This window comes from Sminthopsis crassicaudata, chromosome 2 (assembly GCF_048593235.1).
Source record: "Sminthopsis crassicaudata isolate SCR6 chromosome 2, ASM4859323v1, whole genome shotgun sequence".
Lineage (NCBI taxonomy): Eukaryota > Metazoa > Chordata > Mammalia > Dasyuromorphia > Dasyuridae > Sminthopsis > Sminthopsis crassicaudata.
Window position 1 is genome coordinate 438,748,035 of NC_133618.1, and position 144,179 is coordinate 438,892,213.

The following is a 144,179-nucleotide window of genomic DNA, read 5'->3' on the forward strand; positions in this document are numbered from 1 at the left end:
AGGTAACCAGAACTTCATAGACCATCTATTCCAACCCCTCATTTTACAGATAAAGAAACCAAGAGAGGTAAATGACTTGCCCAAAAATAATATGCATCAGGAGAGAGTTTAAAACTCATGGTCTCTAGAACCATCTAACTCTTTCCTTTGTACAGCCTCTCTAAAATCATCATTAGTCCAACTTTTCAAAAAACAAAACAAAACAAAACAAAAAAACAGATAACTGGAGTCTAGAAAGCAGAAGTGATTTGGGATCATAGGATTATTGACTTAGAGCTACATGATTCTTAGAAGCCATTAAGTTCCCCCCCCCCCATTAGACAGTTGAGGAAACTAAAACACAGGGAGCATAAGGGACTTTTCCAGGATCAAACAGCTAAAAAGTAAATGAGATGGGATCTGAAACTAGGTTTTTCTGACTCTAAGTTCAGTGACTTCACAAAAAAGTCACTGGATAAGATGGTGCCTCTTATCCAGGTATAAGTAGCAGAAGTGAAATACAAGATCAAGTTTTCTGGCTTGAAGAGGCAGCAGGTACCAAAAGTACCCAAAAATTCAATGTTCTCTAAGCCAGCTATGAAGCCAGCTATCTGGTTCCTGAATTTAAAAAAGGAGTCAGTAACAAATAAGGACGTCTAAAATTCTAGTATTTATAGCTATTTTACAAAGATATTTATTATAAAGAAGGACTTAATTGAAATTTAAGATGGATTAAAGGATAATTCAAAGAATGGGAAATTTTGTTCATCTTGAAAGAATGAATTCTCTTGAGGAAACAGCTAAATGTTAACTCAACTAAGACAATCATGGAGGGATAGCATAAGGAACCTTTAACCAATATTTCGGATTTATAAGTCGCCAAAAAACCAGAAACATCTCACATTCACACTTTATTCTATATTCCTCATTGCCCTGTGAGAAAGCCAGAAATTCCAAAGGGCAAGTCATTAAAGGATAGCAAACAATTGAGAGGTTGTAAACTGAAGAATAGGTCTAGATTGGTGAAAAGAATTGCCTAATTCAGGACAGAGCCAGGTTTTTTCCCCAAGAACAACAACAGCAACAAATTATGAAATAATGTACTGTAACAAAAGAAGTCCTTAACTAGAGATCTCTACTTTGAGTTCTAGTTTTGGTTCAAACTAGATCTTTCTTCTACCAATTCCAAAATAGAATTGGCCACCATGTTTTGCAGGCTTGAAATCTCCCTCAAAAACAAGATTTGGCTCTAGTTTGGTTTGAAATCACACATATTCTCAGGTAGAGATTGGGTTGTGCTTATTTTTGTAATATTTGACAATTCTTCCAAGTCAGAATACACCAGTCTGGGTTGTTTAACACACTTTTGTCAATTTTTGCCTGTTTCTTGTGATATTGGCAAAGCTCTTAAAGCTCAGAATAATAAATATAGGATCAACACTAAGTAAAAGGATAAGGGCAGTGTTTCTTTATGCTCCTGAAGAAATCCAGAGCACACTGATTGACAAATCTCCCTTTGTTTAAATATCACCTTGGATCCTTCTCTTCCTGGTGGCAAAGCATAAATTTTTTTGACTTCATCACACTGTGTACCTTTTTTAAATTTTTTTTTATTATAATTTTTTGATAGTACATATGCGTGGGTAATTTTTTACAACATTATCCCTTGCACTCACTTCTGTTCCAAATGTTCCCCTCCTTCCCTCCACTCCCTCCCCTAGATGGCAGGTAGTCCCATATATGTTAAATGTGTTATAGTATATCCTAGATACAATATATGTGTGCAGAGCCGACACTAGCTATGTCACTTAACACCAATTGCCTCACAAAAACAAAAACATCTAATTTCTATAAACTGAATAAATAATATGTCATGTATGTATAACACTATCTTACTAATGTGTGTATATAGATACTATTGTGGTGAATAAAATAAAGATTATTTGAAAATGTTACTAAATTGTTATCATTATATATTTTCTGATTTAAATGATTTTGGCAATATCCCAAGATCAATGACTATTGATATTGCAACAACTATCATGGGTGAGAGAGGGAAGCAGAAATGTTGTGACATTTAATAGAAGTTCTCAAACTTTAAAAAAAAAAAAAAAAAGTTGAGAACTATTGGATAAATGACTGGCAAAATCATGTCATTTGTGAAAATAGCTTGAGTACATATGTCACAGAGTTTTTATGAGGCTCAAATGAGATAACTTTGGAAACCTGAAATCTCTCTATAAATATGTTAGATTAGTTGTGGCTATTGTTGGGGCTATAACTAAAGAGAGGTGAATTGTACTTCATTCTGGGGTGACCAAATTTAGACTACACTGACACTCTTCTCATTAGCTGTTAAAAAATAAATAAGCTTAGTATCCAGGTGGCAAGAATAATTAATTATAATAGAAAGCTGAAAAAACTGGAAACAAAATAGGTTCCCATCGATTGGTTAAACAAATTATGATACTTGAATATAGTGAATTTATGATACTGTAATAAATTAAAAATATGAATGGGAAGACTTATATGAACCGATACAAAATGAAGTAAGCAGAAACAGAAAAACAATGTAAATGACTACAATTATGAAAACAAAAAGAATAACCAAAAAAAGAGACTTCATACTGAGTAATTATGATAAACTTTGCCCATGGAAAAGAGTTGAGAAAATGCATTTCCCTCCCTTCTTGTAAAAGTGGAAGACAATGGGTATGAAATAAGCACATATACTATCAGATCTATTAGTTGTTTTGTTGGTTAGTTTTGCCTAATTTTTTCTCTTTTATTTTATTTTTTTTTTGTTCTTTGTTATAAGAGATGGCTTGATGGGTAGGAGAAGGGGGAGAGAAAGGAGAGGGATGGTTTGATGAATAAGAAAGAGGGGATTCAAAAATGAGGGGAATGAATGACTAATGTGGAAATATGTTTTGCATGACTTCATATATATAATGATTATCCTATTTCTTGCTTTCTCAGTGGGTGGCAGAAGGGTTAGAGGAAGGGAAAGAATTTGGAACTGGAAATTTTAAAAAATTTTAAATAATGAGGATGGAACAATGAAAGATGTTTAAAAAAATTAGGATATGTAAATAAATAAAAATAAAATGGAAAGCTGTTTGATCTTGTTCTTCTTCAAGAAACCATATGCCAAGTGAATGTTTTTCTACCCTAGCCTTATATTCCCTCTTTCAACATTTCCCCACTCCAACATTCTGCAATAGCTTCATGGTTTTCTGGGCTTTTTCCCTGAAATGGAGCCTACTGAGCAGAAGTCTGAAATTTTCTCCAAAGTTCCAGTCCTTCTTCCCTACTCCTACTTTCCTCAATTGAATTTGTCTTAAACAGTTAATTTAGCAGAAAATTTATGTTGCTCTTCTTAGGCAAGTTAGTGGTACATTCCCCTCAAGGAAAGAATCTCTAGTTATACTTCTGATAATGATGATTTTAGCAGGGGTGACCCCTTGGAGTTGGATTCAATTTCCAGCTTTATGAATTTGGATATGCTCATTGATCTCTTGCTGAGGGATGTCCTGTGTATTTTACTAAGATGAAGGAGCAATCCTCTACCTCAATAATTGGGATGTGTCAAATAGGACTGGCTACTCAGTGTCAATGGAGATGAACTTAAAATAGTTTTTTTTAATTTAATTTTATTTTCTATTCTGAATTTTCTACCTCCTACCTTTCTCTTCTCCCACCCATTGAGAAAGCAAGAAAAATAAAATCTATTAAAATGCATATGAAGAAACAAAACAAATTCCTGCATCAATCTTGTCCAAAAAAAAAAAAAAAAGTTACGCTTCATATTGTACTGAACTCATCCCCTCTCTGTCTATAGGAATAAAGCATGTTTCACCTTAGTGTTCTGGAACCATTGTTAGTTCCATTGTATTGACCAGCATTCCTATATCTTTCAAAGTTGTTTGTCTTAACAATATTATTGTCATTATATAAATTGTTTGCCTTGTCCTGAAACCTTCATTTTCCATACATACAAGTTCATACAAGTCTTCCCAGGATCTTTCTTCTTTGTTTGTTTTTATTCTCATATTAGTAGGTGTATAATAATACTTAATTTAGATGTGAATTGGATAGAATTGAACTGACTCAGGAGGTGATAGAGCTGATGATGGAGATGCTCTAGTTATCTAGTACTGTTTATTTGTTTTTCTTTTGAAAATTTTATTTAGTATTTTATTTTCCCCCAGTACATGTAAAAACAATTTTTAACATTTGTTTTTAAAACTTGAGTTCCAGACAGTTCTCAGATGATGAAATTGAAACTATTTCCACTCATATGAAAGAGTGTTCCAAATCACTACTGATCAGAGAAATGCAAATTAAGACAACTCTGAGATACCACTACACACCTGTCAGATTGGCTAAGATGACAGGAACAAATAATGATGAATCTTGGAGGGGATGTGGGAAAACTGGGACACTGATACATTGTTGGTGGAGTTGTGAAAGAATCCAGCCATTCTGGAGAGCAATTTGGAACTATGCCCAAAAAGTTGTCAAACTGTGCATACCCTTTGACCCAGCATTGCTGTTATTGGGCTTATATCCCAAAGAAATACTAAAGAGCGGAAAGGGACCTGTATGTGCCAAAATGTTTGTGGCAGCTCTTTTTGTTGTAGCTAGAAACTGGAAGTTGAATGGATGTCCATCAATTGGAGAATGGTTGGGTAAACTGTGGTATATGAAGGTTATGGAATATTATTGCTCTGTAGGAAATGACCAGCAGGAGGAATACAGAGAGGCTTGGAGAGACTTACATGAACTGATGCTGAGTGAAATGAGCAGAACCAGAAGATCACTATACACTTCAACAACAATACTGTATGAGGATGTATTCTGATGAAAGTGGAAATCTTCAACATAAAGAAGATCCAACTCACTTCCAGTTGATCAATGATGGACAGAAATAACTATACCCAGAGAAGGAACACTGGGAAGCGAATGTAAATTGTTAGCACTACTGTCTATCTACCCAGGTTACTTATACCTTCAGAAGCTAATAATTAATGTGCAACAAGAAAATGGTATTTATACACATATATTGTATCTAGGTTATATTGTAACACATGTAAAATGTATGGGATTACCTGCCATCGGGGGGAGGGAGTGGAGGGAGGGAGGGGATAATTTGGAAAATGAATAAAATAAATAAATTAATTAATTAATTAAAAAAAAACTAATGTTAAACATTGTTTCACATGTAATTGTGGGAAAATAAAATAATAAATAATTAAAAAAAAACTTGAGTTCCAAATTATCTCCCTTCCTTCCTCTTTACCCCTACACTCATTGAGAAGGCAACCAATTCAATATGGGTTATACATGTGTAGTCATATAAAACATTTCCATAATACTCATATTGAAAAAGAAAATACAGATCAAAAAGAAAAAAAAAAACTTCAAGAAAAATAAAGTTTAAAAAGTATGCTTCTATCTGTATTCAGAAACCATTAGTTCTTTCTGTGGGGATAGATATTATTTTTTCCTGTTAAGTCCTTCAAAGTTTTCTTTGTATTACTGAGAACAGATAAGTTATCACAACTGATTGTCTTAAAATATGCTGATACTTTGCATGTAGTACATTTCCTTTTGGATCAGCTCATGGAACTCTTTCCAGGTTTTTCTGAGAGTATCTGCTTATCATTTCTTTTTTTCTTCTTTTTTGTTATTATAGTATTTTTTTCCTAAATTCATGCAAAGATAGTTTGCAAAACCATATGTTTCAATTTTTTCTTCCTTTCTCCCCTATACCTGCTTCCCAAGACAGCAATCTGATATAGGTTAAACATCTGTTATGCTTCTGAATATATTTCCATATTTTTCATGCTGTGCAAGAAAAATCAACTCAAAAGTGAAAAAAAAACCACAAGAAAGAAAGAAAAAACACAAACAAACAAATGGCAAAAAAGTGAAAGTACTATGCTATGATCCACAATCTCCAGGACAGCATTTTCTATCCCAAATCTATTGGAATTGACTTCAGTCACCTCATTGTTAAAAAGATCCAAGTCCAGAACAGTTGATTATCACATAATCTTGTTACTGTGTACAATGTTTTCTTCATTCTGCTCACTTCACCTTAGTATCAGTTCATTTAACTCTTTCCAAGCTTTTCTGAAATCTGCCTGTTCATCGTTTCTTATATCACAATAGTAATCCATCAAAATCACATACACCATTTGTTCATCCATTCCCTAATTGATGGGATCCTCTCAATTTCAAATTCTTTGCCCTCAGAAAAGAGATATTATCAATATTTTTAAACACATATTTTCTTTGTTTTTGTTTTTTGTCTCTTGGGATACAGAACTAGTAGTGATATTGCTAAGTCAAAAGGTATGCATGGTTTTATAGCCCTTTAGGCAGAGTTCCAATTCAACAGAATGATTGATTCAATTAACAACTCCAACAAGAGTGCATTAATGTCTCATTTTTTCAGCACCATCTTCAACATTTATAGTTTTTCTGTTCTGTTGTATTTACCAATCTAATAGATATGAAGTAGTAGCTCAGAATTGTTTTAATACACATTCCTCCAGTCAATAGTGAGTTCAAGCATTTTTTCATATGGCTATAGATAGCTATGATTACTTCATCTGAAACTTTTTTTTTAAATCACTTATCAACCAGGGAATGGTTCTTATTTTTATGAACTGGATTCAGTTCTCTCTATGTTTGAGAAATAAGGCTTTTATCAGGGAAACTTGTTTCAAAATTTTTTTCATAATTACTTTTGCTAACTTTATTTCCCTCCATCCTATTTTCTTTGTTTTGCTTATTCTATTTATTCTATGCTTTCACTCCATCCCTCCTCAAAAGTGTTTTGCTTCAGACTACTGCTTCCCCTAATCTGCCCTTCCTTCTATCACATCCTTCATCCCAGTTCCTTCCCCTCCTACTTTCCTATAGGGTAAAATAGATTTCTATATTCAATTCAGTGTATATATTATTCCATATTTGTACCATTTATGATGAGAGTAAAGTTTATTGATTCTTCCTTACCTCTTACCTCTTCCCCTCTGCTGTAAAATTTTTCCCCTGCCTCTTTTATATGAAATAATTTAGTTCATTCTACCTCTCTCTCTCCCTTTCTCCCAGTACATTACTGTCACCCCTCAATTTTATTTTTTAAAGATATTATACCTTGGGGGCAGCTAGGTGGCACAGTGGATAGAGCACCAGCCTTGAATTCAGGAGGACCCGAGTTCAAATCTGATCTCAGACACTTAACATTTCCTAGCGATGTGACCCTGGGCAAGTCACTTAACCCCAGCCTCAGAAAAAAGAAGGGAAAAAAAAAAAAGATATTATACCTTTATATTCAAAGTCACACCAGTGCTCTTTGTCTGTATTTATTCCTTCTAACTGTCCTAATAATGAGAAAGTTCTTATGAGTTACAAGTATTATCTTCCCATGTAGGAATGTAAAAGTTTAACCTTATTAAGTCTCTTATGATTTTCCTTTGCTGTATACTTTTTTATGTTTCTCTTGAGTCTTATATTTGAAAGTCAAATTTTCTTTTTTTATTAATTTTATAATTATAACATTTTTTGACAGTACATATGCATAGGTAATTTTTTCCAACATTATCTCTTGTACTCCCTTCTGTTCCGAATTTTTCCCCTCCTTCCCTCCACCCCCTCTCCTTAATGGCAGCATTCCCATATATATTAAATATGTTATAGTATATCCTAGGTACAATATATATGTGAGAACCAAATTTTGTTGTTGTTGTTGTTGTTGTTGTTGTTGTTGTTGTTGCTGCAAAGGAAGAATTGGATTTGGAAGGTAAAAATAACCTGGAAGAAAAACAAAATATGCTAACAGTTTACACTCATTTCCCAGTGTTCCTTTTCTGGGTGTAGCTGTTTCTGTCCATCATTGATCAATTGGAATTGGATTAGCTCTTCTCTATGTTGAAGATATCCACTTCCATCAGAATACATCCTCATACAGTATCATTGTTGAAGTGTATAATGATACCCTAGTTCTGCTCGTTTCACTCAGCATCAGTTGATGTCTCTCCAAGCCCCTGTTCATCCTGTCGGTCATTTCTTACAGAACAATAATATTCCATAACATTCATATATCATAATTTATCCAACCATTCTCCAATTGATGGGCATTCATTCATTTTCAAGTTTCTAGCCACTATGAAAAGGGCTGCCACAAACATTTTGGCACATACAGGTCCCTTTCCCTTCTTTAGTATTTCCTTGGGATATAAGTAGCACTGCTGGATATGCACAGTTTGATAACTTTTTGGGTATAATTCCAGATTGCTCTCCAGAATGGTTGGATTCTTTCACAACTCCACCAACAATGCATCAGTGTCCCAGTTTTCCCACATCCCCTCCAACATTCATCATTATTTGTTCCTGTCATCTTAGCCAATCTGACAGCTGGGTAATGATATCTCAGAGTTGTCTTAATTTGAATTTCTCTGATCAATAGTGATTTGGAACACTCTTTCATATGAGTGGAAATAGTTTCAATTTCATCATCTGAAAATTATCTGTTCATATCCTTTGACCATTTATCAATTGGAGAATGGCTTGATTTCTTATAAATTAGAGTCAATTCTCTGTATATTTTAGAGATGAGGCCTTTATCAGAACCTGAAAGTCTAATTTTCTCTTCAGCTCTAGTCTTTTTATCAAGAATTTTAGCTTGAAGTCCCCTATTTCATTAAATATCCATTTCCCCTCCTGAATCAATATACTCAGTTTTTCTGGGAAGGTCATTCTTGGTTGTAGTCCAAGCTCTTTTGCCTTACATAATATCATATCCCAAGCCCTCTCATCCTTTAATGTAAAAGCTGATAAATCTTGTGTTATCCTGACTGTGGCTCCAAGATATTTGATTTGCTTCTTTCTGGATACTTCCAATATTTTCTCCTTGACTTGGGCGTTCTAGAATTTGGCTATAAAGTTCCTGAGAATTTTTGTTAAGGAATTTCTTTTAAGAAGGGATTGGGGATTTTTTCCATTTCTATTTTATCCTCTGGTTATAGAACATCAGGGTAGTTTTCCTTGACAATTTCTTGAAAGGTGATTTCTAGGCTCTTTTGTTGATCATGGCTTTCAGATAAGCTAATAATTTTTAAATGATCTCTCCTGAGTCTGCTTTCCAGTAGTGCTAGTTATCTTTCCAATGAAATATTTCACATTGACTTCTGTTTTTTTCATTCTTTTGATTTCATTTGATTGTTTCATGATTTCTCATAAAGTCATTAGCTCCAATATGCCACTTCTAATTTTTAAGGAATAACTTTCTTCAGTGAGCTCTTGTACCTCTTCTTCTATTTGGCCAATTCTACTTTTTTCACCCTAAGGCAATTGAGGTTAAGTGACTTGCCCAGGGTCACACAGCTAGGAAATGTTAAATGTCTGAGTCCAGATTTAAACTCAGGTCCTCTTGACTTCAGGGTTATTTGCTCTATCCACTACACCAACTACCTGCCCCAATTCTACTTTTTAAGGAGGTTTTTTTTTTTCAGTGAATTTTGTGTCTCTCTTTCCATTGGCCAATTTTTTTCTTTTTAAGGCATTCTTCTACATGTTGGCTATTTGTATCTCTTTTTTGAAGGTGTTACTAAGCTGTTGACTCATTTTTCATGATTTTCTTACATTACTCTAATTTCTCTTCCAAATTTTTCCTCTACCTCTATTGCTTGATTTTCAAAATTCTTTTTTGAGCTCTTCTATGGCCTGAGAATAATTCATATTTTTCTTTAAGGCTTTGGATGTTGGAGCTTTGGCTTTGTTTTCTTCTGGGTATGTTTTGATCTTCCTTGTCACCACAGTAACTTTCTATGGTTGGAGCTTTTTTCTGTTTGTTTATTTTCCCAGCTTATTACTTGACTTTTAACTTTTTGTTAAGCAGAACTCTGTTTCTTTTTTTATTATTATTAATTTTATAATTATATTTTTTCATAGTATATATGCATGAGTAATTTTTTTATAACATTATCCCTTGTATTCATTTTTCCAAATTTTCCCCTCCCTCCTTCTACTACCTCCCCTAGATGACAGGCAATCCTATACATATTAAATGTGTTACAGTATAACCTAGATATAATAGATGTGTGTAAATCCAATTTTCTTGTTGCACGGTAAGAATTGGATTCCGAAGGTATAAGTAACCTGGGTAGAAAGACAGTAGTACAAACAGCTTACATTCAATTCCCACTGTTCCTTCTTTGGGTGTAGCTATTTCTGTCCATCGTTGATCAACTGGAAGTGAGTTGGATCTTCTTTATGTTGAAGTTATCCACTTCCATCAGAATACATCCTCATACAGTATTATTTTTGCAGTGTACAGTGATCTCCTGGTTCTTCTCATTTCACTCAGCATCAGTTGATGTAAGTCTCTCCAAACCAAATTCATCCTGCTGGTCATTTCTTACAGAGCAATAATATTCCATAACATTCATATACCATAATTTACCCAACCATTCTCCAATTGATGGACATCCATTCATTTTCCAGTTTCTAGCCACTACAAAAAGAGCTGCCACAAGCATTTTGGCACATATAGGTCCCTTTCCCTTCTTTAGTATTTCTTTGGGATGTAAGCCCAGTAGTAGCACTGCTGGATCAAAGAGTATGCAAAGTTTGATAACTTTTTGGACATAGTAGAACTCTGTTTCTAACATGGAAGCTGCACTGTCCCAAGTTTCAGGGATTTTGTACAGTTGTTTTCATAAATTCTTATAGAGATCTGTAAATGTTCTGTTCTTATACAGTGATACGATCTAAGCAGAGTTGTGTTTATTTCTTTCCTGGACAGGACTCTGATCTATAAGTGACAACAAGCACTCTTTTTTGCTCTGGAATTGTGAGGAGAGTTCCCTCTCCATTGTGAGCACAAACTCTGGTGTACCAGTGCTTCTCCTTGCCCTGGGACTGACACTCAAGACTGTGACACAGATTCAAGAATAGGCAAAGGAACAGAGTCCTGCCTCAGTGTTAGCAAACAGGCCATTGTTATCTCCTTCTGACCAGTTGTTTGATTCCCTTATCACTTTTGGACTGGAAGCACTTTCTCCCTCTGGTGATTCAGTGGCTCCCAAGGCCTGCTCCTAGTTTGCTGGAGTTGTGCTGGACTGTGCTTCACTCTCACCCTGAGGTGACAGATCTTTCTTGCCAACCTTCTAAATTATCTTGGGCATTTTGTCCATCTCTTTTTTCTGGGTTTTACTGTGCTAGAATTTGTTTAGAGTCATTTGGTATTTGGAGGGGTTTGGGGGAGAGCTCAGATGAGTCCCTCTCTTTGCTCCACTTTGTTGGCTCTGTCTCCTTATCATCTCATGGGTCAAAATCTGCTTTCCCAGGGTTTTCTAAAAGCTTTTGGGAGAGTAGAATGTTGGTGATAGATTATTTAGTTTTCTGTTCTATTTATGTGTTAATGTGCATGAGTCTTTTGTGTTTAAAAATTTTCTTTTCTGATAGAGGCCATAAACAATTTGTCCTACATTGGATACAATTGGAAGGAAGGAAATATTTATCAGGTACCTGCCATGTGTCAGGCCCTGGGCTAATTAGGTTAACTCATTTGATCCTCACAACAACCATAACAACAACGCTATTATCATCATCCCATTTTACAATCAAGAAAATTGACTCAAATAGAGTTCAAGTAAGTTTCTGAAGTTAGATTTGAATTCAGGACATTGGTATCTCATACATGGGGCATATTTTCCAGAAGGAAGCCTGTTAAAACTAAACATGAGACATAACTAAGTTTTCTTTACCTCGTTTTACCTAATTCAGTGACTCTTTTGCTTATGACATCTGGTGATAGGAACTTTATGCTTGGGTCATGAAGTCTGAGAAATGGACCTTGGACCTTAACCTCTGCTTTTGTTTTGTTTGTTGAAATGATTGACTGGATGTTGTTTTGGATTGGGTCTGAAACCTCTATAACCTTGTGAGTTTGAAAGGTCTAGAAGATGTATTGATATCCTAGTATTCTGAGGTACAGAGGGCACTTCAGTGACCTGCAATTCTAAATAAGATTTTGTAACTAGTCCAGCAGTAAATAGCAGCAGCAGATAATCTGAAGATCACGGAGCAACCTTCTGGACTCAGGAAGCAGTTCTCATTCTAGAGATGAACTCATGATATAAAATGCTATCTACTTCCAGATTAAGAACTCATGAACTCAGAGGTCATTTTTTCCTTTTGTTATTTTTTTTTCTGTTTTGAAAATGGTTAATGTGGAAATATGTTTTACATGATGTATATGTATAATGGATATTATATTTCTTGCTATCTCAGTGGGTAGAGGAAGAGAGAAAGGGAGGGAAAGAATGTGGAACCAAAAATAAAAATTAAATTAAATTTAAATTTAAAAAAAATCTGTGGCTTAATCCCTCCCTACTAAACAGCTTAAACTAAGTGGGTTGTTTTTGTTTTGTTTTTGTTTTTTGTTTGTTTTTTAAGAATTATTAAGACATTCCTCTATACTTGGCTGACTCATGAGACTAAGGGCTAATTGACTTCCTTTCCTCATCATCTAAGTACAAAGCAATCATAGAAGGATGGAATGAGGCTGGCTTTCAGATGTTTGTTTGAGATGGGAACCTCCCTTAGCTAAAATAAACTGAGGGTGTCCTCAAGTCCTATTCTTGTTGAATATCCTTCTCCTTCTATGGCTAAATATAATATCTTTCTTAAACTGTTGAGCAACTTACAAGTGCCTCATTCTGTTCCATTATGAAACCAAGGAAATCAGACAATCAATCATTCCATAAGAATTTACTAAATACATACTTTGTGCTAGATTTAGCCTTGATGCTGTTGAGAGGAAAACAAAATTAAAGCTATTCCTGCCCTTAGGGAACTCATCTTCTATTGGTGGAGACAGTTTGTACTCATATTAAGTAGATACAAGATAAAATATAGGTAATTTTCAAGGGGAAGCAATAATATCTGAGATGATTAGGAAAACTTTCATGTTGAAGTTGAGGTTGGAAGGAAAGGAAGGATTCTAAAAAGAAGATATAAAAAGGTAACATATCCCAAGGGCCAAGAACAATAGCCTGTGCAAAAAGCCAGATGTGAGAGATGAAATGTCATGTGGGAGGAAAATGCAGGCCAGTTCAGCTACATCACTGGGTCACAAAGAACACATATATAATAAGGCTGGAAAATTAAGTTACAGTCAGTTTGTGATGAATATTAAATGCTAAACAAAAACTTTTTTATTTGATTCCAGAGGTAAGAGGGAATCTCTGCAATCTATCGATCAGAGAAACAGAGAAACCTATGCTCTAGGAATATCCCTTTGGGGATATGAACAGACAATTCTCAGATAATGAAATTGAAACCATATCCACTCATATAGTGTTCCAAATCACTACTGATCAGAGAAATGTAAATTAAGACAACTCTGAGATACCACTACACACCTGTCAGATTGGCTAAGATGACAGGAACAAATAATGATGAATGTTGGAGGGACTGTGGGAAAACTGGGACACTGATGCATTGTTGGTGGAGTTGTGAAAGAATCCGGCCATTTTGGAAAGCAATCTGGAACTATGCCCAAAAAGTTATCAAACTGGGCATGCCCTTTGATCCAGCAGTGCTACTACTGGGCTTATATCCCAAGGAAATACTAAAGAGGGGAAAGGGACCTGTATGTGCCAAAATGTTTGTGGCAGCCCTTTTTGTAGTGGCAAGAAACTGGAAAATGAATGGATGCCCATCAATTGGAGAATTGTTGAGTAAATTATGGTATATGAAGGTTATGGAATATTATTACTCTGTAAGAAATGACCAGCAGGAGGAATACAGAGAGGCTTGGAGAGACTTACAACAACTGATGCTAAGTGAAACGAGCAGAACCAAGAGATCATTATACACTTCAACAACAATACTGTATGAGGATGTATTCTGATGGAAGTGGAAATCTTCAACATAGAGAAGATGCAACTCACTTCCAGCTGATCAATGATGGACAGAAACAACTACACCCAGAGAAGGAACACTGGGAAGTGAATGTAAATTATTAGCACTACTGTCTATCTACCCAGGTGACTTATACCTTCAGAATCCAATACTTAACGTGCAACAAGAAAATGGGATTTACACACATATATTGTAGCTAGGTTATACTGTAACATATGTAAAATGTATGAGATTGCCTGTCATCTAGGGGAGGGAGGGGAAAATCTGGAAAAATGAATACGAGGGATAATGTTATAAAAAAAATTACTCATGCATATATACTGTCAAAAAATGTATAATTATAAAATTAATTAAAAAAAAAAAAGGAATATCCCTTTGGCAGTTGTGCGGAGGATGGATTGGAAGGGTGACAGGAAGACCAGTTAAGAGGCCATTGCAAGAGTCTAAACCAAAGGTCATGAGGACTTTTAAGGCAGTGGCTAGGCAAGTAGAGAAAGGAATGGAATAGACTTAGAAATCAGGAGCCAGAATTGACAAGCCTTGGCAGCTGATTATCCTTGATCCTGAGGTGCTTGGAAAGATGGTGGTGTCCCCCAAAACCCCACAACTGTAGAGTGGAAGAAAGGGGGAGGGCTTGGAAGAAAAGGCAAATTCTATTTTGGACTTGTTTATTTGGAGAAGATTTTGGCACATACTACTACTACTACTACTACTATTTGCTATTTGCTAAATAATAATTATTATCTCAACTAAGGCCCATTCCAGCTATAACACGCCATGTTAAAAGCTGAAGATCAAAAAAAAAAAAAACAAAAAAAATTAAAAAAAAAAAAAAAAGCTGAAGATCAGCAAAAATTCATATCTTCTGGACATTTGCCTCAAATATCTCTCAGGACTTATCTGGTATGCTGAGAAAGATTAACACAAAGCTCCATCTACTATGTAGCAGGAAGTAAGCTTCCCAAAGCTGGACTATTCCCGTTTCCTTGTAGTAAAGGAGGTTAGGGGCCAACACTAAATGGAAACTGAGCTCAAGGAGGTCAGCTGGATCCTGGCCACATCAGAACCAGACTACAGCAGAGCAATGTTTTGAATTATCAAGCAACTCCAAAGACACAGAAAGCAGGAGACCTCCACATGGCAAGCTCCAGGGAGACTCCAACTGTGGCTGAAATTTATTTGCAGGGAATTCCTTTACCCTTGACATTCAACTTGGCCTGGTTTTTTAGCACCTTAACCTCAGGCTTCTGGCCTAATGGAAATCAGATGGCTCAGCTGCCTCTGGTTCAGGTCTAGGGAGCCCCTTGCAGAGCTTGCTGAGTGAGACCCAGGGGACAAGGAGTCAGGCAAAGGGGCCAGTGAGCAGGGGAAGATAATTCCTCACCCCTCTCAACAGCTGGGTGGCCTCACATCTTGAGGTCATCAAAAAACCAGCGGCTGCATAAAAGACAGCCGGAAACCAGATGTGGCCTAATCAAGCTGTGGAGTCCTTGGGCTAAGGGTTGTACTCTGTGCGGTTCCCCGTTCCACTCCTCCCCTCGGTAAGTCCAAAGGGAACTTGGCTTTGGGGCTGGCTGAATGATATTAGCTACCTGGATGATTAGCACAGGTCCTAAGAGAGCAGCACTAAGTGTCAGAGCAATAGTTACTTGTAAGCCATCCTCGGGAATAGTCCATAAGAAGGATCCCAAAGAACAGATGGCCACAAACCATCATAAACTTTGGAATCCTTCTCTTCCCCATTCCAATTGCCATCACTGCCACCCAGCCCAGCAGACTTGCCTTTATGAATATTCTCCCTAAACTGAAGTTCAGGATAATTGATTATGACTGATTAATGGCTAGAAGGGCAGGCAGCCAACCAAAGATTGAAACAACTCTGTGTTCCCCAAATTGGAGAGGCTACCAGAGAGGGTAAGAGTGATGAGCAGGGAATTGTGCACTGACTCTTCATCAGAATTTCATATTAATGATGTTCTCAGCATCCTGCACATCTTCCCGGCAGGTCAGTCTATATCCTTTCACATCTTGTCCACCTGTGAGGGCCAGGACAAAGCCCCATCGGCTCTCATGTTTTGTGGAAATTCTACTAAGCGTGGCTAATATTTCCTAGTGACCCCTGATATTCTTTTCCAAGAGAGAAAGTCAATTCTTTAAAACTGAACACCATCAAATTATCTGGGCTCTGACGACTTCCTCCAAAAAATGAAGATTTCTCTTCTTGGCAATGACTTTTCCTCTCTGATGTCACATAACAGTTTGCCTGATAGCTCCAGTACACTTATCATGCACAACTACTATTGCTGACAATAATTGATCTAAAGGTAATCCAATCAGAAATCCAAGTTATTGTCAAGACCCTAGGCTGAATTTTCCCTATAAAACAACTTGTGGCTGATGGCTTTGCTCTATCTCTTTTTGGGTCAGCCCGCCATGGCACTCTGCCTCCTGGTGACTTTTCCCTTCCCTTTTCCCCCTGCCTTTTATGAGTTAAGTCTCTTTCAGGATTTAGCCTGCTAGCTAAGGATATGCCCCAATCTCATGGGATGTTTCCTTTCTCCTGGGTAATTGTGAGTTCCACTGAGGAACTTGTCTTTCGAGTGCTCTCCCACGCTATTTCATATCTACCATTCCTGGTGTCTATTGTTTCCCTTCATTTTGTCTGTAACCCGTTCTAAATAAAAATACTTTTGTCAAAGAGAATGGCCATTGTGAATTCTTCACATGACTGAACCCCATCATTTGGTGACAAACCCCACACTATAGATCACATCATTTGGTGCTCAAAACCCTTGGCCTTCTTTTTGACAAAAGGTAAGCAATGTGCTTCCCAATATTTTCCTGATCCTCAGCTGAGGCAGGGAGTTACCAGAAGCCCAGCAAATACCTGGTGTTTCCAAATTCACTGGCCTTGTCCTTTGCCTAAATGTAAGGGGTCCCCCTTCACTTTATATCCCATTTCTCCACACAGCAGAGACCCAGTTTGTTTTTCTCTTCCAAGGCTCATTGATCACTTAGTAAAAAACTAAGGGCTAGTGGTCAAACTTATTCAGGGGATGCCGTGAATCAAGTTGTCTTATTTCTGATAAGGACCCCACTTTTCTGGGACCCTAGCTCTGTGGGCATCAACTACAAGGGTGGGATAGGAGTAGGAGAGGACATTAGAGTATAGGATTGTGTTTTGGGGTTATTAAGATTATTTGAAAAGGGAACTAGTGTAATATCTGTCCATTTAAGATTTAAAAGCATACTTCTTTCTGTATTGTGCTTGTCTCAGTGCTTCCATTTCTGCCTATCTGTGTCAGTTTGCCTTATCTTTGCAATTCAAACTAACTAGAATTTTTCCTAAGTTAAACTTCTCTCCTTGGAGGAGGGATTTGAGATCCAAAACTGTCTTGATTGAATCATCACCTTGATTAAAGATCTCTGCTTCTTGTGGTTATGTATACCTAGTGTCTCCAATGTACAATAGGCTCCCCTCAGTTTCTCTCTAGAGGGGACCTCCTGTGTCCCTAACTTCTTGAGTTCTAAAATCCTCCTCTCAGGACTCCAAGTGGATAAAAAGGTATGGCTTATCAGCTCAGCCATCCTCTTTTCCTTCAATCCTAATTGCAGAAGGATTGAATTGGATAGACAGACTTGAAAGGGCAGTTTTCTGCTGCTTTAAATTTTGGAACTGTGTATGTATAAATTAGAATTCTGATACTGAAATTGTATGAAATAATTATTATTAACTGGTACATGCTAAATTGTGAACTTGTTTATTCTGGGTATAAGATCTTAGAAATTTGTTCAAATATTGCAGTGTTGCTATGGAAATTTAAATCTAAATTTGATTTAATTTTAAGCTAAAAACCTGGATACTCCAGAGGTGAAGTAATGATACAAAGTTTTCTCTCTGGCAACTTACTCAAAGAGGTTATATATTTGTATCTTCTAATCAGATGAAATTTTTTTAAGATGTTATATTGCTTTCTAAATTGTATATTGTACAATTTGTAAAAATGTTATGAGCTATATTTTTAAATTCCATGAGCCCTGCTGGACACGTGCCTACTTTGTATTATGAAGTTTTTACTCACAATTATTTAGTTATTACTTATGTTCTGAATTTTAGAATTGTCTTGTTTCTTTAACAACAACAACAAAAAAAAAAACTATTAGCCTTATCTTATCAGTAGATGTTATATGTGTTCATGGGTTCTTTCTAAGGTTGTGGTACTGGGATAAATTATTCTAGAATTATTTGAAATTGATTTTAAAACCTAAAATTGGTTCCTATTGTGTCTAGGATGGAAGGATAACAGTGAAGACTTTATCTATATGGGCTATTCTTTCTTATAGCTAACAAGTCATAAGCCTTGGGAGATGAACTTGGTATGGAATGTAAAATTCCCATATAAGAAAAAAAGTAGGTGTAATCTGAAATTTAGGATTGAAAACTGTATCAATTGGTATAATTATATATGAAGGTGTAGTCCACCCTTCTCTCACTGGATATGGCTGCTTCTACCCTGCCTTGAGCCCTTTCCCCACTTCACTGATTACAGGGGATATGGAGAGAATCCCACTGTGGCCAGCCCCTTTTTTGGGCTCTGCCTACTGGTTAAACATTTTCCCAATGGGACAGCAGCTCATTCCTCAGTCCTAACTTATATGGAAGTTAGTACTAGCCTTCTATAAAGCTATCCCTCTGGGGAAAAGGGTGCTTGGCACACTTTTAAAATCCCTCTTCAGCCTACTTTTACAAGGTTTTAATGCCTGAATATTTTTATTTTTTCAAGTTTGTAGCGGCTGTTTTAAGAGCAAAATCATTTCTGAATGCTAAAGATCACTTAGATAAGATGCTATATCTTGATTAGTAGGGAAAGGAACTTCTAAGAGAAGTTTGTTAGATTTCTGGTTGACTGCAAATTCTCTGAAAATGGTTATTTTCACTGAAACAGATTCAGCAAATTAACATTTATTTAGTGTATCATGGTCTTGTTTAACCAATGTGATTTATAGCTTTCTTAAAATACCTGAAGCAGAATTTTCTTTTGTCTGGGCCCTCTGCACAGTGCTGGGGAAATGAAATCCCTGGTTTTCAAGTTCATCTGTATGTGAAAAGAAAGCATGCCATGAGAATGTCTATTTGAGGCCTTTTTTTAGACCTTTTAGAGGATTTGGCTATTTGAGAGAGAATTTTTTTGGGGGGAGAGAAGGACTACAACTAATATTATCAAGTTTGAATCCAGATATGGATGAGGATCCATATATCAGAAAACCCGTCATTCCAGAGAAATGTCACAAAACTTCAGAAGGTGAAGATTTTTTTATCTGGTAAAAGGAGTTGAAGGATGGCTTTGTGAGATCTGCTTGAGATCAGACCCTTCTAACTTGATCCTCAAAATCCTATTCCTTTCTATAGGAAAGATTCCCACCTATTTCTGAGTCTGGCAAGGAGCTGGAATTCAACTCGGGTCTTCATACCTGAAGTCAAACAGCTAAGGATGTTTTGTCTTATCGTTGCTTTTTTTTTTTTCCCTTATAACACATTTCTATATTCATAACAAGTGCATTTCAAGCTTTAAGCTGACCATGACTGTAATGTCCGGACTAGCTCTCTGGAGGATCTCTGGATGAGCCTTGTTCTTAGGTGGGGAGTGATGAAGGCAGGAGAGCTACCATGAGGATCTCTGTTTCTGTCTCTGTCTTCTGTGTCTCCTGTGTGTCTGAGTCTGAGTCTGAGTCTCCTCTGTGTCCATGTCTGAGTCTGAGTCTAAGCTCCAGCTTGAGCTCTCATCTCCAGTCCTCTCAGCCCTTAAATACCTCAGTCTGATTACATCAGTACATCACACTAAATATATGCCAAATAGAGTAATTACATCATTATATCATACTAGAGTGATTACATCATGCTATCTTCCTAAGTATATGTGAACTAGAGAACCATTATCTCATCAATCACACCGAGTAAACACCCAAATGTTAAGTGTCCTTGCTTCAAGTAAATCTTTCCCAGAGTTCCCCCACTATCTGCAGTCCTCTACAATGACCATTAAAGGCTATGAGCAAGATGCAAGTATAAAATCTACCTGTTTTCTATCTGAAAATGTATAGTCATTAAATGAATATTTGGCAGTCTGTTACTAGAAACATATCTTATTAACATTTAGCTTCTGATGCAACCCTTTGTGAGACTCAGTTGCTATTCTCATGCAGGGTGACTCAGAGTAGAGAATTTTAGTGCAGTTTTTAAAAAATGTAACTTTAGGTTTTGTTACATCCATGTAAAAAGCTAATTCTATTTAAGTTAATGGGGAATAGCATCTGTTTGTCCTGTGTGTCTGTGACACAAGCATGGTTTTTTATAAATTGTTTGATATGCACAGACCAAGTCATAGGAAATAGTTGATACAGCCACAGAAAAGGCTATGATTTTTCCAGTTCTCCAAGCAATGGACTTTTGATTAAAGTCCCATTCCAAGTGGGGAGACCTGGAAATCCCACCTTTCCTGAACCCAAACAGAAAGCCAGGTTATCATGTCAAACCCCCAAGTTATATTTCTTGGCTGATGTTATATCTCCGCACTTAAGCCTGCTTCTCCTGATGCAGAGAAAATTCCTCAGGAGGAACAGCTAGGCCAGCACAAGAATAGCAAAATCTCTACTAAAAAAGATCTCACTTTGTTTTGGTCTGTCCAGCTCTTTACAGAGTGACTAGCCTTCAGATTACCCAAACTAAGCTGAAGGCACTTAAAATTGATTATCTCTACTCTGTCTGGCAGACGCTATCCTTAGAAAAGGTGAAGATTCTATTCCCTTTAAACACACCTTCGAGGAATGAGAGCTCTGCTCTGAGTGCTCTCAGGCTCTTTTAGTTATCCTTCTTATCCATTTCCAAAGTTCTTTTGAGCACATGTGTCCTTGGCCACTCAAGTGACCCCTTTGCTGTTTGCAGTGCTATTAACCTCTGGTTCTTAGGTTCGTTTTAGGTTTTGGTCACCTTCAAATGACCAGCACTTGACAGCTATATTGACCAACTTTAGAGATCTGATTCAGAATTCACTGGTTAACTCATTTCAATCACTTCCTGGCCCACTCCTCCAAATCAGCTCTGACCATTCCCAGCAAGAAGTAGTTTCAGAAGATGAGATCATTATCCAATATCTCAAAGGGCTTGGGCCCCTTTTGTTCGGAGAGAAACTGACTGTTAGGGTGAACAGACCCTTGCAAAATACCACCCAGTGAACCGTCAGTGAGATGCTAATTGACTTTGCATTGATCTGTTATTGTGCCTTAGTAACTAACTTTTTACCTCTGTGATATCACTAACTTTGGCTTGAGTTTATTTCTGTAACACTTCAACCCCATAGACCACTGTATTTCACCATAAGTTTCTGAACACTAGTTAACAAATGTCCCAGGATCAGACCCCCTTCTATTTCAAAAGACTTCTTTAATAAGTTAAGAGTGGGGAAATGATGAGGTCTCCAGTGTTAGGTGTGGTTAGCAAAGGAATTGATAAAAATTAATTCCTTAGACTAGCAGGAAGAAGGCTCTGATAATGGAGATCAGGTTGATTCATTAATTCTACCCTCTAAAAGTAATCCAGTCAAAAACCTACATGATGTCAAGATCATGAGGCTGAATTTTTCCTATAAAACAATTTATGGCTCATGGCTTTGCTGCTGCCTTCCTTTGGAAAAATTCACCACAACACTCTGCCTGGTGTCTTTTCCCTTTTCCTTTCCCCCCTGCCACATAGTATCTCCTACAACTGCACTATGCTTCCCAACCCCACTTCTCCTCACAGCTAACTCTTTTAGGTGCTAAGTCCCTTTCAGGATTTAGCCTGCCAGCTAAGGACATGCCCCAACCTCATGGGATGTTTCCTTTCTCCTGGGTAATTGTGAGTTCCACTAAGGAACTTGTCTTTCAAATGCTCTCCCACTCTATTTCATATCTATCATTCCTGTTGCCTATTGTATCCCTTCATTTTGTCTGTAACCTGCTCTCCTAAATAAATGTATCTTTTGCCAAAGACAATGGCCATTGAGAATTTTTCACATGACTGAACCCCAACTTTTGGTACCTGCCATCATTTGGTGACAAACCCCACACTGTAAATCACATCATAATCATGACAGTAAATGACATTTCTATATTGCCTTAAGATTCTCAAAGTGCTTTTATATGTTATATTGCTGTAAGTCACTTCACCTGTTTGCCTCAGTTTCCTCATCTGTAAAAGAAGCTTCATTATCTCTGCCAAGAAATCCTCTATGGGGTCATGAAAAGTCAGACATGACTGAAAATCGATTGAACAACAATCGTTAATGAACAAAGTTAATTACATAATCTAGCTGGAAGTGTTTTATATGTGTTATCTCCTTGGATAGTCACAACTGCTCTGTGAAGCTTCCCATTTTCTGAATGAGAAACAGATGCAAAGAGGTTAAAAAAAATTCATCCATGATCACACAACTGGTAAGTATTGGAGGCAGAATTTGTACCCCCTTTCCAACTCCCAAGTCTAGCATTCTCTATCCCTCTAAGTGCCTTTCTATATTATTGGATTTTGCAGTTATCTACCTAGTCAACAAATCAACCATTTATTAAGTACTTACTATATGCCAAGCATTGTGCTAAGCACTGGAAATGCAAATACAAGCACAAAGAAAGACATTCTCTTGCTCTTATATTCTAATGGGATAAAATAATATATTGAAAAAGCAGAAAGAGGAAGCAAGTTTCTAGGGTAGAAAAGTTTCTGAAGTATTGTAGAAAAAGTCATGGAAAGTCAGGCTAGCAGCCCAGAGACAAATGAAAATGTGACTGGTCTGAGTTTTGTCTTAAATGGAGGTTCTGAGAGAAACCAGTCAATGAGAGAGGTCACAGGGAGCAGAGGGTATTTAACATCCAAGAAGTCGAGTGGAGTGAACTTCTAGATGAGATGTCTCCTCCTTCAGCTACATTATCTAGTAAACCTTGTTCATCAACGACTGTTCAATCGTTTTTTAGTCGTGTCTGACTTCTGTTCTCTGAACCACTTGATTCTTCGTGGATTTCATAGGCTCACAGATTTAAAGCTAAAATAGTTTATGGAGGCCACTTAGATAGACCTCCTCATTTTAAATTGAGAACAATGGCACCTATTGAAATGAAATGATCCATTTGAGGTCACATGGGAAGTAAATATTATAGATTTAAACTTTGGTCTTCTAATTCCAAATTTAGTATTATTTCCCCTTCTAATTCCAAATTTAGTATTATATATCTATATATGTATGCATGCAAACACATATATATGTATGTATACATACGTGTGTGTGTATGTGTATAGACACCATAGTCTCATGAATCAGTCTCATGAATTACTGAGAGTTATTGTCCTAGTCTCACTCCTTTGCTATACAACTCTTTGGGTTACCAGACTTGTCAGATCTATGTGGGCAGTTTTCTCCCAGCTCCTCTCTCTGCAGTTTAAAATCCTTTGATTAGAGTCACAATTTGTCATTATATAAGTTTGTTTAGTCTTTGTTAGGTACATGCTAAGTGGACTAAGTCTATCATTCCCATATTTTAAACCTTGGTACAGAACTCTATATCAGATTCAGATTTTTTTTTTAGCTGTTCCCTTTCCAAATCAGCCTTTAAATCCTGAATCTTCCACCTTCAATTGATTTGACTCCCTAAGATTTTTGAAGGGTTTTTGGTTTTGTTTTGATTTTTTTTTTTTTTTTTTTTTTTTGCTTAGAACTTCTCAATTCTTAGCAATGCTACATGTATTCCTTCTGGTGGTGTCATTTGTCCTCATATGAATCATCAGAAGGCGGTGATGATTATCATTAATGCAAGTTCTCAGAAGACTTTACTTTATATTTTAGATATATATAGCCTAAGAAGGCTTCTGATGTCTCCATTGTTTATATGTCAGGTTGTCCAATAGCTACCTTGCCAACAGATTCACCAATTGCTAATGTTCCTCTCTTTTTCCTCTACCTATCACCAGACAGCTTCTTACCTGATGAGAATCCACATTACATATGCTGGAGTACAAAAATCAGCTTCTTCCAGAAATAGTCTGGCTCTTGGGCCTACAGAAATTGATTCATATCCTATTTTATAGCTTCAAATGCACAGAGGTCCTTCTCTACTTCCAGCATTTTGTCAGACTTTTTCATCCTTCATCTTTTTAACACAGACAATAATTGCCCTCTATGTCTTTAAACTTTAGGCCTGGACTTCTATCCTTTGTAACATAATGGATAGAATGCCAGGTGTAAAATCAGGAAGATTTTCTGAATTCAGAAAGTGTCCTCAAATCTGTCCTCAAATACTTAGTAGGTATGTGATCCATAGCAAGTTATTTAACCCTATCAGTCTCAGTTTCCTCATCTGTAAAATAAGCTGGAGAAAGAAATGATAAGGCGCTCAAGTATCTTTGCCAAGAAAACTCCAAATGGGATCATGGAGAAGCAGACACAACTAAAAACCAGCTACAATCTGTTTATAAATTTTCTTTTTTATTTTGTCCTTGAGGGATTCCCTTCATTATTTAAAAGAACACTTAATTGAATGAATAAAAAAGACTTCATTAAGTATTTGCTATATGCCAGTAAATGTTCTAAGCTCTGGGAATACAAATACAAATACAAAAGCAAGGCAGTTCCTGCTCTCAGGGAATTCATATTCTTTTAAATTTTTAAATTAATTTTATTAGTATCATTTAGTTTTTCATTATCTGCATTCCTCTGTCTGTCCCCACTTCCCAGAGAACCATCCTTTAAAACAAATATTTTTTTTGTTTCTTTAAATTTTTTTTAAAAAATAATAGCTTTTTATTTTTAAAATATATACAGAGATAGTTTTCAACATTCTCTCCCCCAAAAACCTTGTGTTCCAAATTTCTTCTCCCTCCGTTCCACCCCTACCCCCTTCCCTAGATGGCAAGTAATCCAATATATGTTAATTCTTCTATACATATCTCCATATTTATCATGTTGCACAAGAAAAATCAGATAAAAAAAAGGAAAATAATGAGAAAGAAAATAAAAAGCAAGCAAACTACAACAAAAAAGGTGAAAATACTATGTTGCGATCTATCCTTGGTTCTCAAAGCCTTATCTCTGGGTACAGATGTCTTTCTCCATCACAAGTCTATTGGAACTAACCTAAATCACCTCATTGTTGAAAAGAGCCAAGTCCATCTGAATTGATCATCACATAATTTTGTTGAGTAACAAATAATTTTAAAGAGAATTAAAGAAAAATAATCAACAAAACCAATTAATACTTTTTAAAATCTGATATTATATGTTGTAATGTTCTGGTTAGCTTTCTGGAAGTCTCTGGACCAGCCTTGGTTTCAGCAGAATAATAACCATGAGAATAGTCAGGAGTAAAGTCCAAATTCTTTATTATTTCCTTCACAATCTGTCTCCTTCACCTGGGGCCAGGCTAGCTTTCTGGAGGCCCTCTGAAAGGGGTTTTGGTTTCAGTGGAGGAAATGCAAGAGAGCTACTACAAGGGTAGCTTGAAGTCTGTCTCTGGCTGAGTTTATATAATCTATTACAATTATATCATTATAGCATAATGAATATAAACCAATCATTATATCACTGGGATATCATACTGAACTAGAGAACTCACATGCTAAACTAGATAACCATTGTCTTATCAATTCCCTTGAGTTAACACCTTGTTGTAAGAATCCTTGTTTCAAATACATTTCTCCAGAATTCTGGTCCATTACAATACATATTACTTCATTCTTATGCATCCCCATCTCTAATAAAAGGAGGAATCTCTTTATTAGAACTAAACTTGTTTTTTATTATTTCAATTATTTTGTGATATTCTTTCCATTTATGTTGTAGTCGTTATGTATACTATTTTCCTGTTTCTATTTCATTTTGCATTAATTAATATATCTTTCTATGCTTCTTATAATATGATCCTCATTTTTTATACCATAGTAATTTTTCCATTATATCTATAAATCACTTTTTTTTAAGCCATTGCCCAGTTGGTTGATATTTATTTTGTTTCTAATTTTTGCTACAATAATAAGTGTTTTGGGAGAATGTGGGAGGTTTTTTTCTTTTTCTTTCTTTCTTTTTTTTTTTTTTTGCCAATGACTTTCTTGGTATATGTACCCAATAGTGGAATCTCTGGGTCAAAGGATAACATTAATTTATTGATTTTATTTGCAATTGCTTTCTAGAATAGTTATATCAATTCACATCTCCTGAAATAATGCAATAGTGCGCCTGTTTATCTATAACCTTTCTAAAATAGATTATTCCTATCTTTTGTCATATCTTTGTCAATTTGTTGGATATGGATAAAACTCAGGGTTTTTTAAATATATATTTTATTTGTTTTATTAAATTTTTCACAATTACATGCAAAACAAATTCTCACATTTATTTTTTAAATTTTTGAGTTTCAAGTTCTATCCTTCACTCCTGCCCCTCTGTTATTCCCAGAGAATTTGATACCAACTCTGCATAACATGTGAAGTGATACAAAACACATTTCCATATTAGCAATATTGCAAAAGAAAAAACATTCACAAAAACAAGAAAAATAAAGTGGGAGGAAAAAGTATGTTCCATCTGCATTCAAAGTTCATCAGTTCTCTCTCTGGAAGTGAATAAGATTTTTAACTCTGATCCTTTGAAATTATCTTTGCTCATTGTATTGCTGAGAGTAGCAAAGTCACAATCAATCATCCTTACAATATTGCTGTTACTGTGGACTATGTTCTCTTGGTTCTGCTCACTTCACTTTGCATTAGTTCTCATGGTGGTTGTTTTTTTCATTTCTCTTATTATTAGTGATTTGGAATGCTCTTTAATATGGCTATTAATACTTTGCAATTCTTCTTTTGAAAACTATTTGTTACTATTTTTTTTTGCCACTTCTTATTTGGAAATGGCTTTTGGTCTTATATATTTCAATGTTATCTGCATTTTTTAGCTGTCTTACCCTTTTTTCAAGATATTTGATGCAAAGATTTTTCTCTCTCAATTGCTTCCCTTCTTATCCTAGACTTGTTAATTTTGTTAGTGCAAAAAATGCTTCAATCTCATGTAATCAGAATTACCAACTTTATCTCTGAAAAATGTATTTCTTTTCTATTTTTTAATTAGAGAATCCTTAAAATTCAGGTCAGATATACATTTTGATTTTATTGCAGATTTTGTTAATAAAAACCTAATTAATGCCAGACTGCTTTCTAGCAGTCAAATGGGGAATTATTTTGCAGATGAAGTAAGTACTCTCTAGGTTCATTATTTCAGAGTAAGGTCAGTTTCTTCTTTTCTCAGGATTCCAAGGTTACTTGAGGTATTGAGATGTCTTTCTCTAATGCTATCAGCTAGAACCCTCATTCTAGATATGCTCCCTCATACTGTTAGCTAGTGATTAGTATCCCTGTCCCAATTAACTTCAATTAACTGTTACAAAAGGATGTTTAATTCAAAGATAAAACAAGAACAAAAATACAAATATTTCCACTCAACATTTGGGGAGCTCGCTGTCTTCTACCCCACTTTGGTCTCTGAGGAGAGTGGGTTCAGAGGGAGACCAAAGCTATATGGTAACTGCAATTACTAGTATTAATAGCCTTGATCTCATCATTGAAATGTAGCATCCTTGCATTAGGAATCCTTGTCTCAGATACCTCTGCCCTTTCTCATTCTTGAGAAAGATGCAGGGCCAGCTGCAAAACTTGGCAGGGACTCAACCCCTAGACTCCCAGATTCCAAGTTTCCTATACTGTACAAGGCTCATTTTCTTGATCTTTCAAAACTCATCAGCTCACAGCCAACCACTCCTTTTACCTAAAATGAAAGAACAAACATCAAGGCAAGAAGGCTCTACTCAGGGACCATATGTTGCTTTCAGATGGGGAGAGGGCCCAAAGCCACAGCTTTGTCTTTCCCCAAATCCTGTCTGACAGAAAGAAGTCAGCTGAAGAGAAGCAAGAGAAGGAGGGCTTGCTTGGCTAGACCTTTAGAGTGAACCTCCAATCAATTAGCAAAGTTCCTCTTTACATTGTAAGCAAACTGAAGCATTTTCATTACATCATCAAAACTCTCCCTGAGCTTCTTCCACATGGGAAATTACATCATAATCACTCTGTGCATGCTCCTAGGAACTGGACTCATTGGTTAGTGCTCCATTAAGTAGGTGATTTATCAGATTTTGGATGAAGAAAGGTTTTTAGAAGGGGAGAGAATACAGGTAGAAGAATGGGTGGGATCAAAAAAGGTTGTTTTGTTCTAGAATGTCACAAAAATTATAGGTAAAAAGTAGAACAATTTGATTGCCAAGCCCTTTCTAGAAGCAATGGTAATAGTGATCACAGTATAGTTCTTATGGTGAAGGATGAAAGGGGAAAGTGGTGCAGGTATGAGGTGGCAGGACAGAAAATGGCCAGGGTAAAGATGTATGGTCAGATCTGGATCTGACTAGATATAGGTGCTTTCACTTGAGAGTAGAAACAGTTTCCTCTAGTCTTTTTCACATTCCTTTTTAAGTTAAAAACCAAAATTAATTTTGCATATATGCAAAGGGCATTTGCAAATCACAAACAAAACATCCTATACAAATTACATTCAAAAAAATTTTGTTTGCTCTCCATATATGATTAAGGCAAGTTCCAAAGTCTTTTCTTCTTTTTAGGAGTTCTCTTGTGAATGGTGCTGTGTGAATGGAGAAAGGTGTCCTTGGATAACTCAGCAAATACAACTCAACCACAACTCTATTTCAGGTTCTCATTGGCTCTCGTACAAAGTCCCATTCCAAGAATTGAAGTATTAGATACAAGCAAAAATATGAGGGTTGAGAAAGGTAGATTGTTCAACTATAATGAAGAAATAGTATAGGTTGAAAGAATCTCAAGCTTGGAAGAAAATAACGTGAGTAGAACTCAGAAAAAAAAAAAAAAAAGAATAGAATGGTCACAAAAACTCTAAGCCTGGATGGAAGAAATGAAAGAACAGATGAAATGAGATTTGAAAAATAAAATTTAAAGTGCCTGGAAAGAGAAGTAGCTTAGAGCAAAAAATAGTCAATCTTACTCTATTAGTTTACATTTTTAAAAGTGGTATAGAAGGAGCAAACAGAAAATGAAGAAATAAGCACTATTTGAACAAAATCAAAAGATTGAAAAAAAACATTGAATAAGTGAAATATCTACTATCAAAACCAACTGATCTGGGAAACAGGAAATTTAAGAATTACTGTATGTTCTGAAAACTATTACCAAACCCCAACTCCCCAAAACCTCTATACATACCATATTTTAAGATATGAAAAAAAGAAAATTGTCTAGAACCACTAAAGTCAGAGGGAAAAATAAAAATAGAAAAATCCTAAAGTTTGGCTTCTAAAAGAAACCCTAAATTTAATATGCTCAGGAATATTATAGCCAAAATTCAGAATTTTCATGTAAAAGAAAAAAAAATTCTTCAAATAGCTAGGAAGAAAGAGATTAAATACAAAGAAACCACCATCAGGATCATAGAAGACCTAATAGACACTACTATAAAGGAAAATAAATCCTGTAATATATAATAAAAAAAGAAAGAAAGAAAAAGAAAAGAACAAATTTATAGGCAAAAATAACTTATACTGGAAAACTGATTATACAATTCTATGAAAGAAAAAATGGAATTGTACTAAAATATATGATTTTCAAGCATTCCTGCTGACAAAAGCAGACTTGGGCAAAAATCTTTAAGAAACAAATGTAGGAGACAGAAGAAATCTAGAAAGATAACTTATATTTGAACAATTGGAACAAAATACTGATCAAATCTTTATATCATAATAGGAGGGAGGAACATTGTCCCTTAAAAATCCATTGTCTTCAAGAACTAAAGATAGAACAAAGAAAGGCAAAATCGGGGAATTGTGATATTTTGTTTGATTTAAGAAAAAAAAAAAAAAAAAGGAAGAAAAGGAATGTACTATGAAAGAAATGGAGAAAGAGGAAAACTTATTATTTCTCATAATGGGCACATGCCAGAATAAGTGAGTGAATAAAAGAATAAAATGACAAAGCAAATAGTAAGCATTTACTATATATCAGGCACCAGGCTAATTTCTGGGGATACAAAAATAAGCAAGCAAAACAGTCCCTGCCCTCAAGGAAATTATGTTTTAATTAAGGAATAAAATATAAATAAGGAGCAGTTTCAATGAGAGGAAGTCAATAAAAAGTCCACAATGAAATTGATATAAAACAGAAGGAAAATTGTTAATGATTTCACTAATGAATACTGATGCCAAAAATGGCAAAGAAACCGTAGTAACATACTTTAAAAAAAAAATTACTCTTTATAATCAGCTCAGATTTGTAGCAGAAATGCAGGATTGGCTCAATAATAGTTACACTATAAACATAATATACCATATAAGTAACAAAAACAACAAAAATCATACTGTCATGTCAATAGCTACATAAAAAGCTTTTTACAAAAAAAATTCAGTTATGTTATTGTTGGATTGTTGTTGGGGTTTTTTTTTTAACACATTACAATGCACAAGATTAAATGTATCTGTCCTTAAAATGGTAAACAATATATATTATAAAAATGAACAAACTAACAAACTGGCTTTATTTGTAATAGAGAAATAAAAGAGGCTTTTTCAATGAGATCAGGGATAAGGAAGGATATCCATTGATACCATTACTTTATGTGTTTCTGGAAATTCTAAGAGGAAGGAAGGAAGGAAGGAAGGAAGGAAGGAAGGAAGGAAGGAAGGAAGGAAGGAAGGAAGGAAGGAAGGAAGGAAGGAAGGAAGGAAGGAAGGAAGGAAGGAAGGAAGGAAGGAAGGAAGGAAGGAAGGAACAAGAAGGAATCAAGGGAGAGAGAAAGAAAGAAAAAAAGAAACCTAATAAATAAGTGAGAAAACTAAGTTTTTACTACTTGCAATGGTTTACTTAGAAAATCCTAGAGATTCAACTAAAAATTAATTTAAATACATACATGCACATATATATATATATAATTATATAAAAGATAGATTCAAAATAAATGTGTTAGTGTAGGGAAGGCCCTAAGACCTGAGGACATCAGGGGAGCACTTCTGCAGAAATTGACATTTGAACTAAGTCTTGAAGGAAATGCAGGGTTGTAAGACATAAAGGTGAGGATGGAATGAATATCAACAATCTATGCAGAGACAGGAACATGTGTGAGAAGCAACAAAAAGGCCAGTTTGGCTGAACCATATGGTTTGTGGAGCTTTCGTTGTTTTTTTTTTTTTTTTTAAGGGGGAAAGGAGGAGTTTATATTTGATCCTAGATTTTTCCTGGGGTTTATTGAGCAAGAAATTCTATAATCAGAGCTTTGCTTATAGAGAATCACTTTGGTAGCTAAGTATAGGATGAATTGGAATGAGGAGACGCTTGAAGGAAAACTAGTGAGGAGACTTTTATAATAATCTGGTAGGCAAATAATTATATGACCCTGAATTAGGTAGTAGCTAGATGAGTATAGAAAAGCACATGCAAGGGATCTTATAGAGACAAAATTTTGGTAATTGATATGGAGGGTGAAAGCGAGGAGCTGAGGATGACTCAAGTTAGCCCACTGGGATGACTGGCAGAATGTTGGTGCCCACTATGGAAATATGGAAAGAAGTGTTGAGAGAAATATGAGTTCTACTTTAAACATGATGAATCCTAGTTGTAGAGCTATAGCACAAATGAAAGAGTTTTGATTAAACCCTAACTAAAATCCAAAAAAGTTGCCTTCTGCTTTGCTGATCCAGAACCAGGGGAGAAACTGGGCTAGCTCATCATTCCTCCCCACCCCCAACAGGAAATCTTCCATTTGTTATTTTTTATCTTGATCACAATGTGAGAGAAAATAAGGTAACAGTATTGTGAAGATAAACAACCTTAATAGATTTTAGAATTGATAAATGCAATAATTGCAGAGGACTAATAATGAAGCACCTTGGTTGGTTAGTGTTATTCTTTTGTTCCTGAAAAGAACTAAAATGACATCACTCTATTGGGATCAAGGTTCAGTGTGTCAACTGTGGCTGATCAAACAATATGAACTCTTAAAGCTCTACCACAGGTTGGGTACAAAGAGTTGATATGAACATTTTGAGTGGAGATGTCTCTAAATTTTACTGTCTCACATTTATTTTGGGTGACTGAAATTCTGCTTTGCTCATAGAGCAATGCCTTCCTTAATGTAGACACGCCATAAATGGTCCTGCGCCAATGTCAGCAGGTAGGCAGAATGGACCCAAGATTCAGAGTGAGATGTAATTTTTTTTGGACATGGCCAATATTGGAATTTGCTGTATTCGACTGCCTACATCAGACATTTAGTAACTATATGACCATGGACAAGTTACTTTACTCTATTTGCTTCAATTTCCTCATTTGTAAAATGAGCTAGAAAAGGAAATGGCAAACTACTCCAATATCTTTGCTAAGAAAACTCCAAACAGAGTCAGGAAGGATTAGAAATGACTGAAAATGGCTGAACAACAAAAATTGTTATAAAGGAGTTTCAATTTTTTTTTCTTTTTCTTTTCAGAGAGAAGGGAGACAGAGCAAATAATACTTTGTTAAAAAAAATTTTTTAAATCTCATTGAATTTGCTGAGAAACTGTTGAATTCTTGAATCGAAGAATGTAGCCACTAAGAAAGACCTTTGAGATTGAATTCAGATGAAGAAACAGAAGCCCAGAGACTTCCAAAATATATTGAGGATCAGATGATAAGTTGATAGTATAGCGAGGATGGAATCAAGATCTCCCAGTTCTTACCTCAGTTCTCTTTTCTTTCTGCTATGTTGGTAATTTGTCCTTGACCCTCAAATGGAACCTATTTAAATACTTCCTTTCCTTTTTTATCCCTCATATCTAATCATTATCAATTCTACCTCCTCAGTATCAATCATATTCCTCCCATTCTCTTACATGGCAACCTCAATAGGTTGGGTTCACTGTAAGTTGGACTAGGGAAGATTATCCTCTCCTGTAAACCTTTGTAAAAGCCTCCTGATTGATTCCTGCCTTAAAAATCTTCCTTCTCCAATTCTTCCCACATAACTCCCAAAATAATTTTCCTAAGATATGAACCCTACCAAGTCATTCAGTCACTTCAGTGATGTCCAACGATTCTATTTGGAGTTTTCTCAGTAAAGATACTAGTAGGGTGGTTGACCATTTCCTTCTCCAACTCATTTTACAGATGAGGAAACTGAGGCAAACAGGGTTAAATTGACTTGTTCAGTGTACACAACTAGTGTCTGAGACTGGATTTGAACTCTGGAAGATGTCGACACTCTGCACTGTGGTGCCACCTAATGGTCCCATCTTTCTTATACATTGTTCTTATTCACATTCTCTGGTACAGCCAAATAATCCTTGATATTTCTGATCTGCAGAATTCCATTTCCCATCCCTGTTTCTTTTTCACAGGCTATCTTCTATGTTTTGAGCCACACTACATCTTCGCTGCCAGGAGCAACCGTAAACATAGAATGTCAGAGGTGGGAAAGCTCTTGGAGTTCAAAACTATTTTTCCCTAGGAAAGAATATTTAAATTTAAATATTTAAAGAAGGTTACACCCACAGTATTCTAAGAATCATATAACCAAAGAACAATTTGAAGCTGGGAAAATGAATATCAAAAGCATAAAGGTTGGAAAGAGTCTCCAGACTTGAATTCATAAGACCTGAATTTAAATCCAGCCTTAGACACTTACTAGTTCGATTTCTTCAACTATTAAATGGGAATAAAAATATCACCTACTTCCCTGGGCTATTGTAAGGATCAAATGAGGAACAATAGTATTAGCTAAAGAAAACTGAGATCAAATAACCTTTCTCCTATGAATGTCAGAAATAAGCTTGTTATATTTAATACTTCTGCTTCCATGTAATGAATCAAAGAAAAAATTGTTTATATTTAAAGTTATAAGCTATTTTATGCTAAATTTCAGTCCTTTTAAATATTTTAATACAAGATCTTATATACCCTGGCTTACTTTCCCAGAGTCAGGGATGTCACATTTCCCAACCTCTATTGATAGAAGGGTAGAGACATCTCTTCCATCATCATCTGGAATCCTCACCAGCTGAGCTCTCCCTTTCCTTAGAAACTTATGAATAGGCTCTTTCTCCCTCCAAATTCCACTTAACCACTTCAGTTAGACTTTACAAAGGGATATTTACTTCAAAGAGAGAGCAAGAACAAAGTACATTTTCCCCGGTATCTCCCCTACTCCATCTCAGTCTCTGGGGGAGAATAGGCTCAATATGGTTCAACTCTAACATAGCATTGGTCCCATAAAGTGTCTTCCCAGAAGTGGACTTTAATAGGAAGGTGACTTTAATAGGAAATTTATTTTCTGCCCAGGGTCTAGAAGATCACTCTTTACTCCTCAAGATATCAATGCTTTTCTTGTTGTCAATAACATTCTTGAGTTAATAAACTCAGTAGTAGGACTGATAGATATGAATATGTAATAGATAGAAGAATATGTGAGACTTGGTGACATTTCTTGAATAATTCCAAATATTTCCACAACATATCTTAACTTTACACAGACAGAAATGACAATTAATAGAGGACGATATAAATAAAAGCCAGAATTCAAACTCAGGTTTTCTGGTTCTTAAGACAAGTATTCAATGCTGTTTTTCCCAAAAGCCTCCTTTACTCACCCACATCCCAACAAAAGCCCGACTTTTTCAGGTGACATTCTATCTCACCTGTCCTGTAGCACTACTTAGGAAGCCTTCTCACCCTAGCTCTTGGAGAATGGGCTTTCTCTTGGAAGCATCATTTCAAAAAGACTCTGGGGATTTCCTGGTATCTCTTGGGGAGACTGAGAGTGAGAATCAGAATCATACAGATAGTTTATTTTGCAGTGAATTCCAGGACAGAAAAGAACACTAGTCCTAGATAAGCTTCAGAAGGAATTACAGATCGGATAAAATTTGACTTCTGAGGACCCTTTCAGTTATGGAATTCTGAAATCTTGGGTTCTCATTTTCCTTTGGATTATTTGATACTTCAAGGAACGAAGTCACAGAATTTTTTCAGCTTAAGTTACCTTTATCAGTCTAGAAGCTTTATTTAATCCCATACCAAGGACAGAGCATGCAGAGTGGGATCTGGGCACAAGGGGGCAATGTAAAACTGCTGAGGAGCTACTTCAATTTTCGGCTCATAGAATCTCAGCCTTACAAGGGAGCTCAGAAGTCATCTAATTCAGTGGTATAGGATTCAAATTATAATCGGGCCATTAAATCATCCATATGGATCCCTGTGGGCCAGATATTGACCTAGAAAGCCACATATATATGTGTATATGACTATATACGGTAAAACTCTATATATGATTCTATATAAAATTCACATGCATATATACACACAAATGTATATGCATATGTGTATAATATACACATATATGTTGATATATATCAACATATTAAAAACCAATAGGAACTACATTTTAATCTGTAGTATGAATTGGATCTAATTTAACCCTTTTAATAATGTACTCAATAATCCAGCCTTTAAAGAGATAAAATAAATAAAATAAAAAACATCCCCAAATCTCAAAGAACTTAAAATGTAATAGGATATTATGTGCCCCCAAATAACTGATATAAATCAGAATGTGATAGGTGTAAAAGAGAGGACCAGACAAAACACTCAGAAACATGAAGAACAAATCATTCAACCTCTCTGAGGTTGTTCTCCCTCCTCTATAAAAAAAGGAAAATAAAATCCATGGCCCCTATGCCACAGACCTCTTGTGAAAATCCAATCTGATAATGGATTCAAAATGCTCTATAAATCTTAAAGTGCTAGTACAATACAAATGTGAATAAGCATCCCAAAGCTATCTAGTCTCAGAGTTAGCCTCCAGAATCCTGAGATTTAATGTTTCTTCTAAATGGTACTTTTAGCCTGAGCAGATTTTTATCAGCTTTTTGAACCACTTCTAAATATAGGATCTAAGAAACTGAACTTCTTTCAGGTTCTAGTCACTTCTCATCTTGATTATTGTAAGAACCTCCTAATTAGGAGCTTCTATTACTTCTAATATCAAGTACAAATTCCTTTCTTTGGAATTTAAAGCCCTTTAAACCTAGATTTAATCTACCTTTTCAGCATTATTATGTAGGCATAATTCTTCTTCATACCCATATGATTCAGACAATCCATACTTACTCGTCTGACCCAGAACTCTTAATCTTCTGCCTCCCTGCTTAATCTTTGGTTCCTCAATATGTCCAGAATTTCTTCATCTCTGTCTTGCAGAACCCCTAATTTTGGTCAAGGCTCAACTCAAGTTCTGCTTTCTGTGTGAAGTCTTTCCCCATAATTGCTAAGGTTTTTTTCTCTTCCCCAAAACTATATTATTGCAAATATTTTATTTGTGACATATTGTCTAACCCCATCGAAATGTAATCCCAAGGCAGAGACTTTCACTTTTGTCTTTGTATCCCCAGACTAATCTCCTTCATCATTCTTTTTTCTACTTTATGATTCATCCCTTTCCAACTCATTGCATATACATACACATGTGCATAGATATACACATACATGGATGTTGCCATTTGGAAACAGTTGATGAAATCCAAGATCCTTCCCTGGAAAAACCTCTGCCACAAGACCAGCCAGAGATATCATGGAAGCAATTCAGAATATAACATTGTTGTGAAATCTCCAAAAACTGTACTCAGTAAACCTCCTTCCTCACTATGGAAATCCACTCTTCCTTCAGTGCCTCCCCTTCCCTTCTGGGCACTAATGTTCCTCAAATGCTTTCTTTCCCAAAAGCCTACTTGAATCACCCACATCCCAACAAAAACATGCCTTTTTCAGGTGATTCTCTATTTCTGGGCCTTTGTTTCTCCGCATATCAATTCTCACCTGTCCTGGTACCACTTCTCAGTGAGCTTTCTCAACTGGTGGATCCTAGCTCTTCCAAGCCTTGGAGAATGGGTCTCCTCTTGGAATTATCATTTCAAAAAGGCTCTATGGATTTCTTAGTATCTCTTGGGGAGACTGTTAGTGGGAAGCAGAACCATAAAGATGATTTATTTTGCAGTGAACTACAGGCCAGAAAAGAACACCAGTCCAAGGTAAGCTCATCATCCCCTTTCCATGCCCATCCTCAGATCCAGAATGACATCAGGCAACTGACCTTAAGGAAATATAGGACCAGAAAAGCCTTGAGAACAAAGAAGGTGAATGGCTTTTTTGTTCCCTTTCACCTTTCTGACTCTGTGAAACAGGAGAGAAAATCAGGAAAGAGAAAAATTCCTCTTGGTATTCTCTAAGATTGATGCTATTTTATAACATTAAGTCCCCAGAAGGAAATTTTGACCAACTACACTGATCTAGGAATTGAGAGACTTGGATTTAGGGATGTGCAAGAGTTGGTTAAATTTTTAATGTGAATATAGTGTGAAATCTGCAAACCAAATAAATCAGGACTTGACTAAATTTAATAAGGCAGATTAAACTTTATGTGCCTTGCATTTCTGGGGAATCAGCTACTAAATATTTGCACACCTGCCTGGGTTCTATTTCTTGGCTATAAATTTATTAGTTGAGTGGTTGTATCTAGGAAAGGGAACCAAGAGATCATTGTAATAGCAACAACAAGATTATGTGACGGTCAATTGTAATATACTTGGCTCTTTTCAATAATGAGGCGATTAAGGTCAGTTCCAAGAGACTTGTGATTAGAGGGAGCCATCTGCATCCAGAGAGAGAATTAATGGGGGACTGAGTGTGGATCATAATTTGATATTTTCATCTTTATTGTTGTTTGCTTGCTTTTTTTCTTTCTCATTTTTTTTCCTTTTTGATCTGATTTTTCTTGTGCAGCATGATAAATGGAGAAATATGTTTAGAAGAATTGCATTTATTTAACTTATATTGGATTACTTGCTGTCTAGGGGTGAGGAGGAAGAGAGAAAAACATGGAACACAAGGTTTTGCAAGGGTGAATACTGAAAACTATCTTTGCTTGTATTTTGAAAAAAAAATAAAAAACTATCATCAAAAAACTATTATCAAAAAAAACTATTATCACTCCTAGAATTAGAGCTACTCGGTCTCTAGAAAGATTTGGTACTTGTTAGCTACCCATTCTGGACTCCCTGCATCAGATGTCCAGAGCTCTCATGTCAGGATCTGGGCAGGACAAAAGCTCTCTTCAGGAGAGCACTGATTAAGAGACTTAATTCGTCAGATTCCCTTTTTCCTTCTTGATCTTGAGATAAAAAGGAAAAACTCTCCCCTTGTGGTTCCTTTGCCAGAAAGCATATGAATATGAGATCATGATTCCTTCCCTTTCCAACCTCCTACAGTAAAAGAACTAGGAAATAGGTCTGGTGAATATAATAAAGATGACAATACTACCTAAACTAATTTATTTAATGTTTCATACTTAAAGAAGTATGTGCAGCCCTTTTTGTAGTATCTAGAAACTGGAAATTGAATGGATGCCCATCAATTGGAGAATGGCTGAATAAGTTATGGTATATGAATATTATGAAATATTATTGTTCTATAAAAAAATGATCAGCAGGATGAATACAGAGAGGCTTGGAGAGACCTACATGAACTGATGTTAAGTGAAATGAGTAGAACCAGGAAATCACTAGACACTTCAACAACAATACTATATGAGGATCAGTTCTGATGAACATGGTTCTCTTCAACAGTGAGATGAACCAAATCAGTTCCAATTGATCTGTAATGAACAGAACCATTGGGAAATGAGTACGGATTACAACATAACATTTCCACTTTTTCTGTTATTGTTTGCCTGCATTTTTGTTTTTTCTTCTCAGGTTATTTTTACCTTTTTTCTAAATCCGATCTTTTGCAACAAGAGAACTGTATAAATAAGTATACATATATTGTATTTAACATATACTTCAACAAATTTAACATGTAAGGGACTACCTGCCATCTTGGGGAGGGGGTGGAGGGAGGAGGGGAAAAGTTGAAACAGAAGTTTTTGCAAGGGTCAGTGTTGAAAAATTACCCATGCATATGTTTTGTATTGACAAAAAAAAAAAAAAAAAAAAAGCTATTAAAAAAAAAAAAAAAAAAAAAAAAAAAACCTAGGAGAGAAATGTTGAAAGCGCCAGGAAATAGAAGGAGGAATCTTCCTGTCAGAGTGTTTCCTAGAGAAAGTTGATGGTTTTAGGGGAAGCCAAAATGTCTAGAAGAGGGTCTTTTAGGCATAAATGAAGAATGTCACACCTTAGGGGATTCAGAGACTTTGATTAACTTATCCAATATGAAAAGAATAAGAAAGAATGAATTTAATCCACTACATTAAACTACTTCATTACCTTAATCCTCAGTCATTCATTTTGCATAAGACCCAATCTCTATATGGGAAGTCACCATAAAGTAGCATAGGATCTCTTAACCAGAAAACTCATTTCTGAACCAGGAATAATTATTTAACAAAAGATCCTATGCTTCTGCTTTTCTCCTGGGAAATATGTATGCATGTTGAGAAGAAGGCTCATGGAATCATCAACATAGAATTGAGGTAATTTGTCCAATTTTTTCATTTTACAGGTGAAAAAATATAGAAGACTGGAAAGTAGGAAGAAAGGGATAGTGGATGGGAAAGAAAATGAGGATTTCTGTGGACTAGGAGACTATTCACTCTTGTTTGCAGGGCTATTTCTTCCTTTCTTCCTAGAAGGCACTAATTTGATTGTCCTAAATAGTATGGAAGCTGGGCTAGTATCTGGATATTGAGGCAAGTGGGTGGCATTGTGGACAGAGATTTGGAGACCTGAGTTCAAATCTAATATCTATGTGATCCTGTGCACATCACTTTAATCTCTGTTTGCCTCAGTTTCCTAAACTGTAAATTAAGGCAGGTGACACAGTGGTATGGGGCCTGGAATTAGGCTAAATTAAAATGCAGCCTCAGACACTTACTTGCTGTATGATTCTGGGTAAGTCAAATAGCACTGTTTGTTTCAGTTCATCATTTGTAAAATGCAGGAGCGGGATTGTGGGTATGTATGTACCTATAAGTATCATGCCTCATATCTAAAATCCCTTTTAGCTCTAACTTTTATCATCCTCTGATCCTCTGAAGAAATGAAGATAGGAAAGAGGAAAACAACTTTTCCAAAATCACAAGTGGTTTGGTGTTTTCCCCACATTCCATGGAAGAACCAGTGTACTGAAAAACTGTTGAACTTGGTTTTGGGAGAACAAAGTCTGACTCTTGGATTTGACATTGTGATCCTGCTTGAGCCTGTCTAACCAACTAATCCTTCCTTTTCCTCACATAGAAAACTGAGAAAATAATACTAATTATCTCAAAGCTTTATGGTAAAGAAAGTACTTTGTGATCCTTAAAATACCTTAAAAATGGGGATCAGAGTTATTATTTCTAGGTTTTCCATGGGATGGCACTAAGGTAGCTTGGAGATAAGGGAATAATCTCTGGTCAGGACATAACAGGCTGCCTTGCCCAGGGATGAGCAGAATCTCATTGTAAATATGAGGCTTTGTCTTTTCTTCCAGGAGTGACTTTCCTGGTTTGGATGAGACAGTTTTGATCTCCCTGGTTTAGTGGAAAGAGCACAGGATGGCAAACAAAGTATCTGAGTCTGAATCTCAGCTCTTCCATATACAATCTGTATGAGTTTAGGTAAATTGATTAATCTCCTTCAGCCTCTATTTCCTCATCTGTAAAATTAAGCTGAAGGACTAGATGACTTCTGATGGCCCTTCCTGATCTGATGGCCTTTGAGATCTGTGGGCTCACAATCCATTCTCTGAATCCAAAGGGAGGCTTCTCCTTGCAGCCTAGAGCTATTTGCTGATCTGCCAGACTAAAGTAGCTATCTTGAGAGTGCAATGGGTAGTACTACCAAGTCTTCAAGGCCTTGGAGAAACCCTCAGAGACAGACAGCCTCTGCCATCGAAAGATGGTATAATTATCAAGGTTCATTCCTATCTAATCAAGAGCCTGCACTGTTCACATCTCAAGGATGTCTCAAAGGATCTGCAAGAACCAGATCTATAGAACACTTTCCAATCACAAGTCCTTTAAGCATATGACCTAATTTAAGCATGTGTGCGCACATTTTCAGAAGTGTGTGTGTGTGTGTGTGTGTGTGTGTGTGTGTGTGTGTAAAAATGTGCGCCCGCCCCTCCAGAGGTCCAGCCAGAGCTCCCGCCAACCCCATATAAGCCAGCTCACCGAGCCTGGCAGCAAAGTATCATTCCTTGGCCAGCTGGAGACACTGAGCCTCTGCAGACCAGGAAGGGAGGCTCATTAGAAACGAAGTTCAGGAACCAGGGACTCCCTGAAAGGTATGTAGCAAATGCCATCCAGATGTTGGGTTTTCTTCCTAAACTATGCATCCTCCCCTCCTTCACTCTTGCCCTTCGTCCTAATCAAAGAGAAAACTGATTTTTACCTTATTCAGCAAGATGGGGAGACCACCTTCCTCTACTTAGGGTGTAGATCTACATGGCACAGGGTCAAATGTTGGAGGCCAATGCATGCTTCCTTTAGGTAGCATCTGCCTTGTAAGGATCATGAGGCACATACATTTATCATCTAGCCCCTAGGACAGCTACGGAATCCAGCTAGATTAAGTGAAAGTGCACATGGTTTAGGGAAATCTGCTTAGAGGCCAACAGGCATATTAAAATCGGTACAACTTCTAAGTCATTTTCTGGCTATATAGACAACCTAGCTCTTTGTGAATCTGCCCAGGAAGCTGTGGAGACCTAGTGTTGGCTCCCAAACCACAACTGAACTCCTAGAAATGAAAGAGGATCACCTCCCCACTCCCTTCACCTTGTGAGAAACTCAGCAGTTAGCAATTTATTTAGGCTGAGTGGCTAACAAGGGGTTGAGTCTACTCACAAAGCTATTCCCCGGGCTCAGGCTTTGCTAGAGTTAATTCTGTATACGATGATGGAAAACAGATCTCCCTGAATCCTATCTGCACCCTGACCTCCAGTCTGTCCCTTCTTGCCCGCACCTGAATACTAGCTTCTCTAGAAGAAAACTTAAGAATGTCCACAGTCACTTGAGCAAACTCCTGGGGCAGCAGAAGCCTTAGGGACGGGCGCTAAGGTTAGTTGGAGAGGATTTGCCAGTCGGAAACAATCAGCTACCAGCCAGAAGCCAGGAGGCTAATAGTAGCTGGGAGTACAGAGTCCAGGAAGAAACCAATTCTACTTTTCTATCCACTTGAATGCTCCATCTAAAAACTTTATTATATTCAGCTGTTCATTTGGACCATGATTCATAGAAAGTTAGTTCAAGAACCAGTTGGGCAAGGGAGAGAATAGAGAGCTGCTTCACTCATTGCTACCACGCATTTCTTCAAGAAAATACAGATATCTTGTGGGGCTTTTGCGCGGATCTTTTGCACGGATCTTTTGCGAGGACCAATGGATCCTTTTAAAAACACATTTTGTTGGGTTTTAATCTTTATGCAAATCGTCATGGGGAGAAAAACAACCCATATTTTTAGCAGCCCTAAACACAAGCTAATGTAATTTTGCATATCTAACCATGGACCACCAGAAAAACTTTTACAGATTTGCTTTGAGAACCACTGATCTGGAGAAGACGTTTTGTTCTAAAGAACCTTCATTTACCCAAGAGGACATCCACTCACTGTTTGGAAAACAGGGCCTATTTGGCAAAAGGAGAGGTGAGCCTTAAGTGGGAAATCATCAGGGTGCATAACATTATAGAGTCCACTTTAGTTGTTGCTGCTTTGTGACTCCTATCTGATGATAAATTTTTTTCCTAGCCTTGATTTCTTTCTTCCCAAATGAAAAGTTTTAGGGGTTTTCCTTGAAAATGATTACTGAATTTGGACCTAGAGGACCTGAGTTAAAGTCTCAGCTTTACAACTTTGTTAAAAAAAAAAAAAAAAAAAAAATCAGTTAGTTTCTCTCGATCTCTGTTTCCATAGCAATATTAAAGGAAGGGCTTGGACTAGACGGGGGCTTCTTAAACTTTTTCCATTCGAGACCGCTTTTCACCTGAGAAACTTTTACATGACTCCATATGTAAAGGTATATAAAATAGGTATACAAACCAAACATTTATTGATAACAAATCAAATGTTGCAACTCCCACATTCAATTATGAAACCCCATATGGGGCTGTGATTCATAGTTGAAGAAGTTTTGGACTAGATAATTATTTCAGCTCTGTACATTCCTCCTGTACATTTCTTGGGTTAGTATCTTAATCCCTAGAGAATTAACTTATTGATATTCAATAAAAGGCTAATACTATAGACTTCCAGAATCAGGAAGAATTTTTAAAAATATATAACTTCTCAGGTTGTGGTAAGAGAATCCAGCTGTGGCTCACATGTGATAGATAAGATAAGGAACACTGCAATAGCTTTGTTTAATGCTGTTTTTCATGGATCTTTGTGCATAACTTTGTCACAGGACTGATTCTTTCTAAGAAAAGAGAGCAATCCCTAGATGCACTGAGCTAGTAGTGCCATTGATGGTACGTTATGAGTTAGGTTTCCAAGAAAGGAAAAATGGAAATAGACTCCCTTGGAATCCCATAAAATTCTGCCTCCTCTAGAGTGGGGACTTGCCTTTGAAAGTCTTCTGGGATAATAATAGAAGAGAATCAGACTCTTACCATAGGTAGCACATTTCTGGGTCAGCTCTTTCCGAAGTCTCAGGATCTGGAAGAAAGAAGTCGGTTTGATAGCTGGAATCCTTAATGAAATTTTGTATGTCTTCTCTTTATAAGGGGAAAACCCTATACAAAGGTAATTAATGGAACTTTGGGGCCAGCCCCTTCTTCTCCTGGTCACTCAAAATTCTTCAGAGGCAAATTCAAGACAGAGACCCCGCTGAAACAGCCAAACCTGAGCTTTGTAGGCTGTCGGCAAAGGCTTCAGTGATTTCAGCTTCCAAGATGGGAAGTAGGGTGGAGAGAGGGAGGGACCTTAAAAGTCTTGGAGCTTCATCTTTATTGTATATCACCGAGAGATGCAAAAACCAAACCACCAGGATTTCTCCCCTTGTGGAACTTTCCAATTCTGGGAAAATAAAGAAGTGACCCAAATTGTGAGTATGACTGGACTAGCTATTTTGCTGTGGAAGGATGTGGTCCCATTACATGAGAAAATGTAATAAACTGTCTATTTAAACAAAATGCAAGAAAAGCATTTCCTAAATGGTAATGAACCACCTCCAGAACACTGATAATAATCATAGTTACTATGATATGGGTTAACATCATTTTTTTCCTAAAGGGAAATTGATATAATTCTTGGATTTATGGAATAATGAGAATCCCATAAAATAGAGGCAATACCTTTCTCACTTCTTTCTGAACCTGTCTTGGAGAAGGTACGGATTTAACTCAGTGAAGAAGCCAGGTATCCAAAACTGGATTAAATGGCAAAGCAATGAGATCAATTCAGAAGGGACACAAGTTTTTAGAGAAGTTAGAAGACTTGGTTAGGAAGTCAATAGACAGAGAGAGATGATACCAATTTGCCAGGAATATATATAACTCACAATTCCATATTGTCACATGACCCTATAAGAGAGACAGGTCAAAAAAAATTATCCCCATTTTATGATGAGGAAAGAGTCTTAAAGTCATGGAGAAAATGGCTTAGACCTAGTAAAAGCCAGTACTAGAATTCGGTTTTTCTTATTCCTAATTCAAAGGTTTTCTTACCACTTATCACTGTCTCATGGAGGAAAATAGATTGCTACAAGTTCAGAGAAATAAATTCACCCTGGATTTAAAATCTTATTGGGGCATTGAGAAGATTCTAGATTATAGAAGGAAATTAGTAACATTGTCTTCAAAACTCTGTTCAGTGTTGAGAGACAATATAGTGTGTTGGAAGTACTGTAGGGTTCTTGAATCAAAGGACCTGAGTTCAAATCTTCTCCCTGCCCCAACCCCTTGAAACTTAATATCCACATTTTCTTGAATAACTTACTCAATTTCTCTGCCTATCAGTTTCCTGATATATGGAATGAGGCAGATGAACCAGATAGCCTGTGAGGTCCTCTTCAATTCTAAATCTAGGATGCTATTATTCTCATCCTTATGCATGACTTGGATAGAAATCTCTCAGTTTTTAAGGTTGTCTCAAGATTATTCTTGGGAAACGTTGCTTTTTAGACAATTCATAAGTGAAAGAAATTCATTGTGATCACAGGACAAGCAGCTTCAAGAATTCTAGCATGGGGACATGGTAGGGAGGCAGGTAGACACTAGCCCCAAGTTTGCACTACCCATCATTCCAAGATTCCTGTAACTCCATCAATTTCCCTTAAGGAGTGGTCAATTCACCCCTGTCAACCCAAGTTATAATCATTATGACCACTTGTTGGCTCCTTAGCAGTTAGACTGGAGCTGTGGCCCATCTAAACCCATAATCATAGTTTTGTCTTTTTATAATTATGCTTTTAAAGAAGGATCAACTAGGAGCAAACAAACAAGATATTCCCTAAAATGGGTAACTGCACAGCATGTTCTAATCCCCACTGCTTGGAAGCATGAAAAGTAGAAAATTTGTTTCACTTGTTTAAAACAACAACAACAACAATAAAAACCCGTGGGATGAAGAAGGAACATCAATCTGGTCTGTTCTCAAGTATTGGTTCAATACACAATAATTAGTTCCTTTGTTCAGAGCAAAACTTGACTATTTTGAAGTGATTGTGCTCCAAGATCCTGCCATTTGACACTTGTTCCAGTATTCCAGAATGATGAGTGGTTAGATATCAACTTAAAACCAATTCATTAAGGAAACAAACATTTAGGCCAATGGTTATTAATATAGGGTCCATGAACTTTAAAAAAAATTTTTTGAGAACTGTATTTTAGTAGAATTGGTTTATATTGTAATCCTATGTGTTTTAATTTATACATTTAAAAACATTCTAAAAAGAAATGAATAGGCTTAACTGAACTTCCACAAAAGTCCAGGATATAAAAAAGATTAAGAATGCTTCATTTAAAAGTTTCTGGCTCTTTTAATGGTGCCATTAATGAATAAGGAGAAGAAGAAAGGGAAGAGAAAGGAATAAGCATTTATATGGTGTTTACTCTGTGCCAGGCATTGCACTAAGCATTTTTTACAAATATTATTTCATTTAATCCTCACAACTATCCCAGGAGGAAAGTGGTATTATTACCCCTATTTTACAATTGAGGAAATTGAAGCTAATAGAGTTAAGTGATTTGGCCAAAGTTATACAGCCAGTAAGTGTCTGAACCTGAATTTGAACTCAAACCTTTCTGACGCTAGGCTCAGTTCCCTATCCAGTACCACCAGATGCTATGTTAACTCCAGGTTAACACAAGTGGCCTTCAATCGCATATAGATCCCACGAAAGTGGGTCTGGTAAATCACAGCTCTAAAATTGATCCAATATGTGCTCTTGGGTAAGTCAATCAATTACTCTCTCAGATGTTAAATGGGAGATAGAGCACAAGCCCTACCTACCATGTAGGATCATTATAGAGGCAAAAGGGGTAGATTCCTGGAAACGTTGGCTTTGTGGAAGTAAAAACAGCTCAACTAGAGTTGAATTATGCCTTTAATACTGCCAGTATAACCTTAAGTAAATCACTTAAAATGAAGAAAATGACTACTGGAGCATGGTGAGAAACAATGCTTTGTATACCATAGAGTAATCTAGCAATATAATTATTCTAAAAAGTTTTATGTCACATTTTCAGTTTTTTCCCCTAAGTTCAAATGAAGTAATTAAATTAAAATTAATTTTGTTTTGGAAAATATTTTGAGTATTTGCTGACAACCCTGGAGATAAATGGAGAAATCCTTGGGAGAGATGGGAATTGCTGACATAGAAATTTGGTTTATGCATCATTAGAATAGGAAAATACAGTAACCATTCATATTCCCAAAAGGGAAGAAGGCAACCCACAAGTAGGATATACAGTTTAAAGCTTATAAACTTTCCATTGGAGAAAAGCATGAAAAAGCCACACAAAATACATTATTTTTTTCTACCTAGTTAGACAAGATGACGCCCTTTCCTCATTTCTCATTACACCCCAGGAAGGGAATCTAGAGTTTTTCCTGCCACATATGGATTACATAGGCCAGTAACACCTGGAACTTCTCTTCATTATTCTGATTTCCTTCTCTTTTTTAGTTCTTAGATGTCAGATACTCTGGCCCCAGGCACAGTTCCTTTTGTGATCATCCTAATAGAAGAAATGGGGGAGGAGGATTCAACCCATTAGTGACTTTTAAGCTAATTTTAAGCTAAAATTTCCGAAAGTTTTTCAAGCCAGATGTGTGTGACCAAAAGCTCTTAGGACTGGCAGACATATGTGCTTATAGATGAACATTCAGAACTTCCTGGGAAAGAGCAGCCAAGCTAAACCAATACTAGGAAAAATCCCTTTCTTCGTTGTCTCTGGATTTAAGGGATAAAGTACTAGCTATACCTTCAGTCCTTATGGAAAAATAAGGAAAGGGGCAGGGAAAGAAGAGGAGTATGGGGAAAAAAGAAAAGAAAGAGGAACACAAGAGGGTTACAGGGGCTGCAAATTCCTGATGAATCCATGGTATGACATGGCAACCAAAAGGCCCCAGTGTCTTCCAGTTGCATTGCTGAAGGAGTGGTGGCCCTCCATTATTATCTCCAATACAGGAGACCTCTTTTAAGAGTGTTGTGCTCAGTTTTGATGGCAATATTTTTAAATGGATGCTCCAGAGGAGGAAAATCAGTAGGTTGAATGCACTAGAAATTGGACCATATGAGAAATAAATAGTTGAAATTTACTTTAGTACTTGTAACATAGTAATTACCAAAGCATCAATAATTTCTTGTTGATTTAAGAAACCAAAAAAAAAGATGTTTAGGCTTGAGAAAAGAACATTTGAGGAGGCATGACAACTCTCTTTAAGGATTTTGAAGGTTGCAACTTAGAAAAAAGATGGGATTTGTCTTACTTGACCCCAGAGGACAGAATTCAGTCCAGTTAGGGTAGGGGTAACTGTAAAAAGGTAGATCTTGATTCAATTCAATGAAATATTTGCTAACAATAGCAAGTGAAAAGGTCATGGGCATTATGGATAAGGGTCTGGAATAACTGGTTTCAAGTCCTAACTTGCAGATGGAGACTGCTTTTTGTCACTTTCCTTTCCAAATCTATCTCCCCTCCCAACAGTTGTTCAGTCTTTCCACACTGTCTGACTCTTTACAATCCTGTGGATAATACTGTCATTATCTTTTCAAAGATATTGGAGTGATTTGTCATTTCCCTGTCTAGTGAACTAAGGTAAATAGATTAAATGACTTGCTCAGGTCACACAACTAGTGATAGTTAAGAACTGAATTTGAACTCAGGCCTTCTTGACTACAGTTCCAGCATTATTCACTAGGCCAATACAATCACCCCTAAAAAAAAAAGTTTCATCCACTCTAGGAGTGTCTTTTAATGATTGTCATTGTGTTTCTGTCATATAACTCTTCACGAATCTATGGACAGAGGTCCATTTTTTTGGTAAAAATACTGGAATGATTTGCCATTTCCTCCTTTAAATACTTTTATAGATGAGGAACTGAGGCAAATGATGGGAAATGACTTCACACAACCAGTAAATATCTGATGAATCTTCCTGATTCTAAGCCCAATGCTCTAGCTACTGTACCACCTAACTGCCCCTATATTACAAAGAATGTGAGAAAGTGCATTTTCTGCAACTCTTCCTCAGGGATGAGCATTATTTTAATTAAGCAGTGTTGTTTTATTTTTATCTCTCTCTTTTTACAGTTACATTGTTAATCATTGCTTATATTTTTCCCGCCCCCATTTTGTTTTTCACATTGTATACAAATCTCCCCATGTTTCTCTGCATTGTTCATATTCATTGTTTCTTATATTATAGTAATATTCCATTATAATTGTTTATATAGTCCTTAGTTGCTGAGCATCTATTTTGTTTCCAGTGGTTTGCTACTACAAACATCTTGTATTTAATTCTTACTGTTATGTCATCTTGAATATGTCAGTTATAAATTTCCTCATCTGTAAAACAGAAAATTTTAAATTAGATAGCCTCTGAGTTCTCTTCTAGGTCTAAACCTACAAGCCAATGATTCTAGGATAAAGTGCTACTATAAATATTTTGGTTTATATGATACCTTTCTTTTTATTTTTTAACCTTCTTGGAGTAGCCACCCAGCAGTTGTATTTCTGGATCAAATGGAGTTTTACATTCTACTTGAGAAAAAGGGATACAACAGTACAGGAATAAGCATAACGTGAAGAAAATTGGGGAACATGAAAGCATTAACAAGCATCTATTAGAGTATATGTGGGGAAATTGGAGGGGTGAGCTGAATGAGAAAGAAAAGACTCACATTGATAGAATCATGAATCCTTTGCATATTGAAGTAATTAAATATCTAATTACAGGTAAAGAGAATCTTCTGAGTTAGAAGAAAGGTCTGGAGTTAGAGGGATAAAACTAGGGAGGGGGAGGACTGGAAGGGAAATGAGAGACATCTGTCAATGGTTTACAGGAGGGTAGGGATGAATGTCTAAGGTTGAGAAGTCTCAGTCCCATAAGCCCCAGCCTGCCTGCTTTCTGAGCCTGGCTCACAGATGGGCCCCAGAGACTCCCTGGAGAACAAGTCCATAATCCAGCCAGAACACTGGCAAACAACTTCTTGGAGGAGAATCTGTGCCTCTCTCAATCCCATGTCCCTCTGGTGCCTTTATTAGAGACAGAATCCTGAGTTGGCTGGATGTTTATTCTGTGAGCCTGATTCAGGAGGTCTAGCTACTCAACTTGTGGGAAGCCAACCTAGCCTACAGCTCTGTCCCACTTGCAATTCCACAAGAAGTTTCCCAGTGTGGGGAGGATCATTCCACTTTAATAGCTGTGGAAGAGAGGTTTTTGTCCTGATTAATGATTCAGATGAAGTTCATTAACAGATTCTGAAGGCTTAAACATTAAAAGAATTCTTTTAAGAATGATCATTGAGGCATGGGAATGGAGTAAAGAAGGATGCTGGGGAATAGAGAAGCAAAGGACAGTGGGGACCCAGCCCCTAAGTCTAGCAAAGTGGGCATGTTCCAAAAAATTAGTGGAGACAGTCAAGCAGCTATGCAAGCCCCAGAGACTACCCTCTCTCCAGTTTCTGAGAAGTCTCTAATGAAAGGCTTCCAAGAGCTGTGTGAGCCTCTATTAGTTTAGTCTGTATGCTAGATTATTTCCCAATGATATTTCCCAACAGGGATCCAGTTTTTGGATCATGGAGAAGAGCTCAGAATCTAGAGGTAAGAAAAAGGGCAGAGCTACCAAGAAAATTTCCAAGCAATTTCTTCCCAGAGAAACCAGGAGTACTGGGCTTTACTTGACATTTCCAACAGTGTAAATCCCAGGGTTGTTCTGTATGCTTCTGTTAAGCCCTTAGGAATTGGACTTAGTCAACCTGGGCTTAAATACTAGCTCTGACAAGTTGGACAATTCATTTGATTTCTCTGGGCCTCAGTGTCTCTCTTCTATAAAGTAAGTGAGATTATTTCTAAAGTCCCTAGCAAGTCATTTAATCTCTGATTAACTGAGTGATTCTGGACAAGTCATTTCATTTCTTTAAGTCTTAGTTCTCAAATTTGTAAAGAAGAAATAATATTTATACCGCCTATTTCATAGGAGTGGTTCTACTGGTATTGGGGTCACTGCCAGTTATGATTATGACTCCACTGGGTATGAGGTTGTAGAACTTCTCAGCATCTGATTTTAGCTAAAATCTTTTGCCCTTCATAAGATTAGGCTCTTTCGAGAAGCAAGATACAATGGAAAAAAGATTTGACCATGGGTTCAGAAGGCCCATTCAGATCCCACCCCTGAAGCTTATTACATAGGAAATTCACTTCTACTTTTAATCACTTAAGCCTCAGTTTCTTCATATATAAATTGAGGACTTTGTTTTGACAACCTAATTCCTTATAGATTTATCTATCACCTTTTCATTTAAAACAGAAAGATCTTTTGCTACAGGTATTTTAAAAATCAAATGTCTGGCATTTGATAATTGTGTATGTATGGGGGGATAGAGGTGGAAATAAAGAAAACTTAACAATTTTTTTTTCCATAAGAGGATCTGTCTGTTTCTAAGTCTTTGTTGTAATGGATACTTCCTCTTCAGAGGGAGACTTTCACCCAAGAAACAAGCACTTGAGACACAGATCTACCCTTAGCTAACTAGGGCTTTTAGACTTACCTATATTCTCTTTAATCACAACTTCTTGGTCACCAAGGACAAAATCTGTTGAGACCTCACTCTGACATGGAGTTCCTTTTGGCACTCAGATTAATTTCCAAATATTAACCTATATTTACTACTTTATTCAGTAGAAGGCAAGAATAGAAATAATTATAATACTCAGAAGGAAAATCAAAAATAATCAAAATATAACAGTCCTCCCAAAAATCTAGGTCACATTCTCCCAACAATGCACAATTCCTATGGCGGATAATGGGTATATACTAACAGAAACCAAATATGAAGAGCAACTCCTGTTCTTTGAGCAGTTCACAATATTAGACGGTTCTTGGTTTCTTGAGAGAATAGTCTGCACCAGCAAGATAACTGTATAAATATGTATGCATATATTGGATTTAACATATATTTTAACATATTTAACATGTATTGGACTACCTGCCATCTGAAGGAGGGGAAAATTTGGAACACAAGGTTTTGCAAGAATCAATGTTGAAAAATTACCCATGCATATGTTTTGTAAATAAAAAGCTATAATAAAAAGAAAAGAGAAGAAAAAAATTTAAAAAATAAAAGAGAATAGTCTGAACTTGTATTACCTACTAAGCAAGACTACTTTTCTGTTATCTGTTCTCCTTCTGTTCCTCATAGAGAAAAAGCAACTTCTTTAATACTCTTGGGCCACTGAAGCAGTGAGGAAATCTTAAACACCTTTGCCAGTAAACTGAATAAGTGTTATGGTCTTTCAATGAAAAGCAATTGCCTTAAATCAGAGAACTGCCAAATTCCTTGGATCTGTTCTGGGGCTCTAAGAAATTTCTCCCTCTTAACCTGTAGATAGCAACAGAATCAGGAAATCTTCCAAAGACAATTCTTCCAAGAGTAAAAAGGATTCTGATTATTCTAATCAGCTCCTGTCAAGTCCAAGACTTTAATCATTGTAAAGCAGATGTAAAGCTAGCCTTTCCACCTCTGTTTCTTCCTCTAAAGAGGAATAAACTCAGTTCTCCACAGAGTGGCAGAGCTTTGGGAGTCAGGGAAGAGGGAGGGTGAAGTGGGGGGGAAAGGGCAAAAGGGAAGGAAAGGGGAGAGGGGAGAGGAGAAGTGAGAGTGGAGAAAGGAAAGGGGAGAGTGGAGAAAGGAAAAGGGAGAGGGGAGAAAGGAGAGGGGAGAGGGGAGAAAGGAGAGGGGAGAGGGGAGAAAGGAGAGGGGAGAAGAGAGAAAGGAAAGGGGAGGGAGAGAAAGGAGAAGGGAGAGGGAAGAAGAGAGAAGGGAGAGGAAAGTGGGAAGAGAGGAGAGGGGAGAGGAGAGAATGAGAGAGGGAAAGGAAGAGGAAGAGGGAGAGGGAGAGGGAGAGGGAGGGAGGCCTGCTGAATGAAAACTGAACCAAACAAAATGACTTCCTCATTTTCCAAAATTCTCTTACTCTTTCATGTCTGAGTCTTATTTTCCCAGCAAGTTTAAAGCACAAATATTCTGTCAGGCCATCCTCATCTGAAAATTTTGAGCACTTAGGCATTCAGAAAATACTTCCTAATGGTCTCTTCACTCAAATTTCTCTCTCCAAAGTTACCAGTGATCTCTTTGTTGACTTATTAAATCCTTTTTCTCAATCCTAGGATCTTTCTTGATCTAAGGATCCTTCTTGATCTTTTGTAACATTTGACCCTGCTAACTACTTTCTTTTCTTGCTTCTCTCTTCTCTGTTTCCATGATATTACTCTCTCATGATGTTTCATGTCTGACACTTCTTTTTGTTGTTCTTTGCTGAATCTTCATCCATGTAACTCCTACTAACCTTTTTTTTTTTAATTCAATGCTGTTTTATTCATCAATCTCATTGACTTCTGGGAGTTCTATGCATCTCTATGCAGATGATTTTCAGGTCTATTTATGCAGCCCCAGTCTTCCTTAAATTCCTGTCCAGCATCCAGGGCCATCTCCAGTCATCCTAATCTATCTCTTGCCACTGGACACAAATGCCTCTGAAAGAAGAAATGAGGCTGGTGATTTTGCACAACCTCCCCCCTCTCATTTATCCAACTCACTTGCATGTCATAACATTACTTCCCTGAAATCATACTCCTCTACATACTCCTCTGTAGGTCCTCTACAAGGACAAGCACCAACTTCTGTTCAGCATCACCAAATATCCTTTGGACCTCTCTAACTATACATCCTATAGACATCTGACACTTAACATGTCCAAAATAAAATCTTTCCCCCAAACCTTCCCATATTCCAAACTTTTATCTCTGTTGAGGTTAACAATATTCTTCCAATGACTAAGATTCAGAGTTTTGCTACCTGTCACAACTCTTCACACTAAATCACCCTCTCCCCCATTTAATTTTTTGTTAAATCTCATCCTTTTCTCCTTTATTTCAAGATCTCTTGGACACATCACCTTCTTCCCACTTTTCCAGCTACCACCTGGTGCAGGTGATGGCAACAGTGTTCTAGCTAGTCTACCTACTTGAAGTCAGTCTTCCCTCTAGTCCATCTCTCATTCAGCTGCCAAAGTGATTTTTCTAAGACATAGTTCTGATTATGTGACACACTTCTCCCTATTGTTCTAGGATCAAATATAAAATGTTATACTTGTATTTAAAGTTCTTCATAACTTGATTTCTTCTTACCTTTTTCAATCCTTCCACAAGTCCTGTAGAAGTAGAAAATTATGCTCTTATTTCAGATCCTAGGCAAGACTACTGAGTTCTAATACCTTGCCTAGAAGCTAGATTCTTGGGTTCACAAGTTCAAAACATTCAGTAAACACAGTACCAATAATGCTTCCCATTATTCATTAGGCAGTACTGAATCTTTCAACAACTTAGGAGCTGGTTAGTTCCGTGAAAATGAGGAAATGACTGTGGCAGAGCTGCCTGTCAAATGGTCTTCATGGCAGATCTATGGCCCCTCAGTACAGGCCACCCCACATACCCCGAAGGACTTCCCTAATGGAAAATGGAATTCTCACTCCCGTTCTTTAGGAACCCACAGAAACCCTGAGTCTCAGAGGAAACCAAGACTTGTCAACCCCTATAGTTTCTTCCTGTGAAGACAGACATCCTGCGGTACCTCTAGAGTAAATACAAAAATTGTAGCCATTGAGGTAGGGAGAGAGGAAGCCAATAAAGAGTTCAAGATGGAGATGGAGAAAGAAATGCATGAAAAGGATTCCAAGAAGAACCAGCAGAAAGAATGAGAATTTCAAGGATCTCAGAAGAAGTGAGAGAGAGAGTAAGACTGGGCTAGATACTAACAGACCAGCATTTTAGTCCTACCATTGAAATAGATTTATGACCTCCTACATATTATGCTAATTCTCGGTTTTTATTTCTTCAGGGGAAAATATCCTCTTCTCTCAACCCAGGATCTTGTGATAGGAGTTTTTTGAGGTCAGAGACCATGTCTTGTCCTTTTCTTCTTTTCCTCATAGCTAAGGTTTAGACAGCTAAATGAGGAAATGGAAAGAGTGCAGGGCCTGGATTCAGAAAGATTCCTTTTCCTGAGTTCAAATCCTGACGCTAATGTACTGTCCAGATTTCACCGACATACAATAATGAGGTCAGCACAATGATTTCCATAGATCTTCAGTTTGGTAAGAATTCTATACTTCTTTCCTCCCACATTTTCCTTCCAAGCCTACCAAACACTAAGCTAGCTCTGGAAATGCATGCGTCAACTTCCTTATTAATGTGTTCTTCCCTGGAAAGTATACTGCAGAGGTAAGCAAACTTATCCACAGCATTCAAACTTCTCTACTTATTGTACCAATGGTTTCACATATGGATGATGGGATGTTGGCTGATGGAGTACCTATGCTTTTTTGGTGTTGGTTGTTAGGCCAAAATTAGCACAAGCAGCAGAGAACTGATCCATATTTTTTTGGCATCTCAGCTTCAGAAGCTACATTGAGTGCACGATCATTTGTAAACAAAAAATCATGTACCAGCACTCCCTCCACTTTAGTCTTGGCTTGTAATCTTTTAAAGTTGAACATTTTGCCATAAGTATGGTAGCTAACCTTGAGGTATGTTTCTCCTCATTGAAGGCATTTGACTGAAAACATTATACTTTTGTACACAACCTTGTTTCACTCCATTGGTGCCTGGAAAAAGTGTGAGATTATCCTTCCAGAACCCACACAAGCATGCCATCATGAAAGACTGATGAATTTTTCTGGGCAAACAAATATTGACATAATTTTCCATAATCCCCCATGACTGACAGTATCAAAGACCTTGATCAGATCTACAAACATTGTGCACATAACTCTATTCCACTCCTGGCATTTCTCCTGAAGTTGTCAGGAAGCAAACACTATATTAACTATTCCTTGGCCCCTTCTGAAGCCACACTGAGCCTCAGGTAGAGATGACTGTCTTCCAGATGGAGAATCAACATTTTAAGGCTCAATCCAAAGCTTGTCTTTGGTAGATTCATCCAGGACCTACAAATGATCTTCATGAGGAACTTCATCAAACCCATCACTTAGCCGTTTAAGCCCAGGATGATTAATTCTTCAGTAAGCTCTGACTTTTCACTGGGTTGTCCTTTAGGTTACTCTGATATGTTGATAAGTTTGCTAGCTTCTTGACCATATCCTAGAATTCTGCCATAACTTCTGAATCTTGGTGTTTGCAAGCACCATGAAGTTCATTGAGCCTTGGCATTCCTTCAAATCTTGTCATCTGAAGCATGGGTCCTCCTATACCAGGCAGGTCTCTAGGAAAATCTGGGAAAAAAACAAATAAATTTCCCAAATTTCACCACACTCTTTCCTATTTGAGTTTTTTTATGTCCCTCCCCAAGCCTTCTTTCTTTTTATATTTTTTGTCTCTCATTACTCATATTTTACTTTATTTTCAACTACAAATTATCTCCCTCCTTCTCTCCCTACCATATCCTTTGAAAAGAAAAGAAAAAGAAAACTCATTACAAGTGTGTATAGAGATGCAAAACAAAATTCTGATTTAGTTATATTACAAGGAGACGGAAAGTAAGAAAAAGAAAAAAGTAAAAGAATTATGTTTCAATCTGACCTCTAGATCCCTCAGCTCTCTTTTTTGGAGGTGAATGTCATGTTTTATAATGAGTCCTTTGGGATTGTAGTTAGTAGTACAGTAAATCAGTTACTAAGTCTTTCACAGATTATTATTTTTACAATATTGCTATTACTGCATAAAATTGTTCTTCTAGTTTTGCTTACTTTACTTTGCATCAATTCATATAAGTTTTCCCAAATTTTTTGAAATCATCCCCTTCATAATTTCTTATAGTACAATGGTATTCCATCACATTCATATACCATAATTTGTTTAACCATTTTTTCAGTTGATGGGCATTCCCTCTATTTATGACTCCCTATTACTATTAAAAAAAAAAAAGAGCTACTATAAATATTTTTGTCCACATGGATCCTTTTTCTTTTTTTTTTTTTTTTTTTTTTTTTTTTTTTTTTTTTTTTTGGTTTGATACCTTTGGTGTGTAGGTCTAGTAGCAGTGTCATGGAAGAAAAGGGTATGGACCCTTTAGTAGTATTTTGAGCATAGTTCCAAATTGCTTTCTAGAATGGTTGGAATAGTTTACAATTCTACCAACTGTACATTGGTGTACCTATTTTCCCATATCCCCTCCAAAATTTGTCAATTTCCTAATTTTTTTATCTTGCCATTCTGAGGGGCATGAGGCAGTATCTCAGAGTTATTTCAATTTGCATTTCTCCAAATATTAGTGATTTATAGATTTTTTTCAAATGGCTATTGGAATTCTTCCTTCAAGAACTGCTTGTTCTTCAATCCATTGACCATTTATCAATTGGGGAAGGGCTTTTATGGTACTAAAGTTGACTCAGTTCCTTATGTAGTCTATAAATGAGACCTTCATCAGAGAACCTTGTTGCAAATATTCTCACCACCACTGCATTTTCTTGCTTTTATTTTAATCTGGGAATTCTAGATTATGGCTACAATATTCCTGGGAGTTTTCGTCTTGGAATTTTTTTCAGGAAGTGATTAGTTAATTCTTTCAAAATTCTTTGACCTTTGGTTTGAAGATATTTAGGTAGTTTTCCTTTATAATTTCTTGAACTATGTCAAGGTTCTTTTCTTGCTCCTGACTCTCAGGTATACAAATTATTCTTTAAAAAAGAGAGAGAAAGAAAGACTATTTCCCCCTTGTTACATGTAAAGATGATATTTAAGTCAATTTTTTTTTAATTTTGAGCTGCAAATTTTCTCTCTCCTCTCTCAACTCTCCCTACCTGAGCTTGTAAGCAATTTAATATAGGTTATACATGTTCAATCATGTAAAACATATTACCCTATTAGTAATTTTGTGAAAGAAGATACAGACCAAAAGGGAAAAATACACACACAAAAATACAGGAAGTGTAAAATAGTATGCTTTCATTTGTATTCAGACTTTGTCAATTCTTTCTCAGGAATGGGATGGCATTTTTCATCATGAATCCCTTGGAATTGTTTTGGATCATCATATGAATATTCTTAAATTATCTTTCCTTGATCTATTTTCTAGGTCAGTTGTTTTTCCAATCAGATGTTTCATTTTGTTTTATTTTTTTTTTTTGCTGAGGCAATTGGGATTAAGTGACTTGCTCAGGGTCACACAGCTAGGAAGAGGTCAGCTTTGAACTCAGGTTCTCCTGACTTCAGGGATGATGCTCTCTATCCACTGCTCCACCTAGCCGCCCCTGTTTTATTTCTTGATATCTCATTGGATCATTAGTATCCCTTTGACCAACTCTAATTTTTAAGGAGTTACTTTCTTCAGTAAGGTTTTGACCCTCTTTTATGAAGCTATTAATTCTCTTTCCTTAATTTTCTTGTATAATTCATTTCTTCTCCCATTTTTCTTTCTACCACTTACACTATTTTTAAAACCAGTTTTTGCTCTTTTAAAAAAAGTTCTTTAGTTCTTCCTTTAACTATTATAGTAATTATTGTTGAGCCTGTTTTGGGGCATTGACTTTCTGTCTTTTCTATTATCATAGTTTTTTATGGTTGAATTCCTTTCATGTTTGTTTTGTTTATTCTTTCCACATACTTCTTAACTTTAGATCTTAAATCAGTATTGGGCTGTGCTCATTTCCAGTGACAGGAGGGATATATGGGTTGGATTTCTATTGCTTTCAAAGCTCAGTCTAGAGGCCTGCAAGGTTTTGGTACTTTTGAAGTAGTATGATTTGGGGAGAAGTCTGTTCATAGTCCTTCTGATTTGAACTCTGCAAGTTCCTGACCTGAATTTAGATCTGTTAGTTTGTGTGCAATTAAATTTCAGTTGATTATTACTGGGCTAAGTCACTATTAGCCTGCTGTGAGGTTTTAAAGGTTCAGAGAGACTGACCTATTGGCTCCCCTTTGTTCTTACTCTCTTGCCCTGATTTTCCACTGTGGGCTTATGGGCTATGCTAAAGGTTGAAACTGAGTCACCACTCTTCTCCTGTACTCAGAGCCACATGGTTCAGTTTTTGGAACTGTTTTTGGGCTTAATACTTAATAGGGGTCCCATGCTTAGTCACAGTTACTCCTTTCTATACTGGATCTATGACCTAGAACTAGGTGGGAGCTACCAGAGAGTACCTCTTCTTCCTGCTAGCTCTGATCTTCTGCCTCAGTTTTTCCTATCATGATTCTCTATTTCATTTTCCTTTCCATTCCTGGCCACTGGAACAATCTTATCCCCACAGCTATTGCCACTACCACCATGATGTACTCTTGACCAGCTCCTAATTCAGTGTCTATTTATACATTTTTTTTATATATATATATATATATATATATATATATATATATTTTCTTAAGATTCTCTGCACTAGAAAAATGGCTTCCTGTGATTTTTTTTCTTGGCTTTTCTGATCAAAATTTGGTCTGGACATTTTCTAGATTACTGTGAGGAGATATGTTAAAAGAATGAAGCAAAAATGCTGACTCTTACTCTGTCAAATTGTTATTAAGGTTCTCAAGGGACATTAGTTTCTTCTCCCTAGCCTATTAGAATATTAGCATTACATCATTATATAGCTCCTTCCACTTAAATAAATTAACTTTTCTAAGTTTATCTAGATTATTTTGGATCTATTTCAAATTTCCTATTTACCTCTAGCTTTTTCATCAGAAATTTTTGAGAATTCTCTATTTCATTAAGGTCCACTTATACCTCCCCCATAATATTCTAAGGTAAGTTATTCCTTGTTATAACCATTTATTTTTTGCCTTTTGGAATACTGTATTCCAAGATATCTTCTCATTTTTAGGAGAAACTGTCAGATCTTTTGTGTTCTGACTGTGGTTCCTTGGTACCTGAATTGTTTCTTCCTGGACAATTGTGGAATTTTTTCTTTGACACGAGAGTTCTAAATTTTGGTTATGACATTCCTGGGACTTTGCCTTTTGATGTATCAGTCGATTCTACTTTTCCTTCTGATAGAAGGAGTTTCTATTTATGATTTCTTAAAATATAGTGTTCAGCCTTTTTTTTAATTGTGGTTTTGAAGTAGCCCAGGGATTCTTAAAAATGATTTCTCCATGACTTATTTTCTAGGTCAATTGTTTTTAATATCAAAATTTTATATTTTCTTCTTTTTTTAATCTTTTGAATTTGTTCTAATATTTCTTGCTGTCTATCTAGCATATTCAGTTCCATTTGGTCTATTTTAGTTTTCAGGAATTTATTTTTTGAGCAAGATTTATCACTTACCTCTTCTAAGCTAATTCTTCTTCCAATTTTGACTTTCAAAGTCTATTTCATTTTTTAATTTCTTGCTTCATTCCTTCTAAGTATCCCTCTAGCTCTTATGGAAAATCCAATTTTTTTTCTTTGAGTTTCTGTTAAATTGTGGAGTTAAATTGCAATAATTTCTTATGCTAGTTGGTGTTTTCATTGATTTTTTTTTCTTGCTTTAGAATCTGAATTGGGACTTATAGTTTTTGGATAGGGAAATTGAAACTTCTTGTTCTCATCCTGAGTCCTCGTAGTTCTTAAACTGTATCTTTGAGGTTTTAATCTCTGGATCTTTCTGATGTTTCTTGACAAAGTGCCTGAGTATTATAGTACTCAAAGCTGCTAAATCTGGACTGTCCTTGTCTGATGACACTGTGGTATTGTACTAGCCATTGTCTGATGCTGCTTTTAAAGAAGGTCCGAACTCTGGAGTTTTCTGACTATTCTGGAGATCTTCCCAGTGAAGCCCTCTGTTCTTGATGCCTCCAGATCCAAGAATTTTGCTTCTGCTTCAAGATTTTGCTGGAGTAGACATGTAGCAGTTAAGTGATCTATTTCTCCTTAAGCAGCCAGCTTAGCAGAAGTATTTTTTAAAAGGAAGTCTTAATTCTCATTAATAATCTTGAGAGTTGATATTCATAGGGAAGTTGTGCCCCAGGAAGCCTGTCACGCTGCCTTAAATGCTCCCTCAAGCATGGAAACTGGCAGACTCTGCCAGTTCCAGACTTCCTTATCACTCTTTGATTTTTTCTTCTTATTTAGCTTTATATGGAGTACATACAATTTTATCATCTGTGCTCTCTTCCTCAAGAAGCATAGTTCAAGAAGGCCTGCCAGGGCACTGTTGGTAGAAATTGATCAAGGTCTGGGTTTGACAATATATGTGTCTGACAGAGAGATTGAGACAAGAGAGATTTTAGGCAGTAGAACAGGTTTTCAAGGAAAAAATAACCAATAATCAACTGATCAATAAGTATATATATATATATATATATATATATATTATATATATATATTATATATATATATATACACACACACACAAATATATATAATATATAGTTACAAGATTTTACAAGGCTGAATGTTGAAAACTATATATATAAAAAAGTGTATATATATATATATATATATGTATATATATATACAAAATATATATATGTATATATATTTGTTGTTGTTGTTGTTGAGGCAATTGGGATTAAGTGTTAAGTGTCTGAAGTTAGATTTGAACTCAGGTCCTCTAACTTCAGGGCTGGTGCTTTCTCCACTGCGCCATCTAGCTACCTCTCAATAAACATTTCTTAAGCACCTACTATGTACCAGATACTGTGTCATAATGTATGGTGGCTACCACATGGTAAAGTGATTATCTTGTGAGGAAAATGAAAGTGTTGGATATTGTAAAGATAGAAATACGATTTGGCAACTGAATGTATCTATAAAGAAAGGGAAACTGAATAGCCTGCGATAACACAAGTTTCCTTTTTTTTTTATTTCATTTAAAACTTTTGAATTCCAGATTCTCTCTCTTATCCCCACCTCCAGCCCCCATTAAAAAATCAATGTAATATATGTTGAAGAATTGCACATGTTTAACATATATGGGATTATTTGTTGTCTAGGGGATGTAGAAGGGAAAGAGAAAAATTTGGAATACAAGGTTTTACAAGGCTGAATGTTGAAAACTATCATTGCATGTGTTTTGAAAATAAAAAATTAGGGGGCAGCTAGGTGGCGCGGTGGATAGAGCACCAACCTTGAATTCAGGAGGACCCGAGTTCAAATGTGGTCTCACACGCTAAACACTTCCTAGCTGTGCGATCCTGGGCAAGTCACTTAACCCCAGCCTAAAAAAAAAAAAGGGAAAAGAAAAGAAAAAAATTATTATTTAGAAAAAAAGAAATTCCATAAAAGCCATGGATAACACAAGTTCCTAAGAAATAACATAGAAGCCATTGCTGAGGATTATGACGTACCCAAATATGCAAAGTATGTGTGCCAAGCATAGGAAGCTGGGGAGGATGATTTATTTGAAAAAAGGGTTTCACAAACAAGTTGAACTAGATATACACATACATATGTGAAATATTACACATGATGCCAAGGGACCCATGTATGGGCTATGGTTTCTCAAAAAAATATATCTTATGGGGGCAGCTAGATGGTGTAGTGGAGAGAGCATCAGCCCTGAAGTCAGGACCAGAGTTCAAATCTGGCCTTAGACACTTAACACTTCCTAGCTGTGTGATTCTGGATAAGTCACTTAACCCCAAATGCCTTAGCAAAAAAAAAAAAAAAAAAAAAAAAAAGTATACCTTATGGGCATGTAGGTGGTGCAGTGGATAGAGCTCTGGGCTTGGAGTCAGGAAGACCTAAGTTCAAATATACCCTCAGATACTTACTATGTAACTCGAAGCAAATCACTGATTACCTCTTAAAAAAAAAAAAAAAAAAAAAAAAAAAAAAGCATACCTTATTCAGAAATGCCCTTCTTCCTGTTTGCTGGTTTGCCCACTAGCAAAGTTTGCAGTTGAAATATATACATTATGAGCCTCTACTGAAAGTCCCCAAAGAAATTTTACAAATCAGCCAGACCAATTTCAGCAAATTTACTGCCTGATGCCTAGACTGTATTCCCCAGCCAGGCTGGGCTCTACAGCCTTGGTTTTTCTAGGCTAATTTGTCAGGAGAATGAAGGTTACATCCATTCTGTGTCAGACTTGATTCCCAAAAACCCACAATAACGACATTGGGGTAGGGGAGGACCCATTGTAAGCACTTCCCTCAAAACCCACCAGTGTCCCCAGTTGGTCAACACCAATTCAGTTCCAAAGCCTGGCTAAACCACAAGACTTGTGGCCATCAGGCTAACTATGGGAAGACCAGAGTTTTGCTGGGGAGGGAGGGGAGGAGGGAGAGAAACAGAGTAAAAAGAGGGAGGGGAAGATAGCTTGCAACGAGCTGGGGGGTCTCTGAGAAAATTCCCAGCTCTAGCCCCAAACTGTAGCTTGGATCATAGCCACAGAGACAGGGGAAGAAGAAGAAGCAAAGTTCCTGCTGGCTGGAGGTCTAGAGAGTGATATAATCCTTGGTACTGTAAGTAGGAGGGAAACTATTCCCTTATTTTGTTTTCTCTGCTTTCAGGGAAGACCCTATCTCTTCTTCCCTGTTCTCTGTCTCCTGTCCTCTGCTCTTCTGAGGTTCCCATCTAGTTTTGGCTTGTGATGAGAAAGAGACAGAAACAGAGAGAAAAAGACAGACAAGAAGGAAGGAAGGAAGGAAAGAAGAAGGAAGGAAGGAAAGAAGAAGGAAGGAAGGGAAGGAGGGAGGGAGGGAGGGAAGGAAGGAAGGAAGGAAGGAAGGAAGGAAGGAAGGAAGGAAGGAAGGAAGGAAGGAAGGAAGGAAGGAAGGAAGGAAGGAAGGAAGGAAGGAAGGAAGGAAGGAAGGAAGGAAGGAAGGAAAGGAAGGAGGGAGGGAGGGAAGGAAGGAAGGAAGAAGGAAGGGAAGGAAGGAAGAAGGAAGGGAAGAGGGAAGGAAGGAAGGAAGGAAGGAAGGAAGGAAGGAAGGAAGGAAGGAAGGAAGGAAGGAAGGAAGGAAGGAAGGAAGGAAGGAAGGAAGGAAGGAACGGAGGAAGGAAGGAAGGGAGGGAGGAAGGGAGGGAGGAAGGAGGGAAGGAAGGAGGAAGGGGGAAGGGAGGAAAGGCAAGGGAAGGGAAGGAGGGAAGGAAGGAGGAAGGGGGAAGGGAGGAAAGGCAAGGGAAGGGAAGGAGGGAGGGAAGGAGGAAGAGAGGAAGGGAGGAAGGAAGGAAGGGAGGAAGGGAGGAAGGAAGGAAGGGAGGAAGGGAGGAAGGGAGGGAGGAAGGGAGGAAGGGGAAAGGAGGAAAGGCAAAGGAAGGGAAGGAGGGAGGGAAGGAGGAAGAGAGGAAGGGAGGAAAAGAGGAAGGAAGGGAGGAAGGGAGAGAAGAAGGAAAGGAGGAAGGGAGGGAGAGAGAGAAGAAGGAAGGGAAGGGAAAGGGGGGAAAGAGGGAGAAGGAGGAAGGGAGGGGGAGGGGGACAGAGAGAGGGAGGAGAAAAGGAGGAAGGGAAGAATGGAAAGAGGGAGAAGAAAAGGAGGAAGGAAATGAAGAAGGGAAAAGAAAGGGAGGGAGGAAGGAAGAAAGGAGGCAGGAAGGGAGTGAAGAAAGGAAGGAGGGGAGGAAGGGAGAGGAAAAAAGGAAGAGGAAAGTAAGAAAGAAAGGAGGGACAAAAGGAAGAAGGAAGGAAGGAGGGACAAAAGGAAGAAGGAAGGAAGGAAGGAAGGAAAAGAGGAAGAAAAGAAGGAAAAGAGAGAGGGAAGGAAGGATGAATGGAAGAAAGAGAAGAAGGAAGAGGGAGGAAGGGAAGAAGGAAGGAAGGAAATGAAGGGAAAGGAAGAAGGGAGGGAGGGAAGGAAAGAGGGAGAGAAAGAAGGAAGGAAAGGGAGGGAGGGAGAGAGGAAAAATAGGAGAGAGAAAAAAGAAAGAAGGAAATGAAGGAAGAAAGAGAAGGAAACAGTGACAGAAACAGAGAAACTCACACGGAGAAAAAGATAGAAATAGACAAAGACATAAACATAGAGAAACATAGAAAAAGGCAAAGGCAATGTTAGAGACAGTCACAGAAACAGATGGAAGAAATAAACATAAACAGAGAGGGAGGGAGGGAAAGAAGGGAGAAAGGAAGACAGAGATAGAGACAGAGACAGAGAGAGAGAGAGAGAGAGAGAGAGAGAGAGAGAGAGAGAGAGAGAGAGAGAAAGAGACAGAGACAGAAAAAGAGAGATACAGAAAGAGAGAGACAGAAAGAGAAAGAGACAGAGACAGACAGAGGGGGGGGGGGGGGGTTTTCCAGTAGTAAAACTAGATTCTGCTTCCTTGAGCAGCTCTCTAGGAAGGCTGGGATATAGGGAACAGAGCACTTACTTAGCCCATTGTCCTGCTGATATACTGCTAGAATGGGGTTCCGTTCCCTAGCACAGACCCCCAGGGATTTCTCCAGTCCTACAGACCAAAAGATGTTTGACAAAACTTTCTCCTGTTCTTCTTGTTCTTTCTCTTCTAACTTACTGCTGAGCCTCTCTCTAGCCTTCCTCCAACCAATAGAGGGACTGAGGTCCCCAGAGCTGCTAGTGAAGCTGGTTGCTTCGGCAGCAGGGACTCGACTTTGCTTCAAGAATGAATGAAGTGGCTTCTTTCTTTCCCCACTTTCAAGAGTCCTCTTCTTCCATCACTCCTGTCCCAGGCTCAGGGTAGTGCCATGCTGCCTTTAGTTTCATTCAAGTTAAAGCATATGATGGAAGGCACTTTTCTACTATCTTCCATCTAAATGTATCAGCCTATCCCCAAAGCATTACAGACACTTCTAATTCTTCAAGAGGTACCTTCACCAACGAAGGCTGCTTCCCAAGTAGCAATTGCTCTCTGATTAGTCAGTCCTATTTTTTTCTTTTTAAGAGGTCTGGGGAATGTCACTTTTGGTTTCCAATTTCGGGGGATTCCTGTGAAATGAAGTTTCGAGCTTTGGCTCTAGCAAAAGGAGGGTTCCTGGCACAATGTCTGTGGAAGAACAACGGTCATTACAAATTCAATTTCCTTTGTATTTGTTGAGGTTGTTTTTATTTTCCCCAGGGCGAATCATGGGATTATAGATTTAAAACTGGAAGGAATCTCAGAATCTATGAATTCCAACCTCTGCATTTTAAAGAAACTGAGGGCAGCTAGATGGCATAGTGGAGTCTGGGGTCAGGAGGACCTGAGTTCAAATCCAGACTCAGACACAACAAACACTTCCCAGCTGTGTGACCCCAAGACCCTTCCCTGGGATCACTCAAGTGGTGGTAGGAATAGGGAATTGAACCTAGATCTCCCTTTCTCCAAGATCTGTGCTGTATATACTAGATCAGGCTTCTTTCCAGCTGATAAGAGAATTTGGGTTCAAATCCCAAGAATTGTCAGGTACTATCTATGTGACCATGGGCAAGTCACTTTACCTTGTCTGGTCCTTCAAGTTTCAAAAGGAAGAAATTATCATTAGATGTCTTCAGAAGTTCCTACCAACTGTAGTTATATTGATGATGATGATGATGACGACGACGACAATAATAGTAACACCTTTCTATAACAACTTAATGTTTATCAAATCCTCCCCTGACAACAATCCTGGATGCTTAGGTGATATAGTGTGCCAGGACTGGAGTCAGGAAAACTTATCATGAGTTCAAATCTGGCCTCGGATCATCAACATTATCATCAAGTATAAAAGAGGAGTTTTAATCCCCATCCCAATTACTGTAAATACTTCATAATCAAAGAAGACCAATGATATCATGGTGTTGGGGTCCAGTTGGGGTCGAATGTGGCTGTTCAGTCCAATATGAGCTCAAAAGGCTTTACCATGGGTCAGGCACAAATGGTCCATTTGAACATTTAGAATGGAGGTATTTCTAGATTTGCACACATCATGTTTCCTTTGTGCTACTATGATTCTGCTTTGCTTATAGAGCCCAGAAATCAATCAAATTATAAACTAGGATCAAATAAGTTCTTAATTAGTTTGAGAGTGAAGTGTTTTAATCATTAATGAAAGACAGATAGTGATTGGCTAAAAAAAGATTAGAAAAGCCTCTTAACCTTTCTATAACATAGCAAGTCAGTTTGAAATCACATACTTCAACAGCAGACCAGTCTAGTAATGGAGTAACTTCAACCAAGCACCAAAAAGAGAGTCATTTGGGGTGCGAGTGATGAGTTTGTCTTTCATCTCCTCACTCCAGTCCCAATCCCTGCTCCTGTTGGCATTTGTGTCAATCTGGGAGAGTCATCAAAGGTCCTACTAGCATTTGAGATCAGAAGCAGTAGCCCCCAAAGCAGCAGTGACTAGTGGTAGCATCCATTGTTTTTTTTAATTTTGTTCCCATTCTCTCCGCAGATTCTGTATAGATTAATGGGAAAGTGTGCCCCAGGTGTCTATGGGGCTTGTCCTTTATATCAGTGTTCTTCCTATGCCATCTTAGAAAAGACCTTTTCCTTACAGTCTACAGGATGATAATCAATGGGAAAGCATACCAGGAGCAGCAGTACTAGACATTTTGAGGGCACCTCTAACACCTGAAGAGAGCAATAGTCATTACCCTCTGGAGATACAAATTGGTAGTTCTTGTGAGAGATACTAGATTGAAAATAGGGAGAAAGAGAAGGTTACACAGATGAGGCAGTATAGTGAAAAGAGCCCTGACTTGGGAATCAGAAGACCAAGAATCAAGGACTGACTTTCTCACCAGTATTTTGCCTTTCTCTTGGCCTCATTTTCTCCTCTTGTAAAATAAGGATGAGAAGAGGGTCAGGATAGAGTATCTTTAGGACTCATTCCAGTTCTGACATTTTGTGATTATCTATTCATGGGGCTCACCAGTTATTAATATTCTTCCTAAAATGTGCTGTTCAGAGCACAGTATCATATCTGCTTATGTACTGAACAAGGCAGAAGACACATTGTCACTATCCTCTCTCTCTGAGGATAATCTATATCTAGCTTTGGTCATTCCTTTTTTCACTATGCATTACATTTACAACCATTATCTCATTTGATCTTTAAAAAAAACACCTAGAAAGTAGGTGCTATTATTATCTCCATTTTACATTTGAGGAAAATAAAGTAGATGGAGGTTAAATTACTTGCCCAGGGTCACACAACCAGTAAGTATCTGAGGTGGCATTTGAACTTGGATTTTCCTAATTCCATGATTCAATCCATTACATCACCTGCCAAAAGGAGATAAATATGCAAGTGACTATGTTTCTAGGTGGTAAATAATGCAAACTGAAGATAAATCTCTTTTTTTATTATTAATTTTATAATTATAATTTTTGACAGTACATATGCATGAATATTTTTTTACAACATTATCCCTTGAATTCATTTTTCCAAATTTTCCCCTCCCTCCCTCTACTCCCTCCCCTAGATGACAGGCAATCCCATACATATTAAATGTGTTACAGTATAACCTAGATACAATATATGTGTGTAAATCCAATTTTCTTGTTGCACATTAAGTATTAGATTCCGAATGTATAAGTAACCTGGATAGATAGACAGTAGTACTAACAATTTACATTCACTTCCCAGTGTTCCTTCTCTGGGTGTAGTTATTTCTGTCCATCATTGATCAACTGGAAGTGAGTTGGATCTTCTTTATGTTGAAGGTATCCACTTCAATCAGAATACATCCTCATACAGTATTGTTGTTGAAGTGTATAGTGATCTCCTGGTTCTGCTCATTTCACTCAGCAACAGTTGATTTAAGTCTCTCCAGGCCTCTCTGTATTCCTCCTGCTGGTCATTTCTTACAGAGCAATAATATTCCATAATCTTCATATGCCATAATTTACCCAACCATTCTCCAACTGATGGACATCCATTCATCTTCCAGTTTCTAGCCACTACAAAAAGAGCTGCCACAAACATTTTGGCACATACAGGTCCCTTTCCTGAAGGTAAATCTCAAAGGAGAAGGTACTTTATAGCTCATGAGACCAGGGATGGCCTCCTCTGGAAGATAGGATTTGAGCTGCCTTGAAAGAAACCAGTAAATGGAAGGAGGGCATTCTAGGTATGGGAAACAGCAAGGGAAAAAGCTATTATGAAAGAAGAACAGAAATAGAGTATTATTTATCTGAAGAGAGATTTGAACCCAGATCCACTGACTGGAGCTAATGAGGGAATTAGATGACTAAGGTCTCTACCTTCTAGTTCACCATTTATGATAGCATGAACCTTGTGAGTTAAGCACAAATTATTTCCATTTTACAAATGGAGAAACTGAGACTTAGAGAGGCAAAGGATCTTATACAAGATCACACAAAGAATAAGAGAGTCAGGCCTTCAATCCAAGTACTCTCTTACCACTACAGCAATCCCTTGGGATTGCATGATGGAAGTTCTCTCTGACTTTTGAGCAGCAGATATCCTTAGGATTCTCCTTACCCCTTTATTCTATTCAGGGATTTTCAGCTCAGCAGCCAATTAAAAGTATCTTCTTTGCAGAAAGGAAGCAGTCAGAAGATAACTGCCTGTTCTGAAGTTGGAGGAAATGCCCCTCTATCATGCAATCCCAAGGTCATACCACTTCATTACACTACATTAAAGAAGCAAGCTTGTCAAACTGTACTCTTCGTTGGAACTTGGGAAATCTCCCAGGAGAGGGAGAATCCTCCCCCAAGTTGGAACCTTTCATCCATGGCCAAGTTCCCAAAGCCTGGCTGTTTTTTTCTTCTTTCACCTAAGAGATGCCTGCTTCCTAAGAACACCAGCTTAGTTTTTCTACTCATCACACTCAAGAAGCATTAAAAGTAGCCTCTTAATTCTGCCCAGAAAGGAGACCAGGAAGAGAATCCTCTCTCCACTTTTGTGAAAGGGAGCAATGATATTCTCAATAAAATAAAAAAAAAAAAAAAAAAAAGAGATGGGTTCTAAATGCCTACTGGATAGCCTTGGGCAAGTAAGTCACTTTCCCATTCTCAATTTCCTCTGCTATAAATGGGATTATAATACTTATACTTCTTACCTCTGGTAAGGAAGTTTTTGTAAGCCCTGAAGAACTATAAAAATGTAGACCTATTTGGCTCTAAGATCAGCTCCATAAGCCTCCTTTTCCTTGCCACAATGACGTACCACCTCTCCCCCCATCCTGAGGCCTACAATGCCTTGCTTGACTCAAGCTCATAGGAAGAAAGAAAAAAAGGGTTTTTTGTTTATTTGTTTGTTTTTTTAAAGGAAGGAAACATTTATAAACCACCTACTACATGCCATACACTGTGTTAAACACTTTACAAATATCACCTCATTTGATCCTCATAATCCCCATTTTACATTTGAAAAATCTGGGAAAAATAGAGGATAAATGATTTGCCTAAGATCAGACAGCCAATAAGAGTCTGAAGCCAAATTTGAATTCAGGCCTTCCTGATTCATCCATTGCCCCACTTTCTATGGGCCTCATGGATTCAAAATCCAGAACTGGAAGGAAGTTGAAGCTCATAGAATCTAGCCCTATCAAATGTTGCCCATAGAACAAACCTGACTTCTCAAAGAAAAAAATATGCTCCTTAAAATGAGCTAAGTGGAGTTGATTGAAGTAATGAAAATTACATAGAGACTCTGGTAATTCGTTCCAACTGTTTACATCTTGCCACAACTGCCCAGATGTAAAAGTAATTAGTTTTGTCAGTATGTTAGGGAGCAAGAAGCATCCTTCAAAGTACATACAAACAATCCAAGGACCCTGAGGAGAGAATAGCCTGGAACATTAAAGGCATAAGAAGAAATGAGAAAAGACACATAAAAGAAAAAATCCTGGAGGAAACACAATTTGGGGAACAGAGCAAAAGAACTGGAATGGAATGGCAGGGCTAATGGTATAAACATGACATTAAAACTGACATGGGTGAGACTATTAGCCCATCCAACCTCAAGCTCAGTCTAGGTCATTGAAGACTCTGGAAGGACAAAGTGCCCATAGTAGGTACTTAATGAATGAATTTTTAGGAGGGCATGGTGTCAACCTCAAAAGGTTAGGGATGAAACCAAAATATAATATAATAGAACACAGATAATGTTAATTTGCCGTTTTCTTAGTCAATAAGCTACACACAGAAATCCTTATGTATAGTTTAGTGGTATCACTTTTTGGAATTTTCTATTTGAATTAGACAAAGCTGACTTAAATAACCTTCTGAAATGTCCTTCCCCCAGCTCTTTCTTATTGAAACTTTCTCCATCCTTCAGGATCCAGGCTGCAAAAGTTCTACTGCCTCCCTGATGTCTTCCCTGAATATTACAATTCTCTTTGATCTCCCCCTCCTTTGAATTCCTGCAGTGCTCTACAGCAGTATCTAATCTAATACACCCTATTCCAACAAGCCATTATTAAACACCTACCATTGACAAGGCACTTTGCTAGGCACCTTAGATACAAAAAACAAAATTAAAAACTAGTTTCTGTAGCTCTGTGACCCTGGGCAAGTCACTTAACCCCAATTGCCTCAGGGGAAAAAAAAACCAACTAGTTTGGGACTTCCAGGAGTTTACATTCTTTTCTCCTGAAGATTTTTTGTTTCTGTTTTTTTTTTAATTGATATTATGAGATCATAGTTTTTATAGCACTATTTATTTATATTACTGCTCTACCAAGAGATACATTCTCTCAACAAAGAATAGGAAAAAAGGAGAAAAAAAAGTGGTTTAGCAAAACTATCAATTTTATACACTATTTGACAATATATGGTGTTCTCAACCCTTGAATGAATGAATGAAAAAAGCATTTAGTAAATTCCCCACTTCTACAAAGGGGAAAGGGTGATACATTTTTTTCATCTTTTTATTAGGGACAAACTTAGTAAAATTATATAGTGTTCAATTCTGTCTTTTTTGCTCTTTCCATTTACCATAGAAACTTTTTTGTGGTGTATATTTTTCCTAGTCTTGCTTAGTTCTCTTTTGCATTTGTTCTTTCCATATTTAGCTGTACACTTCAGATTCATTGTTTCTTATAAGGCAGTAATATTCCATCATGCCCATATGAACTGAGGCAGATTTAAATGATTTGCCCAAAATAACACAACTAACATGTCTGGGACTGAATCTGAATTCATCTCCCTGATCCCAGGCTTAGTCTTCTATTCTTTATTTATATGATCTCAAAGTACAGGACTTAAGGCTCTTTATCTTGCTGGTCACTTTTCTCTAGATCAAAGCTCTTAAATTGTGGCTCAAGACCCCATATGGGTCTTATAACTCAATGTGGTGATCATGAAATTATAATTTATCTGTAAATGTTTCATTTGTATACCTATTTTATATAATTATATACCCAGGGTCACATAAAAATTTCTCAGGTGAAAACGGGTCACAAGTGGAAAAAGTTTAAGAAGATGCTCTCCAATGTATCAGTGTCCTTTCTAAAATTGGTGACTGCAAGATACAATAGTCAATGACTATGGTAATCTAGTGTTTGACAAGCCCAAAGATTTCAGTTTCTAGGATAAGAAATCACTATTTGACAAAAATTTCTGGGAAAATTAGAAAATATTATGGTAGAAACTAAAATTGGTGACTAGAACTTAATACAATACTCCAGCTGGGATTTTACTATTCCCCTTGCTGTAGCTTAGTTTCTTTTTTCAACCTTTGGTGAGGGGGCTGCCAAATGACATTGTTGTGCAGGCAATCCATTAAAATCTCCAGGTCTTTTCAGACTTCTCCCTAGTTGTGTCTCCTTCATTTATATTTAAGAAACTGATTTCTTGAATTCAGGTTTTCCAAGATTATCTCTGATAAATTTTATCTTATTAGAGTCAGTCCAGTTTTTTGATGGGCAAGCTGCTGGTAGATGGATAGAGCACTGCGTCTGGAGTCTGGGGAAGCTGAGTTCAAATACAGTCTTAGACACTTACTAGCTATGTGACCCTGAGCAAGTCATTGATCCCATCTGTCTCAGTTTCTTCCTCTGTAAGATGAATTGGAGAAGAAAATGATAAATCATTCCAGTATCTCTTCCAAGAAAACCCAAATGGGTTCATGAAGAGTCGGACATGACTGAATAACAAAATTTTTTGATCTTTCATATTTTTGTATCTGGCTCTATTCATTACTGGATTAGCTGTCCTTCCCAGGTTTATGGCATCTAATAATGTGATAAGGATGTCATCTATCTCTCCATCTAGGCAGCTGTGGAGACATCTGGGTACCTAATTTTGTCTCTCTACAGAGACAGCTAGCTAATCCGGCAGTTAGGCTGGAGTCAGGAAAAACCTGAGTTCAAATCCAGCCTTAGAATGTCTGTATGAACCAAGTAAAGTCACTTAGCCCTGATATATCTCAGTTTCTTAAACGATAAAGTGGAGATAATAATAGCACTTACCTCCCATGATTGTTACCAAAGATCAAATAAAATAATGCTTATAAAAACACTTGGCATAGTACCTATGCTATCAGTGTTCACTTAACTCTATCAGCTCATACAAAACTTTATGTTTTTCTGAAGTCTGCTTTTTATTATTTCTTATAGTATAATATCATTATATTCATATACCATAATTTGTTCAGTCATTCCCCAATTTGATAGGCATCTTCCTTTGTTTCTAATTTTCTATAACAAAAAGAGCTGCCATAAATAATTTATTTATATAGTTTCTTTTTTCTTTCCTTGTAAATCTCTCCAGGCCTTTCTGAAATCATCCTGTTGGTCATTTCTTACAGAATAATAATATTCCAGAGTATTCATATATCACAATTTATTCAACCATTCTCCAATTGATGGGCATCCATTCATAAATTTAATATCTTAAAGAGCTATCTGCAACCAGAAAGAGGACTGGGAAGACTGATCAAAACATAGTATTTTCATCTTTGTCATTGTTTGCTTGTTTTTTGTTTTCTTTCTCATTTTCTCTTTTCCTTTTTGATCTGATTTTTCTTGTGCAAAATGATAAATTTGAAAACATGTTTAGAAGAACTGCACATGTTTAACCTTTTTTGGATTACTTGCTGTCTAGGAGAGGGAGAAAATTTTGAAGCACAAGGTTTTGCAAGAGTGAATGTTGAAAACTATCTTTGCATGTATTTTGAAAATAGAAAGCTGTTATCAAAAGAAAAAGAGTGAGAATTTTTTTTATTTTTTTGCAAAAAAATAAATTTAATATCTTCCTCAACACTTAGAATACTACTTTGCACACAATAGGTACTTACTATTTGTTACATACAAGTCCACAAGTTATTATATTGAATTATTCTAAGGTCACTACTGTTATATATCAGAGAAATAAGCCAATGAAATAGTCTTCTCCTTCTTCTCCCATATAACTTTCCCAATTCACCATCTTTGTGACTGTGGGCAAATAATTTTACTCCCTAACCCTCACCTCAGCTTCTTCATTTGTAAAATGAGAAGGTTGGATAATGACATATAAGGTCCCCTCTTAGTTATAAATCTATGATGCTCTAACCAGAGCCTACATGCTTATGGAAATTAATAACCAATTGATCCTTCAGCATGTAGTGATTCAAGGGAAATAGATTTTAAGAGATTCTTTAAGATGACCCAAGCTTTGCCTTTCAAGGTATAGAATAATAATAGTTAACAATTATTAGAAGCCTTAAGGTTTATTATATATTATTTGTTCTTCACAACAATCCTAGGAAAGAGATGCTATTATTATCTCCACTTTACAGTTGAAGCAACTGAGGCAAACAAGGATAAGTGACTTGCCCAGAGTCACACAGATAGTAAGTGTCTGAGACTAGATTTGAAAATTCTTCCTGACTAGAAGCTAAGTGTCTAGAGTTGGGAAGTCTCATCTTTCTGAGTTCAAAATCTGGTTTCATATACTTAGTAGCTGTGTGATCCTGGACAAGTCACTTAACCCTGTTTGCCTCAGTTTTCTCATCTCTAAAATGAGCTGGAGAAGGAAATGACCACCCACTCCAGTATCTCCAAAAACTCTGAATGGGATCATGAAGAATCTGATAGGACTGAAACAATGGAACAACTTTCTGACTCCGAGCCTGGTACTCTACTGCACCACCTAATTGTCTATAAGGTGGTTACTATTATTATCCCTATTTTACAGGTAAGGAAAAGTTAAGAAAAAGAAAACACCTTGACCCAGATTGTAAAGTTAGTAAATGCCTAGGCTCCATTTGCTCCATTTACTGAGCCGCTGCCCTGTTGGTATTCAGTTGTGTCCAACTCTTCATGACTATGAAAACCAAAGCGCACCAATACTGGGCATGGGGTTTTCTTGGCAAAGATACTGGAGTGGTCTCTTATTTTCTTTTTTGGTAGATTAAGATGGAGGTAAAGTGACTTGCCCAAGTTCAAACAGCTAGTAAGTATATAACGCTGCATTTGAACTAAGGTTTTCCTAACTCCAGGCCCAAAACTCTAGCTATTGAGCTATTTAGCTGCCTCTTGTTGCCGTAGCTACCCCTGGACTAGACAGGTCACTGGTTCTGACTTCTCAGGTAAGGATTCATTGCCCTAAGAAGCGGTAAGTGAGGGATATTAAGAATTCAAGGTCATTATCAGACATAAAGGTCTTGAGCTGCTTTGACTTAGTGAATTAATTCTTTGCCACACAAAAAGAGGTGCTATAAGCCTTTTTGTAGTGGCAATGAACTAGAAATTGAATGGATGGCCATCATTTGGGGAATGACTGAATAAGTTATGGAATATGAAGGTAATGGAATATTACTGTTCTATAAGAAATGATGAGCAGGTTGATTTCAGAAAAGTCTAGAAAGACTCATATGAACTGATGCTGAATGAAGTGAACAGAACCAGGAGAACATTGTACATAGTAACAATAAAATGCATGATGATCAACAATGAGGTGATTCAAGGTAATTCCAATAGATTTATGAAGGAAAGTGCCATTCACATACAGACAGAGAACTATGGAGACTAAATGTAGATCAAAACATACTATTTTCATCTTTTTGTTGCTTGTTTCCTTCCTTATATTTTCCCCCTTTGATCTGATTTTTTTTTTGCACAGCAGGATGAATATGGAAATATGTTAAGAATTAAACATGTTTAACCTATAATTGGACTGCTTGCTGTCTTGGGGAGGGGAAACAAAGAGAAGAAGAAAATTTTGAAATACAAGATTTTGAAAAAGGGAAGGTTGAGGCAGCTACATAGCACAGTGGATAGAATGTCAGCTCTGAAGTCAGGAGGACCTGAGTTCAAATTTGGCCTCAGACACTTAATGCTTCCTAGTTGTCTAGGTAAGACCCTAGGCAAGTCATTAACCCCAATTGCCTCAGCAAAAAAAAAAAAAAAAAAAAAAAAAAAAAAAAAAATGAAGGTTGAAAACTATCCCAAGAAAGTTTTTACAAAGCTTTGGAAAAATAAAATCCTATTAAAAATTTTAAAGGAATTGCTATAAATATTTTTCTATATGTGGATCTTTTCCTCTTTTTAATGATCTCTTTGGGATATAGATCTAGCAGTGGTATTGCTGGGTGAAAAGGTATGCAGTTTCATTGCCTTTTGGGCATAGTTCCAAATTGCTCTCCAGAATGGTTAGATCAGTTCACAAGGAATGTCTATTCAGAGTTCGGAGGCCCTTAGGGAGCAATTTTTTTCCCAACTATCTCCTGAAATAGAAGAGACCAGAAAGCAGAAAGGACTAGCCCCGAGTGACACAGCAATCAGTTGCAGAGTTGGGACTACTATCCAGGGTATTTTCCTTCTTTCTTCCTCTTTCCCCACCTATTCCATGAGAGCTGGTAGAGAAGAGTTAATGACCCACTAGTGGAACATTGCCAATGATGAAAGGGAATGGTAGAAATAGTAGAAGAGCATGGTGGGGAGGTGGGGGAAGCCCAAAAGACTTCACAGAGAAGTAACAGCTATTTGTCTGTGGCTCAGAGAAGTATTGGTTCCTATGAGGGCTGCATGTCCCCAGCCCTAGGAAGTGAGTCTCTCCATCAAAGCCAAGAGAGGATAGAGGACCTGGGGATGCCAGCCTCAGGCCATGGAGCCAGGTGTGGAACTAGCTGAGCCCACTCCAGTGCTCTTCTTCCTGGGACTGTCATTGATGCTTCACAGCTGGGGTCTCACCCAGGAGCCAGGGGAATCCCTGATTACTGGCAACAGGAGTGGGAGAGGGATGTGGAGAGTCAACAAAAAATGTATCTACCTCTTTACAGCCAAGGGACAAAGTCTAGAAACTGCTTCAAGGATAGAGGCAATCTAGGTCTCTCAACCTTACTTAGAAATCCAGTTTGGTTTCATCCATGAATTCAGGACTAGAGACAATATTCAAATCTTCATGTACTCACATCTATATAGTCTGGTAAACAAAATGTGTATTGTGCCTACAACTTTAGAGCTTAAATGGTCCCGTGGTTTGTTACTAGATAAATTGCTGGGTCTGCTTTGATAGAGGGAATTTCCCAAGACAGAATTATTTGTGCCAACCAGATCACAAATTCACCCTTTCCTCCCTCACCTCTCCACAAAAATCTTCCATGGCTCCCTATTTACTCCCAGGTAGTAAAACTCAAAGTCCTTGGCTCTTTTCAACAATGAGGTGATTCCGGCCAATTTCAATAGACTTATAATGGAGAGAGCCATCTTCATCCAGAGAGAGAATTATGGGGACTGAATGTGGATCACAACATAGTATTTTCACCTTTGTTGCTGTGGTTTGCTTGTTTGCTTTTTTCTTTCTCTTTTTGATCCGATTTTTCTTCTTCAGAATAATAAATGTGTAAACATGTTTGGAAGAATTGCACAGGTTTAACCTTTTTTGGATTACTTGCTCATTTATCCTGTCTGTCAAGACAGTTTTCCAGGAATGTGGCCATTAAGCATGCCAAAACTTCTTAGAGTCACAAGTGAGAAATAGATAAAAGGTGGACCCCAAAGGTGGATGAGGAGCCCTGAAAAAGGCTTGGCAAGCCCTCACACCAGATGTGCTAGTCCTTTAAACACCCCCTACTCCTGGACATACAACACTAAGTGCTTAAGGTGATGGAATCCATTGTTTTACACACACATTCAAATCCCATCTTCATCATGTTTCTTTAACTATATTCTACAGTTCAAGCAAATTATACTGACTAATCTGAGGTCCTGAAAACATTTTGCACTCTCCAAACTCTGTTCTTTTGCTCACTTTTTCCTGTGCCTAGTAAATCCTACCTCTTTCTCTGGGATTGTTGCATTCTTACCCATCTTTTAATGGGTATTAAATACCAAATTCTCTAGAAAGCCTTCTTTGAAACAGTCTCCCTTTACACTGTCCATATCTTGTATTTTCATAATTATCTGCAAGTTGCCTCCTCCACTAGAATGTGAATTCCTTGAGAGTAGAAAATTAGGCTTTTTCCTTTCCTTAAATCCCCAGAGCTAAGGACAATGGCTGGCACATAGTATCAATCAATCAATAAACATTTATTGTGCGTATGAGAGCAAGCAATTCATCAATGATTAATGCTCGGTGACTGACTGACTGTCCTCACACCTTCCTCAGTGGTTTATTTATTTTGGTTCTTTTTAATGCACATATTGTGTGATAGCTGTGGGTACCATATCTCCTTTCTAGAATAAATGCTCCCTACAGGAGGTATTTAATAAATGTTCATTATATTTGTTGCTCTGACACAGCCAGGCTATAGCAGTAAATGCTGCTAAGTAGAGGCCATCCTTCTGTTTTCCTCCAGTCCTCCCAGAGTCTTCTCATCTTCCCACAATTTTTGTTTTTTTTCCTTTCCTCCCACTGCACTTGTCTCCCTTCCCCTGCTTTAGGGCTAGACTACTCTGTGGCTCATGGGGTCACCATCCAGGGCAGATCTCCCCCACTCCCCCTCCTTCCCAGCCCTCTCACATCCCAATTTCATATTGACTCTGGTTTTCTGTTCTGCTTAGAAATTCCAGGATGACAGCTAAGCATCTGTTCCTTCCTTTCCTTCTGGCCTGCCTGTGGTTCCTGGCTGCCTACTGCCACCTGGCTGAAGAAGAGAAATGGAGTAAGGATAGGGTTCTGGGAAGAAACTCCATGAACCTGCCTGACTTTCCTTCTGTGTCCATCGTGGGTGAGTAGCCTGGCCAGCCACCATCTCTGACATAGTGTACAGGGCGGGCCTATGATCTCCATCCTGCTTCCTTAGTCTAGAGGACTTGGGCTTCATTTCCCCTTTCTGGGAGATTCCCGGCGGTCTCCCTCAAATGCAGCTACCTCTCTCAAGTAATAGCTATTCTTGATAGTGGTGCTCACTCCCCATTTAGTCTATAGATTGGGAACCACAAGAACTGGGTTCCAATACCTGAAAAAATCACTTCTGAAACCCACTCTCAGCATTTCAGATTTCTTCTTTATTAGGGGCACCTTTCCAGCCTTTTCTTCAGCCACTTACCAGCCTGAAGTCCCTTATCGAGTCACAGAGCCATAGTAATCAAATCTGGAGAAAAGTCAGATGAATGTAACTCCTTTCTATAACCAATGTTCAGTATATGAGAGCTGGGCTTTGATGAGACTTTTGATTCTACCTGGAAAAACAGGGTCTAGACCAATGAGATTTCAGTGCATCTAATATAAATTAAATGTGAAATTCTTCTAAACATATTTCCACATTTATCATTCTGCACAAAAAAAGTCAGATCAAAAGGGGGGAAAATGACAAAGAAAAAAGCAAGCAAGCAACAAAGATGAGGGAGAAGAGAGGTAGAAAGCGATTTTATTTCAATACAATTGGCTTGGCTTCCTTTGCAAATCTTTTTTTTTCCCATGGGTTGAAAAACATTATGCTGGAAAGGGTTTATAGGCTTCACCCAAGATTCCCAAAGGGACCCATGGCAAAAAAAAGTTAAGAGCCTGTCTAGATAGTGCTGGAGATTGAGGGATTAGGAAAGGTGGTCTCCAAGACTAGTTTTGAGGTTTCCACAAACCTCTTGGTCTTAACTGTTCCCAGAATCCAAAGAAAGGGGGCAATTGAAGAAACTCCCTTTGACCCCGAGATGCTAGGAGGAGAATGCCAAAAGTGAACAAGAATCAAATTTCTTCTCAGTCTAGCCCCTAAGACTTCCTCTATTCTCAGGCTTTCTTTTCTTTGTGAGGCACTTACCTCAATCCCTGTCTTTGCTCTTTTGGCTCCTTTGGCATTGAAATGGTGAGGCAAAAAGTCTCTCCACCTCTGCCTCCGGGAGACCCCCTTCCCAGAGGCTTCCCTCTTCCCAATTCAGCCTATCCCTGGCCCTGCCAGTCAGACATATCTTCTCTTCATTTTGTTTTCTTTGAAGCATTGAACAAAAAAGCCAAGAAGAACATCAGGAAAGAGATAGAAATCAAGAAATCCTTTGAGGTAGGTGAGACTTCAGCAGAGATAAAAGAGGGATGGGAGGGGGAGAGGTAAGAGTCCATCCCTGTTTCAAAATAACATGATGGACTGATTGTGTATGTGTTTATATTATAACGACATGATGAACTGACTTGTGTGTATATGTATATAGTCTGTACCTTCCCCCCATATTGTCTGGTAAAGTATGGGGCGGGGAAGGTTGGGTGGGAATATTAATAACCAACCTATTTTTTCAGGTAAAAACAACTGAGACTTGGAAAGATTGACTTGCTTACAATTATAATGCCGTTAAGTGAGACTCCTACCCAATTTTTATAATTTACTCTATCCAGAATTCTTTCTGTGATAACAGCTCTCCACTCCCTCAGGAAAGATATCATTGCTTTATTGGTGGAAAGGATATTAGAAATTGAGAGAATTGATTATCTTATATTAATAATCAACTACTGAATTAGGACCCTAAGATTTCTGAATCTATATAGTTCTAATTATATCAGAGACATAAAGCAGATCCTGACAGAAGAAAGTAAAGATTTACAGCACAAAGATATGCCTGTGGGATTTATATTCCATGGATAACTAAAGATGAAAATCAGTCATATCTAATTTACCCAAAAAATCACAAACAAGGACGCTGGGATTTACAACACAATTAAAGTAGCCATGCTGGACCTAAAATAGAAAAGGAATTTAAAAGCTCTTATGACAGGGGTGGTCACCTTATCTGAACCCTTCACTTTACATATGGGGAAATTAAGGCCTAGAGAACTTATATAGCTTGCCCAAGGTCACACAGCTAATGAATAATACAGGCAGGATGAAAACCTTTGTCCTTTGTCCTTTGTCCTTTGTCATCAAGTCCAGGATTCCTCCTATTATTAATGACTTCTTTAGACCACTGCTACTGAGGAGAACATATCCAAGACCTCAGAGATCCAGGACACCAAGGCACACCAAAATATCTTCTTGTCCCCAAAATATCTCCTTTTCTTAATAGATCTCTTGGTCCATCATGAATCATTCCCTTGGAAGAAGACTTTGAGATTCCTATTAAAACCTAAAGGTAGTGTAACAGTGTAAATTGCCTCAGGCTTTGATTAAAAAATTAATTAATTAATTAATTAATTAATAAAAACCTGGGTTCTGCTCCCCTCTTGTGTGAGTTCCATTTTGGGGGCCTCAGTTTCCAAATCTCTAATACAAGAGGTTACTTTCAGAATTGATGGCCTATGATTCTTCCCAACTCCCCCCCCAATTTTAAAAAATATTTTAATTTAAAGTTTTGAGTTATAAATTCTACATCTCCCTTCTTCCCTCCCTGAAAGAATAAGCAATCAGATATAGATTATACAAGTGCAATTATATAAAGCTTTTACATATTAGTTATTTGGTAAGACTTGAAAAGAAATAAAAGAAAAAATAGCATGTTTCAGTCTGTATTCAATCAAAGAACTGTATCTGTTCTTTCTCTGAAGAAAACATGCCTCATCATTGTTTTTGGGATTGCCTTGGATAACTATATTCCTGAAAATAGTTAAATCATTCACAATTCTTCCTTGAATGATTTTACTATTATTAAGTTCTCCTGGTTCTGTTCTCTTCACTATGCATCAGTTTTTTTTCTGAAATCATCCTACTTGTCATTGCTTACAGCACAATAACATTCTATTACAATTATACAGATGTTCCTGACTATTGTTTTTTAGCTGTTTGGCCTTGAGCAATTACCTGACCTGTCTGTTCAAGAATGGGTGTAATAATTTTTCAAAATACCTCCTTCATTTAGACATTGTAAGGGAAGCACTCTAAATCTTAAAGTCCCTCTATAGAAATATGAGTAATAATAATAATAATAATAATATGCAATAAATAAATAAACAAACAAATAGATAATAGATAAAAGCAAAGACCTAGGCTGCTACCTGGGAAAAACCACCATTGGGGCCAGGCTGAGTCAGAGATGTTGGGGTACAGAGGGTGGATGGTGGGAGTAAATGGTGGGGAGGATATCTACGAGGGAACTAAGAGTAGGTAAGCCCAAGGCTTACTGTGGTAGAGAAGGGGAGACTGAAGTCATTGGTTACCTCCTTTTTCTCAGAAAAAAGCTGTGGTGAAGAAGGCCTCATCTGCATCCAATTGTGCGGCCACAGGGGCCTTCTGCCAGCCCCAGACAATTTCCTGCTGCAACCCGTGTGACTCGTGCCAATGCAGGTTCTTCAGGAGTGCCTGTTCCTGCCGCTCATTCATGGGGAAATGCTGAACTCTGAGTGCTCCAGGAGGGGGGAGACTGGAGCCCCCTCATCCCTCACCTCCAAAGCCTTGCTCAAGTAGGATTACTTAGTGCCAGAAACCCAAATATGCCTCCCTCTGCTCATTTCTAAGTGGCTTTCCCGGGACATAGCGCTGGCTATGTCCCCTCTGGGGCCCTCGAATTCAAACAGAGAAGTCCCCAAGATGGCAGGGAAATTAGAGGTAATCCTGCCTCAGAATGTAACAGAAGAGATGTCTGATTTCAGGCCAGATGTCTGTGCCCTGCATTCCCTTCACCCCATTCCCCTCCTCCCAAATTCTTGTTATTTAGAATTGGGCATTTTATCACTCACACAGATAGCTTCAAGAGCTACTGGCCATGAGACATTCCTGCTTTACTCTTATTTTATTCGCTTACTGAGAAATCCTGAACAGCTCCCTACTGGCCACAGGCCGAGGTCCAAACTCCTCAGGCTTTCTTAGCAGTTCTTATCCCACCTGTCCTCCAGCTTGTAGACATCTAAAACTCCCAATATTTTCCCAGTCCTCCAGTCAAACTATACTACCCAATTTCCTACTCACCCTATATTTTCTTAGACCCCATCTCTCCTTCTCTATAAAGCCTCTTCCTCCTTCCAGTCCCATCTGAGGTGCCATCCCTTCCAGGAAACCTTTCTTCATTTCCTTCAAAAATACCCTCCCAAGCTGGAACTGGTCTATTGTCCCCAGAAATGTATTTCTCCTTTAGCCTGGATCATATCTTGTTCTGTCTTGTTCTATGTGTATAATATCATTTATGCTCTCAGAATTACATTTTATTCACATACATTTTCCATAATTCCCAACATATAACATCCCTTCAATAAATGTTATATTGAATCAACAATGTAATGAATGACTCTCTAATTGTAGAGTTTAGAGACATCCACTGGAATTCAAAATCAATGGCACTCTGATATTCCCTATCTTTAAAATAAAAGCATGGAGGAGCAGCAGCTAGGTGGTACAGTGGTTAGAGCAAAAGTCAGGAGGACCCAAATTCAAATCTGACCTGACATTTATCACTTCCTAGCTGTGTGGCCCTGGGCAAGTCATTTAACCCCAACTGCCTCAGCAAAAAATAAATAAATAAAAGCATAGTGGGAAGAGATAATTTCTTAAGGGTCTTCCCAGCTCTGGTACTTTATGATTCCATGAAATTTGCAGTCAGGTCAGGAAAGCAGCTAGGGCAGCCAGTTATGGTAAAATTCCCACAACACTGCCCAAAGAGAAATTTTTCAGCTATTCAAGCAGCTCACAAGTGCAACAGACTGACTCATAAGGTAGCGAGTTCATCGATGAAGACTGGATGATCATGTTAGGAATGCTTACATGGGATTTCTGATGAGGACAAAGCATTGGATCTAGGGATAGATCTGGATTCAAATTCTGACTTTGCCATTTAAAAACTACAATCACCACATGCAGTGGGAAAAAAATTCCAGCTATAGATTAGAATAACTGAGTTTAAACCCCAGTTCTGCCACAAAAACCTATATAACTATAGGCCATCTTTTTGTCTTCATTTTCCCTCTCTGTAGGAAGTTGGATTATATATTTTTAAATCCCATTCTAGCTCAAAACCTTTGAACTATGAACTGAATATGTCAGTTCCCTTTCATTTCTGGCAGTTTTATGAATTGTCTGTATTCAAGCCATCACATCATCAGTTTCCCTGTCCACCTTTCTACTGTTGCCTTTCTTTCTTCAAATCCCTCCAGACTCATAGCTTATCAATGACAACATAGCTGCCACCTACAATGAATAAATGGGGGGGGGGAGTGAGACCCCAGCCGAAATAAAGTAATAGTCACACTGCCTTCTCTGCATTACTCAGGAAACATTTGGAGAACAATTTGCAGTTGTGGGCGCACAGTTTTTAAAAGATCATTGATAAATGAGTATCTAGAAGTAGGTGAGCAAGATGACAGGCAGTTCAAGTCCATGTCATCTGAGGATCTATGGAAGGAACTAATGTTTGATCTGAATTAAAGGGTTGGGTTCATCTTCAAGTATCAGGAGGGCTGTTGCATAGAAAACGGATTAGATTTGTTTTGATTCCAATAGGCAGAATTAGGATTAATATATAAAAGTTATAGGGAAGCAAATTTAGATTATTGTAACAAGAAAATTTCTTAATTAGTTATTAAAAAGTGGAAGAAACTAAGTCAAAAGGCAATGGGTTCCACCCTTATGGGAGATCTTCAAACAATATGGATGACCATGTGATCTGTGATAACAGAAATTCTTTCAAATATTGGTTGGACTGCATGTCAGTAGTTTTTAATTTTCTTTGCAGGGTTTCATATTTTAGTTTATATGTTTAAATATGAAGCCTAGACTGCTCTGAGAAGAGGCTATAAATCTCAGCAAACAGCTAAAGGACACAAAAAAACAAGCTCCTAGAATTTAAAGCTCCTGGATCAGATGGCTGATGAGGTTCCTTCCAAATCTAAAATCCAGTGATTCAGAGGGGGAAAAAAAAAAAAAAAGATTGAGAGCTGAACTGGGGAGAAATGAAGAACCCTAAATTAGAATGCCCACTCTCCCAGTAACTTTCACACACTGCAAACCTGGTCAAGTCCCTTTCTCCTCCATCCCACCCCAGATCATTCTCTTCTTTTATAAACAATAAAAAGTATCTGCCTTACATTTTCCAGATGCAAGATATACTGTCCTCACAGTAGAAAGACAAGACAAAGGCCAGAACTTCCTGTGGTGTTCTAATTTAGACTGCTAGCCCGCAGGGTTGGAACTGTGTGTTCTGGGGACCATTACTGAGGAAATGTCATTAGGAGTGAGAATATTAATGCTATAGCTACTTACTCTGCTTCCTAAAAGGAAGGAAGGGTACTGAGACTTTGGAAGCCGCAAATTCAAACCCAATTCCCTGTTCCTAAGTGTTGTCCACTAGTGAAGAACATAACGCCCACTGATTGGAAACCTAGATAAGAGGTGCCTCCTTCAAATGCTTCCTTTACTTTAGCAAACCTATTTGTTTCAGTCTACTTCAGACTGAGTTGGTAACCTGTCTCAGTTTCCTCAGTCTGTAAAATGGGGTAACACCTGGAGCATCTCCTTCTCAGGGTTGATGTGAAACTCAAAAGAATTTTCTGAGAGGGAAAAAAAATCAATTCCCCCCTCTATGTAATTCTCAAGGTCAGTTCGAGGCACATAAAAGCCCTGACTTAAGGGTTAGGAACTCTGAGCCCAGGACCCTGTTCAGCACATAATAAATAGCAGTAAACTGACTGCAGAGGGCACTGGGGAATGGCAAGTGCAAGCCACTTGCCTGAGCCTCAGATTATCATAGCCATCACAGCCTCACACAAAATGGAGATAACAGCCACATAGGGTTGTTGTGGAAAGGCTTGTCCTATATTACCATGTAATTACTTTATTCAGAGAAGACCTGTGGGGAGAGCTGGGAAATATGACAACAAATGTGATTATCTGCCTAATTCAACCCTGCAATGCCACGGAAGAATCAGGGTCAAGACCTTCAGATTCTAGCCAGAACAGGTAAAAGCACGAGTAGAAAACATAAGCAAAATGGACAGAGTACTAAATTTGGATGTTGGATAATCTAAGTCTGAAAACTGCTTCTTGTTGCTTTTGGGTCAGTGGTTCTCAAAGGGGGCCTTTAAGAATTGTAAGGAAGTTAGATTTGCAAATCCCATGCACATATGAAAATTGTCTGAATCTCCCATTCTTCATGGCAAAAAATAAGACATTGTTGGAAGCTTATGAACCACTGCTTTAGGCCAATGTAAGGGTAACATGGAGCTGGCATATTACTTGTTTCTTCTGTTAAAAAACAAACAAACAAAAAAAGGGAGAAAGGGCAATGGAAGGAAAAACATTGGATTAAATGACCCCTCTTGTAGTGTTCTCTGGTTCAGTTTTCTTGGGTCTCTGGAAGCAGCCTTCATTTCAGTTCAGTAATCACAAAGACAGCCAGTTGTTAAAAGTCCAAGTCCTGGCTCCTTGCCTGATGCTAGGCAGCTTTCTGGAGAACCTTTTAGTCTGGCCTTGGTCTTGGGGGGAGTGCAGGAGGCCAGGCCAGCCACCAATGACTGAAGGTGAAATGAATATCTCCTTGGCTCCGTGAGCTTCTAGTGTACTTGTCCTCTGTGGCTCTCAGTCCCTGCTTATATGTTCCCCACTGAGTATAAACCAATCATTATATCACTAGGAAACCATTATTTCTTATAAGATTAAATCAATCATATTGAACCATATTGAATTAGATAACCATTGTCTCATCAATTCCATTTAGTATCTTGCAAGCATCCTCGTTTCAAGTTCAGAGATCTGGCCCATAACACCCTCTAGTTTCTCTCTCACCTCCAGATCTGTTCTAAGGGCAGCTACATTAGATGACCTCTAAAGTTTGTTTCTGTTTAAAATCCAGTGATATTGCAACATTGGAGAAATGACAATTGCTTTTCAAAATCCTCTCCCTGGGATAAGCAAACCTATAAGCAGGTGCCTGTACACCTAGAATCCCCCAAATCTTAGCCTAAATGCTAAAGGAAGATGAGTGGGAGGGGCTGGGCCACCCAGCAGGTTGGCATTGCAGTGAGGTTGGCACTGCCTACCTAAAGACTAAGCTTGCTCACTTTATACCTCAAGCCAATAAAAAATTCCCAAGAACCTTGAGGCATCTGGGCTTTGGGCCTAGCTGTGGGGCCACACATGGACAATGTTTTCACTGGCAATGCCACAACACTGATACTACCCACAGGATTCCCATCATTCAGGTTGGCAAAGGGTAGGCATAATTTACAGCTTAGACCTTCTCAATGCAAAGAGACTGGGACCCTATGGGATGGTGAGGGCAAAATTCTTTGGTTACCTTACTTGATTTGGCAACATTACCTTCCCCCAACAATTAACAACAGACATATGGTACAATTCTCTCCTTTTGGATAGCTCTCACAAAACAGAGCTGGGACCAGAGAGCTGGGAGGGAGATATAAAGGTTAATTTTAGGAATTTAGTATCAAAGATTTAGAGTTAAAATGAACTTTAAAGAGTATCTAATAATTCTCTAGAACAGGATAAAATGAGGTACAAGTAATAAGATGGCAAACTAAAGCCCAAGAAGATGGCACCTGGAGCTGATCAGAAGTGAGTCCATGGACATCACTTAAATGGACAATGGGCTGCCTGCACTTAAGGTATGTATGTGGGCCAAGATGATGTCCGCTGGCTCTGAGCAATATGAAGAGCTGTCTGGTGAAAGGAGGGTTTGACTCTGCCTCCAGGGCAGAACAGGAGCCACTGGTGGGCGGAAAGTACAAGAAACAACTCAACTTGCAATAAAAGAAAAATCTGCTAATGATAGGAGCTGGGTAAAAGTGGAATGAATAGGTTATTTGCAAGGTGGAATGTTTTCTGCTGTTAGGAAAAAATCTTCAAATTGGAGCTGGATAATCGTCTGCAACATGTTTCTGGTCATGGACAGGTTGGACAGATGATCAACAAAGGGCTTTCTAGCTTAGAGATTCTGTTAAGTCCAGAGTGGAGAAGCATCATAGGCTCTAGCGCTGGGGCAGAATTCCTCATTTAACTAGTTAAAACTAGCAGGTTTGGGTCCGAGATCTCAATTTTTAGGCAACATAAAACTATCTAAGATTACAGAGCTGGCAAGACTTCTTGCACCCATTCTGCAGATGAATAAACTGAGGATGAGAATATAAAAGATTTGCTCAAGGTTGTGTAGGCATTAAACATCAAATTTGTTTTATTCTCAGAAATGTCTGGCTCTTTGGGACCCCCTTTTGGGGTTTTCTTTGGCAGAGATACTGCAGTAATTTGCCAAGTCCTCTCATTTTACAGATGAGGAAATTGAGGTAACCAGGATTAAGTGACTTGCCAGGTTCACACAGCTAGTGTTTGAAGCCAGGTCTTCCTGACTCCAGGCTCAGCACTCTTTCTACTGGCCAATTAGCTACCCTTAAGTATCAAAGCTAGGATTCAAATCCTAAGATTTCAAATTAATACTCTCCCCTTTACACCGAGCTGCCTTCCCCAGACCTTTAGGAACTGAGTGCTGAAAAAATACTTTCCTCCTATCCTGAAGATGAAAGAAAACCCCTGGCTAACTATGGAACACAAGCCCAAGATCAGATGATGCAGACTCCCCTCCACAGGCCAGAACAGCCTTGGAGATGGCTTCAGTGACAGTCTGCAGAATGCTGCAGCGCTAACAGGGCTTCCAGACTGACCTTCATTTTATTGATGATGCAACTAAGGGTCCAAGAACAAGGCATCTACCCACTTATGGAACTGATGGGAAAAGTAAAGAAGAGGGAAAGGATCTGCCCCCCCAAACACAAGTTAGTGGCATCCAGCTGTTCTGGTATCTGAACCAACTCAAATGAGCTAAAGAAAAATGCACACAGATACTGCTGTCATTTATGACCTGCTTACGCTTGATTTCAGAGGAATCCAATCTGAATTGAGCACTCTGATCACAGGAGGTCAGAGCTAGGAGGACTCTTAAAACACAGAACATTAAATAAGGAAGGGATCTACACTCAACTAAGAGAAAGAATCCTTAGAATACTGTTAAACTGTTGTCAGAATAAAGTGAACTTCTCAGATACCTGGAAACTAAACCCTGTTTGCTTTTACCAGAGGCAGAGGAAATCTGCCTCCCTTGCATCTGCCTCCCTTGCATCACTCCCCACCCTATCACAATGGACAATGAGCCTAACTTTCCCTTCCCTTGTAAATTCCCTTCCCTTCCCTAATCGCTCAATTGCAATATGATGACCTCTAGCTGAGTCCAGCACTGACCTCTCAGCCTCTTTTCTCAACTGCCCAAACCTAAATTGCCACAGCACCAAGCTTATGGAACACAAGATGAAAGCAGAGGAAAATAAGTAACAGAGGGAAGGCAGTGGAATTATTTCCTATTAACTTGTATGTAACTTGTCTTATATATATTTGTTTGCAGGTTGTTTCTCCCATTAAACTGAAATTCTCTTTTTGTATCTACAGTGCTTAGCAAACAGCCTGGCAGACAGCAGGCATTTAATGCATGTTTGTGAATTGACTGAATGATAACAGGCTGACTTTAGGAGCTGGGATAAGCAAGTACAGTGATTCTGTATGGGCTATGGAAAACACTCTGACCTAGAAGTAGAGAGACCCGAGTTTTGCCATTAATGGGGCATGAGCTGGACATTTGCTTCCCCATTCACAAAGTTAGGACAAAGTTAGAATAGATATTCTCCTCCTTTTCATAGCCAACATCCTTTAGAGTTCCATGACACAGACTATGTCTAGAGGTCTAAAGCCAGAGATTAAGGGGTCCATGCTATAGTGCATAACATAGGACACAATCACTTCATAGATCTGGGCAAGGATGCCAGGCTGGGCTCGAGGTAGCTCGTTTCTTTGGTGCTTCCTCTTCCCCTTGACCCTATCACCTGGCACCATTCTAGACACAAACGTGTTCCAAAAAATACATGAGTAGCTGGCAGCTACAGGGATGACACAGAAGAGAATGCCCAACCAAGCCTAGATACCATTTATTACTCTGTGCAGGGGCTGGAGAGGCAAGAAAATGTGGTGGGCCACTCGAAGTCTTTGAGATGGGCAGAACTAGTAGCGGTAGTGGTCAGGTTTGAAGGGGCCCTCTCTGGGGAGGCCCAGGTACTGGGACTGTTTTTCCGTCAGTTTTGTGAGCTTCACATTCAGTTTGCCCAGATGGGCCTCAGCCACCGCTTCATCCAGCTGTAAGGAAGAACAAGAAAAGGTGAGCCCTGGGTTCCTGAGCTTCCAGCTTGGGCTTCTTGAGGAGGCTGGAAGAGCCCTTCTCTCCACAAGCTACCACTCTTAATTCAGGTCACTCTAATGGAACTCTATGCCTCAAGTCTTTCCATTCTCTTTTCCAACCTCCACACTGCTACAAAAGGGATTATCCTCCAATGCAGCTCAGATGAATCCATAGTGCCCATTCAAAAAAACTCCAGTGGCTCACAAGGATCCCATACACAACCTGGCTCTACCTGCCTTTCCATCCCCATTATCCTTATTGTATTATTTCCATCCTTACTACATTATAACATAATATTATATCCTACTATATTTGTTGCTGTCATTCAGTTGTGACTGACTTTGTGATGATCCCATTTGGGGTTTTCTTGGCAAAGATACTAGTATGGTTTGTCATTTTCTTCAGCTCATTTTACAAATGAGGAAAATGAGACATGATAAAGTGACTTGCCCAGGTTCATATAGCTAATATCTGAGGCTAGATTTGGACTCAGGTAGTCCTGACTCCAAGCCCAGCACCTTATCCACTGTGCCACCTAACTGCTTTTCTCTACCTAAAAAAATAAATCTTACATGTATATGGGATGGTGGAAGCTCCTTGAGACCATGGACTAATGTTTCTTTTTTTTTTAATGTATCTACAGCACTAGAAGACTGCCTGGCACAGAGTAGGTAATGGTAAATGTTTGCTGATTGAGATAGGCTGGCCTCAATCAACTAACTACTTCAAAAGCACAGGAGTTTCCCAGAGAACTGAGTAGAAACTAAAGGGAAAAAATGAGCCTTCCCAATTCCCAAAATAAAAGGCTACTGGAGACAGTCAGTCAGACCAGGGACAGAGATGGCTAACTGCAGACAAGAAGGCATCCCATCCCAGTCTCATACAGAGTAAGGCTGGCAGGGACAGGTACCAAAAAGACTCTTCCCAAAGCCAAAATACTCAAATTAATTAAATGTCCCAGGCCTAGTCTACTAACGATATTCATGCTGAATTCAGGACTTGAGGTGCAAAGAACCCAAAGCCTGGCATAGACAAAAACTTTGCATTCTTCTCCTAAATCTGCCCCTATCCTTTTGGTATGACGTAAGGAAAGTCCTTCACTTTGTCTTTGCCCGGTTTCCTCTTCTATAAAACTGAACTCGAGTACCTGCTGAGGAGGGCAGTGGATGGAGACTATAGGTGGTCAAAGGCCTCTTTCAGCTCTATCATTGTAGAATTGTCTAACTGGGGGCAGAGGAACAATCCATCAGTCATCCAGCAAAGTCTGAGTAGGGGTCTAGCCCGGGCCATAATCTTGCCCATTTCTCTTTAGGAGCAGCATCTACATGATATGACCCTCATCAATAGTTTCCTCTACCTGATATCTCATCTGTTTCTCAAGGAATAATCTGTCTTCTCAATGAATATGAGCTGAGAAAGAGAAGGGATTGGCTCAAACTGGAGAGTTTGATGTGAACCCTGGATCCACTCACACCAAAGCTAACTCTCTTGGCAATCACTAAGCAGTAAGCTAATAGGGAGGTAGAAGCAACATCACTAACCTTTTTGGGGAGGAAGTGCACTCCCACAGGGTACTTGTCTGGGTAGGTCCACAGCTCAATCTGAGCCAACACCTGGTTGCTGAAGGAATTGCTCATGACAAAGCTGGGATGGCCCATAGCACAGCCCAGATTGACTAAACGGCCCTCTGCCAGCAGGATGATCCGCCGCCCATTCTTCAGCTTGTAGCGGTCCACCTGGCCAGGTAGGCAAGAAAGGTGAAGGCTTAGAGAACAGGAAAGGGCCTCCCTCTTTTCTCCCCTCCTTAATAAGGCTCCTATATCCTCTACCCTTCAAAATCACAGAAACTCAAAGCTAGACGAAGGCCCAAAGAACATTTAAATCTAACCATACTTAAATAGGAATCCGTTTACAGAGTAGTCAACAAGTGGTCATCTAGCCACTAGTCTAGGCTAGCCAAGTACCTCCGGCCCCACATAAATGCCACATTCTCCCTTCTTCCCTCATCCTGGCTCAGCCTTCCAGAGATGGGCAGAGGTGGTAAGGGCCCAAGCCAAGTCACTCCAGGGCTAAAATTAACACATAAGAAAAGGAGGTAACCCAGTGGATGGAGCCAGGCCAGAGGGAAGTTGGGTGGGCTGAGGGCAGATCCAGGCACTGTGGGTCCCTGGGTTTCTGCCATCTACCAATAATCAATTGCCAGTTTGCCTTTGCTATTGTTCATACATGCACATGCATACCACTAAATGCAAAATTGGGGAATGGGAGAAGGCACCAGTCCATTCCCTCCAACCCAAGAATAATCCAAGGAGTCTTAGGGCTGGGGCAGTTCGGCAGTTCATGGAAGCTAAAGAAATGCTCTCAATTCAGTGTCAGCAATATCCCCCTGTGCACACGTGCACACATACACACATGCACACCCTGAGACCTCCCCCCAGCCTCCAAATAATCTCTTGGAGAGACTGCAGGGCATTCCCTCCCCCCAATCTCCTTAATGCTAGCCAAGGACAATCCCGCTCCCACCCTCTTACCCCCCAAGCCCAAGTGCTTCCATCTCTTTTCTCCAGAGCCTAGTCACAGGACTGTGGGTCTAGTGCCATCTTTCACAAAGGAGGAACCTGAGGCCCATGGGAGGCGACAGATTTGCCCAAGATGCCAGGGAGCAGCATCAGAAGTAGGACTCAATGCTCTGACTGGGAAGCCTGTGCACCCCTCCGCCTCAGACCCAGGCCCTGCAGATGCTCCAGAGCTCCCTCACATACCCCAGGCCCTCACCTGAGGCTTCACGGTCACCTTCTCCACAGAATTCTGATTCAGCCACTTCACATCTATCTCCACGTCAAAGTGGCCAATGTTACATACGATGGCATCATCCTTCATCTGCTCAAAGTGCCTGTGGTGGGGGTAGGAAACAGGGGCCCCAGGGGTAAGGGGGAAGGGGAGCAGGAGCTAGGGAACAAAGCAAGCAGGAGCTCTGGCTGCAAGGGAAGAGGAGCAACAAGGCTAAGGGAAGGACAAACGGAAGGGAGGGAGCAATAAGGGAAGGACACAGGCCGTGGGAAAATAGAGTTGGACAGGAAGAGGCAGGGGGATGTAGAGGGAGATGGAAGGCAGATGGCGGCCCCCCCCCGGAGCCAAGCCCACCTGCCCAAGATGATGTCTATGCATCCCGTGGTGGTGACAAAGATGTTTCCCTCCTTGCAGGCCTCATCCATGGTGGTCACCTCATAGCCTGAGTACAGACACACACAGACATCAGTCCTGGCCTACCCCTGCGCCCCCCCAAGTCGTGCCTGCCCTGCCTGCCCTGGCCCACACTCACCCTCCATAGATGCTTGCAGTGCATTGATGGGATCTATCTCTGTGATGATGACTCGGGCCCCAAAGCCCCGAAGGGCCTGGGCACAGCCCTTGCCCACATCACCATAGCCTGCCACCACAGCCACCTTGCCAGCGATCATCACATCCGTGGCTCGTTTGATGCCATCGATGAGGGGACTCACGGCAGCCATACAGGTTGTCAAACTTGCTCTGGAAGGGGAAGGGAGGAGTTTGGAAAAGAAGGAGAGGAAGAAATCTCCCCCCAGACTCCAGGAAGATTTCATTGGGTCCCCTCTCCGCTCAAGAACTCAGAATTGAGTTCTGTTGCCCTCTGGATCCAGGACCCCTAGACTCTCATTCCAGTTCTACTAACAAGATATGGCCTTTGCAAATTATATTCCCTCTCTAATCCTCAGTTTCCTTGCTTCCTCTCTTCTAACTCAAATATTCTATGACTATGACTCTGGGAGGGATTAATATCCTACTCTGTATATTGGAACATCAGCAACTAACAAGATATGCACTAAAGCACTTCAAGATTTTCAGAAAAGATCCTTATCTTAACAATGTGGAAATAGACACAGCTTTCATATGCCTTATCTCTGCTCAGAGCTAATAAATCCTAGAACCATAAATTTAGATCTGAAAAGAACCTTAGAAGTCATCTAGTGCTCAGCTTCTTAAACTGTGGTTCACAACCTCATTTGGGGTCTTATAGCTGAATGTGGGTGTCATGAAATTATGACTTATTCTATTTAAAAATTTCTTGGGGAAAAAGAATTGCAAGTGGAAAAAAATTTAAAATGCTCTCATCTAATCTAACACTCTCATTTTACAAATAAAGGAACTCAGGCCCAGGGTACTTAAATGGCTTACCAAAAGTAATACAGTTAGCATGTGGCAGAATGGGAACCCAAATATAAATTCAAGTCTCATAACCTCCAACTACATCATGCTGGCCTCATCTGACCTGCCTACAGATTTGGAATTCAGTACAGGAGTACCTTGGTAACAGAATCGTTCACATTGATGGCTGGCACTTTCAAAACTCCATTGGCCTTCATCTTGTATAGATTGTGGACCCCTGTAGTTGTTTCTTCTGAGATGCCTCTGATGCCTGAGCCAAGAAGATACTCCATTAGTACCCGTCCCCTACAATTCCAGCCCTCTGGAGCCACATTTAATTAATTCCTTTTTGACAAATATTTAACATGTGCCATCTTGTTCAGCTTGGAAGAGTGATGGTAGGAAATTAATTCCCTTCAATCCTCCCACCATTATAGAACCCTTGAGGAAAGGAGAAGGAAAAGACCAGCAGTGAAGTCAACAATGCTTCCCATTTTCCCAACTCTTCCCCCAAACTGAAGTCATCTTGTGTTGTATTAGGACGAGTGGAAAAAGCCTCATACCTTTCTATCTCTCCTTGAACTATCCCTTTCACTAGGTTGCTAGGACTCCACTGCTTGGAGTCATATCCTCCTCTCATTTTTTTCAGACTTTGAAAATGAGGCTAGAAGGAAGCTTTGAAATGATCCAATCCAACACTTGTTTTAAAAAGGAGGAAACTCAGATCCAGAGATACACAACAGATTACTGGCAGAATCAAAACCTGGACCCCTGCCATCCTGATTCCAAATCCATTTCTCTTTGCATTGTATCATTCTCCTTGCCCCCAAAATTTGCATCTCAGCACCAGTCAAGGATCACCAGTGGTGTATCAAAGGCTTAATTTTTTTTTCCTTTTCACAGCTTATCTCTTTATTAACAAAGAATAATAATGTCTTAACCTAAAAACATGCAGCTCAAAGAGTAGACTTTCAGGTACTGGTGGTGAATGAATTACAGAGGGGAAAGATTCTTGGACCTGGAACAATTCTCAAACTCCAAAAGGGAGTAAACCTCTGATCTGTGATCCAGGTGACAGAGGACAAACACCTACTTCAGCTCCAAGTCACCAGAATTTTCTCCCTAGTTTCCTATGCAACAATTTTTTTTTTTTTTTTTTTTTAAATATGATCTCAGGCCTGAGGCCTCTGAGGAAAAGGGCCTAGTCAGGGCTATTTAGGAAAAGGAATTCAGGACCCCAGCTTTCTACACATAGAATATCCCACAATTTCACCCACCCCCAACTCTGATTTAGATTATTTCCCCTTTCAAATCTTCCTGAACTCCAACAAAAAGGGAGGCCCCTATCCCAGAATGGAGACATAGACTCCAAACTCAAGTCAAACTAGAACCCAAGGAAGGAGTGGCCTTCTTCCTTCTCTTCTCTGGAGATTCAGAACTTGAGGTGATAACAAAATAAAGTCTAGAAAATTTCCAAGGTCATTAAGAAAGTTTCTCCCTTTTCCCTTCCTACTCTAGCCTCAGGGGAGGCTTAGCAAAAAGAAGGTTCTGAGCAGGAGGGAGACTGGCAGAGAGCCAAACTTCCCCCACACTCCTAAATGCACAGCTATGAGCTTGTCAGTTCACCTTGGCCCAACCTGCCCCCCAGGATAGCAAAACTGGCCATATTAAACCTGAGGCACAGACTCCCCCTGGGGCTATCCATAATACTCCAGGAAAGAAAAAGTTTCCTAGAGTTTCCTTTCACTGGAGAAGAAAGAGATCTTCAAAATAATCTGGTCTAACCTCCCAATCTACAGATTAATAAACCCACCTGAAGAGCTAGTAACAGAGCTGAGATTTGAATTACCAATTTTATTGCTCTAAATTCTATTTTCAGGCCTCTTTCCACTGTATTTATAACATACTATACATATTTACCATACTACCTTTATGAGTTCTGAAAAAGTCACCCTTGTCCCTCCATGTGCCAAAAACAGCCAGTGAGACCTTCTTATCAACTTCCCCTCATCAGCTTCATAAGGAAACACATTATCTAGCCATCCCTCCTTGGGGAAGTCAGGGATTTGCAGCCTTTTCCCCCACCACTTCCTATAGGAACCCCATATATCACCCCTGCACACCCCAAAATTCTATCCTTGTGCATCCCCATTCCCCCATATTTCTTCTTACCCTTCAGAAGCTCAGGATATTTGTTGTGAACAAGGTTGGTGAGGTCCCCTCCATCATCCAGGATCATGTTGAGGGGCTGCCCATCCTTGAAATAGAGGGTCTGCTCAATGCACCAGAGATATTCCTCATCGGTCTCCCCCTTCCAAGCATACACTGAGGCAAGAGTGGGAAGATAGAGGTGAATGCAGCTGACCCAGCATTGGAGTGCACAGGCCATGTGCTAGGTACTCAGCACACAGGTCATGTTCCTAAGGAGCTTACAAGTGGCAAGTTGAGAATACAATATGTACACAAATAAGAATGCTATAAGGAGTATGTGATGGAGGCAGAGGAGGGAGTGAGAGAAGAAAATGCTCTAGGAAAACTTGAGGAGACAGAACTTTCAGCTAGCAGCATCAGGGAAAAGATAGCCATGGAGGTGACACTTGAGCAAGATCTTGAAGGAAAAGGAGGATTTCAGCAAATAGAGATGAGGGCAGGCTGGGCAAGACCAGGGATCAGACTACGATCCCGTTTGTCTAGGGCACAGAAGACAGGAAGGAGATGGGATGGGCTACGTCTGGACATAAATATCATGGAAAGCATTGGGTAAATTACTGTTAGACATTTTTTTTTAACTCTCTAGGTTAAAAGAGCAATTGAAGGAAGAATCAAGGCCAGACCATCCATAGTCCACCCAACTAGTGGCTAGCACCAGAACTCTGATTTCTCCACTCCTGACCTGCAAATCTAGAGGATGGGGATGAGTCCTCCCTCCAGTTTCTAAGCCAAGATCCTAAGAGTATCTTCCTAAGTTAACTTAGTATCCTCAATACTTCTTTCCTTGCCTTTTTTGTACCACTATTAGGAACCTATGAGAGAAGGTCTTGCAAGATATGGAAGTTCTCCACCCAATCCCAAGAATCAAGGGCTGCCCAGGTAATGCCTAAAGTAGAGTTCCTCGGCCCCTGAAAACAATTTAACCACAAAGTCGGTGTTGGGGGTGCAAGGGTAGAATAGGGGAAAGATAAAAGTAGAGAAGAACCGGAGAATAATTGAAATAATAGCTAACATTCATGCAGAGCTTTAAGGCTTGCCAAGCACTTTGTGTGTTATATAAGACACTATCATGAAGGAAGTTTATGTGGGGAAAGTAGGTGGCAGATCATGACAAACATCCCTTGTGTTGTTCTTCTAACCTAATCATGGCCTAGGAAGAGAAGGACATTGCAAGACATCAGCTTTCCTCTGGGCTCAGTAGAGGCACCAAGCTACTAATGTTGCAAATCCTGGGCAAAGGGCAAAAAAAGAAACATTCTGCAAACAAAGCTTTATCCTTTGGGTTCAAAGTCCAGTGTCCCAAAGTACAGAGATGGCAAACTAGAGGGAGCTGGCCACTCTGCCTACCTCCCCCACCAGGCCAGAAGATAGGAATCAAAGGCACTGCTTTGGTGGGAGCTCCCTCACCCTCCCAAGCATCCCATCAGCCTCCCATCAGCCTCCCTGTGCCCAAGGCCCTTGGCCGAAGACACAGAATTCTATTTCCCAGAGCCTGGCTAGGCTGAGCCACACTAACAGCTAGAGAAAATAAACATGCTGTGTTTTCTTCCTGCCCACAGAAATCCTGTGAGCCTCCTAGCTCATCCAGACCTTCTCACCGAAGGCCAACTGAAAGATTCTGCAGCCTTTCATTTCACACAGGCTCTCATTAACGATCAGTACCTACAGAATGGTTGGTCATCATTAATACCATTACAGTTCTCCTCCAACAAGCATTCCTACTGTGCAGGACCAACCTTTCCTAGATACTCCAATCACCTGTCTTTCACAGAATCTTATAGTAACAGAATTTTAAAGCTGGATGGTTCCTGGGGAAGGATAATCTGAAAAATGCTGGAACTGGAGTCACAAAATCTGCGTACAAATCCCAAATGTGGCACACTTTACCTGATATACCAGGATAAAGTCACTTAACCTGACTGGATCTCAGCTTCCTCATGTAGAAATGAGGGGGGATGATCCAAGGTGTCTTTTCAAGCTCTGTGATCCTCTCGCACCACCCCAAACCTCACACCCCAGTAGGAGTCCCTTGAATGGCAGCTCCAAAGTTATCAGCACAGCCATCTATGGAGGCAGCTCTAATTGTTATAACATGTATAAAGCACTATATAAATGCCGGCTATTAATCTTGAGAAGTTCTTCCTTCAATCTAGGCAATATCTGCATCCCTATAACTTTTCTCTGGTTGGTACTCATCATATCCCCTGGACTACAAAGAATAAGTTTATGCTTATGTCCTTAACTCCTTTGAATAGCTGAAATATTCCCCTCCTGGAGGACTTTTCCTCCAGCTCCCTGCCCCCAAGAGAGTCCTGATGGGAGCTATGCCCAGAGGAAGACTTACCAGGAATGCCAGTTTTGGCAATAGCAGCTGCTGCATGATCCTGGGTGGAGAAAATGTTGCAACTGGACCATTGTACCTGCAAATACCAAGGGACAAGGGGGGTTAATCACAAAAGCAGAGAACAGCAGCCCAAGGTCAATGTAGTGAAGTCACCTGGGTCAGAGGCCAAAGGAGCTACTAATCAGTACACATGAGTCAAGAAGGTCAACTCATGGTGAGTGGATTAGGGAAAAAATCCCTGGGTTGAGAGTCAAGAAAACAGGTTTTGTCCTTCTCTGAGACTGTTTCTTTCTTTGTATAATGGGGACAATTCTTGCCCTACATTGCGAAAGGATTGTTGGGGGAGAGGACAGGTAGAAATGGCTGGACAAAAGGAAGGAATCATTCTCTTTTATAGATTTAGAACTGACCAAATTAATTAGTCTAACTTTTACAGATAAGGAAACTGAGACTCCAAGAGCACATTGCTGGCAAATGTTACAGTTGAGATTGGAACTCCCCTCTCCTACTCCAGCATTCTTTCCACTATATACTGACACAGAATAGAGAGGTTACTATCCAGGAAAGCTTCCAGAACCACCTGAATCCCTCTCCTCCCCAACCCAGATCCCAGTGCTGGCTCCTCTGATGTTCTATGTGGACTTACCTCAGCTCCCAGAGCCACCAGTGTCTCAATAAGAACAGCTGTCTCCACAGTCATGTGGAGGCAGCCAGCAATCCGGGCACCCTTCAGTGGCTTAGAGGCTGAGTACATCTCTCGAAGTTTCATCAGGCCAGGCATCTCATTCTCTGCTATGTCCAGGGCTTTGCGTCCCCAGGCAGCCAGGCTGATGTCAGCTAAAGAGTCAGGGGAAAAAACAGACTAAGCATTATGGAGAAGATGGGGGGGGGAGAAGGGGTAAAGAACCCCCCCCTTTGCTTTCCTATCATCAAGTATATTCTAAGCTTGCTGCTTCTGACAGTTATAAGCTTTCAGAAGGCAGGGACCTGACACACTTTTCAAACTTGAACCTAAATAGGGGACGGAAATCTTCAGGAAATCCCAGAATCCCAGAACTTCAGCATATACTTGATCTGACTTAAAACCAGTTCATGGGAAACATTACTTCTCAAGGTGGCCTATTACCCTTCACCTTTGGATAGCTGATTATCTCATTAAAATCTCTCCCTTTCTCTCTCTCTCTCTCTCACACACATACCCTAAAGTCTAAGGGCAGTATTATGCTTTAATAGCCATATGTGTATGTATGTGCATATATTGTACACAAAGGTGTACATATATTATATACATATTGTATATTTTCTTCAAATTTAGTAACCATCATTAAAAACATTCAAGTAAAAAAATGAAAATCACATATATAAAACCATAAATCCCAAATTCTTTACAACTTACCTTTAAGATATATCTAATATAAAATAATAACAAAAACATCCTATATTTATTTCTCCTTTCTGATTCCATTTTATTTTGTATATATCTTTTTTTTTTTTTCAGATTGCAAAGGAGAAATTCTAAATGGAGAAAGTTTTCTTCCTTTTTTTTCATGCTATGCCAAATGGTTACCGAAAGAGCATACAGCCCTGAGCTTGGCTATAGATATAAGTCAGAAAGGTGGCTTAACGTTGGTTATAACACTGAACCCTGGATTTGAATCTCTCTACAAGCTTTGTGACAAGGACAAATCAATCTCTGGGTTTTCTCGTTTGTAGGGTCTGTAGTATCTGAGTATTATGATTCAAATCATACACAGGGATAGAGACACACACCTCTTTGCAAATTTGAAAAGTGCTACACAAAAACCAGTTACATTATTTCCAAATGTATCTCACTGCATGTATCACTCTCCTGCTCAAAATGTTAGAGCAACTTTCTAATGCCTCTAAATACAAATTCTTTTTGGGACTCTTTCTAGATTTATTATACATCATACTCCTTCCTACACTCTACATTCACCCCAAGTGGCTTGTTTATTGTTCCTCACACAACATTCCAAGATATTTAAAAGCTCTTCCCCCATGCCTGGAATGTGTTTTCTCCTCCCCCTCTTTTTAGAATCCTGAATTCCTACCTTCATTCACAACTCATTTCAAGAACTGTCTCAAGCCTTTCCTAGTTTCCCCAAAATGCTAGCAACTGCACCTCAGGAAAATTATCTTTTATGTGGAATACAGTTGGAATTTATTATTGGAATATTTTTTATATTTACTTAAAGGTATACATTTCTTATAGCATATAAACTCCTTTAAAATTTTGTGAGGGGCAGCTACATATTACAGGGGATAGCTTTAGAGTCAGGAGGACCTGAGGTACTTAGTAGCTGTATGATCCTGGGCAAGTCACCTAACCCTGACTGCCTCCTCCCATTCCCCCAATAAAATATTATTTTGTCTTCACTGCTTCATGCCTGAAACTTTCTTCCTGCTCATTTCCACATCCCTCCTGGAGCCCTTAAACTCTCAGATACAGTCCCATTTCCTACAAGAAGCCTTTCCTATATCTCCTTAGTCTTTGGGTTTTGACTGAGATTACCTTCCATTTACTCCATCTGTCTGGTTTAAACATAATAGTTGTTTGCATTCCTGTTGTGAATTCCTTGAGGGGGAAGGCTGTTGTTTGAGGTTTTCTTTTGTCTTCTTTGTATTCTCAATGCCTAGCACCTGGGACGTACTTAATAAATACTTATTGACTGATTATTATTTTTTCTTTATTTCTTTTTTGCTCTGATCAGTTTACTAGACATAGGATTCATTGGAAAAATAAAAATAAAAAATGTGGACCAAATGCTCCTATACAAACAATCATTTCTAATCTACTAGCCATCCCCTTGTTTCCCTCCTAGATCTTCACAAACAGGCTAAGGCTAGCAACAGACAATTTTCAGGAGAAATTATTGAATCGATTTTTAGTCATATGAAAAAATGTTATGAATCACTATTGATTAGAGAAATGTAAATTAAGACTTCACACTTCTGAGATTGGCCAAAATGACGGGAAAAGATACATTGTTGATAGAGTTATAAATTGATTCAACCATTCTGGAGAGCAATGTACAACTCTGCCCAAGGGGATATTAAACTATAAAGGGCAAAGAACTCACATGTGCAAAAATGTTTGTGGCAGCCCTTTTTGTAGTGGCTAGAAACTGGAAACTGAGTGTGTGCCCATCAGTGGGGGAATGGCTGGGTAAATTGTGGTATGTGAATGTGATGGAATATTCTTGGTCTGTGAGAAATGACCAGCAGGATGATGTCAGAGAGGCCTGGAGAGACTTACATGGACTGATGCTGAGGGAAATGAGCAGGACCAGGAGATCGTTGTATACAGCAACAATATTATGTGATGATCAACTATGATGGATCTAGCTCTTTTCATCAATGAGATGATTCAGGCAATTCCAACAGACTTGTGATGTCTAGAGCCGCCTGTACCCAGAGAGAGCACTGTGGGGACTGAGTGTGCATCATCAGCATTCTCACTCTTTTAGTTGTTGTTTGCTCGCTTTGTTTTTTCTTTCTCATGTTTTCCCTTTTGATTTGATTTTTCTTGTGCAGCATGATAAATGTTTAGAAGAATTGTACATATTTAACCTATACTAGATTATTTGCCATCTAAGGGAAAGAAATATTTGGAAGACAAGATTTTGCAGGGGCGAATGTTGAAAATCATCTTTGCATAAACAACTGTTTGGACATGTGTACATATACTGTATTTAGTTTATACTTTAACATATTGAACCTGCCACCCTGGGGAAGGAGTGGGGGAAGGGGAAAAATTGGAACAAAAGCTTTGGCAATTGTCAATGTTGTAAAATTACCCATGCATCTATCTGTTAAATAAAAACTATTAAAAAAAAATAAAAAGAAAATTATCTTTGAATGTATTTTGAAAAATAAAAAGCTATTAATATTTTTTAAGAAGGTGGACCGGGAGGATGTTTGCTCCCCATCTCAAAATAGTGAGGTCTCCAACTCTCCTGGATTGATCATTAGTACAAATCTAAAGACAAAAAATGTATAGTAAAAAGGCACGTGTTCCGTTCCTGTCTCTACCAGCCAGCAATGTCACATAAACTTACCAATTTCCTAAGTGGTAAAATAAGGCTAATAGGTTAACCTTTACTCTGCACAGGTTTGCCTCCTTTATAAACTATAAAACATCCTCAAAAAGTGCCCTGGGGGCATAAAGCAATCCCAGACTGAGGAGACAGGCCGCAGCAAAGATGGGATTCAGTAGAAGTATTATACAACACAGACTCTATGTTGTAGGAGGAGAGATCAATAGAGACCGGGAAAAGGCTGTTAAGAGGGAGCGCTTAAGAGCAGAACAAGTTAGCACCCGTTTCTAAAGCTAAGCAGGCACTGTCCGAGCTGGGAAGGGGCCTAGAACACGGAACACCCCCCCCACCCCCCACCCCACCCCACCCCCGAGCTCTCGTTCCCGAGGAGGAAACGAAGGGCCCGGACCGAGTCTCACATCAAGCTGATTTTCAAAGACGACACCAGAACGGAGCCTCCTAAGTTTAAGCCAGGGTTCCTGGAGAGTCTACACTTCCTGCGAATGCCTAAAGTGTGTCTGAAAAATCCTGGAAGCCGAGTGTCTGGGAGACAGAGGACGTAGTAGGTGCTTTAAAAATGTTTATTGAGTGAATGAGGCGATGTATCTATCACCCTCCCTCTCCCTGACCGCTGTGATTCCCAGCCTCAGGCTTCTCGGGGCTCTGAGAGGGGGCCGCGTTCAGTAAGGGAAATAGGTTGTTTCTAGCAAAGCAAGGAGGGCAAAAAGCTGGGGAGGGAAAGACAGATAATCAGTAGCGCCTCGGGGCGGGGAGAACATTATGTCCTGCCCCCCTGTGCCGGGCCAGCGTGGGTACTGCGTGGAGTCTCCCTAATCACCACAGGGCACAGGTGTTCTACAAAGAGCATTCAACTCCACACCCGGGCTCTTCTCATTTACTGGTCTCACAGCCCCGGAGGCCAAAGCAACAGGGGATATCCAGGGAGAGTCCGTGGCCAAAGCCACGTCCCAAAGCCACCCTGCAGGTTAGTGCCAGATCTCCGGTAGTCTCCTAGTTTTCATAGGTATATCCCAATTTCACGCCCTTCCAGAGGGGCCTCAACTGGGGGGGGAGTTTTGGAAGGATGAGGGAGCTCTCAGTTCCCGATTTCGTAAATCCAGCTAGTCGCGGTTTCCCAGGGACCCCTATCCACCTGCCTAGAAAAGCCCCGCCCCTCAGCACGCTTTCTGCAGTCCCCGTTCTACGGCAGCCCCGCGAAGTGGGGCACGCTGGGACTGGTAGTTCCCCCCAGCCCTCCCGCTTTGGGTTGCACTAGGAAGCGAGCCACAGGAGAACTACAGTCCCCAGTAGGCACCGCGTGGGCGCCCCGCTAGGCTGTCCCAGGCCAACGTGCCAAGCCTTCAATTCAAAGAGATCAAATCGGCGGGTCCCCTCCGGGCCCGTCGGGGGAAGGCCCATTGCTGGCCACAGTGCAACCTCCGGGGCCGGCTGCAACCCCAGCCCCGTGCAAGCCTCGAGTGTTCCGTAATTCTGCCAGCACTCCCTCCCCCCGGGCTTACCGACTTTGTAGGGCAGTTTGTCAGACATGTTGCGGCCTTCTCCGTAATTACTTAATGACTTAGCAAAGGCCACCGCGCGGAGACCTCGGAGATAGAGAAGATGAAGTGGCAAGAAGGCCGAGGCGGTCGGCAAGCAGCACCAGGAGGGAAGCCGCGCGTGGCCAGAACGCCTTTAAATAGCCTTCCTCCGCAATCTGCATATTCATGAGCGCTCTCTCCGGCTCTGTTAGGGCTGGCGCTGCGCGGAGCTGGGCGGGGCGGAGCGGAACAGGACGGGGCGGAGCCGAGTAGAACTTCGAACCTCCCCGAGGCGGATGCCGAGCTCCCCTGCTCTGGTCCCCGCGTTCTGGAGCCGGCGTGGGCTCCCCGGCGCCGGCGGAGCGCGTGGTGTGCGCGAAACCCGGACTGCTGGAGGAGGTCGGGGATTCGGGCCCTGCCGCTTGGTCTCCCCGTGACCGGGTGCGATCCCTTTTCTCCGGGCCGTGGTTTCTTAAACTAGGATAGATGGACGTCTAAGGAGCGCAGTTCCTCCTCGGTACCAGGAATGTGGCAGTTTACCGAAAGGAGGCCTGGGCCCAGCGACACTCCATTCCTAGCACGGAAAGAGACTCAGGAGAAGAGCTCGCGGTGATGAAACTGAATGAAAAAGTGCTCACCGGTGCAAAGCGCTGGAGATACAAGGAAGTCTCAACGAGCTCGTGGCTAACGGGGGCCCAGCACGGATGGCAGGTTTCAGCCACACGTCTAATGGGAAAGTCCTTTGGTTGCAAAGCAGATAGAAAAAATCCTCCCCATGTCATTTCCTCCGACAACATTCCATCAGTTTCTCTATTGAACTAAATTGCTGATCTTTGGGATGAGATCTGGAGGCCTGCGGGTTCCAGCTCCTGCTTAGCCACCAACTCTTTCTCTCTGGGACTACGGACAAGTGACCCCCTTCCCGGGTTTAGTTCTCCATGTGATAAATGAGAATTGAACTAGAGCTTCCAAAACCTGCTCCATCCATGACATCCTTCTCTATCATCTCATCCCTCATCCCTCAGCCTCCTCCTTTGCAAGATCAGAATAACACTTGTGCTGCCTATCTCACAAAGCACTTGGGAAAGGAGTCCGTGTGGTACATGTCAGACAACTGCAGCCATGTTAGTGTTCGCCCCACATCTGTTGGCGTGACTTTTCCGAAGAGTTCTTTCTCTCCGCCAGGCCTCAGAGGGATCACGGAACCACTGTTAACAGAATTTCACTATCTTGGTCTCTACGCTGTGAACTGCCAGAACCACACAAAGCAAGGAGATTTTAAAGATCAAGTAGCAGTTTCACTCCTCACACTTTCAGAGTTTTAACACACAAATCATAAGTGGGAAGGGAGGGGAAAGAAGGTGGATCACAATCATTTTCAGGGCCTTCCATGACAAACCCATGAATACAGGACAATCCTGTGGGAACTGTTCTTACATGATTGTTTCCAACCTCGGTGGTCCTTACTGGGTGAGGGACAGGACTAGACTGGTAGAACAAACACAGCAGAGCGCCGTCAAGAATTGATTGATTATTTCAAGCTGCATGGTAAAACTGTTTCCCAAACCAGAAAAGGCAGCTCTGAGAGATCTAAATTTATGAGCATATTCATTACTCATATCATCTAGATAATTATAAAAATTATAATCATAATTTTTCCACACTACTTAAGGTTTCATCACATTTAGAAGTTCTATGAAAATCTGGGATCCTGCCCATTTCCTCTTGTCCTAACTGTAGTAGGTAGATTCCACCCCCACCCCCCTTCCCGTCTAGTAGCTTTGGTTTCATTGTTTGAAAGTAGTAAGCGCGTCCTAACTCTGTTAGAACTCTGTTATCTGCATAGAAAGCTGCCTTAGTTCCCATCAAGCTCACATATTGAGAAGTACCCTGACCTCTCAGTATGAAGATCACCTGGTCTCCACACCTAATTTCCTTCTAGTTTTGCAACTATCAGACCTGAATAAGGAAACCTCAGTGTGCTCTCCCAAAAAACAGGGCTTCTCTCTTAGACTCTGATCCAGAACCTGAGGCTGAAGAGGTGGAGATTTGGGGTCCCCAAATGAAAATGAGGTTTAGTGGCGGCGCAAGCAGTTCTCTGTAAAGGAATTTGCAGACCCGAAAATCTAGATTGATAAAAGAGGTTTATTATGGGGATAAAGAGAGGACTCTGGAAACATTCCAGGGCAGAGTTTTTGGGTGCCAGGCCCTCTGCAAAGAGAAGGCTCCAGTGTGGCTCTTTTATAATAGGGGGCTTTGGCTACAAGCTGAAGGGGGATTGTGGGTAGAATCCCAGATTGGCTCCTGGATGGGTTTCAGCTAGGGCTAGAATTTGAATTGAATTCAATGGATTTTAGGACTGAGCAGTCCCCACCCAGATAACAAAGATGAAACTGTGCTTGGGATGGAGTCCCCTCACTGAGGCAGAGTCAAAGGAGGTTTTCCCCTTTAAAGTTTTTTCAGAGTTTTGGGGTTCCCTCTTCAAGGCAACAAAGACCTTATTTCAGAATTACTTCCATTGGCAGGGATTGAACCCATGTAACAAACCAATTTTCCTCAAAATGCAGGAATCCCTCTACAACCTCTATCCATTCTTTAATCAATAACTGAGGCAACTTATTCTACTCCTAGGCAGGTCTGTTTGTTAGGAAGATCTTTGTATTGGTTGAATTGAAATATACCTCCAATAACTTCTACCCACTGGACCTGAGTTTGGTCAGAATCTTTATTAGAAAGCCTTTATTAGGCCAAATCACTGGGACTCAATATGCCAGATTTCCTACTGCAGGTTTTAGCCACAACCCATCCATCTTCCTCTTTCTCCCTTTACCCCACTTCCTGTTTTCTTCAAGGCCCAGCCTGCAGGGATTTCTTTGTTCTTTTCATCCCAAGCCTTACAGAAAAATTATGATTAATATAAGCCTAACAAAACAGTGAGAAAGAGTAGAAAACTTGTCATGTAATTCAATTCAAGTGGGTTACAACAATGTCAAGAGTATTTAAAGTTTAAATTAGGACCACAAAGTAAAAATGGAAAAGATTTATTAACATTTTTGTATTTCTCATTTACACACAAAGATACATTTTCTTGATCAATGATTGTGGACTCCTCATTTAGAGTTTAACCATTCTTATGTGCTGCTTGAGGAAATGGAAGTGGCACTAAAGAAAGTAAAGATAGCAAAAGCAGCTGGACCAGATCAAGTACACACCACTCCATGCTGAAGGCGATACAAGATTGAAGGATCAATCTTCAAACTACCTGAAAGAGAAGAAATACCAACAGATATGAAAAAATCTCATTCAGTAGGGGACTGTATTACAGCCACTTGAGTAGGTGTCAAGAGCCATAAACCTATAAACTTTCTCAACTCTACAAAATCTTTGTGAGTATGGTCTGAAACATATAAGTGACAGGTTTCCCATATGGTTCTGTGAGCTATTGAAAAGCCAGTGATTCAGACCCGTTCCAATGGTCTTATGATGAAGAGAGCCATCTGCACCCAGAGAGAGGACTTGGGAACTGAGTGTGGATCACAAAATAGTATTTTAACCTTTTTTTTATTGTTGTTTGCTTGTATTTTGTTTTTTCTCATTTTTTTCCTTTTTAGATCTGATTTTTCTTGTGCACCATGATAATTGTGGAAATATGGATAGAAGAATTGCACATGTTAAACATATTCAATTACTTGCCATCTAGGATAGGGGAGGGGAGAAGGAAAGGGGAAAAAAACTTGGAGCACAACGCTTTGCAAAGGTGAATATTGAAAATTATCTATGCATAGGTTTTGAAAATAACAAGTTTTAATTTAAAAAAATTAAAATTTAAAAAATTCTTATTATCAAACAATTGGTTGAAAAGCTCACTGGATTTATTGTTTGTTGACTAAAAAAAAATTTGATTTGTTGGAATAGAATGTAACCTTAAAGGCTGTCCTCCAACAATGTGTCTGTCATGTTAAGATTTTATAAAAGTCCTTAAAAGATGCAACAAAGAAATAAATTTGGTTGTTAATTCTTTAATTATTAATATTGGAAGAGAAATGATTGTTTTTCTATCATATTAATAACCAATTTAAAATTAGGATTAAGGTTTTTTTTCCTTTTTATTTCTTCATTCAGGGACTAGCCTTTGCTATCAGTTTGGGTGACATTGCTGAGATTGCTCCTTGATCTTGGGCAGTCCCACCCAACTAGAAGACTTTATTTCTGTTTAAAGAATAAACAGAATGGGTGTATTTTTGCCCCAAGAAAATGAGCCTCTGTCCTTGGAACCCTACATTAGAATTTAGGGTGACCCAGCTTATGAACAAGAAAGCCAACTATAAAGTTCTAGGTAGAGATTGCTGAATCTTTTGATCATTAATCCTCAGCAGGAGGAGTTGAAGACTTGATTCACCTCCTAGTTAATATGTCCAACCCTCATTAATTGGTTGCCATTTAGGGTTGATTTTCACCTATCAGGGGTACCTCCTTTTCCAAAGATATTTAAGTATTTAGGAATGTCTGTGGTTTGGTCTTTAGTTTCTGAGTGGAACCAAGGACCATCAATTTATTATTTGCTAGCTTAATTAATACATTGATTATTAATTACCCAGAAACTCTGTCTCTAAAATTTTTCATTGAGCTCAACATCAAATAAGACACAAAACTGTCAGTCAGCACTTCCTATCTGCTAGGAACTCTGCCAAGCACTGGAATCACAAAGAAAGGCAAAAAAACAGTCCCTGCCCATGAGGAAAGCAAATTATTAATTAATTATTAATTATTTAATCAAATTATTAATGAGAGAAATTGTAGATAATGCAACAGAAAAAGGGCACTACAATTAAGGAATGGGAAAGGCTCCTTGTAGAAGGTGGAATTTTAGCTGGGACTTAAAGCCACAAAAGCAGAGTTGAAAAAGGAGAGCACTACAAACATAAAGTATAGCCATAGAAAATGCCTTTTTCGTTTTGAGGACCAGCAAAGAAAAATTGTCACTAGATAAAAGAGAGTACATAAGGGAGTATAAAAGGAGGGGGTGGGGGAGCCTTAATTATAAAAGGCTTTTACTGACAAGCAAGTTTCTGTTTGCTCACCAAAGGTGTTTGCCACCATTGTGAAAGATACCCAGCTCAGAGTCCAAATTGAAAAGAAGGGAATAAATCATACTTAGCATTGTATATAGGTATTAGATACTGGGCTAAGTGCTTTTACAGGTATCATTTCATTTGATCTGTATAACAACCTTGGGGTAGATGCCATCATAATTCCTATTTGACAGTTGATACTGAGGGAAACAAAGATACTGAGACTTGCCTAGAATCACAGCTAGGAAGTGTCGGATCAAATCTGAATTCATGTCCATCTGATTTCAGGATAGTGTTTTATTCACCATACTATCGAGTTGCCTCTAAATTGCAGAGAGATTCCCTCCTCTATAATTCTTTTAAGGTCAAAATAAAAAGGTTTTATTGATATTTTCTGCTTCTGATATCACTAGAATATCCCAATCCTCCCCCTCTCAGAGAGCCATCCCATGTGACAAAAAGTTTTGGGTTTTTTTGAGAGGAAAAAAAAAATCAGACCCACTTATTGACAAGTTGAAAAAATCTGAAAATATGTGCAATGTCTAACACTTGTTGACTTCTAAAACTCCATCAAGAGGTAAGTTGAGAGTGTCTTCTCAAAAGTTTTCATTTGAGTTCTGCTTGATCTTTATAATTTTGTTCTATTTACTTTTTTGGATTTTTTTAGGGGGGCAAGGGGTGATTCTTTCCATTTACATTGTTGTAATTACTGTGTTTATTTTGGAGGTTTACTTCATTATGCATCAGTTCATAGATTATTTTATACTTCTTTGTATTTATCACATGTATAATTTCTCACTGAATAATAATTACATTATATTCATATATTACAATTTCTTAACCATTCCTCAATCAATATACTTCTATTTTGTTTCCAGTTCTTAGCTATCACAAAAAGTGCTACTATAAATATTGTGGAGTATATATCTTATCAATGATTTCTCTGAAATACAGAATAGAATCTGGATTAAAAGGGTATAGGTGTTTTAATTATTTATTTGCATACTTACAAATTGCTTTTCAAAATTATTATATCATTTCACATCTTACCAACAAAGTCTGCCTAACTTTCTACAACTTCGCCAATGTTGACTTTTGCTATTTTTGCCAATTTGCAGGTTACAAGAAGCTGGTACATCCTTATGGTAGAGGAGTATACTAGTACAAAAGCAAAAGCATACTTTTATTAACAAAATTCTTCCCATATACCACCCATTCTCCTCCTAGTTGTTTTCAATTAGTTTATATTTTCCTGATTCACAGCATCTCCTTCTCTGCCTTTTTCATGCCCTCCTAGATATGTTCCCCCTCCTTTGTCAAGCATCCCATGTTCAAATATGGTGAAAAACTTCTCCTATAGGGTGTATTGATCAATATGCGATTAATCTATTAAGCATCCCCATTTGCCTTTGCCAGATCATTGACTCTAATTTGAGCCAGACTGGGGATCTGTGTTAAGACTGTGGTTAAAAAAGATACATTGACCCATTTTTGATTGGTTGAGTCTACCTGTTTTGCAAGTTTATTGATTACTTTCAGAATTCTATTTTTTTGTGGAAAACAAACTTTTTTTTTAAAATCCTAGGCTGGGGTCCATCTATCACAATATTAAGGTTGTGTATCCATTTAGAATGTATTGTGGAATATGGCATAAGATGTTAGTCTGGGCCAAATTTCTGCTAGATTGCTTTCTAATTCTCATAACAGCTTTTTATCAAATAGGGAGTTTTTTATTTTTTATATTTTCGACTTTATCAAACATGAGATAATTGACTTCTTTTGTTTCTTAATCTGTTCCATTGATCTTTCTCTCTATTCTTTAATAAATACAATGGTTTTGATTACTTTTGTTTTTTCCACAATTTTGACATTTTATTTTTTTTCCAGTTACATGCAAAAATAATTTTAACATATATTTTAAAAATTTTTGAATTCCAAATTCTTTCTCTTCCTCTCCCCAACCAATGCAAGCAATGATAAGTTATACATGTGCAATCATACAAAATATATTTCAGTATCAGTCATATTGTAAAAAAAAAAAACATAAACCAAAAAACAAACCCACACAGAAAAAGAAAAAATAGGATCTTTCCATCTGTATTCAAACTCCATCAGTTCTTTCTCTGGAGATGGATAGAAGTTTTTCATCATAAGTCCTTCAGAAGAATCTTGGATCACTCTATTGGTGGAAATAGCTTTCATTCACAATTGATCACTATAAAATATTGCTGCTGCTTTGTACAGTGTTTTCCAAGTTCTGCTTACTTCACTTTGCATCAGGTCATGTAAGTCTTTCCAGGTTTTTCTGAAAGCATACTGCTCATCATTCCTTCTAACACAATACATTTAGTCATTCACTGGTTGATTAACATCCCCTGGATTTCCAATTCTTTGCCACCGTAAAAAGAACTTTTTCCTTTTTTTTTTTTTTTTTTTTTTTTTTTTGAAAAAAAATCCCTTTGAGATACAGAGTATGTACAGTTTAAAAGCCCTTTGGGCTAAGTTTCAAATTATTCTTCAAAAAGGTTGGAGCAGTTCACAACTCCATCAAAATTCTATCAATGTGCTAATTTTCCCACATTCTTTCCAACATTTGTCATATTCCTTTTCTGTCATATTAACTTATCTGATGAGGTATGAGATCATACCTCAGAGTTGTTTTAATTTGTATTTCTCTAATCAGTAGTGAATTAGAGCATTTTTTCACATGATTCTAAAGAATTTTTATTTATTTTTCTGAAAAAGAGTCAAACTTATAAGAATATGTAATTCCTGAATTGATAGATGTCAAAGGATGTAAATAGTTTTCTGCCAAAATACTTTCCTGGCAGTTTTTGTCAAATAGCTCTTGTCCCAAAAGCTTGCATCTTTGCACTTATCATACACTAGATTATATAATCATTATTTATTGCATATTGGGTACTCAGTCTATTTCACTGATCAAACCACTGTTTCTTATCTACTACCAGTCTGTTTTGATGATTATCAAATATAATACAGTTTAAGATCTGGTATGACTAAACTGTGTTCCTTCACATTTTTTTTCAGTAATTCCTTTGCTATTCTTGATCTTTTGTTCTTTCAAATGAATTGTTATTTTTTGCTCTATAAAATATTTTTGATAGCTTGATTGGTATGGTACTGAATTAAAAATTAAGTTAGGTAGATTGTCACTTTTATGATATTGGCTTAGTCTACCCATGAAGAATTAATATTTTTCCAATTGTAGATATGACTTTATTTGTGTGAAAAGTGTTCATATACTTCCTGTGTTTTCCTCAGAAGATAGGCTCCCAAGTATATTGTATTGTCTGCAGTTATTTTATTATTGGGTAAGGCATGATTTTAAGAGCACTTATTATTTTTAAGTAGTATTTTATTTTTTCCCGATTACATGTAGAGGCATTTTTTTTTTTAAACTTTGAGTTCCAAATTTTCTCCCTTTCTTCCTACCTTCCCTCCTCCCTAAGGCAATAAGCATGAACAGTTATTTTAAATTAAATGTATTTTTTCTCTATCTCTTGTTGCTGGATTTTGTTGGATTAATATATATAAATGATGAATTAATATATAGAAATGGCTTTGATATCCTGCAAGTTTGATAACATTTTTAATTATTTCAACTAGTTTTTTAATTAATTATCTAGGATTCTCCATGTATACCATCATATCATCTACAAAGAGTGTGATACTTTTGTTTCCTTATTGCCTATTCTTTCAGTTTCTTTTTCTTATTTTTATAGTAAGAAATTCTTGTACAATATTGAATAGTGATGATGATGGTCAATCTTACATTATCCCTGATTTTTGTGGGAAGGATTCTAGTTTATCCTCATTAAAAATAAAGTTTGCTGATGATATTAAATACTACTTATCATTTTAAGGAAAACTCCACTTATTCCTATGTTTTTTAGTATTTTTGACAGACTGAATGTTATATATTGTTAGAAAGCTTTTTCTGCATTTATTCAGATAATCCTATGATTTCTGTTGATTTTGTTATTGATGATATTAATAAAATTATGGTTTCTATCATTTGTTCTTTAGCCTACTCATTCTTTAGAATTAAATCATTTAGTTTCTAATTCATTTTTTATCTATCTTTCCACAGTCCTAAATTGAATGTAATTTTTATTGTATTGTGATTTGAAAAGGATGCATCAAATAGTTCTATTTTTTTGGTTGCAAGATTTTTATGCCCTAATATAGTCAGTTTCTGTGTAGGTGTCATATACTGCTGAGAAAATGGTATATTTCTTTCTATTCTCATACAGTTTTCTCCAGAGGTCTATTGTTTTTAACTTTTCTAAAACTCTATTCACCTTCTTAACTTTCTTGTTTATTTTGTGGTTAGATTTATCTAGTTCTGAAAGGGGGAGATTGAGGTCTTCCATTAATAGTTTTGCTGTCTTTTTCTTTCTATAATTCACTTAACTTATGTAAGAAATTGGATGCTATACTACTTGGTGCATATATGTATAGTATTGATATTACTTCATTACCTATGGTACCCTTTAGCAAGACATAGTTTCTTTCCTTATCTCTTTTAATTAGATTTTTTTTCTTTTACTTTGTTGGAGACCAGGATTACTACCTCTACTTTTTTTTTTTTTAACTTCACCTGAAGCATAATATATTCTACTATAGCCTTTTACCTTTACTCTGTGTATATCTCTTTACTTCAAATGTGTTTCTTGTAAACAACATATTGTAGGATTTTGATTTGTTAATCAACTCTGCTATCCATTTTTATTTTGTGGGAGAGTTCATCCCATTCCCATTCACAGTTATGATTACTTACAGTATTTCCCTCCATCCTATTTTCCCCCATCTGTACTTTTCTCTCTCCTTTCATCCTGTCCATCCTCACCAGGTCTTGCTTCTGACTCCATTTCTCTTAATCTGTTCTTTCATCTATCAGCCCCCCTAATTTCTTCCTCTTTCTCCTTCTATTGCTGCTTTCCTTTTTATTAGCTTCCCCCGAACCTTCTCTTTTGCTTCCCTTTTCCCCTCCTACTTCTTTAAAGGGTAAGATAAATTTCTATGCCCAACTAAGTGTACCTCTTTTGTGCCAAATCTTATGAGAGTAAGATTTAAATAATGCTCAGTCCCTCCCTTCTTTTCTTCTGTAAGAGTCTTTTGTACAATTCTTTTTTTATTCCTTAAATTTTGTTATATCATCACATCAAAGTCAACGTATAATCACACCTTCTGTCTATATGTACTCCTTCTAACTGCCCTAATAGAAGTACAATCCTCAAGAGTTACAAGTACCATGTTCCCTGTTGGGATGTAAACAGTTTAATCTTATTGGATAACATTTTTTTCTTCTTCTGTCTTTTCTGTTTACCTTTTTATGCTTCTCTTGAGCCTTAATATTTGAAGATAGAATTTTCTATTCAGTTCTGATTTTTTCATCAGAAAAATCTGAAATCCTGTTTCATTGAATATCCATATTTTCCAGTTTTGCTGGTAGTTTCCATTGCAACCCAAACTCCTTTATCTTACAGAATATCATATTCCATATCCTTTTATCCTTTAATATAGAAGTCACTAGTCCTGTGTAATCCTGACTGTGGCTCCTTGGTATTTGAATTGTCTTTTTTGGCTCTTGGCAGTATTTTCTTCTTGACCTCTTAATTATGTAATTTGGCTACAATATTCCTTGGAGTTTTCACATTGGGATCTCTTTCAGGAAATGATCAGTGAATTCTTTTTTTTTTTCTTCTTCCTTAATAGTATTTTATTTTGCCCCCTAATTACATGTAGAGATAGTTTTCAACATTCATTTTTGTAAGGTTTTGAGTTCCAAATTTTTCTCCTTCTCTCTTTTCCTTCTCCCCTCCTTCAGACAGCAAGCAATATAATATAAGTTATACATGTACTGTATTGGTCAACCTGCCATCTTGGAGAAGGGGTGGGGGGAAAGAGGGGAAAAGTTGAAACAAAAGGTTTTGCAATTGTCAATGCTGGAAAATTATCTATCCATAAAATTTTTGTAAAAATTTTAAAAAAGAGTTATACATGTACAATCATGTTAATCATATTTCTGTATTAGTCATGGTATTCAAGAAGAATAAAAAAAAAAAAAAGGAAAAACCATGAGAAAGAAAAAACAAAAACAATTTTTAAAAAATAGAAAATAATATGCTTTGACGTACATTCAGTCCTCATAGTTCTTTCTCTGGATATGGATGGCATTGTCCATCCCAAGTCTTTTGAAATTAATCTTGAATTACTGCATTGCTAAAAAGAGTCTATCATAGCTGATCATCACACAATGTTGCTGTTAACTTTATACAATGTTCTCCAGGTTTTGCTCATTTCACTCAGTATCAACATGTAAATCTTTTCAGATTTTTCTGAAATGCACTTGCTCATCATTTCTTACAGAACATTATATATGTTCTTACATGTTACATATGTTCTATTACATTCATATACCACATATGTTCAACCATTCCCCAAGTGATGATGAGCATCTCCTCAACTTCCAATTTTTTTCCACCACAAAAAAGAGCTACTATAAATATTTTTGTACATGTGGGTCCTTTTCTCTTTCTTATGATTTCTTTGAGATACAAACTCATTAGTGGTATTGCTGAATCAAAGGATTTTTTAATAGCAGTTTTATAGCACTTTGGGCATAGTTGCAAATTGTTCTTCAGAGTGGTTAGATCAGTTCACAACTGATAAGAGTCTTTCGATGATTTTTTTTACCCTCTTCTCCTAGAATATCAGAGCAGTTTACTTGATAATTTCTTGAAAGATACTTCCAGGCTTTTTTTTGGTGATCGCTTTCAGATAGTCCAATAATTCTTAAATTCTCTCTCTTGGATCAATTATTTGATCCTCTACCATTCCTCTTTCTATACCCTACCTTATCCTTTATCCCTTGTCCATTAATCTACACATGTTGTCCCACTGCTATAAGTCTACATACTTCTAAACTCCATCTTATCCCATTTTCTTCTCCCTTATTTCTTCATAGATTTTGAAGGGAGCTATGACCCTTCATAGTACATATAAGTAGTGTTCCCTATTTAACCTATTCCCAATATGAATAGGTTTTCAGAATTACTTCCCCTCTAATCCCTCTGTGTCAGTTTTTCCTCTGTCTCTCATTTGTATAACATAATTACTATTTTTATCTTCTCCTAGACAGAATTGCTTTTTAGAATCAGATCATACTCAACTCTGCTGCAATCTTTCTTTTGAGCTACCCAATTACAGATGTCACTTTTAAATATATGGTATACATTTCGATGCACAACACATAATTGATTTGTTCATGTTGAGTTCTTTGAAATCCAACTTTGAGGGTGATACCATAAGCCAAATAGGAGCAAGGGATGGTTTACCTATCAGATCTTTGGAGAACGAAGGAATTTATGACCAAAGAAAAACTAGAGGCAAATTGAACAACTTTGATCACGTTAAATTAAAAAGGTTTTGCACAAACAAAACCAATGTAAATAAGATTAAAAGGCAAATACAAACCTGGGAAATTTTTTTTACAGTGTTTCTGATAAAGGCCTCATTCCTAAAATATATAAAGAATTGTGTCAAATTTATAGGAATACAAGTTATCATAAAGAATTGTGTCAAATTTATAAGAATACAAGTTATCTCCCAACTGATAAATGGTCAAAGGATATGAACAATTTTCAAGTGATGAAATCAAATCCATCTATAGTCACATGAAAAAATGCTGTATATCACTATTGATTAGAGAAATGCAAATTAAAACATTTCTGAGGTACCACCTCACACCTCTCAGATTGGCTAAGATGACAGGAAAAGATAATGAGGAATGTGGAAGGGGATATGGAAAAACTGGGACAATAATACATTGTTGGTGGAGTTGTGAACTGATTTAATCACACTGAAGAACAGTTTATAACTATGCCCAAAGAGCTATAAAATTGTGCATATACTTTGACCCAGAAGTACCACTACTGGGTCTGTATCCCAAGGAAATCATAAAGGAGGGGAAAAGACACTCGTGTACATAAATATGTGTAATAGCTCTTTTTGTAGTAGAAAAAAATTGGAAAATGAGTAGCTGCTCATAATTGGGGAATGTCTGAATAAGTTATAGTAAATGAAAATAATGTAATATTATTATTCTATCAAAAATGATGAACAAACTGAGTTTAGAAAGGCCAAGAAAGATTTATACGAATTGATGCTGAGTAAAATGAGCAGAACCAGGAATACATTGTATGTAGTAAAAACAAGATTGAGCAATGATCAGTTATGAAAGACTTGGTTTTTCTCGGTGGTTCAATGATCCCCGGCAATTCCAATAAACTTTGGATATGAAACACCATCTACATCCAGAAAGAAAACTATGGAGATTAAATGTAAATCAACACACACTATGTTCACTTTTTTTTTCCTGGATTTTTTCTTCTGTCATGGGTTTTCCCTTTTATTCTGATTTTTCTCTCCCAACATGATTCATAAAGAAATCTGTATTAAAAAGGTAATATACATATATAACTAGAAAAAAAAAAAGAAAAGAAAAGAAAAGAAATTAATCTTTGATATTGACTCTTTTATGTTAAATTTCCTATTAAGTTCAGGTTTGGTTGAGACAAGTCCCAAAAAATCTACAAGTTTGTTAAATGTCCATTTTTTTAAAAATTCAATATTATGAATAATTTTGCTGGATAGGATATTTTTGGCCACATGTTTAGTTCTTTTGCTTGCTGGTATATATGATTCCAGGACCTGAGGTCTTTTATTGTGGCTGCTGATAAGTTCTGTACAATTCTAATTATAGCTCTAACATATTTGAATTGCTTTTTATTATTCTCATTATTTCTTGTAAAATTTTCTCTTTGACAGGAGGTTTCAAAATTAGACAAAAATATTCCTATGGTTTACCACAAAAAATCTCTTTGAGGTGGTAATGTATTTTTTCTATTTCTACTTTCCCCTCATGTTCTATCATTCCAGGACAATTTTCTTGTATTATTCCTTTAATTACTGTGTCAGGGGTCCTCTTTTGGTCACAGCTTTCAGGTAGTCCAATTATTCTTATATTTTCTCTTCTTGAACTGTTTTCCAGATCTGTTGTTTTTCTTATAAGATGTTTCTGTCCTATTTTTTCTTTCTTTATATTTTGTTTTATTTCTTGGTCATTTATAGCTTAACTGGCTTCCCCTTACCCAATTCTAATTTTCAAAGAATTATTTTCATCTTTAAGATTCTGTATCTTGAATGTTATGGAATATTATTGTTCTATAAGAAACAATCAGGAGGATGATTTTAGAGAGATCTGGAAAGACTTGCATAAGAAACAATCAGGAGGATGATTTTAGAGAGCTCTGGAGAGATTTACATGAATTAATGCTAAGTGAAATGAGTAGAACCAGAAGATCATTGTACATGGCAACATCAATATAATAGAACAATCAATTCTGATGAATGGGACTCTTTCCAACAATGAGATGACTGATGCCAGTTCCAATGATCTTGTGATGAAGAGAGCTATTTACACCCAGAGAGAGGACTGTGGGAACTGAATGTGGATCACAACATGACTTTCTCACTCTTTTTGTTTTTGTTCACTTGCATTTTGTTTTCTTACTCTTTTACTTTCCTTTTGTGCAGCAAGAGAGTTGTATAAATATGTTTACACATATTGGATTTAACATGTGTTTTAACATGTATAACAAATATTGGATTGCTTGCCATCTAGGGAAGGAGTGAAAGAAAGGAGGGAAAAATCTGAGACACAAGGCTATGCAAGGATCAATGTTGAAAAATTATCTATGCATATGTTTTGAAAATAAAAAGCTTAAAAAGAAAAAAAAAACTATCTTCTTTTCTAATTAGTTAACTTTTTTCATATCTTTTCATTTTTCTTGGATAGTTTTTATTTTATTTTATTTTTAAAATTTTTCCTCAATCTCTTTTTTGGTATAGAAGAGGGTGTTTTTTGTTTGTTTGTTTGTTTTTTTACTTCAATGTTCTCCTAGGTTTTATTCATTCCCATAGTAAGTTTCTATGATTGGATTCTTTTATCTTTGATTGTTTATAATTTTTTTAAAAAATAAGAACTATTAGTGGTGCTTCTAGGTTCATTTCAGCGCACCACCCCCGGACCTAGAACCCCAAACCAAAAGCTGCACCTCTTGCAAGGGCCTGAAGCCAGAGGCGTCCTTCTTCCACTACTTCTGTACTCACTGACTGCACTGTTCCTTCTCGCCCAGGGCTGAGTCTCTGGGCATAGCTGGACCTGGAATTCCTAATCAGCAGAAGTCCACTTAATCTTCCCAGATTCAGACCCAAGCTGTCCCAGAGGGGAAAGTTCCTGTGATTCTGGTTGAGGCTCCAGACTAACCCAGCTAGTTCCAGGGCTCCAGCTGGCTGCTTAGAGCTAACACTTTACATGCGTTAATAGTGGTTGCAGGTTGCTAACTGTGCTGGAGTGGCCTGGACTAGTCAGGCCTGTTTCTCGAGGGTTCTAAGGATGACAATTTGCCTTATTGACAATTTGACAATTATGACAATTTGATCTTATTGCTGGCCTGCTGTGCCATTCACTTGAGGACTAAGGGGTTTTGGTTGCTTATCAGTACTGCAGCCAAGAGCCTCTTGATGGCTTGCTCACACCCTGCTTATGTTGGATTACACTCCCCTTTTACTCAAGTAAGACTTTTCTTGATGTCCCTCTAAGTTATCTTAAGCTGGAAAAATGTTTTATTCCATCTTCTTCTAGGTTCTGTCACTGCAGAATCCATTTAGAATTTTGATTTAACTTTGTTCCCAAGGGAAATTAGGAAGACTTAACTCAGACAACTTCCTGGCTTCTCTCTGCCATCTTTTCTTCAGTGAATTTTTATACATCTTTTTCCACTTTTTTTTTTTTTTTTTTTTTTTGCTTCCCTTACCAAGCTATTGACTTTTTGGGGGGTGATTCTTTTTCTTTTCCCAATTTTTCCTCTACTTCTTATTTTATTTTTAAAATCCTTTTTGAGCTTTTCTAAGAATTCTTTCTGGGATTGATTGACATTAACTCACTTTTTTTCTTTGCATGTAGCCATCTTCACATTGTTGTCCTTTTCTGGTTTTTTCTTTTGATATTTTGTGGCACCATACAAACTTTCCATTATCAGGTTCTATTTTGTTGTTTGTTCCTTTTTTCAGCCTATTTCTTGACTTTTAACTTTATGTTAAAGTTGGGCTCTACTCCTTGGATAGAATAGGCTCTGTCCCATCCTTTAAATTTTTTTGTGCTGTTGTTTTCAGAACTAGTTCTGGAAATCTGTACTTTCAGTTCTTCTGAGATTGTATGGTCTGAAGAGAGGTATGGTCCCTATTTTCTTGGCTTGGGTACCAATCTGGGAATAACCACAAGCATTCTTTTCTGCTCTCTTGTGGCTATATATTCTCATGTACTAGTGTTTGTTTCTCCTTGCCTTGGGGCTGCAAAGTGTTCCCAGTAATCTCCTTTGGACCAGCTGTCCAACTAACTTATGATCTGTGGGCTTAGAGCTCCCAAAGCCACTGCCTCAGATTCAGTCATCCCCAAGGCCTCAGCTAGATTATATTCCATGCTTATCCCAATGAGATAGACCTTTCCTGTCAATGTTCTAGGTTGTTTTGGGCTAAGAAATTGTTTCACTCTCTTCTTTGCTTCTGCTGCTTCCAAAATTTGTTTTGAGGCATTATTTTAAAGTTGTTTGGAGAGAAATTTGGGAGACCTCAGGAGAGTTCCTGCCTTAATTCTGTCTTCTCTCTGCGTGCAAATTGCTCTCTTCATAAAATCACTGGAACTGGCCTGAATTATCTTATTGTTGAGAAGAGCCACATCCATCAGAATTGATCATCTTATAATTTTATTGTTGCTGTGTACAGTGATCTCCTACTTCTGCTCATTTCACTTAGCATCAGTTCATGTAAATCTCTCTAGGCTTCTCTGAAATCATCCTGCTGATTGTTTCTTATAGAACAATAATATTCCATTACATTCATATACTATAATTTATTCAGCCATTGAATGTTTATTTTTGCTTTCTCTGATTTATGATTATAAGTTTCTGTTACTATGGATTCACTTGATGCATTATAATTTTTTTTCCATCTCCTCACCTTTATTTTTCAAGTGTGTTTCTTTTAAGCAACAGTCTGTTATAAGTTTTGTTTCATTATCTATCATTCTTTTTTGTTTTATTGAATTAATACATTTATTTAGAGTTATGTTAAATTTGTATATTCTTTCATAAGTCTCCAATATTGGAGGGTTCAAGTTATCCCCCCCCATTTGTATTATTATGTTTCTTCAATTACTTTAATCATTTTGTGAATTGACTTCTGGCTATCTTCATCCTTGATCCTTTCTTCTCATATGTTCCTACTTTCCTTTTGGAGTTTTATTTATTAGTTCCTTTTTTCCTCTCCTGCTTTTATCTGATTATATAATTCTTTATTTCCCCTTTTTGATTAGTCAGGTTTCTCTCCTTTTCAATTAAATTTGTTAATTAAATTTCATCTTTGTATCTTTCCAAAAAGGATTCTTATAATCTTTTTTCACAAATTATCTCTCTTTATCCATAGAATCCATTCCCCTCTCCTACCACCAAAGTAAGACTACCTATTTTTACCCCTTTTCAAACCTCTTTCCTCTCCTCCTCACACACTCATTTGTGAGTTTTTCTCTGAGGCCATAAAACTTACTGTATGGGAAAAGGTGAAGAACTTACAAATTAAGCACATATTGATCAAAGACTGTTAGCTAAAGTAGATCAAGCCTATAGACCCCAGTCACGTGATTTTAGACAAGGCCTGATTGTCCAAAGAAGAGATTACGTGGCAGAAGAAACTGTATATTACCTTGTCTACTACATTCCACTGACCAATTAGGGGAACAATAGATTTATGTGACCAATCATAACATATAAAGGGCGGGATTTTGGAGGTTCTTTGTCTGAAATGTATAAAAGCTATAAGCATTTTCAGGGCTCTGGCCCTATCCTGCTGTGAGATTTGGCTCACAGACCAGGATGGGGTCCACTTCTCGAGATTCTAATAAATAATTCTGCTTTCTATGTGTGATCTCTGTAGTAGTCAAATTGGGTAGGTCTTTTTGTCCCAAACATGTTAAGCTCAGATTTACAGGGTAGATCATTCTCTCCTGTATCCTACACTCTATTATTCTTTGGAACACATTACTCCATTGCCTCCTACATTTCTAGTGGGTTCAAAAATAGTCTTGTACCATTGAATATCCTTTCCTTTGTATTTAAAATCTTCCTGGTCACTTTCAGATCTAGTTGTTTCTAAATTGAATTGTTAAATTTTATTCTCAATGTGTCTTGGAGTTTTGCAGCCTTGATTTTTTCTTTTGATTAGCATTTGATTTTCTATGTTCAGAAAATCTGTGCAGTTTTTTTTCTATTATTTCCTTCATCATGGTGTATTATTTCCTTCATCATTCTGAAAAGCTGGGTTTCCACAGAACACAAGATTTGAGGTAAAATAGGATAGTGGGTATAGCTTACTAAGGGTTTTCAGAATGTGAAAGGTTAAGGAAGGTTAAGATTCCACAGAAAAATTAGAATGATCAATTGAAGCTTTGAGCAAACAAGGAATTGGAGAGCTAGGAAGCACAGATGGACTCAGCCAGTCAGAAAGAGTCTTGTATTTTTTGAGAAAACCACAAACTTAAAATAATAGCCCATCCAGCCCAAATTAGTTGGGGTTAATGACAGGACTTGACCAAATCACTACCATGCCTGCTTAATAGGCTAATTGAATATTAAACAACACATTTCAGAGGAGGAGTTTTGTACCATTTTTGAACATGAGATATATGATGAGGGAGGGGGAACATGTTTATACATATTTAGGGGAAACATATAGTGTGTGTATCAGAAAGAGTAACCCAGAAGGGAATGAATGAACCAATCTGTTCTCTGAAGGGAGGGATTGTACCAAACTAACAAGTATAAAGCTTCTCCCACTTCTGTGCTCAGCACTCCCTCTTCCCAAAGAGAAGGGGAGCCTGCTTCTGACCAGAAACGTTAAGACAATTCCTTAAGATTCTTCTTTAATAAATTTTCTTCAATATCTGATTTTCAGTGTCAAGAGTGTATTTCTAACAAGGATGTTAAGGTTTTTCCTGTTCTATTACTTTGGGGGCCCAATTATCCTTAGATTGTCTTTGAACACCCCAGCTTCTTTTTTTTTTTATTTTAAAATTTTTTTAATGAAAGCTTTTTCTTTTCCTTTAAATTTTTTTTTTATTTACAAACATATGCATGAGTGATTTTTCCAACATTGACCCTTATATAACCTTTTGTTCCAAATTTTCCCCTCCTTCCTCTAGCTGGCAAGCAGTCCAATAACATGTTAAATATGTTGAAATACATGTTAAATCCAATATATGTATACATATTTATTCAGTTATCTTGAAAGATTTTTATTTTCAAAATATTTGCATAGATAATTTTCAACATTCATCCTTGCAAAACCTTGTTTCAAATTTTTTCCCCTCTTTTCCTCCCACCCCCTCCCCTAGACAAGTAATCCAATAACTAACTGTTCAATTCTCCTCTACATATTTCCACAATTATCATGCTGCTCAATAAAAATTAGATCAAAAAGGGAAAAATAAGAAAGTATCATTTATAATCACACAGCATTCAAGTTTTTTTTCTTCTTTTTCATTCATATAATATTAAAAGACCTTGAGGTAAGTCTCAGTATGTTAGGCAGAGAACCTATAGAAAATAAATGTAAGAACCTGGCAAGAATCACGAAGAATGAAAAGTTATGGATGAGTTGCCATCTGTACTATTGGAGAGGCATCCATATTAATGAGATCATGAAGTTGCAAGTATGTGTTGTTGTTTTTTAACTCTCCAGGTGCCTATAAATCTTTACCTGTGGGAACCTGAAGTTTTCTCTCTCTAGCATTTATTTTTCTCCTCTGAAAAATGATGGGAAGGACTACATGTTCTCGCCCATTGGTAAGGGACTCTTTCCTTATTGGTGGACATAAAGGTTCCATCCTGCATGGAGGTGAGGCAGAATTGGTGAGATGTGAGAACTTCAGTTCTCAATTAGTCCCCTTTTTGGGACTCTCCAAGCAAGGGTTTTCTTTGAGTGTGACATCATCAGCTTTCAGTTTCAAGAGAGAAAATAGAAAAGGCTAACTTCACTTGAAGTTGATGAAGGAAGACTCTGGGAAAACATAAAAGGAGCAGGCAGTCACCATCATGTCTCCATTCCCAGTTTGCTACTCCAGAGACTTAAAGGAGTTTTCCCTTGAGTAAGATCCAGGATACTTTCTGTTGAGCAGAACTATCTCCCAATGACAGAACTCCTTCATTCTTTACTGTCTGGTATATAGTTTCCTATGTATACCTTGCTTTATGTTTATCTACTTTGATTCATTTTTTTGCTACGATTTGGCTAAATGAGTTTCTATACCATTCTTTATGAGTATTCTTGAGTATACAACTTAAAAGAAGTCACCCTTTAGACACAGAAATAGGAGTCCCCATTTCCAGAATAACAAAGCAATCAAAAGTTAGCTCAAACCTGATCGAATGGCCTATGCAATGTTTAAAGGAGAAAATAGAATCATAGTCTAGTATCCTGTCTCCCTCAGAGAACAGTAAAGTGGCCACCAATCCCAAACTCTTGCTTCCTCTACTGGCAAGAATGAATGTCTTTCTTGGAAAAGGGTGAGGGAAGAAGAGACCAATGATGCTTATTCTGTCTTCTTTCAAGTCATCCAAGGACAGCCCCTCATCATAAGTGGACCCCCCTTTACATTTGGGGACCACCACTATTATTATTTCATAGCCCTTTCCTTGCAGTATACTCTTATAGGTCTGAGGAAGAAATATGAAGGAAGATAAGAAAACTAAAAATGGTGCTCTTGTTATTTGAATTAGAATGTAGTAGTAGAAAGAATCTGGCTATGGCTTCAGAGAACTTGATTTTGAGTCTAGGCTGTTCCCCTGGCTAGGTGATCGTGGTCAGTCTTTTCTTCCTAATCTGCAATGAGAGGGTTGGACTACTTGATCTCTAAGGGCCCTTCCAGATTTAAGTCATATAACAACTAACAATATTGTGTATAAGAGAGTTTAACCTAGGGCCCCCAACTGTTATCTTTTACATATTTTACACCTTGTTATCCCCAGTACCTGGCATAGTGCTTATTAATTATTAACTTATTATTAATTGCTTGTTGGTTGATTTTTGGTAGGATTGATGAGGGCAGAAGTAAAAACTATGATTAGAATTCAAAGGCAATATTCAGTTCTGTAGGAAAAAATCCCTAGCAATCAGAGCTGTCCAAATTTGTAAAGGATTGAAAGATTACAGAACTTCAGATGGATTCAAAAAGGGGCAAGGAACAAACTTTTGTTGTTTTATTCTGCTTTATTAAAATGCATAGAACATATATATATATGCATGTATAATTACCATTTTCTCCATTTTTCATGTTTCTTTGATGTGTTATATGTTTTTTTTTGGGGGGGTTGGTTTTTTTTTCTCTGAGGCTGGGGTTAAGTGACTTGCCTAGGGTCACACAGCTAGTAAGTGTTAAGTATCTGGGTTAAGATTTGAACTCGGGTCCTCCTGAATTCAAAGCTGATGCTCTATCCACTGCGCCACCTAGCTGCCCCGTGTTATATTTGTTAATGGTCAATAAATTAAAAATAATTATCTAGAAAATAGCGCATTTCTAAGACTAGAGGCTCAATTATTTATTGAAGATTTTGTAAATAAGATTAATGTTCAACTATGGATTGAGTTAAGGAAGTTTACTTTGAAATCCTGGATTCTAGGACAGGGACTATTGTCTCACCCAGCTCTATCCTATTCCTCAATACCAAGCAGAAAGTTTCATATTCAAGCATTCAATTAATGTTCTTGATTGGTTTGTTTTCAAGATAAAGAATCTAAGAAAGATCAAAGTTAGCTTTGGAAAACTTCATGTCATTGTGTTTAGCATAGAGAAAATGGGTGAAAATGAGTAGTTGACAAAATTCCACCTTGTCCATGATGTGGTAGACAGAATCTGGAAATCTGTCAGGAGCTCTGTTTTATTCCTCTAACTTGCTGTGTGAACTACTCTGGGCTTTGTCCTCTTTATCTGTTATGCTGAACTAGAGGTTCCTAGAAGGCTCCTAATCCAAAGTCCACATCTTGAATCCCATTTCCTGAAACTTTAAACATTTCTCTCTCCTCCAAATAATAACACTTATATGGTATGTTAAAGTTTGTAAAAAAAACAAAACAAAACAAAACAAAACAAAAAAACAACTTCCTCACAACAACCTTGTAAGGGTAAGTATACAAATGTGTTTCCTACTTTCCAGATGAAGAAACCAAGACTTTTTTAAAAGGTTAAATGGCATGCCCATGATCACAGAGCTAATATTGGTGGGATTTGAGGCTATGTAGGTCTCGTTTCTCTTAGTCCACTACATTACACTGTAACATATGAGAGTATAAATGATAAAAATTGTTTTAGCCCTAGATGCACAACACTTTTCTGGGAGAGAAAAAGAATGTTCTCATTAAGGGGGCAGTCTTTTCCCAAGTTCTTTGTAGACATCCTTATTCCTACTCCTCCTATAGGAGAGACTGGTTCTGAGGAGGGGACTTAATGCCCAACTCTGCCACCCCCCAATATCTAGAAAAAGTTGTGTCTCTGACTCAACCTCACAGGACTGACACACACCCAGGGGTGTGCTGGGGAGAGATTGAACCTATTCAGCCAGGTGTTCAATCTCCAAGTGTTTACACTTAAGAAATTAGCTATAAATGCTATAAATCAGAATTTAATTTATTTTGTTGATATTCTTCATTGATACTTACAAAAGTGATGGAGAAAGATGTTAATAACAGAGCTTGAGTTTACAAGTATGTCGTACATACTTTTTTTTCTGGAGAATCAATTGTGAAATATTTATGAGCATCCACCTCACACACTAGCCTGCAGGGGATGACCTGGAGGTGGGAAGGATTCTCCTTCCTCCACCCCAACACCTAACACACAAACAAACCCTCCAGACCTCAGCTGCCACTTGACCTTTAGTCGGATTCCTTTACTGTTTACTTTTCTCAGGCAAAACTTACAGGAGGAGAAGAACAGGGGAGGCTCACACGTAATTGGATGTCAGAGGAATTGTTATCTGTGTCGAGGGCTCTTCTGACCTGGGCACTAAGGGAGGGCAGGTGCCAAGTCTGATTCATCACCAACACCACCCCTACCCCGCCTCCCAGAGCCAGCATATTACAGGGCCAACACGAAGTAGACTTTTAATCAATGTTGATCTACGTGGACAGGGGAGGAGAAGCTCACCAAAGTCTCCTATTGGCTCCTGTCACCAGGTCCTGCCTCCAGCCACAGCCAATGCCTGGTTCTTTTAAAATTGGGACAATTCAACACATGTAAAATGTATGGGATTACCTGCCATGGGGGGGGGGGGGGAGGGAGTGGAGGGAGGGAGGGGATAATTTGGAAAAATGAATAAAAAAAATAAAATAAAATAAAATAAAAATAATAATAATAAAATTGGGACAATTCCAAGTTCTTTCCTCTTTTTTTTCTCACTGTTCTGTCCCAAATTCCCCATTTGGGGGATAGCTACTTTTCCACAAATCTCAAACCTTAACACCCAAACTCAATGGGAGATTTTCCCAGGTCCTTAGGAAGTGGAGGATAGAGACAAATAGAACTAGAGAAAAGTCCCATAGAGGATCCTTAGGGGTTGTGAGGGACCTTAAGGAATTTGACCAGGCATGGAAGGATATTGGGCGGTTGATGCATTCTTAGGATGTCATCATAGGGAATCAACTTTCAGGCATAAGATTCTAGGAGCTGATCATTTGTAACTTTCCCTTATCTCTATGGGTTGCCCACCCTGCCTGTGTATTGCCACAGATACTATAAAAACAAACTATATCCAAAATTATGTTTCTGCAGAAGTGTTCCTGAGGCAAAGATATGAATTTTTGACTTAGGTCAAAAAAAAGCAAAAGTGGAAACTTTGTGGTCATATTGTGAGTGATCATTATGAACAACTGTCCTCTGAAGTCTTGGAGGCTGCACAGATCTGTGCCAGCAAATATATGCGAAATGCCCAGGGTATAGTTGTTTGTGTCCATATACTGACAAGTGATTATATCTATTCCCACCAAGGTCTAGAACTAAGAGCATGTGATTAAGGCTTTGCATAGAGCCAAGGTTAAGCTCCCTAGGCCCCAGAAGATCCACATCTCAAATTAGTGGACTTCACAATATTTAATGTAGTTGAATTTTAAGACATGGCAGCTAAGAAACGTCTCATTCCTGAAGTCTGTGGGGTTAAGTATATCCCCAGCTGTGGTCCACTAGACAAGTGGCATGTATTCCACTCATCTTAAAGGGGAAGGATCACGTGTATTAAGTTGTAATCCTTCCTTATCCCCAGATCTTGGTTACAAATAAATCTGAGTTGCTGCTTAAAAAAACACAAAAACAAAACAAAACAAAACAACAAGTGAACTTATATATAATAAGTGTATCTAGGATCATACAATTAAGAACTAGAAAGGATTTCAGAGATTATCTGCTAAAATCTCATTTTACAGATGAGGAAAGTAAGACTCAAAACCCTGGGCTCATACAAAACTAGAGATAGAGCTATTATTCTGACTTGGGCTGGGACTTTTGTTGGACAATCAATGAGAGCCGGAGTGATTAGGATTTAACCCATGGATTTTTTTTTTTTTTTTTTGTATAGCTTTTTATTTACAAGACATATGCATAGGTAATTTTTCAGTATTGCCCCTCACAAAACCTTCTGTTCCAACTTTTCCCCTCCTTCCCTTCACCTCCTCTCCTAGATGGCAGGTAGTCCAATACATAATAAATATGTTAAAGTATATGTTAAGTATAAAATACATATACATATTTATACATTTATCTTGCTGCACAAGAAAAATCAGATTTAGAAATAAGGTAAAAATAACCTGAGAAGGAAAACAAAAATGCAAGTGGACAAAAACAGGAATAGAAATGCTATATTGTGGTCCACTCTCATTTCCCAGAGTTCTTTCACTGGGTGTATATGACTCTCTTTATTATTGAACAATTGGAACTGATTTGGTTCATCTCATTGTTGAAGAGGGCCACATCCATCAGAATACATCCTCATATACTATTGTTGTTGAAGTGTATAATGATCTCCTGGTCCTGCTCATTTCACTCAGTATCAGTTCCTGTAAGTCTCTCCAGGCCTTTCTGAAATCATCCTGTTGGTCATTTCTTAAGGAACAATAATATTCCATAATATTCACATACCACAATTTATTCAGCCATTCTCCAATTGATGGGCACCCACTCAGTTTCCAGTTTCTGGCCACTACAAACATCTTTGCACATGTGAGTTCCTTTCCCTTCTTTAAAATCTCTTTGGGATATAAGCCCAGTAGTAATACTTCTGGGTCAAAGGGTGTGCACAGTCTGAAAACTTTTTGAGCATAGTTCCAAATTGCTCTCCTAAATGGTTGGATGCATTCTCAATTCCACCAACAATGTATCAGTGTCCAAGGTTTCCCACAGCCCCTCCAACATTCGTCATTATCTTGTCCTGTCATTTTAGCAATCTGACAGGTGTGTAGTGGTATCTCAGAGTTGTCTTAATTTGCATTTCTCTGATCAATAATGATTTGGAGCACCTTTTCATATGGCTAAAAATAGTTTCCAATTCTTCATCTAAAAATTGTTTGTTCATATCCTTTGACCATTTATCAATTGGAGAATGTAAGTCATGGACTTTAAGAAAGAAAACTAGCCTGTAAACCTCAAGATATCTTGCCAGCTTTCAGTGATCAAAATTTACATTCCTCTGTGCAAAGTACCTACAGGTTATGTTGGCAAAGGGAAGGAAAGAGAAAGAAGAAAGAAAAGAAAAAAAAATCCACTGGAGAAGTAAATGACAGACTACTCCAATATATTTGCCAAGGAAACCTCCCATCCCCAATCCCCCAGGAACAATAGGGTTTACAGGGTTACAAGGAGTCAAACACAACCTAATGACTGAACAAGAATCTCTGATTCTGAAAAGAGCGTCCTTTTACTCAACAATAGATGCTGCTGTTTCTCTACCTCCACTTACACTTAGCATGTTGAAGTAATAACATTTTAGCTCTGCAACAACACCATAGAATTATGCAGAGATTGTTAACTCCATTTCACAGATAATGATGCAAAGAGATCAGGTATTTTCCCAAAGATCATAAGAGAAGTTAATGAAAGAGCAAAAATTTTGACTTCCAGGGAGGCTCTCCATGTCTCAGTCTGAAAACTAGAGGAAATAAATGGGCAGAGGCAGCTAGGTGGCGCAGTGGATAGAGCACCAGCCCTGAATTCAGGAGGACCGGAGTTCAAATCTGGTCTCAGACACTTAACACTTCCTAGCTGTGTGACCCTGGGCAAGTCACTTAACCCCAGCCTCAAAAAAAAAAAGAAAGAAAGAAAGAAAGAAAGAAAGAAAGAAAGAAAGAAAGAAAGAAAGAAAGAAAGAAATGGGCAGCACTTTAGGAGTTGAGAGAGAGGCAAGGTATGGGCCACAGTATTATAGGAGGGAGTTCTGTCAGGGGCTCCTTTGTTTTTTTAAGTAAAATATAAGGCAAGATTCTCAAGTCAGAGAGGGAAGCATAGGATAAGAATGTCTGGAGAAATTGGAACAAAAGGCTTGGCAATTGTCAGTGCTATAAAATTACCCACACATAGATCTTGTAAATAAAAAGCTATAATAAAAAAATTAATTAATTAAAAAAGAAAAAGAAAAAAGAATGTCTGGAAAAGGTGCTACTGGAGATTGAGATAGTAGCATGACTAGTGAAATGTTAAAGAATTGTCTTGCTTCAGTGATTGCTCAGTTGAGATGATGTAAATTTGTAATGGTTCCAGTGAGCAGTCATTATGGAATTAGATTTCCAACAATGTTTGATGTTGGTTGATATTGTGTGGGATGTAGAAGATCTTTACCCAAAATGACTACTCAGAGATCACTCAGTAGAAAGCAGAAAAGTTGTTTATTAAAACCTCCAGAGGAAGAGCCATTCTATCATGAGATAAGGGAAAGAGAAAGCTCGAGGTAGGAGGGCTAAAGAAGTAGTAAAGATACACAACTTTTATACAAGAGATTATATTACAAGTAAGAGAGCATTGAGAAGGGGAGGGGAAGGCCTCTAATTGGTTATTGCTATCCAGAGAGATTGGAATAAAGGTTTCTGTTTCCCAAAATCACCGTTTTTGTTGTTGCTTGTTTTTGTTTTCTTTTTTTTTTCTTTTTGATCTGATTTTTCTTGTGCAACATGATAAATGTGTTAATATGTTTAGAAGAATTGCACATGTTTAACATATATTGGAGTACTTGCTGTTTAGGAAAGGAGATGGGGAGAAAGGAGGGAGAAAAAATGAGAACATAAGGTTTTGTGAGGGTGAATACTGAAAACTATCTTTGCATATATTTTGAAAATCAAAAGTTATTATTAAGGAAAAAAAAAAGAAGAAGCAGCTCTGACATAAATAATTAAATAAATAAATGTAAAAAGAAGAATAAAGCATTTTGAGGTTGAGGAGGAGGATGGGAATAAGATCAGCCCAGCTAGAACAGAAGGTATGTATAGGGGAGCATATGAGGAGGTGTGTGGAAATAGAAAGACCACTGTATTTGGAGTTAGAGAACCTGTGTTCAAATCCAGATCCTACTTCTTTTTAGGTTTGTGACTTTGACTAAGTCATTTTCCCTCTCTGAACCTCAGTTTTCTCCTATATAGAATGAAATAGAAAGTCCCTTTTAGTTCTAAATCTATGGGCTTATATGATGAGTTATTGTTATTATTGAAAAAAGAATATCAATTCCCTATCCCAAATTGTTTTTCTAATATTTTAAGAATACTCAAATTTGGATTCATGATACTATATTTTGGCTTACTTATTTTGGCCATATACTAGAAATTTCTGTTTTATATCCAACCATCCAAAATCATTTTGAATTCATATCATAATAAAAAGTTGTCAAAAAATATTAGCAATAGAGATCATTGAAATTTTTATGAACAATATGAAACTTGAGGTGATCTTTTTATTTTAGTATTTTATTTTTCCAAATATATACAAAGATAATTTCCAATATTAAACTTTGCAAAACCCTGTGTTCCAATTTTTTCTCCCTCTTTCCCTCCTTAGACAGCAAGCAACCCATATAGGTTGAGCAATTCTTCTAACCAAATTTCCATAATCATCATGCTGCACAAGAAAAATAGATCAAAAGGGAAAAAAACCAGGAAAAAGAAAAATCATCAAGCAAACAAACAACAACAAAAAGATGAAAAGACTATGCTGTGATCCACATTTAGTCTAGACTAGACAAATAATACTTAAGAGCTAATCAATAAAATTCCATTCTGGTACCCCTTCTTCCTGAAGAGAACAGAACGGCCTCATCTTCCCATTTCCCCTCCTGGCAAAAATTAGTCTTCCCTGGGGAAGGGTGGGGGGACAAGAGGCTAGAGATGTCTATTCTGCTTCACTTTGATCCACATGAGCCTCCGGTGCTACCATGACGGAGAAGCTTTTTTGTTTTACATAAGGCCCTTTACTCCAAAAGTGAGCTGAGGGTTCTGAGAGTTGAAAATGTACAGGAAGTATATTCCAACCATTATGAACTGTGTAATAAAAAGTCATATGAATAGAAGATAAAATGTCCCATACAAGCATGCCACTTTGACTGGATTATAGAGTAAATAAAGAGGAATCCTGTATTAAATAGCAGAAAGAATAAGCTAGAGAGTCATACTGTCAAAGGTTTTAGATTCCAAGATGTGTTTGAATTTTAGCAGGACAGTGACCTTAGGGGTCCTTAGGGATTATAGGATTCCTTAGGGTTATAAACTTGGCAGATGAATTAGAGAGGGAAGAGGCTTGAGGAAGAGGCAGACCAATTAGAAAACTTTTCATGGAAGCAGCAATAATTATCATGGTGACCATGTGAATGAAAAGAAAATGCAAGAGATTGTGGAGATAGAATCTATGAGACTTGATAATTATGATATGGTATAGCTTCTAGGGAAATATAGTGATGGTTTTGGGGCCCCCTAACCTTGAGGGGCTCCTGTCCTGGCAATTGATCTGATTCCAAAGTGCTTTGGCTTTGCCCCCATCCACCCACCCAACCTAAGAATACTATTCTTCTGACAATCCGCCTGATTCTGGAGACCACTCCTCCTTCCTACCCATGAGCCACAGAATTGGCATATCTATAATAGAAGCTGGATAAATGTGTCTCTTTGCTTCTGTTTCTCTGCTAATTTCTTTTGGAAATTCAGCCTGCTTTGTAATGGCATTACAATTACAATAAACTTTTGTTCCTTGATTTGGAGATGGGTTCAAACCTGCAAATTGTTTTGAGACCCCTTGTGGCACTAGTCTGTGACCCAAACTTTTGGGATCCCTCTTCCTAACAACCTCAACAATTAGATAAGTGGTGTCAGAAATTGGGAGGGAGGGAAAGAGAGAAGGGGAGGAGAGACAGACAGACAGAGAGATGAGAGAGGGATGGAGGGAGGGAGAAACAGAAAGAGAGAGAGGGAGGGAGGAAAAAAGGGAGAGAGGGAGGTAGGGAAAGAGAGAAGAAAGAAGGGACAGAGAGAAAGAGGGAGGGAGAAAAGAAGGAAAGCAGAGAGAGAGGGGGAGGTAGGGAAGCAGGAAAAGAGAAAGGGGGAAGGAAGAAGGGAAAGAGGGAGGGAGAGAAAAAGGGGGGGAAGGAGGAAGGGAGTGTGTGGGACAAGTGCAAGACCCCCATTCCTGAATTAACTAATCAGAGACATCTTCAGGTACAAAGAGAAAGCATTTATTTAATCCCTGCAGGGAGAGGCCCAGCACACACAGGAGGCACCCTAGCTCCCACCATGTGCTCCTGGAAACCGACCTGCTTCCACCTTGTCCAGGACTTAAAAGCAAAAGACCTGAGCCTTCTCATTGGATAGAGTAAAAGGAGGTAACTATCCTTGACCAATAGTCACCAATGTTGGCTGCCTCCCATAGGTGACTTCCTGAAACTTCACTAACCTCCTATATCCCAGGGTTCAAAGTTCATCCCTCCAGAGATCCTATGACCACCCCCAGGGCCCCAGCTCTGGGAACAGGGATCATGTGACTCCATACTGAAAACTACTTCATCCACTCAGCCCCATTCAGGAGGGAGAGAGAAAGAAGAGTACCTGACAGGTCCTCATGTCTCACCAACAGTTAGGGATCAGCATGTGGATGATGATGCAGCAAAAGACCTTGTGGCTTGGAACTAAATATCTGTGATAGAATTTGAAGCCAGGTTTTCCTGACTTTTAAGTTCAGAGGCGCTAGTCACAACTGCCCTTGATCCCATTTCCATGATCCTGTAGGACTTTTCTGCCAAGAGCCTTTTAGATATTTATACCGTCTTTGTGGGTCATACAAAATTATCCACTGAAAGAACTCAAGCAGTGAGAGGCTGTTGTCACCCGCCGTTTCCTTGGCAGGGAGACCACACAATTCTATGGGGTTTGTATGCTCCAAAGGTTGGGCGTCCTCCGCCTCTGCTTTAATTTTCTCAAAGCTGGGAGATGCCATGGGATCCCAGATTTAGGCCTGAAAGAAATCTTAAAGGTCTTCTAGTCTAAACTCTTTTTTTTCACATGCTATCTAATAGTCCCTTCTGGTATCCTCCCCAAATTTGCTTTTGTACTCAAGAGTACCAACTTCTAAAAAAAAAAAAAATTAAAAAAAAAAAGAGTACCAACTTCTAATAATGTCCCTCAAAAGCCCTTGCCACTGTGTTTCCTATTTACAGTCAATAGACCCAACTAGGATTTAGCAAAGGCATTTGCTAAAATACTGTAGTTATAATAGCAACCACAAAATATTCTCCTTGAATAAGTCTTTCCTTCACTCTCCCACTATTTCACACAGAATTTATCAAGGTTATTGATGCCTCTATGGAAATTATGGGCAGAAATAGAATACAATAGTAGTAAGGCTCATGGGCAGAAATAGAATACAATAGTAGTAAGGCTCACATATAGGAAATGTATGGGCCAAAGCTGCTTATTACTATTATAAGAAATAGATTTATTTGGTTTCCACAGAATAAAATTTAAATTAGAAAAATGAAACAAGATTAAATTGAAATCCAAGAATCTAAGCTCCTTAAAGCAGGTTCTGGGTTTTGTAAACAGGGGTGGTGGCCTGAGATTTGAAAAGAATCTTAGGTTCTTTGCCCCTAGGTTTCCATTGCAATCTTCCCCTTTAAAATGGAAGCTCCTTAGGGGCAGGGACTGGATACAGCAGGAAACTTCCAATTCTGTTAAGCATCTAATAACCTCAGGCTTTCTCACCTCTTTTTATTTGTTTGTTTTTTAAGAAACTGCTTTAGAAACCTCAGCCAAAGGGAAAGAAGCTGGGGGTTGGGGAGGGGAGCTCATTTTGGGGGAATAAAAAAAGGGAATGACCTTTGCCTGTATGTGTGTCTTTCAAACAGAGCGGAAAACCTAGATTGATAAAAGAGGTTTATTATGGGGATAGAGAGAGGAGGACACTGGAAACATTCCAGTGGGCAGAGAGTCCTTGGGGTGCCAGGCGGGGTGCCAGGCCCTCTGCAAAGAGAGGGCTCTAGTCTGGTTCTTTTATAATAGGGGGCTTTGGCTACAAGCTGAAGGGGGCTTGTGGGTGAAGTCCCAGGTTGGTTCCTGGCTAGGTTTCAGCCAGGGTTAGAATTTGAATTGAATTCAATGGGTTTGGGGACTGAGCAGTCCCTACCCAGATAACAAAGATGAAACTGTGCTTGGGATGAAGTCCCCTCCTTGAGGCAGAGTTGAAGAAGGTTTTCTCCTTTAAGGATTTTTCAGAGTTTTGGGGCTCCCTCTTCATTATAAGACCTGGAAAACCTTCTTTCCTATTTGAGTCCTCACAAAGTTCCTTCCAGGGTACAGGTTTCTGTTGCTCAGCTTACTCAAACAGGCTTCTAAGGTTTGCTCTTCTCTATAGGACTGGCTCTATAGAGTCCATAGTGTGGAACGGATGCTAGACCCCTTTCCCAAACTACCTAATCAGAGACATCTTCAGATACTGTTGTGCCACAGTTCTCTTTAATTGTCCTGACTCAGTTTCCCTAATTGGTTCTGCCTCCGTTTCCTTAACTGTTCTGTCTCAATCCCCTTAGTTGTAAAAGCCTCCTTTGGTTCATTAAGACTGAGGACCATTTGCTCTAAGGTTGTAAATTGTCAATAAGAGGCTCAAGATTAGGGGGAAATCAGACTTCCTGTCTCCTAACTTCTTCTGCCTTCAAGAATTTATGACACTACTCCTCTAAAATATTCCAAAAGATAAAACTATTCCAGATACCTCATTGACATCTTTACTTCTGGTTATTCAGACATCCTGACTCTGGCTTCCAGTTTCCCCCCATCCTGATAGAACCAAATTTATGGCCCTGAAACCCCACTCTCAGTGTTCTGACTCCACCCCTGCCTTGGTCTACCCCTGAGCTGAACCATGTGGATATATATGTCATTGAGAACTCACATTTCACCACTGGATACTTTGAGACAAGGGTCTTGTCCAGTCAATCATACTCTCCAATTAATAAAATATTAAAAACTCTCTAATCTCTATCTTGCCTCAATTTCTTAGGCATTACAATACAAAGAGAAAGCATTTAACCCACAGTTATATGAAGTTAAATTGAAGCTAGATTCATCTCAACCAACATTTTTTTTATTAAAGGATCATTAGGAGTTAAGAGTAAATATAACATTAAAGTGTTATCTACTCTTTGCACTTTAACATCATATTAACTCTTATCTAATCTTTGTTTTACATGACATTAACTTTGGGGATAGGAAGAACCAACCCAAATTAGAAAAACAAAGTATAGTCTACCTCTCAGGTCCCTGGAGAAGGAAGGAATCTGTGGTCAAAGGAGAACTAAAGTATGTTATGGAATGCAAAATGGATACTTTTGATTATATTAGGCTTAAAAAGGTTTTGTACAAACAAAACCTGGGCAGACAAGATTAGAAGTAAAGTAGTAAACTAGGAAAAAAATTCCTATCCAAGAGTTCTGGTAAAGGTTTCATTTCTAAAATATATAGAGAATTGACTCAAATTTATAAGAATTCAAGCCATTCTTCAATTGATAAATGATCAAAGGATATGAACAGACAATTTTCAGATGAAGAAATTAAAACCATCTCTAGTCATATTGATGTGGTTTAAGTGGTCTAGATTCCTGGTGGTCTAGAGGTTAGTGACAATAAGAGAGTTGTTAAGAATCCCCTTTAAATTGGATGCAGGTTTTAGGAATGAAAGAATTTACTTATTCCCGAATTATTAGTTGCAAAATGAAAGTTTATTGTTGGATAAAAATCAGTTTACCAAGAGAATGACTTCTATAGTGGCAGATCTATTGGAGAATGGAGTTTTACACAAAGAGAATGCAGTTCTTAGTGGACAGAAGGGTCCTGATAGCTGAGTGAGCCTTTGTTGAAGGAAGCTGTTATTTTGGTTCTTAGTGAGGGCTGAGATAGCCCAAGCAGGTCAGACCTAGTGGGGGGTGGGACAGCTCAGATCTCCCATTGGAATTAACACTACAAAGGGGTGATTTTGATCAAGATTTCTAATTGAATCAAAGGCCCTGGCAGCCCAGAAAGATAACTTATCAAGGGAGAATATGCCTTCCCCAAGAATGGTTGAGACTCTAAAAGGGATCACAGATCAAAAAGAAATACAGTTTCTTAAAGGGACCACAACTTGATTCAATATGAAAAGATGCACTAAATTACTATTGATCAGAGAAATGCAAAACACTTCTCAGATTGGCTAAGATGACAGGAAAAGAAGATGATGAATGTTGGCGGGGATATGGAAAAATTGGAACACTAATACATTGGTGAAATTGTGAACTTATTCGACCATTCTAGAGAGAAATATGGGACTATGCCAAAGGAGTATCAAACTGCATACCCTTTGATCCAACAGTATTTCTACTGGGCTTGTATCCCAAAAGGATCATAAAAAAGAGGAAAGGACCCACATGTTCAAAAATGGTGTGGCAGCCCTTTTTGTAGTAGCAAGAAACTGGAAACTGAGTGGATGCTCATCAGTTGGAGAATGGCTGAATAAATTGTGATATATGAATATTATGGAATATTATTGTTCTATAAGAAAAGATCAGCAGAGAGGCCTGGAGAGAATTACATGAACTGATGCTAAGTGAAGTGAGTAGAACCGAAAAAACATTGTACAGAACAACAGCAAGATTACGTAATGATCTGACTCTTGATATTTGTGGGTTTTTTCAACAATGAAGTGATTCAGGCCAATTGCAATAGACTTGTGATAAAGACAATCATTTGCATCTAGAAAGAGGACTGTGGGGACTGAATGTGGATCACAACTTAGTATTTTCACCTTTTTTTTGTTTTTTGCATTTTGTTTTCTTTCTCATTTTTTTCCTTGTTAATCTGATTGTTCTTGTGCAGCATGATACTAGTAAAATTATGTCTAGAAAAGTTACACGTGTTTAAATATAATGGATTACTTACCATTCAAGGGAGGGAGTGGGGGGAAGGAAGGGAGAAAAAAAATTGGAACATAAGATTTTGCAAGCATGGACGTTGAAAATTATGCATACATTTTAAAAATAAAAAGCTTTTAAAAATAATGGAATCAAATATAGAATATTAAATGAATATTTGACTTTCTCAACAAAAAGGGATAATGAGTTCAGAGAGGAAAGAACTTGCCCAAAGTCATATAGGATCAGTAGTAAAGTTGTTGTTGTTTGACTAACATTCTCGAAGATGACCTTGACATCAGGGAGGTAATGCCATGACATACAAGTGAGTTGGATTTAACAGAGGGAAGGCTATACAAGGTCACCTGTCTCACTTTCCCTTTCATAGCCATCTGGGTCCAGTGGCTAGATATAGATTAGGACTATTGGCAATGATCCTAGCACAGGAGAGATGTAGCCTCAGTCAAAATGAGACCAGTTGAAGACCTTAGCTTAAAAAGGCAATGTAAAGTCCATAACTAAGAGAATTCTTAGAATTTGAGTATATAGTACATAAAGGTAACGAAATATTATTGTTCTATAAAAAATTATGAACAACCTGATTATAAAGGCTGGAAAGGTTGACACAAACTGATATTGAGCAAAACAAGCAGAACTAGGAACACATTATACAGAATAACAGCAAGAATGTGCCATGATGAACTATGAAAGACTTGGTTCTTCTCAGTGGTTTAGTGATCCAAAGGAATCCAATAGATTTTGGACAGAAAATGCCATCTGCATCCAGAAAAAATCTAAGGAGACTGAATATAAATCAATACATACTATCTTTACTTCTTTTTTTTTTCCTCTGATGGTTTTCTCATATGCTCTGATTTTTTTCTCCTAACATAACTCATAAAACAATGTGTATTAAAAATAAATAAACTAAAAAAGAAGAAAAAAAAAAAAAAAGAATTTGAGTACATCAGAGCAGGGAAGTCTCCTATCCAGCCCCATAGTCTCTTTTCAGGACATACTGACCCACTGCCAGATGTTGTTTTCTGCAGTTATCACACATGCACACATGGGGGTGCTCAAGTAAAGCTGCTTCTTTCCTTGGGTAAGAAGTTGATGGATGAAATCTGGCTTTAATTTAATTCCATATATTATAACCGTGGATTATCATTATCATCATTACCAATAACAATTGAGTCTTCAGCCTTCAGGACATCTGGATGTCCAATCTTCCATGATCAGAACAGATGGGGAGAGGAAGGATGCTCATGGACCATGGGCCAGTCAGTGCCTAAGATCATCCTTCAGAGCCCCAGGTCATGGCTGTGTTTAAGCTGTAACTCCTACAGGTGATTGTTGTATTTTGTTGGGGGATATAAGAAGCATAGGATTGTAATGCACCCCTCCCCCCAATCTACTGAAAGTTTTAGGAGTGAAAGCAAAAGAGAGTAAGAAGCAAAAAGAATTTTTCAATTAACTAATAATCTGTTAATATAGGCATTGATCTTCCCAAGGAATTCTGTATCTAAGTTGCCTGTCAGAACAAAGAGTGATGAGGTCTAGAATTGGGGGTTCCTAAATGAAATTAGGGTTTAAATGAAGTGTAGTGGCAGATTTGGGGTACAAGGAGTCAAATAGAGCTCCCCTGCAACCTCATTGGATTCAGCACAAGGATACAAAATTAAATGAGGTCTAGTGGTGGTGCAAGAGTCTCTTGTAAAGGAATTTACAGACTCGAAAACATAGATAGATAAAAGAGGTTTATTATGTGGATTGGAAGTAGGGTTAAAGTCCAGTTAGTAAAAAGTGTTAGGTAAAGAGAAGAAAGCACCAGAACCAGTGTTCCAGTGGGCAGAGAATCTGTGCCAGGCGTAAGGCTGCCATGTTTGGAACCTCTGCAAAGAGAAGACTCCAGCTTGGCCCTTTTATGAGAGATTTAGCTGAACGGGACCACGGATGAAGTCCCAAATTGGCTCAGATCTGGGAGGGGCTTGTGAGAGCCAGGATATCTCCTATTTAAATTCAAAAGGGTGCTTTTGACCAGGATTTGTGAATCCAAGGTCCTAGCTAGCTTCCGGAATTGATAATGCTTCAGCTAGGAGGGGCTGGGAATCAGAAAGGAATAAATACATCTGAAAGGATTAGTTTCTTAAAGGGACCTCAACCTGCATCAACTGGATGGCCTTGAATTGAACTCAAATTGACTTCATAATCACCTGACATCATGCAGAGAACAAAGGAACCAAAATTTGTTCATGGCCTAAGTTTCTGACCTAATTTTAACTCACCTGATTAGCCTCTTTAATTATACTATAAAAACAGTAATACTTTAATATTCACTCAAGGCCTTTCATTCAATACTTCTTATCTTGCAGTTTTACATTTATTTGATGAGACCACAGACAATTTCCTGAGGCTAAAATAAACCCTAACAAACTCCTCTAAAGCTGTTTCATCACTGCCCCGGTCCCTGACCCTTTATGAGTTATTACTGTTCTGAAAAATGCCGGAATTTATATAGATGAGAAGTAAATCCCTGCTCTTTTCTTGGGCAAAAGTGCCAAAAGTGAAGCTTTTTCACAGGGTTACAAAACTCCTAACTCAACCAAATTACTTTTTTCTTTTAATTTATAATTTTTTTGACAGTATATATGCATGAGTAATTTTTTTTTATAACATTGTCCCTTGTATTCATTTTTCCAAATTATCCCCTCCCTTCTTCTACTCCCTCCCCTTGATGACAGGCAATCCCATACATTTTATATGTGTTACAATATAACCTAGATACAATATATGTGTGTAAATACCATTTTCTTGTTGCACATTAAGTATTAGATTCCGAAGGTATAAGTAACCTGGGTAGATAGACAGTAGTGCTAACAATTTACATTCACTTCCCAGTGTTCCTTCTCTGGGTGTAGTTGTTTCTGTCCATCATTGATCAACTGGAAGACTCAACCAAATTACAATGTAATTGAGAAGTGTTTTTAACAACAACAACAAAAAAAAAAATACAACATATTGTGAACTTCAGGTTTTCTATGTGGCTTGCCTTGGATCAGTTTCTATTCTAGGATGTCAGCTAAGAAGGGAAAAACCCTTGGAAGCAGAAAATGCTAAGAAATGGACTCTTTTCTCAAGAATCTGGCCAGTGCAAGACAAAAGAACCTTTATATCATACTCCCTCCCCCACCCCCATCCCAGTCAAGGGTGGGACAGAAATACTTAAAGGATTTTAAACTGAGGTCTCAAATTGAAAGCCTTAAGTCTCCACTTCATCTCCACTTGCTGTAATCTTCCCCAGCTTGGTGCCACATCTTCCACAAAGCCTCCCCTAGTCCCCCTTCCCTAGCAGGCATTTCTTTCTCCTTCAAACCAAAAAATCCTTCAATTCCCTTTTCGTCACATTTTCTTAAATCTCTTAGAGCACTATGCACATTTTATGTGTATTCTAGTCTTTCCTTTCTCTTTCTTAGCCCGTTTCTTTCTCTTTCTTTCTTTCTTTCTTTCTTTCTTTCTTTCTTTCTTTCTTTCTTTCTTTCTTTCTTTCTTTCTTTCTTTCTTTCTTTCTTTCTTTCTTTCTTTCTTTCTTTCTTTCTTTCTTTCTTTCTTTCTTTCTTTCTTTCTTTCTTTCTTTTCTTTCTTTCTTTCTTTCTTTCTTTCTTTCTTTCTTTCTTTCCTTTTTTTTTTTTCCAAAATTGACATTTGCATAGTATTTAAAAGATTACAAAATGCTTTACATTACTTTATCTTGAGAATCCTCACCACAACCCTAGGGGTAATTAATCCCGAGGCGTTCTTTTCTTTGTTTTTCTGAGTCCTGTTAATTGGTTCCAGAACTAGGCTGTGAATCCTTGTCTTCCTGAACCAAAGTCCATCCATTTTATCCACTGTGCTATTCTGTTTCTCAACCAGACTCTGAGTTCAGAGAGGACAGGGATTTTGTGTTATTTATTTCTGTGCCTGCCTTCCTTAATCCCCAAGAAACCCAATGCTAAACACAGTATTCAGAAACTATTTGCTGAATTGAATTGATCTGAAATGGATTTTACTTGATAATAACTATAACACTGTTAAGTCTGTAATGGTCACTTTAACTTTCATGTTTCTCCATTATCAAAATGATAAAACTATGAATTCTCTTCCTAAAAATCAAGTTAGATGCTCTTTAGTAGGAATGGGCTTGAGTCTCAGGGTTGAGCAGTATTCACACCACTTTAGCTTGGTCTCCAGCAGATAAGGGAAAAAAGACATTTAAGTTGCCAACTACTAAAATTCCTAGAAACACTACTTATCAATGACTTGGTTTCCCCACATGCAGGGATGTGCTGGCAAATTATTAAATAACTGGTAATGAGAGTATGTAAGATTGATGGACATGTAAGCAGAGCACTCAAGTTTAATCAGCATTATTAATATTTCTCTATCATTTTCTTAAATCTAGACAACCAACAAAAAGATAAATGAAGTGCTGATTTATAGTATCAGATGATTTCTGATTATGTAAATGCTCATCCTGAAAATTTAACAATCAGTTCTCCCGAAGACTGGTTCAGCTGGCTCCAGTACACCCTTGCAGTCACTTGTGAAATAGATTGTTTCATAGGCAGAAGGTATGTAAAGAGCATAAATCTTCTCCCTGAAAACTGTCCAGTGACAAAGCAGAGGAATTCTGTGGGCTGCAATGATTCCCCTGACCATCCCAACATCTTAAAAGACACATCTTAGTATTCTGAGATCAGAGAATAACTATAATAGAGGTTTTGAGATATAAGGAGCCTTAGCAACTATTCTATACAAATATTTCATTTTAAAATATTTTTATTATCTTTTGATTTTACACCACCTACATTTTTCACTATATTTCTGTGCCTTGGTACTGCCTTTCCCTAGGTGTCTAGAATGTGCCTCCTCCTTGCCAATTCCTTTCAAGAAGCCATCCCTTATATTAAAGAATTTTTTTTAAAAGAGGAAAGAAAAAAGTTTAACAAAACTAACAACCATCAGACCAAAATTATGTGCAGTGTTCCACATCCCTAATTCCCTACTTCTGAAAAAAAAAAAATAAATAGGGGTAATATCTTCACACATCTTTTCTGTGAAGCCAAACTTGGTCACTACAAATTCACAGCATTCAGTTTTGAATATTTTGTTACTTACATTGTTGTGGTCATTGTATAGATTGTTTTCCTGGCTCTGCTTACTTCATTTTGTATCCATTCAAATAAGTCTTCCTATGCTTCTCTGTACTGATTATATGGGTAATTTTTTTTTCTTA

At 38.1% G+C, this 144,179-nt stretch overlaps 2 protein-coding genes and 1 pseudogene across 2 annotated transcripts; 2 read left to right on the forward strand and 1 right to left on the reverse strand.

The window, feature by feature from the left end:
- The first annotated feature begins 15,413 nt into the window (after positions 1 to 15,413).
- On the forward strand, positions 15,414 to 82,977 carry ASIP (agouti signaling protein). Its single transcript, XM_074292439.1, has 4 exons — positions 15,414 to 15,461; positions 78,419 to 78,585; positions 79,790 to 79,851; positions 81,947 to 82,977. Exons 2-4 carry the CDS (start codon positions 78,429 to 78,431, stop codon positions 82,106 to 82,108), a joined length of 381 nt encoding a protein of 126 aa, XP_074148540.1. The 5' UTR covers positions 15,414 to 15,461; positions 78,419 to 78,428; the 3' UTR covers positions 82,109 to 82,977.
- Positions 82,978 to 89,665: 6,688 nt separating this feature from the next.
- Positions 89,666 to 104,466, reverse strand: AHCY (adenosylhomocysteinase). Its single transcript, XM_074292438.1, is given in 11 exon segments — positions 89,666 to 89,886; positions 91,471 to 91,665; positions 92,705 to 92,822; positions 93,074 to 93,161; positions 93,252 to 93,423; positions 93,425 to 93,460; positions 94,255 to 94,367; positions 96,269 to 96,421; positions 98,652 to 98,727; positions 99,298 to 99,488; positions 104,230 to 104,466. Coding segments are annotated over 11 exon segments (1,302 nt in total). The 5' UTR covers positions 104,258 to 104,466; the 3' UTR covers positions 89,666 to 89,754.
- Positions 104,467 to 128,203: 23,737 nt separating this feature from the next.
- LOC141552888 (large ribosomal subunit protein uL16-like) lies at positions 128,204 to 128,723 on the forward strand (annotated as a pseudogene).
- The last annotated feature ends 15,456 nt before the right edge of the window (positions 128,724 to 144,179 follow it).

Bases quoted from the DNA above. Each gene is read 5' to 3' on its own strand.
- ASIP (XM_074292439.1), top strand. From the start codon at position 78,429: ATGACAGCTAAGCATCTGTTCCTTCCTTTCCTTCTGGCCTGCCTGTGG. The intron at 78,586-79,789 runs GTGAGTAGCCTG...TTTTCTTTGAAG, and splicing joins TCCTTCTGTGTCCATCGTGG to CATTGAACAAAAAAGCCAAG. The intron at 79,852-81,946 runs GTAGGTGAGACT...CCTTTTTCTCAG, and splicing joins AAATCAAGAAATCCTTTGAG to AAAAAAGCTGTGGTGAAGAA.